This window comes from Salvelinus alpinus, chromosome 3, assembly GCF_045679555.1.
Source record: "Salvelinus alpinus chromosome 3, SLU_Salpinus.1, whole genome shotgun sequence".
Lineage (NCBI taxonomy): Eukaryota > Metazoa > Chordata > Actinopteri > Salmoniformes > Salmonidae > Salvelinus > Salvelinus alpinus.
The window spans coordinates 26133994-26278172 of NC_092088.1; the positions used below are offsets into that span (position 1 = coordinate 26133994).

The following is a 144179-nucleotide window of genomic DNA, read 5'->3' on the forward strand; positions in this document are numbered from 1 at the left end:
ACCTTAGTGTTCTGGGGCAAAGGGACTATGGTGGTCTGCTTAAAACATGTTGGTATTACAGACTCGGACAGGGAGAGGTTGAAAATGTCAGTGAAGACACTTGCCAGTTGGTCAGCGCACGTTCGCAGTACACGTCCTGGTAATCCGTCTGGCCCTACAGCCTTGTGAATGTTGACCTGTTTTAAGGTCTTACTCACATCGGCTGCGGAGAGCGTGATCACACAGTCTTTTAGAACAGCTGGTGCTCTCATGCATGTTTCAGTGTAATTTGCCTCGAAGCGAGCATAGAAGTAGTTCAGCTTGTCTGGTAGGCTCGCGTCACTGGGCAGCTCTCGACTGTGCTTCCCTTTGTAGTCTGTAGTGGTTTGCAAGCCCTGCCACATCCGACGAGCGTCAGAGCCGGTGTAGTGTGATTTGATCTTAGTCCTGTATTGACGCTTTGCCTGTTTGATGGTTCGTCGCAGGGCATAGCGGGATTTCTTATAAGCTTCCGGGTTAGAGTCCCGCTCCTTGAAAACGGCAGCGCTAGCCTTTAGCTCAGTGCGTATGTTGCCAGTAATCCATGGCTTCTGGTTGTGGTATGTACGTACGGTCACTGTGGGGACGACATCATCGATGCACTTATTGATGAAGCCAATGACTGATGTTGTGTACTCCTCAACGCTGTCGGGGGAATCCCGGAACATATTCCAGTCTGTGCTTGCAAAACAGTCCTGTAGCTTAGCATCTGCTTCATCTGACAACTTTTATATTGATCGAATCACGGGTGCTTCCTGCTTAAATTTGTGCTTGTAAGCTGGAATCAAGAGGATAGAATTATGGTCAGATTTGCCAAATGGAGGGCGAGGGAGAGCTTTGTATTAATATCTGTGTGTGGAGTAAAGGTGGTCCAGAGTTTTCCCCTCTGGTTGCACATTAACATGCTGATAGAAATTTGGTATTACGGATTTAAGTGTCCCTGCATTAAAGTCCCCTGGCTACTAGGAGCACCGCCTCTGAGTGAACGTTTTCCTGTTTGCTTCTGGCGGAATACAGCTAATTCAGTGCGGTCTTAGTGCCAGCATCAGTCTGTGGTGGTATGTAGTCAGCTACAAAAAATACAGATGAAAACTCTCTAGGTAGATAGTGTGGTCTACAGCTTATCATGAGATACCCTACCTCAGGTGAGCAAAACCTTATAGACTTCCTTAGATATCATGCACCAGCTGTTATTTACAAAAATACATAGTCCGCCGCCCCTTGTCTTACCAGACGTGGCTGTTCTATTCTGCCGATACAGCGTATAACCAGTATGTTGATAATGTCGTCATTCAGCCACGACTCCGTGAAGCATAAGATATTACAGTTTTGAATGTCCCGTTGGTAGTTTAATCTTCCGCGTAGGTCATCGATTTTATTTCCCAAAGATCGCAAGTTTGCTAGCAGAATGGACGGAAGTGGGTGTTTCTTCGATTGCCTACGAATTCTCAGAAGGCAGCCCGCCCCATGGCCCCTTCTCCGCCTTCTCTTCACGTTTTGACTATATTATTCCACACAGCTAGGAGGATGCACTTTCATGATAGGTTTAGGACCTCATATTGAAGCTTATAGAGAACCCAACTGATGTATAGAACACTTATTAAATTATCTACTTTGGTTTAGACACAAGCATCATGAAACCTCTAACACAAACATTTATTTGACTGTGTGAAAATCTGTGTTTTGGACCTAATTTGCTTAACACTTCAATGTGGGTTCTTCCTTCACAGGCTCCATGAAATGATGACCTCATCCTAAATATTTGGTCAAATTATTAATTTTGTGTATGGTTTCCTAGTAACAAGGGTTGGCTCAACTTACCCCACTATCCCCTATAGGTTAGTAATGTGGAGTGAATGCAATGTTGTGGATCCATGCACTGCTCTCTCTCAGCTCAACCAATTAACTCTGTGGCTGTTTTAAACTCATATTTGGCCTCATAGTGATATCCCTTATTAGTTTCCGTTCTTTCCTACAGCTCAAATAGGAAGGAGGCCAGATACTCACAGTGCCAGTTTGATATGATGCACCATCCACGGATGAATTACCATACTTGACCATACTCAAAAGGGATATTCCGTGTCTTAGAATTGTTTTATAACCTCCCCTGATACGTGCCTATCTAAAAATGTATCCCTGACATGTTTTTAAAGCTCATTGGTGACTCAATGGTTGAATCATTGTTTGAAACTCACTGTCCAACTGAGGGACCTTACAGAGACAGGGGAAGTTATTCTTAAATCATGGGACCCACTACTTTTGCAAACAGGTGGACTCTATTAAATCAATTGTGTTATTCTTCATCAATTAAAGGACGCCCCCAGAGTAAGTTGCCGCCACTATTTCGATGTATTTTCCTGTCCTATAGATAAAATGCACATTTAGGTTCCACCTCCGAAGAATGACGAAGGCTACAACTTACAGTTGAAGTCGGAAGTTTACATACACTTAGGTTGGAGTCATTAAAACTCGTTTTTCAACCACTCCACAAATTTCTTGTTAACAAACTATAGTTTTGGCAAGTCGGTTAGGACATCTTTTTGTGCATGACACAAGTCATTTTTCCAACAATTGTTTTACAGACAGATTATTTCACTTATAATTCACTGTATCACAATTCCAGTGGGTCAGAAGTTTACATACACTAAGTTCACTGTGCCTGTAAACAGCTTGGAAAATTCCAGAAAATGATGTCATGGCTTTAGAAGCTTCTGATAGGCTAATTGACATCATTTGACTGAGGTTTAACCTGTGGATGTATTTCAAGGCCTACCTTCAAACTCAGTGCCTCTTTGCTTGACATCATAGGAAAATCAAAAGAAATCAGCCAAGACCTCAGAAAATAAATTGTAGACCTCCACTAGTCTGGTTCATCATTGGGAGCAATTTCCAAACGCCTGAAGGTACCACATTCATCTGTACAAACAATAGTACGCAAGTATAAACACCATGGGACCACGCAGCCATCATACCGCTCAGGAAGGAGACACGTTTTGTCTCTTAAAGATGAACGTACTTTGGTGCGAAAAGTGCAAATCAATCAAACTGTTTGGCCATAATGACCATTGTTATGTTTGGAGGAAAAAGGGGGAGGCTTGCAAGCCGAAGAACACCATCCCAACCGTGAAGCACAGGGGTGGCAGCATCATGTTGTGGGGGTGCTTTGCTGCAGGAGGGACTGGTGCACTTCACAAAATAGATGGCATCATGAGTTAGCAAAATGCTGTGGATATATTGAAGCAACATCTCAAGACATCAGTCAGGAAGTTAAAGCTTGGTCGCAAATGGGTCTTCCAAATGGACAATGACCCCCAAGCATACTTCCAAAGTTGTGGCAAAATGGCTTAAGGACAACAAAGTCAAGGTATTGGAGTGGCCATCACAAAGCCCTGACCTCAATCCCATAGAAAATTTGTGGGCAGAACTGAAAAAGCGTGTGCGAGCAAGGAGGCCTACAAACCAGACTTAGTTACACCAGCACTGTCAGGAGGAATGGGCCAAAATTCACCCAACTTATTGTGGGAAGCTTGTGGAAGGCTACCCGAAACGTTTGACCCAAGTTGAACAATTTAAAGACAATGCTACCAAATACTAATTGAGTGTATGTAAACTTCTGAGCCACTGGGAATGTGATGGAAAAAATAAAAGCTGAAATAAATCACTCTCTCTACTATTATTCTGACATTTCACATTCTTAAAATAAAGTGGTGATCCTAACTGACCTAAGACAGGGAATTGTTCCTAGGGTTAAATGTCAGGAATTGTGAAAAACTGAGTTTAAATGTATTTGGCTAAGCTGTATGTAAACTTCCAACTTCAACAGTTTTTTCATGAATTGGGTGTGGGAATTTCCATGTGGAGTTGATAAACATCAACAAATAGGGCACTGCTGTCAGTGTAGCTAGCTAGCATGTTAACCTTATTGAGCTAGCTAATGTTGGTTTTTACTACACCGTATTCAAAAGATTAGCCAGCTAGCTTTATGTCTGGTTCTGAATTTGTCATAAGCATTGATTTAGGGAAAACCTTGCCACTGATGGAAACCACTGGCCTATCTTTGACTTTGCCATCTATTGTTATCTCCAAAGTTTTGGTATCTTCTATAAATTGCAGTTGTAAATCCGCCATAGAAATAGTTATTAAAAAAAAGATGAAGCTCCATTAATAATGATAACTATTGAAAGACAGCTCAAATGTTTTTTTCAAGCTGTTTGAGAGAGTGCCAAGAGTGAGTAGGTGTGTCCAAACTTTTGACTGGTACTGCATATATAATTGTAATACAGACTAGCTAAAAATAAGTGAAAATTGACCAGTTATCAATAGACAATTTCCATATAGACAATTTCCACATAGAGAAGTCAGATTTGAAAATTCCTTATAAGACACTTCAGTCATCACCTTTGTGCACAAATCATCTATTGAATTATTCAAATAATTGTCGCTGAGGAAGAAAAAAAAAAATGTATCACTCAGCCAAAGATACACTACATGACCAATAGTATATGGAGGCCTGCTTGTCGAAGATCTCATTCCAAAATCATGGGCATTAATATGGAGTTGGACCCCCATTTGCTGCTAGAATAGCTTCCACCCTTCTGTTAACGCTTTCCACTAAATGTTGGAATTGCTGCGGGGACTTGCTTCCATTGAGCCACAAGAGCATTAGTGAGGTTAGGCACTGATGTTGGGCGATTAGGCCTGGCTCGCAGTTGGCGTTCCAATTCAATCCAAAGGGGTTCGATGGGGTTGAGGTCAGGGCTCTGTGCAGGCCAGTCAAGTTCTTCCACACCGATCTCGACAAACCATTTCTGTATGGACCTCGCTTTGTGCACAGGGGCGTTGTCATGCTGAAACAGGAAAGGGCCTTCCCCAAACTGTTGCCACAAAGTTTTAACCTTTCTGGCACAGGCGTTCCGCTAGCGACCCACCTCGACAACATCCGGTGAAATTGCAGAGGGACAAATTCAAAATACAGAAATAGTCATAATAAACATTCATAAAAATACAAGTGTTATACATCGGCTTAAAGATGAACTTTTTGTTAATCCATCCGCTTTGTCAGATTTCGAAAAGGCTTTACAGCAAAAGCATACCATGCGATTATCTGAGGACAGCCCCCCGCTTACAAAAGCATACAAACATTTTCCAACCAAGTAGAGTCACGAAAGTCAGAAATAGCGATAAAATGAATCACTTACCTTTGAAGATCTTCATCTGGTTGCAGTCACAAGAGTCCCAGCTACACAATGGCTTATTTTGTTCGATAACGTCCCTCTTTATATCCCAAAAACTCAGTTTTGTTGGCGCGTTTTGTTCAGTAATCCACTGGCTCAAAGGCGGTCAAAACATGCAGATGAATACATCCTAATAGTACCGATAAAGTTCGTCGAAACATGTCAAACGATGTTTATAATTAATCCTCAGGTTGTCAATTGTCTAAATAATCGATAATATTTCAACCGGACAATAGCGTATTCAATAGAAGGGAAAAACAACGAAGGGCGCGCATTCGGTCATGCGCACAAACCAGCACTGCATGATTCTACAGTCCACTGACAGAAAGGTCTCATTCTTCTTCATTTTTCAGAAAACATGCCTGAAACAATGTCTAAAGACTGTTGACATCTAGTGGAAGCCATAGGAACTGCAATCTGGGTCCTAACCCATTAGGTACTCTATAGGCATTCAATTGAAAACTACCCACATCAAAATAATCCCACTTCCTGGGTGGATTTTCCTCAGGTTTTTGCCTGTTTTTAAGTTTTTAAGCCTAATGCTCTTCTATAGGCTTAGTTTGGACCCAAGCTTGTTGCCTGCCTTCCCTCCTTTGGGACAACTACTCCCATTGTTAGGGTCCGAAACACTAGCATCTCCTCATCTTTTTTGATGAAAATTCTAGAATTGTTTATTGTTCGATCTTGGCCCCTGATCACTTCCTGTTGCAATTTTTTGTTGTTTTGATTGCGTAACCACTTTGTCGCTATATTTTGCGATGTTTCAGACACCTCCAGCGGCTTTTATTTGCCAAAGAGTATTGCGTCAAATGTAGCCTATTTGTAAGGCTGCCCCCAGCGACTTCCCTGTTTGTGTGTGTGTGTGTGTGTGTGTGTGCCTGCTCGGTTGAGCTCAGCTGTGCTACTCTGCAGTCTGCTCCCTCTCCGCGCCTCCGCCTCGTGTGCGCACCAAGCAGCCTTAAAATAAACTAGTCTGCACCTTAAACATTTTCCTTGTTGTTAAATGACACCACAGCTCTCCAAGACATAAATAATAATAAAACCAAATAAAATACTAAATTATTTGTAGTATTTTCTAAAAATGTTATCTGCCTTACTCTGTTTTTTCTATGCTGTATATTTAAATAGGTTGCTTTTTGTTCTACTTCAAATATGATATTTAGGTTGGGTGGGGTTATATCCTGCCTGTTTGGCCCTGTCCGGGGGTATCGTCGGACGGGGACACAGTGTCTCCCGACCCCTCCTGTCTCAGCCTCCAGTATTTATGCTGCAGTAGTTTGTGTGTCGGGGGGCTAGGGTCAGTCTGTTATATGTGGAGTATTTCTCCTGTCTTATCCGGTGTGAATTTAAGTATTTATTTATTCTCTCTCTCTACTTCTACCTGAGCCCTAGGACCATGCCTCAGGACTACCTGGCCTGATGACTCCTTGCTGTCTCCAGTCCACCTGGCTGTGTTGCTGCTCCAGTTTCAACTGTTATTCCTGCGGCTATGGAACCCTGACCTGTTCACCGGATGTGCTACATGTCCCAGACCTGCTGTTTTCAACTCTCTAGAGACAGCAGGAGCGGTAGAGATACTCTGAATGATCGGCTATGAAAAGTCAACTGACATTTACTCCTGAGGTGCTGACCTGTTGCACCCTCAACAACCACTGTGATTATTATTATTTGACCCTGCTGGTCATCTATGAACATTTGAACATATTGGTCATGTTCTGTTATAATCTCCACCCGGCACAGCCAGAAGAGGACTGACCACCCCTCATAGCCTGGTTCCTCTCTAGGTTTCTTCCTAGGTTCTGGCCTTTCTAGGGAGTTATTCCTAGCCACCGTGCTTCTACATCTGCATTGCTTGCCGTTTTGGGTTTTAGGCTGGGTTTCTGTACAGCACTTTGTGACATCAGCTGATGTAAGAAGGGCTTTATAAATACATTTGATTGATTGATTGATCCAGCAATTTTGCGCCCTATAGGCAATATCAAAATGTGCAAAAATAACCTCAAAAATAGGTTAATTTACCAGAGATTCTTCTGTGGCCTATTATATTAGGCTATCTGTATTACAGGGCTACATAAAATAATAGGCAAGACGTAGTTTGAAGAGAGTCGAGTTGGAGAGACTTTCTCTTCAGCTAAGTTTTATAGCCTAGCTTTTAGAATTGGGGCGATTTTCAGACAGAGACAAATATGGGTGATCAATATACATTTTTAGGCAATGTAGTAAACTATAGACCAATCATATTTAGGAAGAACATTTCCTTGGAAAGATCACTGCCCCGTGGTTCTCCGTCCATAGGCTATAGACTACTCTATTTAATTACATGTGCACCTGATCTCACACGTAGACTATAGCTACCGAACATGAAGCAGCAACAATAATAATGACAGGGGACACTTGCACTTTCTCTTGAGCAAGGTCTTGCATATAGGATAGAGCCTACCTTTTAGGAGGACGATTTGCAGGCAGAGACAAATAAATGGGTAATTCATATTTATTGAAAATGAAAAGGCAGAAAGCTTGCTCATCATGGTAGCCTGTGCTTTTCCTTTTCAATATTATGATTTTTTTTTTTATTGCACCTCGACTCACGTTGGTTGATTTTACATTATCAATATTTCTTGACAGATACTGTAAAAAACTATTATCTAATCATATTCATGTACATTTCCTTGGAAAGATAACTGCCACATGATTCTCCTCCCATGCATAGACACTAGGCAGCCTATGCAATTTGTAATTCATAACATATCATACCAAATGGTGTTTCTCGGATTTACGTACAGAATATTACGAACTGCTCTGAGACCAGGTTGCGAGACCACACATACTGTATAATAGGTACACTTGATCTTGCATGCCCGACTAGGGATGAAAGAGAGGTAGGCTACTGAGGTAGGCTACATGAAGCAGTGAATTCTGAGTGTGTGAATAATATGACAGATTTTATTTTAATACAATAGATAGGCCTAGGCTAAAGCATACAAAGAGCATTTCCCAATAATTTGCTAAATATTTTCATCCCAAATTTTCCAGCCCTCTAGACTGAATGACAGCATAAGCATAATTGTTGTAGTTTTTTTTGCCAACTTGAAGCGCTTCCTACTGGGTATCACGGTCGTGTCGCCGGCGATAACAAACCTGGCAAAAAAAATTCTCACAGGATAGCAGCCTACATCTTTTGAAAAAAGGTGCTACCTAAAAGGGTTCTTTGGCTGTCCAAATAGGATAACCCTTTGAATAACCATTTTTGGTTTGTTTGGACCATGATAGATCCTTAGTGATGTGGACACTGAGTAACTTGAAGCTCTCGACCCGCTCCACTAAAGCCCTGTCAATATGAATGGGGGCGTGCTCGGCCCTCAGTTTCCCACAGTCCACGATCAGCTCCTTTGTCTTGCTGACGTTGAGAGAGAGGTTGTTGTCCTGGCACCACACTGCCAGGTCTCTGACCTCCTCCCTATAAGCTGTCTCGTCGTCGTTGGTAATCAGGTCTACAGTACCACCGTCATGTCGTCTGCAAACTTAATGATGGTGTTGGAGTCGTGCGCTGCCACACAGTCGTGTGTGAACAGGGAGTACAGGAAGGGACTAAGCACACACCTGAGGGGACCCCATGTTGAGGGTCAGGGTGGCGGATGTGTTGTTGCCTACCCTTACCACTTTGTCACACCTGGACTACTGCCCAGTTAAATTATCAAAATATAAAAAATCTTTAAATACAATAATTGTTATTGATGAGATTTATATTTTAGTTTTTCTGTCTTCCTGATATCCCTTTCCACCCTGTTTCATAGCTGCGGGAAGGATGTTTTAGATAGGGAGTGCTGTCAACAGGGTATGTATGCAGAGCGGCAACAGAATTAAAATAAAAACATGTCTTAACCTTTTTGTAGTTAATAAATCCAATATTGAAACGTTATAACTATAGTAACCGTATCGTGCATTGAAAAGATGAATCAATTTTTCTCGAAAAAAAAAAAAAATCTCTCCTTAATTTCTGAATCACGATTGTAATGTCAGTCGGCTAATAGACTATGCTTCGGACGGGGGGGGGGGGCTACACACACACACACACACACACACACAGACTGGCAAAGATTTTCAGCTGGCAGGCAGGCAGACACTGGAATAAGTTTCTGAGTGACAGAGTGAGGGCTTTAAATAGGCGCTTTGTTGCATTTTTTTGTGGGACAAGAAAAAAATGCTGGAATGTACAATAACGTCATTACCTGGTTCCCATGCTTTGAAAATGCTGGTTCCATTCATGGTTCTGATTCTGTTCGTCGAAAAACTTTATTTTCAATTTTCGGTTGTTCCCTGAACTGGTTCCAACCCCTGCTTTACAAACTCACTTCAAGCTACCTTTTCCACAGCCTCAGGTCAAAGAAATTATTTCTAAAATAACTCTGTGCTTCAGTCCATGTCTTCCGCAGGTTCACCAGGTGATACTGACACTGCTAATTGTTTGGACTTGCATAGAGGTGCTTGGACAAGGATGTTTTTGTGGAAGGAAGGATTGTGGTTGTAAAAAGTAAATTGTTTGGTTCGGTGAGATTTAGAAAAAAACTATAACCTTGTAAAAGGGCAATGAATAACACTCTCCACTGCATGACTATAGAAAGTCTTCCTCCTATACACAAATACACATACAGTGCCCAGTGAATAGTGCTGAGCGATTAAAGCTTTTTGAGGTTAGTTTCAGTTAGATTATTTTTTTTAAATCACAGTTTTAGATTTTGGTATCGATAATTTACTTTAACATTAAACGCATTATGAAATATTGACATTACAATGATTTTAGGAAATTCCAAAGACAAAAATAGTGAACATTCAATTGCCAAAACATTGAAAATATTCCATTGTCTCTGTTAGGTCCACATTGGTAGACATCAATAGAAAAATCTGAAATCATTATGAAATACTAAAATATATCAGTTGTGTATATTACTTTGATTACTTTATTATTTTTCATTCCTTAAAGTACTCATCTCTGCTCAAGCAGTAGCAGACAGACCATGTGCTCCCAATTCCCAATACTGTACTGTCTTTAGTCATCCTATTTACCTAGCCTGCCTAAGTATGCTGCAGAGCTGTCTGACAAAATCATTTTACTTGTTCTTCAAAATAGATAAGGAATACTTTCACGAACTGTCTGTCCCTCTCGTTGTTGTGTTGTACATTCCTCTCTCGTGTGATCTATGTGGTCAGTCCGTCTGTGTATCTAACCAACTGTACCCTGCACGGAAGTGTATCCATCCAGAGAACTGTATAGACTTCTTTGGAAAGTAAACAATAACAAAACTAATTTAGAACACGAGGCTCCACTCTTACATCCGGCTAGTTGTTCCCCCCCCCCCTCTAATTAAAGCTGACATATTGTACTTTAACCTCATAGTCACTGTTTGATTTCAAATCCAAACTTTTTGGAGTATAGAGCCAAAATAAGAAAAAAAAGGCTTCACTGTCCCCATAATTACAGAGGGCACTGTACTTATCAATAGGAGGAAAGGTGTTTTTGATTGAAGAATTAAATCAAACATTTCAGAACAAAGATTTGACTACACAATAACAAGGATGTTTAGATATTAACTTTGTGATTGAGCTTTTCATTGGGACAACTTTGTATTAACTCTGACAACTGTAGATACCTAGATGAAAAAAATACTATAGTACACTATGGCATAAATACTGTAGTATTACTGTATTTATATATTATAGTATTCATTGTAGTGTTTTTGCAGACTTTACTGTAGTATTCACTATAGTGTTTTTGAGGACATGACTGTAGTATACTGTAGTATTTACAGTACTATAGTAATTACTAATGGAGGAAAACTATAGCGTGTAATATAGTATTCTACAGTATACTCAGGGGCGAAAATCTGATATCAACCTTGGAGGGGACAATTACATTACATTTTCTCAAGAGCAATTCCTGAGGGGGACACCAAAAGTAGTGCTGTAACACATAGTATACGTTGTTATATGTTAAATGTATATTGAGGAACCATAATTCCTACAACTGGATAATTGATAGGTACAGTAGTTAACTGAAGGGTTTTCCCAACTTGTTCAAATGTTTAAATCATTATAATTCTACTACTAATAATAGTTATAGCAGTGCTCCTTACCAGTCCAGTATGTATGCAGGTATTCGTACTTACAACCAGCAATATCAAGAAAGGTCAGTAGGTGACAATGGTACTGTACACTGTATGGGTGTAGTTTTCATAAATACAATGAACATGGTGTGATCACATCTAAAAGAATCTCCATTGAGAACCATCACAAAGTTGGTCTCCGTATTGAATTGACCTTTTAATTTGACTTTTTCTGATACATTTATATAGTCATTAAATATGTGCACCTGGCCTGAGTCTACTACAATATCTTTGCAAGAACAAAAAGCTTAAAATAAGTACAGTTCTAAAAGCAAAATAACTACTTCAATGAAAAACCCAAATAAATCAAACAAAATATCCTTCAGTCAGTGTCTCAACTCTTCAAACAGCAGCTATGGACAAGTATGTCGCACAAAGTATGCTATTTTAAATAAAATAACATGAAATAAATAATTTGTAAGTGTACTGAAAACTACTAAACAAAAGAACAAATATCAATTACACCAGGGGTTCTCAAACAGGGGTCCATGGACTAATTGCAAGGGGTCCGTGAAATAAAAAAGTGTAATGAATGTAGTCAGTACCACAAGGTTTCCAGTAAGTTTACATATAATATAGAGGGGGTGGAGGTCCCTGAGGACCGCTCAAAACCTTGCCTGCCTTGCCTCAAAATATGCAGGGGTTCCAGTACACCAAAAAGGTTGAGAACCACTGCTATACACACTACTGAACAAAAGAACCGAGCATATGTTTGCGGGTTTCCTCAACAACACATCAGTTGCCACTTTCGCAATGCCCTCGCCTGTTGTCTCCGACACCCTGTATAGCCCAATAAACTCCTTGTGAGGGACATGGTCATGGTCAACATAACGCAGACAGACATTCTCCTGTTCAGCACCAGAAACATCTTGAGTACCATCAACAATTAATGAAAATTGTACAATCGGAAGAGACCTAATCTCAGCTGCAATGCCTCGAATGACTATTGGCCATGATGTTCAGAATTTCATTCTGTGCTTTGGGGCCTGTGTACATTGTGGTACGCTCTGTTAACCACTTCAGTAAAATGGGATCATCCTCTTCTGCCCTAAGTTTCAAAAGCTGGTATAAATTCCCACTGTCATCCGTGTGGCCTCTAAAGGCTTGTCCCTGTCTTACTACATGCCGCACCGAACTAACAATTTTCATCAAGCAATGCCTTGCGTCCTCCTGCTGTTTACCCCACGCGCTGGATAACTGGACACTGATTGGATTTAGCTGGTGTGCTGTTACAATTACAAAGTGGCGGTGGGTTTGGCAGTTTTGATGTGCTGTGAATTTTTCAATGGCTTTTCTCCAGTTCCTAAATCCTGCACTAAAGAAGGCAGCATCTGCTCTTTGGCCAAAAGATGGCTGGCTTGAAAACCCTTGGCTCCAGTGAAAACACAACACTCCTTTTACTGATGGATTATAATGTAGCCAGGGGAAATCGCGAAACCATCTCTCTTGAAACGTCAACACTCTGTTGGCAAGAGTTTGCGGTTCTATAAATTGTGGGTGTGGCTGATATGGTTTTGTGCCATCACTGAGGTAACTGGACAATGCTGTGCCACTGTCCCCTATACTGGTGCTGCTGGCAACAAGGGTGACACTTGGTCCTGCCGTGGCTGTGACACTGTCCTCTGAAGTCTCTCTCCCTGGCTCTTTCCCTTTCATCACCCTAACTGACTCACAGTCTGTCTCCTAGAAAAGAAATAAGGTGTTTGCCGTACTCCTAACTACCGGTACCCAAAACTACACAATTAATCACAACAGCAATACCATTGCTGTAAACAAATCTTAGTTTAGTCACCAGTTTAAGTTGAGAGTGGGGGTATCCATGGCATTTTCCAATTATGTCCCTATTTTACAAGTCAAAAAAATTGAGAACCTTTCATAATGTTGCCAAACAAAGACTCAACAAACTTACCTGAGACTCCCTGTCTCTGCCAATCTGTCCCTGCATATCTGTCCCCAGCTCTGCTGTCTGTGTGCCATCTGTTGCCTGCTCTGCCTAATGACATCATTGTGAAACATTCCCATTAGCATTTCACTTCTTTCTTATGAACATTTTATCAACTAGTCTTTGAGATATTAGGCTACTAGAGTTCTTACTATGCGTTTTGGTGTACTGACAAATACTCTGATGTCCGTCTTCTTACTTTTTTCTGCCATTTTTCTACCTGGCTGGCTGGCCTAGCTGCACACACACACATTTACACAACACATGCTGCAACCTTTTGTAATTTTAATAGTTTGTTTCATATTGGCTGGCTTCCAACAATAGCTGAATTTGTAAAGCTAGCGAGCACCAATTCCGTTGCTGTGTGTTTGCTATAATCTTTGCTACCTGGTTAAATAAAGGTGAAATAAAAATAAATAAATAAAGTTCACTAGCGACAATTTATCTTTTGCAACGAGACCATTATATATATTTAAGACAATGGTAGAAGAGAGTGTAGTTCTGTTCTGTTCAGTTTGGACTTCAGTTTATCGCTAACCTTATCACAGGGACGTCGAAGCACTACAGCTGCATGCTGATCTTGGATTAAACTGACGATAGCAAAGATTCCATCTTTGACGACGCCACATAAATGGAATAGGTACTAGCTAGCTTGATAGTTAATGTTTGCTTTAGTTTGCGCGCTAGCTCTGCAAATTCAGCTAGTGTGCGAACCCTGCCAACATAAAAATAAATAAATAACATTGCTATGGACCTGCTATGGATTGACTGGATTAACCTCACGTCAGTTACGTACATGTCCCTTTCGGACAGTAGATACGAACCCTCTATTACCTTGCCAGCTAAAGAACTGGCAGTGGATCAAACCATTGTGAGGCAAAGGGCAGGGGGGGGGGTCGCAATCTTTTGAAACTTAAAAACGCGCTATTAAGTGTCTATAACCAGCACAAGTGCTTTCATTGCGTATTATTAATATTATTGAAATTACATAGTTATGTTTACAGTGATATATTGGGGGGGACAAATCATATTTTTCCCAAGATGGGGGGGTCGTGTCCCCCCCGTCCCCCCTGGGATTTCCGCCTATGAGTATACTACAACATTCTATAGTAAGTACTTCACATGATCGAGGGACACTAGTGTGGAATATAGTATTATACAGTATATTACAGTTTACTAATGTTTACTACAGAATTCTATAGTAAGTACTATATTATTCTATAGTAAACTGTAGTATTCTTTCATGTAGGTACCATTCAAATCTCAAATGAATTCTAAATAAAAGCATTAGGTATCACTCAAAACGTTAAATGGCAAAGACGTAACCAATATTCAGCATTTGTCTTGACACTCCAATCAGATAGTGTTGTTGTTGTTCCTTATTATGGAAGTCATTGTCATAGTGTGTGTTCTCTCTTTGTGTCATAGGGTAAACAGTCTACCATCATGCAGTGGATGTTATCCCTAGTGCTGTTCTCAGGTCAGTGTCTTTATTCAATGTCTACTCACTATCATCAAGCATGAGGCGCAAAACCAGGGGTTAAAAGGGCCGTCAAAATTAATTTTGTCCTGTGTTTATTTAAATCATTATTGTACAACAGCTGAATGAAAGGAACACTACCAAGGTCTGAAGGAAATGGATCAGTGTTATTTCTTGATAGTTGCTGGTTGAAAATACAATCTACACCGGACCTTGTAAATCAGCAGGTTTTACATGGGTGGAGTTTCGGCTTGCCTGGTGAAATCACTATTGAAATAAATGTATTAGGTTGTAATCTTTCACATGACTGGGAATACAGATATGCATCTATTGGTCACAAATATATATATTTTTTTTTAAAGGTAGGGTTGTGGATTTAAAAAAAAAATGTCAGTACCTGGTGTGACCACCATTTGCCTCATGCAGGGTGACATCTCCTTCGCATAGAGTTGATCAGGCTGTTGATTGATTTAATTCTTCAATCAAAAACACCTTTCCTCCTATTGATAAGTACAGTGCCCTCTGTAATTATGGGGACAGACATCTTTTCAAACTAAGCATGTGTGTTTAGTGAGTCCGCCATAGAGGCAGTAGGAATGACCTGTGATTTTCCCTTGATAAGTGCATGAATTTGACAATTTTCCTGTCCTGCTATGCATTCAAAGTGTAACAAGTATTTTTGGCTATCAAGGAACATGTTTGGAGAAAAAAGTACATAATTTTATTTAGGAATGTAGTGAAGTAAAAGTTGTCAAAAATATAAATAGTTAAGTATAGATACCCCCCAAAAATACTTAAGTAGTACTTTAAAGTATTTTTACTTAAGTACTTTACACCACTGCAGTAAGGTACTTATTTGTTACCCAGAAATGGTTTGATACTGAGATAAAAATGGCTGCCCTGGGTCTTTAAAGAGAATTGTTCAAGACAATTTTCCACCATAGGAGTTTGGCTGTGGATTGTCCTGTTCAAAGCAGGAACCAGAATTATTTCCCAATCGTTCCGTTCCGAACAGACCTGATATTTTTTCTATTCCGAAGCCTAAAAATGTCCAGACCAGAGTAGTAACTCCCCCTGCCAGCATCACAACCAAAGTGTTAGTGAAATGTAAAAATAAAAATAAAATAAAAAAAGTTAAATCTCCTTTAAATAACGTCAACCTCAGTTGCACCTATCACTCCCATAGATGTTTAGCTAGCGGTGGATGAACTAAGCTTAAGTTTGTAGTGGCTGTTTACAGAAAACCAAACAGTTTCTCCTGGCCCATAGACTTCTTTCAGGGTGAGGAACCATCGAACAATAAGTTTGCCCTTTAAAGGCCATTGTAGAATTGAAGCTGAACACAGGCAGATAGTTTAGTAGACTCCTGAATTTTTTGGTGGACTATCCAAAATTGGGTAGTATAAGAACTAATGTTACGAGAGGCTGCTTAAAAGCTGCAGTCTGACCACCATAATTTGCAAATAAATTCATTAAAAATCCTACAATGTGATTTTCTGGATTTTTTTTCTCATTTTGTCTGTCATAGTTGAAGTGTACCTATGATGAAAATTACAGGCCTCTCTCATCTTTTTAAGTGGGAGAACTTGCACAATTGGTGGCTGACTAAATACTTTTTTGCCCCACTGTATACCTGGAACCAAAAGTGGTTCTCCTATAGGGACAGCTGTAGAACCCTTTTGGAACCCTTTTTTCTGTGTAGTGGTGACTGTAGAAATAGTAGTACTGATTGTAGTAGTACAGCATCAGTAATGTACTGTGATGGTAGTAGTAGAGACTGTACTGTCTGAAGTACAGTAATATTGACTTTCTAATGTTTTATTGAGCTCCCCCAGTATTTTGGTTCGAACAGTCGGAAGATTCGGTGTGAACAGTGGATTCACTCCACAGCGACCCCAGCGTTAAGCTGAGCGCAACTGCAGATCTGAGTCACATGGCATCATTGTAAATGACGTCACACCGCTTCCCCCTATATTGGCAATTAACAAGGCTCGAACTCGGGACCTCTGCCTCGCAACCAGTCGTGACCACCCTCCTGAAGCGCCTCTACCCGTTGCTATATTGATTGCGTAAGGGGAGAACACTTCACAGATCCCAATCTGCTTCACATGCTTATGTAGAGGGATAAATTATGAAAAGGGTATTCTGATTTTGATTCACTTTTTCTACTCTAGTGACAGACGTAACAGAACCATTAAACGGACCTATGACGGCTGCCCCGACACCTGTTATGACAACAAGAGGTAATAATGCCGCACCCCATGTGATATGATAAATAGACCTACAGTACAGTACCTTATAGGGGACAGTGGGGAATGTTGAGACATTTTTTACATTTAGGATCATTACGTCAAGGAAATATAGTATTCTTTCTAACAAATATATCAACAGATACTGTGCCCTATGTAATTATTGGGAGAGTGAAGCATTTAAAAAACATTTTTTTGTCTCTATACTTCAAAACGTTGGATTTGAAATCAAAAAATTATTATGAGGTTAAAGTGCAGACTGTCAACTTTAATTTTAGGGTATTTTCATCATATCGGGTGAACCGTTTAGAAATAACAACACTTTTTGTACATAGTTCCTTCATTTTAGGGGAATAAAGGTATTGGGACAAATTCACTTATATTGTAATAAAGTAGTAAAAAGTTAAGTATTTAGTCCCATATACATAGCGGTTCACACGATATGGAGGAAAATACCCTCAAATTAAAGCTGAAAATCTGCACTTTAACCTCAATCATTGTTTGATTTCAAATCCAAACTTTTGGAGTATAGAGCCAAAAGAAGTAAAAAATTGTTCCCTGTCCCATCTCGAGTTCATATGCATGATATTTTTCTAAAATACTATGCAATTACTGACAAAACGTAATCATCATTTGTATGGGGTATGTTCAGCCTTTGGCTCAACTTGCCCTGGCAAAAATGGCACAATTTACCCCAAAGCAAAACATTTATTATATTAGCCCACACAACTACAAGGATTAGGGTTGCATAGTTACCAGGTAATTTACCAAAGTTACCAGAATCTTCAGTAATTTTGGTAATTAACAGAAAATCTAAGGCAATCTATCATAACTTTGGTAATTTACTTTTTTTAAGTATTCATATATAGTATTAATTTATTATATATGTGTCCACATTGTCCATGAGTTTCTAGTGGATAAACCTTATGGTTCAAGAGAAAATATACCAAATATACCAAAATTCTGGTAGTTTACTGGTAAACTTGAGGTTTCCAGTATTATACCCTCCCTTTGCAACCCTGACAATGATGCACTTTCATGCTAGGTTTAGGACCTCGTATTGTAGCTTATAGAGAAACCAAATAATGTATAAACAGTCTTAAAACTATCTACTTAGGTTTAGAGACAAGCACTCAAACACATTCACTTGACATTGTGAAAATCTGTTTTTTGGACCAAACTTCCTACATTTTTTCATGTGGTTTCTTCCTTCACAGACTCCATGAAATGGCGGCTTCTTCCTAAATATTTGGTCACATGATTCATTTTGTGTATGGTTTCCTAGAAACAAGGGTTGGCTCAACTAACACTTTGACACGATTTACCCCACTCTCTCCTACTGCTTGCAGCTCAATCAGAGCCCTCTCCCCTACTTTTAGTTAGTGATGGGAAGTTTGGGTCTTTATACTGACTCTGATCTTTTCAATTTTTCAAAAGAATTAATCTATAGACTCGTTCCTTTGATTCAATAATACCCAGAGGCCAAAGCATGCAGGACCCCTACCAGCGAACAACGAACTGAAAACTCAAAAGAATCATGATTCTACAAGACTCTCGTTCTCTCTGTCATTTGTGACTGAGACTAATGAAAGTGGGCTTCAAAACAATGTACCTTTCTGATTGCTAGGTATACAAATAAGATTATTTCTTGATACCTTTAAAACAAGGTTAAGTTGCAGTCGCAACCGTACTAGATTGTGAAAGACGCGTCTTGGCAGAATGCAATTGCTTGGCTCCCATAGGGAGACTAGCAGATCATCATTAATATTAACTGCAGCGACCCCCAAACAATTCGTTCTCGAGTTTGTTGAGCAGAAGCAGGCTGTGTAATGTTTGGTTCTACACAGCAGTGTCCATCGATAACCTTCAATTATCAATTCATTGCACACATTTTTACACCATGCAATCAATTATCAGTTCTAAACATGTCTTTTTCCTTCTCTAAACTGTCTGCATGATCTATTTTCCTGCGCGCACATACTGTATGATAGACAGTTGGTGGTCAGAGCATGGTCTCCAGAGCCGCTGAGTCAGAGGAGCGCATATCAATCCTGCTGAATAATATATAAGCCTGCTGAAGAATATATCAATCCTGCTGAAGAATTAATTGGGGCCAGCAGGTCAAATTTAACTACTAAAATGAATGAGTTACCCGTAAAAACTAACCATGACTCGAGTCAGTGAAAAGAGTTGTTCAAAAAGGACAAATCGTTCTCAAACTGCACATCACTACTTTCAGCGAGCGTGAAATTAACACTCCAGAAGCTAATTGGTAGGCCAACAGCTTTTTTAAGACATTGGGATACTTACTTATTATTCATAATGATGTACTACTTTATTTTCTATTTATAGATTGTGCAACAACATATTTTTGCTATCAAGCACACCATGAAGACTTTCTTCTTCTCTATTTTGACATGTACCCATCTGTCAATCTCTCGGTCTTCTCCAGAGATGCCCACCATCCGCGCGGTGAATGGCAACAACCGCTGCCAGGGCCGTGTGGAGGTGTTCCACATCAACCAGTGGGGCACGGTGTGTGATGACTCTTGGGACCTTCAAGATGCACTGGTGGTGTGTAGGCAGCTGGGCTGTGGTCCCGCCATCTCAGCCAATCCTCTGGCCTACTTCGGACTCGGCTCGGACCCTATCCTCCTAGATGATGTAGACTGCAAGGGAAGCGAGATAGATCTCACAAACTGCTCCCACTCAGGCTGGGGAATGCACAACTGTAACCATAATGAGGACGCTGGAGTCATCTGCAGAGGTAAGGGATTTGATTCTAAGGAGTTGTGCGCTTTTACTTATCAATGGGAACGTGTATAAATATTTCGGAATTCAGATATGACGTCATTGTTTAAGCAGCGCTACCAAACCGTGCAAATACATCCGCCAAACACCGGCTTCGAGGGCATTAGCACTTTTATACAACGGGTTACCAACTTATTCAAATAATGATTGACATTTTCATTAAAAACGTTATTTTATTAATACTATTTCATCCTTCCACAAGATATAGTCCCGACACAAATCTAGCGTTGCTAGAGACGCGACCCAGTCGTTCAGTCTTTTTATTCTGTATCTACGGACGCGACCCAGTCGTTCGTTCTAAATGTTCCATTGCTATATTGGCTGGAAACGTTCTTATCCCTTGCTTGCTACAGTAGCTAGCCAACTACGGCTAATTTAGTCATTTCAAAAAGTGCAGCCAGAATATCAGCAATGTAGCTACATTTGTTTAAGCTGTTTTCTAGTAACATTTATTTGGATACATCCATAACAATGAGCTAATGAGGCGCGATTTCGCCTGGTATAGAACATGTGCTCACTCCAGGACACTGCTGTTCAGAGGAGCTACCAACAACACAGCTACAGTAAAACAATCGCTTCAAACTGAAGCTGTAAAGACAAAAAATTAGCTGCGTTACGTTTGACCTTTTTTCCATAATTTCTTTTTTTATTTAACCATAAACATGATGCAAGCTGATTCATGATCTCGACTGGCTGAGAAACGCTGCCTGCCAGCAAAGTTTATACAAATCTCCGCTGTTGAAAAAAAATAAAAAATCTGTCTAAAATAAATGTGAGGTAAATTGGCATTTTGACGTCATAGATTTAGACAGCGGTAAACTCGTGCAATAGACACCGGCTGGAATGCGGTTTTAACCAATCAGCATTCAGGATTAGACCCACACGTTGTATAATACGTCAATAAATCAGTAATCTTTTCTTTCGGTTTTTCAAATTGCCGGCGTATTTGAGATAGAATAGGGATCGTGTATGCTGTACTAATGATTTTTTTTTTTTAAAGGAGTAATTGAGTGCAATGTACAATAGGTGAACTTAGCAAACTAGGCATTTGTGGCAAGTGATTGCTTTGACAGCAGAGATTGCTTTAAAATAGCTGTATATTTTGATTGGTAGAATATACACTATATACACAAAAGTATGTGGATCCACTAATTTGAAGGGGTGTCCACATACGTTTGTATATATAGTGTTTGTGGACCACTCTTTCTTTGGTTACCACTGATATATTCAGCCTTTTCCCCAGATAAATAGCGTGATGTTCTACCATCTGTGCTGTCTATTGATAGAGCACCCCACTAAGACGATACAGATGGTGAGAGTGGAGCTGACCCCTGATTCACCTACGAACTTCAGTGATCCTGCCGTGAGTGAGGCCATTTTGCAGCAGGTGAGTCTCACCCTCTACTCAACTGTATATTGGGCTTTCTCAACCGGCAGACTCCGGTCCCAGCAGGAACAGACCCAAAGTCCAATGCAATTCTTTACAAACATATTTCAGTTTTAAAACACAGTCATGGAGATCAATTAAGAGTAGAACTAAGGGTATATTATGGAACCCTACAATATTATAAAATATATACAGTAATTGACTCTGCTTTTCAGATAAAAGCCCAACTGAGAGCTCAGGGGATGTCTGACGACGTTAAACTGAGTTGGAAAGTGCAGCCTGATGAAGAAATTTTCCACAAGAAGGAGAAGGGAAAGAGTCCGAAATAGAGGAAGAGGTCAGAACTTTAAATACACATAGGCAAATATACACAGTTTACAAACCATTAAGAAATCCTTCCTAATATTAAGGTTTTATGCACTATATTCATTGATTCAAATGTTTTTCTATTACCTATAGTAACTGCTATAATGCTTGATATTGAACGATAATGCTTCCTATTGCATTTCTTTATATAACCATAAGATTTTTTTTGCTTTAATACAGAAAAAACAAGTTATTGTAAATGTGTGATGTACAGTTCAATAATTTAAATACAATGTTTAAAGGACACAGGACTATTTTTATCTATAATTTACCCTATAATGAATAACTTTAATTAGCATGGAGCCTTACTTTGAGGCAGGTAGCCTAGAGGTTAGAGCTTTGGGCCAGTAACTGAAAGGTTGGTGAATCGAATCCCCGAGCTGACAAGGTAAAAATCTGTCATTCTGCCCCTGAACAAGGCAGTTAACCCACTGTTCCTAGGCTGTCATTGTAAATAAGAATTTGTTCTTAACTGACTTGCCTAGTTAAATAAAGGTTACATTTTTAAAAATAATTACTTGAAATATGGGTATACAGTTGAAGTCGGAAGTTTACATACACTTAGGTTGGAGTCATTAAAACTTGTTTTTCAACCACTCCACAAATTTCTTGTTAACAAACTATAGTTTTGGCAAGTCGGTTAGGACATCTACTTTGTGCGTGACAAGTAATCTTTCCTACAATTGCTAACAGACAGATTTTTTCACTTATAATTCACTGTATCACAATTCCAGTGGGTCAAAAGTTTACATACACTAAGTTGACTGTGCCTTTAAACAGCTTGTAAAATGATGTCATGGCTTTAGAAGCTTCTGATAGGCTAATTGACATAATTGGAGGTGTACCTGTGGATGTATTTCAAGGCCTACCTTCAAACTCAGTGCCTCTTTGCTTGACATCGTGGGAAAATCAAAAGAAAATCAGCCAAGACCTCAGAAAACATTATTGTAGACCTCCACAAGTCTGGTTCATCCTTGGGAGCAATTTCCAAACGCCTGAAGGTCCACGTTCATCTGTACAAACAATAGTACACAAGTATAAACACCATGGGACCCCGCAGCCGTCATACCTCTCAGGAAGAGACGTGTTCTGTCTCCAAGAGATGAACGTACTTTGGTACGAAACGTGTAAATCAATACCAGAACAACAGCAAAGGACCTTGTGAAGATGGAGGAAACAGGTACAAAAAACATCTATATCCACAGTAAAACAAGTCCTATATCGACATAACCTGAAAGGCCGCTCAGCAAGGAAGAAGCCACTGCTCCAAAACCGGCATAAAAAAGCCAGACCGGTTTGCAACTGTACATGGGGCAAAGATCGTACTTTTTGGAGAAATGTCCTCTGTTCTGATGAAACAAAAATATAACTGTTTGAACATAATGACCATCGTTATGTTTGGAGGAAAAGGGGGAGGCTTGCAAGCTGAAGAACACCATCCCAACCATGAAGCACGGGGGTGGCAGCATCATGTTGTGGGGGTGCTTTGCTGCAGGAGGGACTGGTGCACTTCACAAAATAGATGGCATCATGAGTTAGCAAAATTCTGTGGATATATTGAAGCAACATCTCAAGACATCAGTCAGGAAGTTAAAGCTTGGTTGCAAATGGGTCTTCCAAATGGACAATGACCCCAAGCATACTTCCAAAGTTGTGGCAAAATGGCTTAAGGACAACAAAGTCAAAGTATTGGAGTGGCCATCACAAAGCCCTGACCTCAATCCTATAAAAAATTTGTGGGCAGAACTGAAAAAGTGTGTGTAAGCAAGGAGGCCTACAAACCTGACTCAGTTATCAGTTACACCAGGAATGGGCCAAAATTCACCCAACTTAGTTGTGGGAAGCTTGTGGGAGGCTACCCGAAATGTTTGACCCAAGTTAAACAATTTAAAACCTCTTAGTGCACGGATCCCGTTACCGGGATCAAAATCGACAACATCCGGTGAAGCTGGAGCGCGCCAAATTCAAATGACAAAATTGTAATATTAAACATTCATGAACATACAAGTGTCCTACATCATTTAAAAGCTTAACTTCTTGTTAATCCAACCGCGTTGTCTGATGATTTCAAAAAGGCTTTATGGCGAAAGCATACCATGCGATTATCTGAGGGCAGCGCCCCACATACAAAACATTAAAAGACATTTTCCGAACCAGCAGAGGCGTCACAAAAATCAGAAATAGCAATAAAATAAATCACTTACCTTTGAAGATCTTTCTCTGTTTGCAATCCCATGGGTCCCAGCTACACAACTAATGGTTGTTTTGTTCGATAAAGTCCTTCTTTATATCCCAAAAAAGTCAGTTTCGTCAAGTCAATTCACCCGTTCAACATGCAACGGAATCTGAAAAGTTACCAATAAACTTTGTCCAAACAAGTCAAACAACATTTCTAATCAATCCTCAGGTACCCTAATATGTAAATAAACTATACAATTTAAGACGGAATGTAGTATGTTCAATACCGGAGATAAATAACGAGGTACGCGCCCTCATCCACGCGCACCACAAGACTAGTCAAAATGAGAGCCACTTTGAAAAACTACAACTACTAATTCATTTTTCAAAAAACAAGCCTGAAACCCTTTCTAAAGACTGTTGACATCTAGTGGAAGCCATAGGAACTGCAATCCGGGAGCTATTTATTTGTATATCTCATAGACAAGCGCTGAAATGGACTGTGACCTCCAAAAAAAAAAATTTGGGGTTTGGGTTTTCTCCTGCCATATCAGTTCTGTTATACTCAGATAAAAAAAAAAAAAAAAAAAACAGTTTTAGAAACTTCAGTGTGTTATCTATCCAATGCTACCAATTATATGCATATCCTATCCTCTGGGCCTGAGTAACAGGCTGTTTACTTTGGGCACGTCATTTATCCGAACCTCCGAACACTGCCCCTTACACTCAATTAGTATTTGGTAGCATTGGGCTATGTAAACTTCTGACCCACTGGGAATGTGATGAAAGAAATAAAAGCTGAAATAAATCATTCTCTACTATTATTCTGACATTTCACATTCTTAAAATAAAGTGGTGATCCTAACTGACCTAAGACAGGGAATCTTTACTTGGATTAAATGTCAGGAATTGTGAAAAACTGGGTTTAAATCTATTTGGCTAAGGTTTATGTAAACTGACTTCAACTGTAAGTGGTGGCTCCACTTGGTGAGATAGAAGTAACGATGAGAAAGACAGGGACAAACTTGCACAAATTTATCAAGTAAAACGTGGTCATTCTTTGAACTTACATTTCTATTTGAGGCATACCTCATAGCTTTTTCTCATTGCTTACAGTGTCTGTATATTTCTCATGCAAAGTGAGAATTCAGGTTTAAGCATTATTGCACCCTATACCCTTCTCACAATACCTTAGGGCCTGATTCAATCAGATCCACATATCTGATAATTTGACGGTGTGGGAGGTTGAACTGCAGTAGAGCTGTCAAATCCACAAGCGGCTCCCGGCATTATACCTAAAGTGGACAATGCCATAATCCGATGGAGTGCCACTTCCAACACCGTCAAAATTACATCTGGGACCTTCACCACCAGGTGGTGTAGGCAGCTGGGCTGTTGATCCACCCTCTCGACCAAGACTCAGGCCTACTTCGACCCTGATCCTTCTAGACAACGTGGTTTTGCAAGGCAAGTGAGGTATATCTCACAAACTGCCCTCACTCAAGCTGGGGGAAAGCCCAACTGTGGCCACGACAAGGACGCTAGAGTCAACTGCACCACACGTAAGTCTGGGGCTCTGATTCAGGTTTTATGTAGACCCATCACAAGAGGGTTCTAAGTAGGAACCTTTTTGGTGCTACTTAGAACCAATTTTGGAACTATAGGAGGGTTATTAGTTTTATCCCTGTAGTGCAGCGGTGTCAAACCAAAGATTTAAATATAAACCCAACTACCTACTTTGGCAAATAACAGTAGTGTTTTTGCTTCCAGCAAGCAAACTAATAAGTCACAAGTATGTCGGATAATAGCCCACTGATAGCATGACGGTTTACCCGTTTGTGTTGCCAATAGGTAAAGATAGTGTTACAGCTCTTTCCCCCCCACTAAGACTCCTGTGGAGAGTAAAGAGATTGTAATTTTCCTTGTGCGTGCTTTCTCGTTTCCCATTGTCTAGGAAGTCTATTGGTGGTGGGGTAGGTTTCTCAAAAGCAACTGAAATCACAAAAAGTGTCTGGAAGCTTCTATAACATGCCATTTACAAGAAATGTGGTTCGATTTTTCATACAAATCCATTAAATGTTAATATGAGATAAGCGCCAGATCTCAAATTAGGATTCAGCCCTTCATGAATAGCCATTAATATATAGGTATATACAGCAGTGATGATCACCAACGATATACTAATCATAACCCAATAGGAAGAGGAAGGAACACACGCATAACTGTGACAGAAACTGACACAAAAAAGTGTGACTGAATCTCTTTTTAATAAAATAGAAAATTCATACGTTTTTGTTTTTCCATTACATTTAAATGCTTAAGAATATCGTGACACGCTCAGCTGTTCAGTGGTTGATCTGGAGTGAGAAAAGAACTAGCAAAGACAAGGAAACCGAGTACATACATGTATATGTACATACACATACATTATGAATGCAACAACAAAAAAATACAATTTTGTACACAAATTGTGGCACTGGTAAAATGTACTGGCCGTTGAATCATTCTATTTAAATCAGGCCGATGGACAGAAAGAGATAAAGACGCACAAATGCAAATCTTCAAAAAAAATATTATCGGCTTGCTGAAACATAACTTAAAAATGTACAAAGAAAAAGCGTCATTACCCAGTAGAGGTTTACATTTGGTAGTGAAATGACTTGGTGAACTCAGAAAAGAGCACCGCTACTGTAATACACCCTCCCTAGTCATGGAAAGTAAACTGTCAAATATTTGAATATATAAAAACAACATTAGGGGCTGTCAAACAAATCCAACATTGCATGGACCGTATCATTCAAATGGATACTCAAACTAGTTTGATTTCTTAAGAGGATAAGAATTCCTACTGTTAAAAGAAAGATAACAGGGGTCGAAGTGGACTTATTGCTTTATAAATGGCTTTATAAAGGGTTAGAGTCATTGGGTGAAGAGAGCAGAATAAACCTAGGTCATTTCACCACCGTGTAAAAGTTAAAAGCCTCCTGGACAGTGCAGTAACGATCTAGCAACATACACCATAGTACAATCATGTGTTACTCTGCAAACCAGAGTTAAATATGAAGAAGATTTAGCTAGGAAACCCTGGTGTTTCCGGGTCCACAGAGTTTGTTTTGTTTGTTTCGTTCAAATGGTTGAATTTTCGACGAGCAGTTGCTTCACAGCCCAAAGACCGTAGCGAGAAGCAAAGTCCCATGAAAAACAATACTTGCCATGATGATGCCAACTAAACTGTGCTGTGCGTTAATAGCGCCAGTCCCGTAGCGCTGCAGGACTTTGCATTTCACCCTTTTTTACATATTGACATTTTGTAACCTGAGGAGAAAACCTCTACCATCAACATGGATGAGTAAAATTGTAGAAAACAAATTCCATTTTATTTGCATTGTTGTGCCTTTTGAACCAATTGGAGCAGAAAAAACAAATCCAAAGTGAACTTTGCACTGTGTACTAGGAAACAGAATACTGCAATTAAAATGATACATTGCACATCTTAGTGAGATACACATCACGAATAGTTACCTCAATCTTAGAATGCAGATTTTTGTTTTGTATTATAATTTTTTACAATGGACCATAGTCGCGTCATAATGAGATGTTATTTGTAGGGCCCTGTGTTTTGCAAAAACGTGGCATGCTTGGATTTTTTAGCCTTTTATTTAAAGCTTTAACATCAAACTGTCACTTTTTCCTTTTATGTCAGATGATCCAGCACCATCCTCAGACAATAGCTTTCATTTTTGGTGCAATTCTCATTTCTGGATAAGGCTTAAAATACAGGTTCAAATCTTGCTATGACACATGATTGCGCAAAACATTGGGCCTTATAATTTGGTCAATGTGGTTCTAATTTGTGTTCCAAAGTAACGGTCAAGGTTCGGGCACTGCATTCAAGTAAAACATTATTAATGCTTTAGAAGTTTAAGTCCCACTTTACAATAAGTGTCTCTAATGACTACCTATGGTAGTTACATAGGCAGGTACAATGTTATTACAGTGGAGGCCTATGTACTGTATTGTTCCAGAGTACTTCCAAAAGTCAGGCCTGTTTGCAGTTGTTTAAAAATCGTAATATTTGTAATTACACAAACTCAAATAAATTGTGGCTAAATCTCTCATGCAAATTATTTTTGAGATACTTGTAAATACTTTAAATTGAGATACGTCACTAACCATGTGTACCTACAGTCATTTATTACACTGTTTTTGTATGTACTACACTATTAGGGACACTTATTGTAAAGTTAGACCAGAAATCATAGTCGCAAATACAAAAGGTTTAAGGATTTAACTATATATCCATATCCCTCCTTCACTATTTTATAAATTCATGTTCAAAAAAAAAAGTTAGGTTTTCATCCAATTTGTTTTTTTCATAGATACTGATCCGTCAATCACCTAACCCATCCACCTTAAACCACACACTAAAAACGGCAGTCGTGTCACCCTATAACGCTCATTGACATCATTCCAACGTTCTTCCGACACTCACCATCAAATTATCACAACCACCTTCTCTTCTTCTTCTCCTCCTCCCCCCCCTCCCTTTCACCCTCTCCACCCTTGGTTCTGATTCTCCTCTCCAGATCTACAGGTCCTTCTTGGTCTGGCTCTGGTCTGTTCTAGAGGGTTCTCTTTGGTCTGGGCAGAGCAGCTGAAGCATGTCCAGCAGGGCTTGCCTGATCTGACCTCCATACTTGTGGGAACTCTAAGAGAGACAGAATAAATGAGCAAGAGAAAGACTAGTCCCAAGAATTGTTTGCTTGGCCAAAATATGTATCCCGTTAATCAACCTCAAAACAAATATTCTCAATTAGCTTAGGAAATGAATAAACGAGGGCATTGTTTAGGTGTGGACATGTGGTGCGAAGAACCTCCCTGTGGACCGATCAGTGGTACTCACAGTCTGTGGGCAGGAGTGCTTGCAGGAGATGTGAAAGTTCATCATGTTCTCTCCCATGATGGTGTAGGACACCCCGTAACCATCGTCTGCCACCTAGGAAAGACAAGTACATACGTCGCTCTCTTGAAGCACAGCTTTGCAGCACAACACAGCTACAGTATACCGGTCTATTACCATGGAGTAGGTTGGCATATGCCATAACATGATGTCTTGCATATGGAAGCTTCTGTACGGAACACAATCTTTCTCCATGTTGAGATGATAAGCTCGTTGACAAATGATGTACTTATGTTGTAAGCATTCTGTTATTCCACCAAGTTATGAAATTAAAGGTGTTTGGAGACGAAGATAGAGACTGAGAGGTACTGACCGGGCCAAAGCCTCCGCCACAGGAGATGTACTCTGGGTGGTTGACCATGTCAAACAGCTCCAACTGTTGGACAGGAGTCTGACTGGTGGAGAGATGCCATGGCTCGGACAGCACCTGGAACACAGGCAGGGACAGTGTTGTTACTACCACTAAGCTAGACAAGTCACCACAGAGATGATCAAACATGGCTGAGGTTATAATTAAGTAATAAGGCTTGAGGAAGCGTGGTATATGGCCAATATACCACGGCTAAGGGCTGTTCTTAGGCACAACGCAAACCCTGAGGTGCCTTATTGCTATTATAAACTGGTTGGTTTCCAACATAAATATAACAGTTAATAAGTATTTTTGGGTCATACCTGTGGTATATTGTCCGTTATACACACTGCTGAAATGCTGTTTAAGCCTATCAGGAACCACACTACCCGGTTTATAATACTGTCCATAATACAACGTTGTTGTAACGAAGGCGGTTGCACAAAAGGTGTTTCTGACTACTACCAAATTAATATATCAGCGCAGATTTTATATATATATCATGGATATAATTATTATTTATTTGTGTAAGACTGAACTACTTAAAAAAAGGACAGAGCCATGAGTCAGTCGTACGGAATCAACATTTCACTACAGAAAAGCAACGCGCCCCAAAAAAACACACCTCTTTCAGGAAGGGAGAGTCCACGCCAAGGTATTTGGAGACCACGTAGAGACAGAAGAGGTGCCTGTCGATGCCGGCGCCGGTCATGGCATGTTTGTACAGGTTCTGGTGCTTCTCTGAGGCTTGGCGGAGAAGCCTCCTGCACACCTCGACCCCCTGGTGGACATTAGAGGGGGGAGAGCGAGCGCGTTAGGGGGAGAGCGAGAGGGAGTTGGGGTGAGCAAGCGGCACAGAAAGAGAAAAGGGTAAAGAGAGCGAGAGAGATGAGGGAGAGTAATGAGTACGTTTTATGAGAAAGTATTCCGAGTAAGATCGCATGCTCCCTACCTCTCCTCCCTCCAGGGCTTTGATGAAGGCACAGCTTTCATTGGAGCAGGAGCGCACAGTCTCGGTCCGGCCCTCCCTAAACAGACGGGTCATGGAGGCCTCGTAGGTCAGACAGAACACGCCCCTGTCCTGAGAGGGGAGTGGGGGAGAAGGATGGGTTGAGAGATTGTAAGGAGGCAACAGAATTGATCATGTTTGAGCAATGATCCTGACATTTTTTTGGGGGGGGGGTTTGTTTTGTTCTCATTTACTTTGGTTTACATCTGCCAACGTTAAATTTGATCGACCGATTGTAGCTACATTGAAGCCGTACTAAGCTACATAGCGTATGGGTCAACCCCCCCCCCCAACAAAAAAAGTAAACAAGTGTGTGTGTAGGTGTATAAATGTTCATGTCCGCTTCAAGCTGTCCCCTCACCCTGTAGTAGGCCAGCTGAAGGGCCAGCTGGATGTAGGCGTCAGGACTGACGCGGCACTTCTTGATCTTGCCCTTGCCAAAGTCCCGGAAAGAGAAGACGTGGAAGTCCACGTCGTCGGCCAGGGCCTGGGCCACCGCCAGAGACTGGGAGATCTGCTCCTGACACTGGGACAGAGAGAGGACGGGGAAAGGCAACACTGGATCATAAGACCACTGGGTGTCAAAAGAAGAGTTAAGCGCATGGCCATTGAGATGCACATGTATATACACTGACGGGGAAGATCATTTGCGTTCTCATTGGAATTACACATTCGTCTGATGCACGCATGACGCGTTATGAAATGAACGATTATGAACATGGGTATTACAATGTCCAGAAAATATTCCCAGAGCCAAGGAGAGATGTTCAAATGAGGTGAATGGATAATTCAACGAAGAGAATGGATCATTCAAATAATAGAGATATAAATGGATGGATGAATAAATGAAAGGAAGGACGGATGGTTCACCTCTGGGGTGATGTCCCAGCTCAGTCTCTGAGGTCGGGGCAGAGAGGCATCCACCTCTCCCTTACAATGGCCCTCTTCATTGTACCCCAGCTGGAAACTGTCTGTGGCCAACACATACTGAAAACAGACAGACAATTAGCTGAGATAAATGTATGAATTCACTTATTTACTCAGTACAGGTTATTTATATATATATATATATATATCCCTTAAAATCAACTCTGGACCTCGAAGCCAGTTCCACTGCATTTTATAATTGTTACCCTCTAATCAGGGACTGATTTAGACCTGGGACACCAGGTGTGTGCAATTAATAATCAGGTAAAACAGAAAACCAGCAGGCTCTGGACCTCGTAGAGTAAGAGTTGAGTACCCCTGGTATATACATTGTACATACATTTGGAATATATTTATACATAAAAATAAACTTTCCCTAAGAGGTCTGCTAGTTTTTCTGTATGTTCATATATTTATAGTTATACAGTGCCATCGGAAAGTATTCAGACCCCTTAACTTTTCCCACGTTGTTACATTACAGCCTTATTCTGAAATGGATTAAATAAAGTTTTTCCTGAGCAATCTACACACAATATTCAATAATGACAAAGCAAAAACAGGTTATTTTTTGTGTGCAAATGTATATAAAAAAAAACATACCTTATTTACATAAGTATTCAGACCCTTTGCTATGAGACTCGACATTGACCTCAGGTGCATCCTGTTTCCATTGATCATCCTTGAGATGTTTCTACAAGTAAATTGGAGTCCACCTGTGGTAAATTCAATTGAATGGACATGATTTGGAAAGGCACACACCTGTCTATATAAGGTCCCACAGTTGACAGTGCATGTCAGAGCAACAACAAGCCATGGGGTCGAAGGAATTGTCTGTAGCACTCCGAGACAGGATTGTGTCGAGGCACAGATCTGGGGAAGGGTACCAAAACATTTCTGCAACATTGAAGGTCCCAAGAACATCATTCTTAAATGGAAGAAGTTTGGAACCACTAAGATTCCTCCTAGAGCTGGTCGCCCAGCCAAACTGAGCAATCGGGAAAGGGCCTTGGTCAGGGAGGTGAGAAAGAATTCGATGGTCACACTGACAGAGCTCCAGAGTTCCTCTGTGGAGATGGGAGAAACTTACAAAAGGACAACCAGCAATCCACCAATCAGGTCTAAATGGTAGAGCGGCAAGACGGAAGCCACTCCTCAGTAAAAGGCACATGACAGCCCGCTTGGAGTTTGCCAAAAGGCGCCTAAAGACTCTCAGACCATGAGAAACAAGATTCTCTGGTCTGATGAAACCAAGATTGAACTCTTTGGCCTGAATGCAAAGCGCCACGTTTGGAGGAAACCTGGCACCATCTGTACGGTGAAGCACGGTGGTGGCATCATCATGTTGTGAGGATGTTTTTCAGCGGCAGGGAGACTAATCAGGATTGAGGCAAAGATGAACTGAGCAAAGGCACAGAGAGATCCTTGATAGAAATCTGTTCCAGAGCGCTCAGGACCTCCGACTGGGTCGAAGGTTCATCTTCCAACAGGAGAATGACCCTAAACACACGACCAAGACAACGCAGGAGTGGCTTCGGGACAAGTCTCTGAATGTCCTTGAGTGGCCCAGCCAGAGCCCAGACTTGAAACCGATCGAACATCTCTGGAGAGACTTGAAAATAGCTGTGCAGCAACGCTCCCCATCCAACCTGACAGAGCTTGAGAGTGTCAGCAGAGAAGAATGGGAGAAACTCCCCAAATACAGGTATGACAAGCTTGTAGAGTCACACCCAAGAAGACTCGAGGCTGTAATTGCTGCCAAAGGAGCTTCAACAAAGTACTGAGTAAAGGGTCTGAATACTTATATCAATGTCATATTTTAGTTTATGTGTAATAAATTGGCAACATTTTCTAAAAACATGTTTTTGCTTTGTCATTATGGGGTATTTTGTGTACATTGCGGAGGGGGAAAAAACTATTGAATCAATTTTAGAATAAGGCTATAACGTAACAAAATGTGGAAAAAGACAAAGGGGTCTGAATACTTTCCAAAGGCACTGTATGTTATGTCTTACCTCCCATAAGTGTGCTACCACCGGTGCATCGGCCCATGAGTGCTCAGCGTTCAGACCGATCTTCCCGTTTTTATAGATCACAACGGAGAAAGACTTGTCAAACCACCTGGCGAAAAGACGACAGTGTGCAAAACTTTGATAACCGGCGCTACCTCCGACAAGGGTAGAACTATGGGAGTAATTGTGGAGGATAGACCTTATTTCATTTAGGTATTAAAGGAAAAGAATGAATGATACAGGCTTTGTGGCAAGTGTGCCCTCTATCCATCTCTATGGTTGGAAAGAAGCTTTACTTTTTTTTTTAAAAGGTAACTATGTCGTAATGCCGTGACAACCATTAGTATGGATGACTTACCTGTCGTAACACTTCCCGTGGAGCAGGGACTTGGCGTAACGGTCCAGACTAGCAGCTGGGTCTTCTCCCATCATGCCTTGCTCGTCATCGTCCAAGGTCACAAAGAACGCTGCTTTCTCGATGCAGTCGAGTGACCGCTTGTTCACGCCCAAGCTGAAGTATTCCTTCCTGGCCTTGGCCCAGGGAATTCTGAGAAACAAAATGTATTGCTTAGGAGGACAGGTACAGCCAGGCACACAGACCTGGGTCATGTTCAGTAGGAGGAAAACGTTTCCAGACGGAGTGAAACGGAGAGGTACTACCAGAACACAGATTTTTCATTTTCCGGTTTTGCTACGGTGTGCCCTACTGAACACAACCCAGATATTTCCATTGGGGATGTTTTGAGCCCCTGCTATCAATCAGATGACTGTATATTTTACCAAAACATCTATGACTCACCTGTCTCCAGCCGTCAGGGCCCCGAGCTTCTCCTCTCCAGGGGAGGGGGGCGACGGGTCATCCAGGATCCTCTGGAGCTGCGACTCGATCTCGCGCGGTGACAGCGGCCGGCTAGACGAGTACATCCTCAGACGGAAGTAGCGCCCCCGGTGGTACACCGCCACATAGTCACTGTCCTGCCAGTGCTGCACCGTGTCTACACACGGGAAGAGGGAGAGAGAGAGAGAGAAAAGGGAGAGACAGAAAGTGGGAGGGAAGAGAGAGAGTTAAATATGGTACAGATGCCTCGGAGCAGATGGACAGGGGCAGATGGTGCAGAAAGGGAGGGAGACTGACAGCCTACAGGAGGAAGGAGAGTGACTGACTAGAAACTACAGGACCAGCTGCAGACAAGAGAGTTTTCAACATTACCATCATGTAACAATAATACAGGACCTATATTGATATCAGTAATGCCAATGTCAAAAGAGCCACTTGCCCAGTGTTTGCTGGCTGGAAAATAAGATTGAAGACATGGGAAACAAAATTGCCAGAGTAGGGGACATGTCAATATTTTATAGTCATGACAAAGCAATGGTGCAGGTCTCAAATGCTGGTCATTGGAGGGCGCTTACATCTGCAAGTTCTCAGTTTCAGCTCAAATCAATAAAGTGAAAGATTTGGTTTGAGAGTGTGTATTTAGAGAAGGGAAATGAAGTGGTACCAAGCCGTCCAGTAGCAAATCATTCCCACCATGAATTAAAGTCCCTAAAATCAGCTTTAAAATTACAGTACCAGTCTAAACTTGACACACCTACTCGTTCAATTTTTTTTATTTTTTTTTACTATTTTCTACATTGTAGAATAATAGTGAAGACATCAAAACTCTGAAATAACGCATATGGAATCATGTAGTCACCAAAAAAGTGTTAAACAAATCAAAATATAATTTAGATTTTAAATTCTTCAAAGTAGACACCCTTTGCCTTGATGACAGCTTTGCACACTCTTGGCATTCTCTCAAATCTAAACTATATTATGATTTGTTTAACACTTTTTGGGTTACTACATGATTCCAGATGTGTTATTTCATAGTTTTGATGTCTTTACTATTGTTCTACAATGTAGAAAATAGTAAAAAATAAAGAAAAACCATTGAATGAGTAGGTATGTCCAAACTTTTGTCTGGTACTGTATATCCAAGTGATTTGGTGATAACTTTTCAAATGTTTTACTACAAAAAATTGGGTAGTAAATCCTAGTCAAGTGCTTCAACACCTAGTGAAGAACACTATAAAAACAGGCTATATATTGTCATTGTCAAAATAAACCAAGCAGGTGGGGAATTATAAAATACTGGACTGATTTATAAAACAAGGGCTCCTGTTTGTAATCGGGCAATGGCGTGGTGGTCACCGCGGGGACTTTGCAGAGGGATGTCTCAACACATGGGAGATACAAGGAAAGGGAGACTACGTGTGTGTCCCAAATGGCACCTTATTCCCCGTGGACCCTGGTCAAAAGTGGTGCACTGTACAGGGAAAGGGGTGCCATATGAGACGCATCCTACATGTATTGAGGAAGTGTTAATACCTGTGATCGTCCCGGGGATTCGACAAGAGTCAAACATCCTCTCAAACTGATAGGAACAGCAAGGGACCGAAGACATCAACAACCACTGAGCGATAGAGGAACCGGGGGAAAGAAAACAAAGAAATATGGGGGAGGATAGAGGAGAGGAAACAATGGGACGACAGACAAAAACAAGGGACCGAGTGAAAGGGAAAAGGGGAGGAACAACAGAACAGGTGGGAATAGTGAAAAGGAAAGAGGTGAACGAAAACAAATATGAAGTGGATAGATACAAGAGAAGTCCGTTAGAGGCAAGCCCTTTCCAGAGTGATGGCACAGACAACAGACTAGGAAACAGGACGGATGAGAGACAGTGAAAGATGACAGAGCAGTTTTGTGGCGGACATTTTGTGACTGTGTGAAGTACAAACACCCCTCTCCTCATGAAATGGACAGTGAGACCATACACACATTACTGCAAATGTCCAGTCAGTTATGGTACAGTATGGCTACCCTCTCCAAATAACCGTTCCTCCATGATGAAAGGGGGGCTTGAGTAAAAAAGTTTGGAAAGCACTGTCTTATTTGAATGGCTACTGATATTTACGGCACATTTGTACGGTAAAACCTATAGATCTGTGTTAATGTGTGCTTTGAACGCGAGGCATGTATTGTCCTTTGTACATGTAGGTACTGTGTTCAGAAGTGTGTATTGATGTAGATGACTCTACATGTGTGTTTACCGGTCTCCTCTCCAGGAGTGCGTGTGGTGTTGAACATCCTCTCACACTGAGCTGCACACAGAGGAATGACAGTGCCTGGAACACGACTCTGGGGAGGAACAGGAGGAGAGGGGAGAGGGAGAGAGGGGGGAGAGCAAGAGCGGGCGAGAGTTCAGACCAGAGAGCGGGCGAGAGTTCAGACCAGAGAGCGGGCGAGAGTTCAGACCAGAGAGCGGGCGAGAGTTCAGACCAGAGAGCGGGCGAGAGTTCAGACCAGAGAGCGGGCGAGAGAGAGCGAGAGTTCAGACCAGAGAGCGGGCGAGAGTTCAGACCAGAGAGCGGGCGAGAGAGAGCGAGAGTTCAGACCAGAGAGCGGGCGAGAGAGAGCGAGAGTTCAGACCAGAGAGCGGGCGAGAGAGAGCGAGAGTTCAGACCAGAGAGCGGGCGAGAGAGAGCGAGAGTTCAGACCAGAGAGCGGGCGAGAGAGAGCGAGAGTTCAGACCAGAGAGCGAGAGAGGGCGAGAGTTCAGACCAGAGAGCGAGAGAGGGCGAGAGTTCAGACCAGAGAGCGAGAGAGGGCGAGAGTTCAGAACAGAGAGCGAGAGAGGGCGAGAGTTCAGACCAGAGAGCGAGAGTTCAGACCAGAGAGCGATAGCTCAGACCAGAGGGAGAAGGACAGGAAAAGAAAAGAGAGAAAGGCCGAGAGTTCAGACCAGAGAGCGAGAGAGGGCGAGAGTTCAGAACAGAGAGCGAGAGGGCGAGAGTTCAGAACAGAGAGCGAGAGAGGGCGAGAGTTCAGACCAGAGAGCGAGAGAGGGCGAGAGTTCAGACCAGAGAGCGAGAGTTCAGACCAGAGAGCGATAGCTCAGACCAGAGGGAGAAGGACAGGAAAAGAAAAGAGAGAGAAAGGCCGAGAGTTCAGACCAGAGAGCGAGAGAGGGCGAGAGTTCAGAACAGAGAGCGAGAGGGCGAGAGTTCAGAACAGAGAGCGAGAGAGGGCGAGAGTTCAGACCAGAGAGCGAGAGAGGGCGAGAGTTCAGACCAGAGAGCGAGAGAGGGCGAGAGTTCAGACCAGAGAGCGGGCGAGAGTTCAGACCAGAGAGCGGGCGAGAGTTCAGACCAGAGAGCGGGCGAGAGTTCAGACCAGAGAGCGGGCGAGAGTTCAGACCAGAGAGCGGGCGAGAGTTCAGACCAGAGAGCGGGCGAGAGTTCAGACCAGAGAGCGGGCGAGAGTTCAGACCAGAGAGCGGGCGAGAGAGAGCGAGAGTTCAGACCAGAGAGCGGGCGAGAGAGAGCGAGAGTTCAGACCAGAGAGCGGGCGAGAGAGAGCGAGAGTTCAGACCAGAGAGCGGGCGAGAGAGAGCGAGAGTTCAGACCAGAGAGCGGGCGAGAGAGAGCGAGAGTTCAGACCAGAGAGAGCGAGAGTTCAGACCAGAGAGAGCGAGAGTTCAGACCAGAGAGCGGGCGAGAGAGAGCGAGAGTTCAGACCAGAGAGCGAGAGAGGGCGAGAGTTCAGACCAGAGAGCGAGAGAGGGCGAGAGTTCAGACCAGAGAGCGAGAGAGGGCGAGAGTTCAGAACAGAGAGCGAGAGAGGGCGAGAGTTCAGAACAGAGAGCGAGAGAGGGCGAGAGTTCAGACCAGAGAGCGAGAGAGGGCGAGAGTTCAGACCAGAGAGCGAGAGTTCAGACCAGAGAGCGATAGCTCAGACCAGAGGGAGAAGGACAGGAAAAGAAAAGAGAGAGAAAGGCCGAGAGTTCAGACCAGAGAGCGAGAGAGGGCGAGAGTTCAGAACAGAGAGCGAGAGGGCGAGAGTTCAGAACAGAGAGCGAGAGAGGGCGAGAGTTCAGACCAGAGAGCGAGAGAGGGCGAGAGTTCAGACCAGAGAGCGAGAGTTCAGACCAGAGAGCGATAGCTCAGACCAGAGGGAGAAGGACAGGAAAAGAAAAGAGAGAGAAAGGCCAAGGGAAGGTACAGAGTGTGGGGGTAGGGAGGAGAGATGGGGATGGTATGAGACCATGAGAGGGAATGGGTTTCAAACAAACTGGAAAATCAAACCAAAGGACACTTCAAACCTCTACACACAGAGGGAGCTAAAACAAACTGGAGGGATGGATTGATGCAGCTTACACACATGAACATGGTCAGTCCACACCAGCACACACTCAACATGTACACAGACAAACACACACGGATGAGTTCATACTCAACACATCTCTCCTATTTCGGTACGTATTTAAAAGTAAATCGCAATAAAAACACCTCACTATGAAAACATGTAAACACCTTGGTACAGGCCCATGCTCATATGTAAAATGAGTTAAGAGGATTTTTGATTTGGTGTGTGCTGACATGGCCATACTCGTATTCTTATCCGGAAGTTGTCAGTTGATAGTCAGAACGGAAGAAACTGAAGTGTTTTAATATGCCAAAATAGATGTTGGAAAAATACCTCCCTGCACGCTCTCACTGCAAAAAAACTGCAGATTAGGAGTTTGCGGTCACTCAGTCAGAATGGGCACTAACGTTTCATATTTTTCCCTACCCTTGCCCATCTGGTTAGATATTATGCACATTGACAGCAAGTGTCCTCGCCATGGGATTTATCATAGTAGCGGGCAGCAGCAATCTAAATGATCAGACCGAAAACATGCGAGGAAACGTGATCGGGGGAAATGATGAAGCGAGTGGACTGAGGAATACAGCTTCATTCTATCCAATCAGAGTAGCAGGATCAACATACAGCCCGCACTTATCTTTACAGACAGACAAACTAGCCAGTTGCTATTTAGACCACGCACGTGACTGACTTCAAGGCAGTACAGTATGATTTAGAAACTCTGACTGACTGACATGAGAAATATGCTTGCTGGTGCTCCAAAAAATATATATATTCTGATTACAGATATTTGAAAAAATAGATAAAAATACTCTGATCATAATCGTAACCAGAAAATTGCCCATATCCGTTACGATACCTCTTTTGTCCGACTACTCGGCACACCCCCTAGTTTTGATGTGTCAAATAAAGCTTGCTGATTGGTGCACCAAACCTATCGTGATCACACAGCAGGCATCGAGGCAGTACTTTCATGAATTATACACGGTATTCACTGAACAACGCATGATGTTCAAAGGCCAATGGTATTTTCATGCATAGGGCTCAGAGTTTTTCATTAGGCATCAAATGGATGAAAACAGACAGAAATAGGGAGGGCTATCTGGACTTCCAAAAAAATAAAACTTAAAACTTTTTCCATTGCGTGCCCTAATGAATATGGCCCAGGTTAAACTCCAGCCCCTATCACACGTTAATGGTGGAGGTTGACTGGTTGTTGAACTCACAGGCTTGAGCTCCTCTCTGTTGAGCTTCCTGCGGTACATGAGGAAGGCATGAAGGGTGTTGCCTGCTCTGGCAGCCTGGATGGGGGTGGGCGTCACATACAAGAAGTCCTGGGGAGAGAGAGTGCGTGTGAGAGAGGGAGGAGGCACCATTTTGACAACGCAAATCAGCATTGCTAAGTGGCAAACCAGAGAATACTATTAGTATGCGAAACGCTTTCCACTTTTCCACAAGTGCTTTTGGACTGTAGCGCCGCTGTCATGCTTCCAAAATGTCACCCATAGAGAAATAGATATGTTGTTTAACCTTTCCATATGTGAGTTCCAAATATCTCTAACGGTCGCCCCAGTGCGAGTGGTTTTATGCACGTGATGTCAGAATGCACTCTCTGTTCCAAAATGTGATTGTTACACAACAGGACAGTTAACACGCGCTCCCTGCTAATTATCTATAGGCTGTTTCTCAACTTGTCAATTTCAAATGATTTTTTAACAAGTTGTATTTTCTAACAACAGTTTGAATTGAGGGTTGTTTCGCCTCATTAATTCACATAGAAATAGCCCATTTCAGTGTTGCGGACAATTGATGATTGAGGCTTCACGGAACCGGACAAACTTCCCCCGTCGAGGAGAGCCCTTCCCCATTTCTTCCGCACATCAAGAATGCAGACATTTGCGCAGTCTTGCACGAACCGGCACATTTTCTGGCTAGCGCTCGCATTGCTTCCATTGCTTCCATTCTTGTTTTCCTTATAAATAAAAACTTTGTGTGTTTCTATCAAAGTAAGTGCCTTATTTTCTGTATATCGTGTTGTCGTTTCTACTGTAGCATGAAGTATGTATGTATGGAGCATAATGTATTTACAGTTTTATTCACATGTTTTCAAGTACTGGTGACAAATAATGCATTCCAATTATTGCATAGATTGTAATGGACACCTATGATGTGTGTAAAATATTTTTTTGAAGGTTGTACTGATTATAATGTGCTAATGCTAAGCTATTTGCCAGCTATGTGTGGCGCCATGTTTGTTGACATTATACAATGCATTCTGGGTGTCACGTAAACGTTTGTCAGACCAAAGATGTTATAATGAGGTGAAGGAATGGTTCACTGATCTTTCGGGTAAACTTCCGGAAGTGAATGAAGGGAAGTGAATGATCGTAAACGACACACCCCCTTCAACATGCATACTGCAAACAGACCAAACTCTTCTTGTCTCCTCTTATCTTTGGTTGGCGCGAAAAACAAACATGGCGGCGCCCACAAACTACCCATCGTCGGATTACTTTTGATTTCTATAAAGTGTTTTACTAAATTCTTTCAATCAATGTTAAGCTCAACCGTGATGTAATGAATTATAAATAGTAATTAGCTATTAGATAATTCATATTGTGGTTTCTGTCAGCTGAGAGTCCTCTAAATATGACCGCTTGTGTTACGTCAATATTTCCTCAGTTAGCGCTAGGACTAATGTAGCTTACATTTTCCGGTTTGGATGATTGTGTTATGCTGTTGCTACTTCTGTGAATGTCTGAACATTGCATCCAAAAATAAACTGATCACATTCACGACATAACTTTGTAAGGACTGTGTTTGTGCAAAAATAGTTCAGCGAAAAAAGTGTGGCTAGCTCAAATGCTGACTGTTGCATCAATCGAAACTGGACGTTCTAAATAAACGTTCTAATCAAACCGGTTTGAGCGTACGATGCAGGGACCACTGTAGAATGATCACACCCATTTGTTGGGTTAAAGGTTAAATGGACCAAACCACAGTCATCGTTCAAGTAGAATAGGGAATCGTGTTTGCTCTATTTGTTACATTTCTACCTGCAACGTTGTGAACTTCTCACCTCACTTAACACACCTCCGCTATTAGGAGACAGAACGTGGGGAGTAGTCGATGATTTGTTGATACGTACCATGCCGTAGTAGTTGCTGTTGACCATGATAGGGCTCCGTCCTCTCAGGTAGATGTACTCCTCCCACCAGTCGCTCACCTAAAAGGGAAAAACACAACCCCAGGTTCGTGTTCAGTAGACAAAATGGACAACGGGAAGGTAGGTACTATCTGAAGTTGTCCAATAAGAAATGGTTGTTTCCTTGATCCATAAAAAAAATGTTTTGTTACAAAGTGCCCTAATGAATACACCCCATAGAAATCCTCTGACACAACCACGCAACATCCTGGCCAGGGCCACAGCCCTCACACACCCTCAGCACATCCATTACAATGAATAATTCTAAATGGCCTCCGACAAAGATCTACATTGCTCTTGGGATTTTTAATGCGCATCCGACTATTAAAATAGGTCATTTCTACGTGTGCATAACGCTTTTCTTTGTCTCACCTCCTGCTCTCTTAAAGCTCATTGGAGGAGAGGATCCAAGAATCCTCCATTGGACCTCCTCCAATAAGGAAGGCCAGAGGAAGCAAGGATTTGACGGCTCGTGACGTTTTTGAACACAGCCAGTCTACATATAAGGGGTTACTTACGTAGTTGGAAGCCCAGAGAGCCTTGAGTTTGAGGTACCACTGTAGCCGGTTCCCCAGGCTGCTCTCAAACTGAGTGGCCAGCGACGTCATGCGTTCAAACTCATCAGGGGTCATCAGCGGCCGCACCGACTCCAGATACTGCAGAGAAACAGAGAGAGAAGAACAAACACACAGAGCAATATTCTATTATATACATCATTATAACATTATGCAGTTGACACAGAACATTATCCCACACACAACAAAACAGAATACACGGAGGGTATCGAGCTACGGTGTGATGGAGGTACAATGGAGTGTTAGAGGTTCAGTAATACTGAGGGAGAGGCAAAGAGGGAGACAGAGAGAGGTAGAGAGAGAGATGTAGAGTGAGAGAGAGATGTAGAGGTGGAGAGGTGTAGAGATGGAGAGAGAGGTAGAGCGAAAGCAAGCGAGCATAGGGAGAGAGATGACGACAACTTCCAACCTGCGTTTGTCTTTGTCTAGCCTCTGCAGAGTCCCCAACAACCGAAAGTTCCGGTTTTCAGGGGAAATGGAAAGACTTCCCGCTTTTGGACGTTAACAAAGCGACACTCCATCTTAACTCCTCCTCCACATTAAGTGGATTGGTTGAACAGTGCAAAAGAGAACCTCCCTTTTTCTCCTCGTCAAGACCAGTACGTAGGGGAGATAGCTTCAGGCCTTTCAATGCTACGTTGGGTTAGGCTTTGTCAAGCGTGAATATCTGGTGAGCGGATATGCTGCATCTTTTGTCGAAATGTATTTCCCTATTGGGACAATAAAGATTGAATTGAAGAGCGTCTCACCCTCTTGACCGTGTCTTTGACGGCCGGCACAGGCTGGTTTGGTAGAGAGCCCTGGTAGCTGTAGAGGAGAGGCTGTCTGCCCGAGAAGATCCGCACCAGCGCCTGTAACACACAAAACCACTTTTTACACTGATTGCAATGGAGGTAGAAAGATAATTTAGACCCCCCCACAAACAATTTGAGAGGAGAGCATGAGCTTGCAAGTAAGCATTTCATTGCACGATGTACACTACACCGTATTCTGTGCATATGACAAATACAGTGATTTGATTTTCAATTGTTGACGACTCCCCAGGAGTGGGTAAGCGGCAGGAGTCTCTACAGATGCACGGTGTACACACACACACACACAGGAGAAGGTAAGGATCAAAGGGGGGGGGGGTACTGACCACCCAGACTTTGGTGGTGTTGGACATCTTGCCGCGCTGCTCGAACATCCAGCGGTGGTAGGAGAGCAGCTGCTTGAGGCACATGCGCATGGTGAAGATGAGGGAGAACCAGAGGAGCGTGCTGAACAGCACCGCCGACACCAACGTCTGACACTGGGCACTCAGAGACTGACTGGGAGGGAGGGGTTCATTCCATTAGAGAATGAAAGAGTGGTAAAGGTGGGGGGGGAGGGGAAAAAGGGAGGGGGAGCGACGAGAAAGAGGGGGAGCCGGGAGGGAGAGAGAGAAGGATTTCAATGATTTGGTAAGAACATCTGAGAAAAAGGGGGAAATATTGTATTTCAATACCAGTCTTTAAGCAATACTCGTAGACTTTGAAGACAGCGGAGTGTCTGTGCACGGTTGGTGACTGGTGCTAGCTACCTGGCAGGTAGGTGCTCCTGGATCTTGGCGATGAGACCCATGGAGGGGTCGGAGCGCATGTACATGGTGGCCAGGATGGCGATGACCACAAACAGCCAGGAGGAGGGACTGGCCGGGTACACCCCCGTTATCACACCGTTCTGTTGGGGAATTAGGGGGAAAAGAGATTGGTCATTAAGGCACCCAACGGGAAGAAAACATCCTGAAAAAGGGAGGGACAATTTTTTTTATTAAAATACTTATCATTTTTGTTTTTTACGTGCCCTAATAAACAACCCATACGGCACCCATTCAAAACCCAATCAACTTCCCAGCCATGTCAACACGGCATATTATCCAACGGGGGTATTGGATAATGCTCTTCACAGCTACTACTATGTACCTTCGCCTGGTTTTAAAAGCAAAAGCCCACAATCTCCCCAAGCTTATCTCCAGCACGAGTGACGGGACAGAGAGAGATACAGCCAAAGTTAAGACCGAACAGGGATGAATGCGTGCCGGCATTGAGTTGTGACAAACACAGCGCGGGTGTGTGTTTACTAATGTGGTCACCCGGAGGGCATGTTTACCCAAACAGATTAGAGAAATGTGACGCTGCTGGCCGTTCATATTCCAGCTCTCTACTGTTCAGCAGCACTGTGACGTTAAATGACATACTGTTCAGCAGCACTGTGACGTTAAAAGACATACTGTTCAGCAGCACTGTGACGTTAAAAGACATACTGTTCAGCAGCACTGTGACGTTAAATGACATACTGTTCAGCAGCACTGTGACTTTAAATGACATACTGTTCAGCAGCACTGTGACGTTAAATGACATACTGTTCAGCAGCACTGTGACGTTAAAAGACATACTGTTCAGCAGCACTGTGACGTTAAATGACATACTGTTCAGCAGCACAGTGACGTTAAATGACATACTGTTCAGCAGCACTGTGACTTTAAATGACATACTGTTCAGCAGCACTGACTTTAAATGACATACTGTTCAGCAGCACTGTGACTTTAAATAACCTACTGTTCAGCAGCACTGACTTTAAATGACCTACTGTTCAGCAGCACTGACTTTAAATGACATACTGTTCAGCAGCACTGTGACTTTAAATGACATACTGTTCAGCAGCACTGTGACGTTAAAAGACATACTGTTCAGCAGCACTGTGACGTTAAAAGACATACTGTTCAGCAGCACTGTGACGTTAAAAGACATACTGTTCAGCAGCACTGTGACGTTAAATGACTTACTGTTCAGCAGCACTGTGACGTTAAAAGACATACTGTTCAGCAGCACTGACGTTAAATGACCTACTGTTCAGCAGCACTGTGACGTTAAATGACCTACTGTTCAGCAGCACTGTGACGTTAAATGACCTACTGTTCAGCAGCACTGTGACGTTAACTGACATACTGTTCAGCAGAGGTCAGGTTTAAGTGTGTCAGAGCAGTATGTCCCCCTCTGCCGTTTGTGCTGATATGATTATTATACACAGCCGAGGTATGTCACAGTAGAGAACGTATGGACGCTGTTGTGCAGAAACCATGTGATGTAATTCTAACCGACAGACAGAGAGAAAAGCAGACTGGGAGGAAGACAGGGAGGCATAGAGAGGCAGACGGGGAGGCATAGAGAGGCAGACGGGGAGGCATAGAGAGGCAGGCGGGGAGGCATAGAGAGGCAGGCGGGGAGTCATAGAGAGGCAGGCGGGGAGGCATAGAGAGGCAGGCGGGGAGGCATAGAGAGGCAGACGGGGAGGCATAGAGAGGCAGACGGGGAGGCATAGAGGGGAAGACGGGGAGGCATAGAGAGGCAGACGGGGAGGCATAGAGGGGAAGACGGGGAGGCATAGAGAGGCAGACGGAGGCATAGAGGGGAAGACGGGGAGTCAGAGAGAGGAAGACAGGGAGGCATAGAGAGGAAGACAGGGAGGCATAGAGAGGAAGACAGGGAGGCATAGAGAGGAAGACAGGGAGGCATAGAGAGGAAGACAAAGACAGACCAATCTTAAGACATACAAACAGAAGAAAAGGTAGTAGTCAAGTAGTAGTGCAGTAGAACAGACAGGCGTATAGACAGATAGATGGACAGGGAGGCAGACAGACAGGTGTACAAACAGGCAATTTAAGATAGACAGCGATATCCCGGACAAATAGTCTGAGGGGACAGCCTAGGCCCTACACTTAGCGGAAGTCAGGTTTAAGCGAGTGAGAGCAATTTGTCCCCTTACAGACAGATAAGCAGGCGATAAAGACCAACAGCGATAACCCAGAAAGCTCATCTGAGAATATGTACATTCAGGCTAGCCAGAGAGACACATACATCAAAGAAAGAGAAAGACAGACAGATCAAAGACAGACAGACGGGCCCTCAGGCATGTCCAGTACCTTGAGGCGGATTAACTTCTTTTTCCAGGAGCGCAGGCCTGAGAGGTAGATCTCCGTGAGGGCCTGGTGGGACAGCTGCAGGTCGATGCCTTCCGGAGTCACCGTGAACTGGAAGGCCACGGCCTGGTGGGCTTCAGCCATGCCTGGAAAAAGGTACGAAAGGGAGAGAGAGAAGAGGCAGATAGAGACAGGGGAAAAAATATATTAAGTGACCATCTTCCATACCAACTACAACTCTTTCGCCTTAACCTACACATGTACGCACAATTATCAATAAAACTACACTGAGTTTAAATCGAACCACTGGTCTACAGGACTCATCAGGCGAGTGTCAAGCAAAAATAAAAAAATTAAATCTCTTAAAAAACGCCCACACCAATAGAAATCCACTTTTTTGAGCTGAAATATGGCCAGAGCTTACCCATGATGTTTCACAATGATGTAAGTCAATAAGTCATCGTATGTTACACAGTGCATTCGGAAAGTATTCAGATCCCTTGACCTTTTCCACATTTTGTTACGTTACAGACTTATTCTAAAATGGATTTTATAAAAAAATCCATCAATCTCCACACAATACCCCATAATGACAAAGCAAAAACAGGTTTTCAGAAATGTGTGCAAACTTATATAAAAAAATGAAATATTACATAAGTATTCAGACCCTTTACTCAGTACTTTGTTGAAGCACCTTTGGCAGCGATTACAGCCTCGAGTCTTCTTGCGTATGACGCTACAAGCTTGGCACACCTGTAATTTGGGGAGTTTCTCCCATTCTTCTCTGCAGATCCTCAAGCTCTGTCAGGTTGGATGGGGAGCGTTGCTGCACAGCTATTTTCAGGTCTCTCCAGAGATGTTCAGGCTCTGACTGAGCCATTCAAGGACATTCAAAGACTTGTCTCAAAGCCACTCCTGCGTTGTCTTGGCTGTCTGCTTAAGGCTATTGACCTGCTGGAAGATGAAGCGTCGCCTTAGTCGGATGTCCTGAGCGCTCTGGAACAGGTTTTCATCAAGGATCTCTGTACTTTGCGCCGTTCACCTTTCCCTCGATCCTGACTACTCTCGCAGTCCCTGCCGCTGAAAAACATCCCAACAGCATGATGCTGCCACCCCCATGCTTCACCGTAGGTTTCCTCCAGAAGTGACGCTTGGCATTCAGGCCAAAGAGTTCAATTCTGGTTTCATCAGACCAGAGAATCTTGTTTCTTATGGTCAGAGTCCTTTCGGTGCCTTTTGGCAAACTCCAAGGGGCTGTCATGTGCCTTCTCCTGAGGAGTGGCTTCCGTCTGGCCACTCTACCATAAAGGCCTGATTGGTGGACTGCTGCAGAGATGGTTGTTCTTCTGGAAGGTTCTCATCTTCACAGAGGAACTCTGTTTATAAATCAGAAACACCTGAAAAGAGTTGCAATGGAGCTGAGCAATATAATATATCATCTTGGGCTACAGCAAAGATGGTGGATAAATGAAGAGAGTTCACTCAGGCTGTTTACCGTTGAAAAACATTGTCAGTTTCAGTCTACTTAACGGGGTGGGTCTCCCATAGACACCAATGTAATAGCAGCTGGGTCTGGTCTACTTAGTTCATTGACTTTCATTAAACCCCCCCCCCCCCCCAAGAAAAACTGCAAGTGGGGTGTCTCGCTACCACTTCAGTCTCTGGCTACAGCGACACTTGGCTGCCTGAGCCATGGAGCAAATTAAAATAGGGGGTGACAGCTAATGTTTTTGCACCTCCCCTTTATCAGTAAATTATTATAATCCATTGGATAATTTGTCAAATGTTTTTTTTTGGTCTGCATTAAAATAAGGCAATTTTATAAATCGTAAAATTGCATCATATGATTGCAATTTAGAGCCCCGCTCCCACCAAGAAGAACGGTTTAGACCACTAAGGTTTTAGGCAAATTCGTTTTGCATGGCACGGGGCAAAAGAAACTTGCCCATTACTTCAATAGTTAGGCTACACATATAACCGTAGCTTATATTCCTTCTACAGTATTTCTATGCTGGATTCTCAGCCGCAATTTAAATAATGCATTGATATATAACTAGCTAAAATGATAGAGTGAATATAGCTATTTGATCATGTCCGTGTCCAAATATTAATGACGTCTGGAATCCGACAGTTTCACTGGAATTATCCAAACGCAGACAAACTTCAACCCTCAACATGTCAACAGCTTGTATAGGTATGATTTAGCTGAGACTCATCTCTGACACGTATGCTGGTAGTTTTTTTCTGAAATAATAATTTTCCCCTGATTTACAGCATCTTAAAGCTGCGATATGTCTCTTTTTGGGCGACCTGACCAAATTCACATAGAAATGTGAGTTATAGATATGTCATTCTAATTGAAAGCAAGACTAAAAAGCAGTAAATCTGTTCTATATGCACCATTTCTATGCTTCCCATTGTTTCATTTTTTGCATCTATTACTTTTGGTTGTGTATACCAGCTTCAAACATCTGAACAAACAATATTGTTGGTTATTAAAAATATATTTCACAGTATTTAGATGGTACAATGATTCTCTACACTGGCTTGTTTTTCCACAAACTGAAATTAGGCGAACTATTTGAATTTTAGCAGCCAGGAAATGGCAGAGTGATGTCTGCATATTGCACCTTTAACTGAAATGGTGCTCACATAACTTTCATTGACTAGCTAAGGTTAGCATGCTAGCTAGTTACACCAACAGCGTTATTTGTTGTCATTTCTCTGCTACACGTGGCAATTACCACAACGTTCCCACCCCCAATTCCTGAATATGTTTTAGCAGCCTGCATCCGTCTTCAAGGTGAAACCTAAACGAGAATTTCCGGATGAGCTGCATTGTAACCTAAGATGTGATGACACTTGGGGTGAGTTCCAAACGCCACCCTATTCCCTTTATAGTGCACAACTTTTGAGAAGGACCCATATTCATGCACTATATAGGGCAAGGGTTACACCCAATGTTCCCTCTAAGAGGCTTGCGGGTGCGCAGCTCGCCAGGGCCTGGTGTGCAGAAGAAAAATCAGCCCGCGCAGAGAAGCACAAGATTAAAAAGTTGAGTGAAGTTCAGAGTTTTCCCCATTAGTTAACACTATCAACGTTTCTCTTCACTGTGGGAATTGTGATCGAATCAACGCAATATTAGGCACTTTCAATGCAACATACCGAAACAAAACAAACTATGCAAGACTTAATATGCAAAACTAACTATGTTGTAGACAGAATGCATCGAAGTACGATTCTATTGCATTGACAGGCACGTACTCTACAGAGACCGGTGCGCCATAAACAAATCAGAACTGCAGTAGGCCTATATGCAAATAGACTGTTGCCATATTTGGATTTGTTCTATTGACTTTGAACTGGACTGTTTTACAGCATGAGCTGTCAGTTATCATGCGCTTGTTTTGAGATCAAAGCGAGAAATGCTTGTAGCCACGTGTGCACATTTGTGCATATTCTTTGCTAGTTAGTGAGTTATCTGCCCAGTTATAGTTAATTTGTAGCTAGCAAGGTGGGAGTGATAGCTTACTACAAGAGCACAAAACCTGTACATTTCAAAGCCCTCTTTGAAAAGCGAGTCAGGTAAAGAGCTTTTTTTTGTCTTAAAGGGGCAGTGCTCTATTTTGAGACAGGCTTAAAGAAGCTAAGTAGTTAATAGGTAGAGGGAAGTGGTTTCTTGCATCAAACAACATTTTCAGTCACCTTGTCTGAAGGACAAGTGGATAAACAGGTTAATGTCAAGCCCTGTGTGTTTCATGGAATGTAGGCCTGCATCAAACACCACACATTGGCTGTTACTGCAGGCTGAATGATAGAAACCTTATTTCCATGTTAAAATGTTATGTGATTCATTTTCTCCATCTTTTTTTTAATGGTAGGCCAACATTATGATCAATAGCCACATTAGCCTACTTGGCCACTGTAAAAACAGTACATTAAAGCGGGTACAACCTCAGTGTTCACAGTAAACGCGTTTTAAGACTTGAAATTTGTGCCGAAAAATATTAAAGGGAACTTTGGTTCCACCTGATAATTAATTGCACCCAGACCTGGGACCTAAATCAGTCCCTGGTTAGAGGGGGAGAATAAAAAAAGACAGTGGAACTGGTTTTGACGTCCAGATTTGAATTTGAGTGATAGGGAATAAAGTGCCATTTGGGAACCACCCTTAGTTTAGGCCCATGGGTTGGAGGGTTTCACCCTTAAAATTATTATTTAATTCAATGTTTATGAAAACGCTCATTCGAAAATTGCATCAGAAAAAAACAATAATCCAAACCATATGTCTCTACCATATATGGCTCAAAAGTTAGACCATTTACTCTGAGAATTTAGCATGATTAAAGTGAATGTCATTACAGACATTGTCAAAGGAGGTCGCTGCTCAAGAGCACTCGAGTCACCGCGCCGTGGGCAACGTCGAATGACAACTGACAAGCAAGCTAGTGGCTGCAGGTTTGTGTGTAACATTGGCTTTTTTCTCAATGAAAACCTCAAAACACAAAACAAAATTTCACACACACATTTACAAAGCTAACAGACTGAATTTGAATATCTACCCTCCCCCAAAAATATCTGTTCAGGTTTTCATGGTGTATTTGAGTCTTTCCATTTCAATCTCCATAGAAACAGCACCTCTCAACATTGATTGACCAGGGTTATAGGAATAGAGGCACCTAAAGGCACCTAAACGACTCTCAGACCATGAGAAACAAGATTCTCTGGTCTGATGAAACCAAGATTCAACTTTTGCCCTGAATGCCAAGCGTCACATCTGGAGGAATCCTGGCACCATCGCTACGGTGAAGCATTGTGGCGGCAGCATCATGCTGTGGCGATGTTTTTCAGCGGCAGGGACTGGAAGACTAGTCAGGATCATGGGAAAGATGAACGGAGCAAAGTACAGAGAGATACTCGATGAAGAGGGCTCTGGAGCGCTCAGGACCTCAGACTGGGGTGAAGGTTCACCTTCCAAAAAGACAACGACCCTAAGCACACAGCCAAGACAACGCAGGAGTGGTCCTTGAGTGGCCCAGCCAGATCCCGGACTTGAGCCCGATCTAACATCACTGGAAAGACCAGAAAATAGCAGTGCAGCGACACTCCCCATCACACCTGACAGAGCTTGGGAGAAGAATGGGAGAACCTCCAAATACAGGTGTTCCAAGCTTGTAGCGTCATACCCAAGAACACTCAAGGATGTAATCGTTGCCAAAGGTGCTTCAAGAAAGTCTGAATCTTATGTAAATGCAATAATGACGCCGACAGAGATGGTCGCCTCGCTTCGCGTTCTTAGGAAACTATGCAGTATTTGTTTTTTAATGTATTATTTCTTAAACTGTTACCCCAGGAAATCTTAAGCCTTATTACACACAGCCGGGAAGAACTATTGGATATAAGAGCAACGTCAACTTACCAACATTACGACTTTCCCGTAGCAGATCCTCTGTTTGGACCACCACCCAGGACAATGGATCGGATCCCAGTAGGTGACCCAAAACAAAAACGCCGCAGAAGGGGCAGACGGAGCGGTCTTCTGGTCAGGCCCCGTAGATGGGCACATCGCTCACGAGTTAACTACTCGCCAATGTCCAGTCTCTTGACAACAAGGTAGACGAAATTCGAGCAAGGGTTGCCTTGCAGAGAGACATCAGAGATGGTAACATTCTATGTTTCATGGAAACATGGCTCACTCGGGATACCTTATCAGAGTCGGTACAGCCACCCACATGGCTCACTGGGATACCTTATCAGAGTCAGTCCTGCCACCCAGTTTCTTCACGCATCGGTGCCGACAGAAACAAACATCTCTCTGGTAAGAAGAAGGGTGGGGGTGTTATCATAACAACATACAGGAACTCAAGTCCTTTTGTTCACCTGACCTAGAATTCCTTACAATCAAACCCAGGACAGAGTCGCAATTCAACGGCTCGGACACGAGACGTACAGTGGGGAGAACAAGTATTTGATACACTGCCGATTTTGCAGGTTTTCCTACTTACAAAGCATGTAGAGGTCTGTAATTTTTATCATAGGTACACTTCAACTGTGAGAGACGGAATCTAAAACAAAAATCCAGAAAATCACATTGTATGATTTTTAAGTAATTCATTTGCATTTTATTGCATGACATAAGTATTTGATCACCTACCAACCAGTAAGAATTCCAGCTCTCACAGACCTGTTAGTTTTTCTTTAAGAAGCCCTCCTGTTCTCCACTCATTACCTGTATTAACTGCACCTGTTTGAACTCGTTACCTGTATAAGACACCTGTCCACACACTCAATCAAACAGACTCCAACCTCTCCACAATGGCCAAGACCAGAGAGCTGTGTAAGGACATCAGGGATAAAATTGTAGACCTGCACAAGGCTGGGATGGGCTACAGGACAATAGGCAAGCAGCTTGGTGAGAAGGCAACAACTGTTGGCGCAATTATTAGAAAATAGAAGAAAAAAGAAGAAGTTCAAGATGATGGTCAATCACCCTCGGTCTGGGGCTCCATGCAAGATCTCACCTCGTGGGGCATCAATGATCATGAGGAAGGTGAGGGATCAGCCCAGAACTACACGGCAGGACCTGGTCAATGACCTGAAGAGAGCTGGGACCACAGTCTCAAAGAAAACCATTAGTAACACACTACGCCGTCATGGATTAAAATCCTGCAGCGCACACAAGGTCCCCCTGCTCAAGCAGGCGCATGTCCAGGCCCGTCTGAAGTTTGCCAATGACCATCTGGATGATCCAGAGGAGGAATGGGAGAAGGTCATGTGGTCTGATGATTCAAAAATAGAGCTTTTTGGTCTAAACTCCACTCGCCGTGTTTGGAGGAAGAAGAAGGATGAGTACAACCCCAAGAACACCATCCCAACCGTGAAGCATGGAGGTGGAAACATCATTCTTTGGGGATGCTTTTCTGCAAAGGGGACAGGACGACTGCACCGTATTGAGGGGAGGATGGATGGGGCCATGTATTGCGAGATCTTAGCCAACAACCTCCTTCCCTCAGTAAGAGCATTGATGATGGGTCGTGGCTGGGTCTTCCAGCATGACAACGACCCGAAACACACAGCCAGGGCAACTAAGGAGTGGCTCCGTAAGAAGTATCTCAAGGTCCTGGAGTGGCCTAGCCAGTCTCCAGACCTGAACCCAATAGAAAATCTTTGGAGGGAGCTGAAAGTCCGTATTGCCCAGCGACAGCCCCGAAACCTGAAGGATCTGGAGAAGGTCTGTATGGAGGAGTGGGCCAAAATCCCTGCTGCAGTGTGTGCAAACCTGGTCAAGAACTACAGGAAACGTATGATCTCTGTAATTGCAAACAAAGGATTCTGTACCAAATATTAAGTTCTGCTTTTCTGATGTATCAAATACTTATGTCATGCAATAAAATGCTAATTAATTACTTAAAAATCATACAATGTGATTTTCGGGATTTTTGTCTCTCACAGTTGAAGTGTACCTATGATAAAAATTACAGACCTTTACATGCTTTTTAAGTAGGAAAATCTGCAAAATCGGCAGTGTATCAAATACTTGTTCTCCCCACTGTATGTGGCAAGGTCTACAGTCAATCACGGATTACAAAAAGAAAACCAGCCCCATCGCGGACACCGATGTCTTGCTCCCAGACAAACTAAAACAACTTCTTTGCTCGCTTTGAGGACAATAGTGCCACTGACACAGCCCGCTACCAAAACCTGCGGGCTCTCCTTCACCGCAGCCAACGTGAGTAAAACATTTAAACGTGTTAACCCTCACAAGACTACCAGCCCACACGGCATCCCTAGCCACGTCCTCAGAGCATGCGCAGACCAGCTGGCTGGTGTGTTTACGGACATATTCAATCAATCCCTATCCAAGTCTGCTGTTCCACGCTTCAAGAGGGCCACCATTGTTCTTGTTCCCAAGAAAGCTAAGGTAAATGAGCTAAACGACTATCGCCCCGTAGCACTCACTTCCGTCATCATGAAGTGCTTTGAGATACTAGTCAAGGACCATATCACCTCCACCCTACTTGATACCCTAGACCCACTCCAATTTGCTTACCACCCCAATAGGACCACAGACGACGCAATCGCACTGCACACTGCCCTAACCCATCTAGACAAGAGGAATACCTATGTAAGAATGCTGTTCATCGATTACAGTGCAGCATTTAACACCATAGTACCCTTCAAACTCATCATTAAGCTCGAGACCCTGCAATTGGATCCTGGACTTTGACGGGCCGCCCCCAGGTGGTGAGGGTAGGAAACAACATCTCCACCCTGTTGATCCTCAACACTGGGGCCCCACAAGGGTGTGTTCTCAGCCCTCTCCTGTACTCCCTGTTCACCCATGACTGCATGGCCATGCATGCCTCCAACTCAAATCATCAAGTTTGCAGACGACACTACAGTGGTAGGCTTGATTATCAACAACGACGTTACGGCCTACAGGGAGGAGGTGAGGGCCCTCAGTGTGTGGTGTCAGGAAAATAACCTCACACTCAATGTCAACAAAACAAAGGAGATGATCGTGGACTTCAGGAAATAGCAAAGGGAGCACCCCCCTATCCACATCGACGGGACAGTACAGGACAAGGTGGAAAGTTTTAAGTTCCTCGGCGTACACATCATGGACAAACTGAAATGGTCGACGCACACAGACATCGTAGTGAAGAAGGCGCAGCAGCGCCTCTTCAACCACAGGAGGCTGAAGAAATGTGGCTCGTCACCGAAAACGCACAAACTTTTACAGATGCATAATTGAGAGCATCCTGTCGGGCTGTATCATCGCCTGGTACAGAAACTGCTCCGCCCACAACCATGAGGCTCTCCAGAGGGTAGTGAGGTCTGCAGAACGCATCACCGGGGGCAAACTACCTGCCCTCCAGGACACCTACACCACCCGATATCACAGGAAGGCCAAAAAGATCATCAAGGAAAACAACCACCCGAGCCACTGCCTGTTCACCCCGCTATCATCCAGAAGGCGAGGTCAGTACAGGTGCATCAAAGCAGGGACCAACAGACTGAAAAACAGCTTCTATCTCAAGGCCATCAGACTGTTAAACAGCCATCACTAACGTTGAGTGGCTGCTGCCAACATACTGACTCAAATATGTAGCCACTTTAATAATACAAAATTGGATGTAATAAATGTATCACGAGATACTTTAAACAATGCCAACAATTTTATGTTTACATATTCTACATTACTCATCTCATATGTATATGCTGTACTCTATACCATCTACTGCATCTTGCCTACGCCGTTTGGCCATCGCTCATCCATATATTTATATGTACATATTCTTATTCATTCCTTCACACGTTTAGGTAGCTGTTGTGAAATTGTTAGATATTACTGCACGGTCGGAACTAGAAGCACAAGCATTTCGCTACACTCGCATTAACATCTGCTAACCATGTGAATGTGACCAATAAAATTTGATTTTTCAGTCGTTTTTTTGTATACATTGGCAAAAATGTCTAAGAACCGGTCTTTGCTTTGTCATTATATGGTATTGTGTGCAGATTGGGGGGGGGGACAATTTAATCCATTTAAGAATAAGGCTGTGACTTAACAAAACGTGGAAAAAGTCAAGGGGTCTTAAAACTTTCCGAATAGACTGTCAATAGTCAATGTGTGGCCTACTATTGGTGTAGTACTAAATGTAGGATATATGCATGTGTGCTCTGCAAACAGAGATCAATACCATTGAAGAGAGTCTCCTTCAAAGAAACACTGTATAATATTGTTATCATTCGGTCTCGTCTGTGTCAATCAGTGTACCCCCAGGGCGATTTGGGTGAGAATCGCACAACTGCTGTTTTTAAAGGGATACTTCAATGGGATACCATTTGTATGTCTCTGCGTGCAGTTTGAATTAAGTTAAAAGTAGCATTTCGTTAGCTTAGCGCAATTACTGGAAGTCTCCTGTAACTACTAGCCAGCCTCTCAAAAGCAGGGAAATTGACCTTTAACTACTCCAAAGCATGGTGGTTAGGTTGTACTCTTAAGAATTATAATATTTTGATTATAGTCTCCGAACTATGCATTTCATTAATCCGCTTGTGACGGTGGGAGGAAGAATAGGCTATGGAAAGTGTCAACACAGCTGGCCCGCTGAGACAGCTGCAGTTTTGAACAAGTTTGTTCACTAGATATCAAGTAAGCAAAGTGTGAGAAGAACACAGACAGCCATTGCTCGTCCAAAGCAATATGATTTTCAACTATTAGCTAGCCCACATACACAACATGACCAAAAGTATGTGGACATCTGCTAGTCCAACATCTCATTCCAAAACCATGGTTCACCTCTGGGGTGATGTCCCAGCTCAGTCTATGAGGTCAGGGTAGAGAGGCATCCACCTCTCCCTAACAATGGCCCTCTACATTGTACCACAGCTGGAAACTCTCTGTGGCCAACACACCAAATACAGACAGACAACTAGTTAAGAAATATGAATACATTTATTATGGACTGTCGTTTCTCTTTGCTTATTTGAGCTGTTCTTGCCATAATATAGACTTGGTCTTTTACCAAATAGGGCTATCTTCTGTATACCAGTCACAACAACTAATTGACTCAAACGCATTGAGGAGTAAAGAAATTCCACAAATTAATTAGCCACACCTGTTAATTGAAATGCATTCCAGGTCACTACCTCATGAAGCTGGTTGAGAGAATACCAAGCGTGTGCAAAGCTGTCAAGGCAAAAGGGTGGCTATTTTAAATCATCTCAAATAAACAAATATATTTTGTAACACTTTTTTGATTACTACATGATTCCATGTGTTATTTCACTATTATTCTACAATGTAGAAAATAGCCCCCCCCCCAAAAAAAAAACAAACTGGAATGAGTAGTTGTGTCCAAACCTTTGACTGGTACTGTATGTCTAGTTGCCCTGAATATAGACAACACTGACCGAGGACCTCAAAGTTAGTTTGCTCTGAATTATTTGTTTTTAACCGGGGGACTATGAGAGGATGGAACTGACAAGACATATGATGAGCCATTTCCTGAGGGATACAACACTCAGTGAGCATTCTACGCACACCAAAACAAAGTGGAATGGGGGTAAGTGTGAAGATCTAACATGATCTGAATAGCAGCTGTTCTCATGATAAATGTGATAGGGCTGTGAATTCTCACATGGACAGGCTGTCCGTGTCATCCGTTACATCTGTGTGAATGCCCTCCTCTCAACGCCAAAGAATACAACAAAACTACTAAGAAATCTGTACTTTTTTCATTATTCAAGTACTTTCCAACTAAATACACAATTTCCACATGCTTGAGAAAATAACACATTTACTTGACTTTCTAGTGTTAGCCTTGTAATAGATGACAGCATACCACAAACAGAACAGCTATTATGGCCTTCAAGTGTCTTTTCCTTTGTTTATTTCAAATGAATAACATTTCCTGTTCCACTTTCCTTTATTTCTAACTCAGGAGACCTGCATGCTATGAACAGTCCACAAGGAACGACTCCGTGTCTCTGCTGCAGTAACATCACATTCAACTCCGCAAAAGCCTCAACAGTTGCTGGTACTCAAAATGTCATCAAATGTTCCGGTTTACACTTTAGAATTTGTTTTGTCATCATTCGGAATGGTTACGCAATCATTGGCCTATCCAGACAGATCTATTCTAACAAAATGACAGCTATATGGCCACTCCAGGATAGTTGGTTGACTTGGGGAAAGTGGGGTTCTTAGGGTATGGTACTCCCTTCCCAAGTGTGCTCAGAGGCACCCTGTTTTGTCTGTGTGGGGGGGGGGGGGGCTGACAATCTCTCCACTACACTAATAAAAATCACTGCATCCAATCTGAGTGCAATGTAGGAAACCAAGAAGTGTCCCATATGTTATGTTTTTGTTCTTCTTCTTATATGTATGGCAACTGTAACGGCTTTCTTCCATAGGTGAAGGAGAGGACCAAAGTGCAGCGCGGCTAGTGTTCAACATGTTTAATAAAAGAACAAGTGAAACACTACAAACAACATACAAAATAACAAAATGTGCAAAAACCGAGACAGACCTATCTGGTGCAGACAACCACAGAGACAGGAAACAAACACCCACAAAATCCCAACACAAAACAAGCCTCCTATATATGATTCTCAATCAGGGACAGCGATTACCATCTGCCTCTGATTGAGAACCATATTAGGCTGGACATAGAAACAGACAAACTAGACACACAACATAGAATTCCCACCCAGCTCACGTCCTGACCAACACTAAACAAGCAAAACACATAATAACTCTGGTCAGGACGTTACAGCAACGTTGTATTCACTGGTTTATGCTCTCCTCTTTCCTCATTTCAGGCACTCCAAGATTCAACGTTGTCTATCCAAAACAATGGATTGCCCGGGCAATTTCACCCCACCAGTCAAAGATTCAGGAATGACCTGATGGAGCGCGTCCTACAGAGACACATTGGACAAATGTCAACAAAGCCCCCCATCCTAAAACCCAGAATGGAGGTGGTCATTGCAGCACAAAGATTCAAAGACACTCGAGGGTTATTCTGACAACCCCCCCAACTCCACCGGTATCCATGAACATGGTCCTCTTGCACTACTACCGAATACAAACACACTCCAATGTAACAATTTGTTAGCGTCTGGTCATTATCACTATAATTTTATCAAAATCCATTCATTGTAGGCTACTACTGTACATAACAGCACCGCCATACCCATTTTGTATATTTGAGTTTGAATTCATGTGAATTATGTGAATGCCTTGTCTATATTGTGTATGGTACATTATGTGCAGCAACCTGTACTGTTAACAAAATCAATAATTGTCATCTTTGCTGGTTCATCAACTGAAGACCATGTTTTGATGGGTCTTCACATCGACGGGGCCGCAGTAGTGAAGGTGAAAGGCTTCAAGTTCCTCGGCGCACAAATCACTTACAATCTGAAATGGTCCACCCGCAGACAGTGTGGTGAAGAATGTGCAACAGCGCCTTCTCAACCTCAGGAGGCGAAATACATTTTGCTTGGCCCCTAAGACCCTCACAAATTTTACAGATGCACCATTGAGAGCCTTCTGTCGGGCTATATCACCACCTGGTACAGCAAGTGCACCACCCACAACCGCAGTGCTCTCCAGAGGGTGGTGTGGTCTGCCCAACGCATTACCGGGGGCAAACTACCTGCCCTCTAGGACACCTACTGCACCCGATGTCACAGGAAGGCCAAAAAGATCAAGGACATCAACCACAGAGCCACGGCCTGTTCACCCCGCTATCATCCAGAAGGCAAGTTCAGTACAGGTGCATCAAAACTGGGAAAAACAGCTCTCAAGGCCATCAGACTGTTAAACAGCCATCACTATCCGGCTACCATCTGGTTACTCAACCCTGCTGCCCTGTATGCAGACATGGAATCATTGGTCACTTTATTAATGTTTACACACTGTTTTACTAATTTCATATGTATACACTATTCTAGTCAAAGCCACTCCAACATTGCACATCCTGATTATTTATTTCTTAATTCCATTATTTTAGATGTGTGTATTGTAAGACACTACTGCACTGTTGGAGCTAGGAACACAAGCATTTTGCTACACCCGCAATAACATCTGCTAAATATGTGCATTTGACCAATAAACCAATTACCTAAAGTACTCAAATTTTAATGATACAATGATCTGACTGCTATATTTGTGGCATACTGTAATTAATCACTTATAGTGGACAGTAACAAAAGATGTCACTGGTGCAAATGGCATTTTACTGTGATGACAGAACTATAACAAAACAACGTACTGGTTCACTTCAAAAATAATTTATTACTGTTGACAGAATTAACACACACATACTTGTTCACTTCAAAAAGCATTTAGAGTGATTTGAAATTGTTTAAAGTTTTAGTCATATGTACAGGTTACGCATAGTATACATCATCCAACGAAATGCTAACTTGCAGGTTCCTTCAACAATGCAAAATAAAAAGATATTGCCTAACCATTTTATTTTAGGTTCGTACTGTCTGGCTGTGAAGCTGAATCATTGGTGAAATTACAACAGGCCCATCACATCCTCCGCCTCCTTGAATCCCACAGAAACTCCTGTCGGCGAGTGATACTTGCGACAAAAAGGGAAGACTTCTGTTCCCTTGTCCCAGTCTCTCTTCAGTACCCACTCCAACAGCAGCCTGCATTGACAGAACAAATAAGTAGCTAGAAACAAATAAATCTAATAACAAGAAACTGTTTATAATTTGATCAGAGTGCAATTATAAATACAAAAGTTATCTATATATTTTGTTACGTGTGCTAGGACAAGAAGAAGAAGGTCACTTACTCGATATACACCTGTCCATTCAGTCCGGCATGTCTGGGTTGCTTCTTCCAGTTTTTTGGGGGGACATGGAAGAATGTCTAACTCAACGATTGAGGAGTGCAGAAAAGTCTAGTTTGTTACAGTCACAGGGCGCGCCGCTTTCTTCACCCGAGATATCAAGCCCACCCAATCAATGGCAGTATGAAGTCCCACTCTGTGTAGCAGAAACACTCAACGTCAGTTGCCATGGATTGGCACATCCCGCCGTTGCACCATCAGTCCCTCTCAGACCTAGCCACCGCTCCAGGTAGCTAGTCTACCGGTTCCGCTGATTCAGTCTCCCTCCGTATTCGCTCAGCGTCCAAATGCAGAAGTTCCTCCGTAGCACATTGTGGATTGAATAAATATGGCTCGGAATAAAAAAAATAATAAATGTTGTTTTCAACCTCAAAGTCCAACATGACTTATCAAATGTTATGACAATTTACCAATAAGCAAACTAATAGCTACTAGAGTAAGCAACAGCTGGCTGCCTCAAGGGAGTTTTGTTTACAAAAACAAAAAGTCGCACAGGCAGAATTCAAAAAGTAGTCCATAAAATGAGGAAGTCGATAGAGAATATTTTATAATCAGTAAAAATGTCCAAATTTCTAAATATTGATAAATGACCAACCATCCAGCTTTAGAGTTGTTAAGTCCATTTCTCTGCTCTTGAGGAGCTGACTAAGTAGTTACCGATGACTACCAGCAATTGCACTAAGCTAACGATATGTTACCTTTAAATTCCTCAAACTGCACGCAGAGACATAATAAATGGCATCCCTGATTTCCTCTGACTATGGGTAAGTAGGAAATTACCCTAAATCCCAAAGTTGCCTATCCCTTTAATACAGTAAGTATTGCCCATCCATCACTAAAGGCAGACTGACCAGGCACGCTGTCAGACATTAACAAAAAAAGGGGGTTGCTTTGCTCTTCAAAGAAACGGGTTCAAGATGGGCATTCAAGCAGCCTCAGCTGCTAATAGATTAATGCCCACAGATGGGTTAGGCAGGACTGTGTGGTGCAATGACGGACGGCTGGTTCGTCCAATGGAAACACCACGCTATTCTCAGATAAGCGATTGGATTGGCTGAAATCAAGGCCAAAATGATAGCGCCAATCCATTATGGGGATCATAACAACATGCTAGGTACTGTGCGGTGTGAAAGGAAGGCCAGGAAGCGGTACCACAGCAACAAGTCTGACACCAACAGGCTCCTGAACAGTTTCTATCCCCAAGCCATAAGACTGCTACATAGCTAACAAAATGGCTACTTGGACTATCTGCATTGACCCTTTCGTTTTGGCACCGACTAGGCACACGCACTTCATTGGCTCACACACGCGCTGCTGCTACTCCATTTATCGGATGCCTAGTCACCTTACCCCTTTACATATCTACCCCTACCACTCCAGTATCCCCTGCACATTGCAAATATGTGACACATGAAACTAGGCGTAAGTAGCGCATCACTACTTCACAGGTGAGGCAATTGGACGCAAACATCAGTCTTTTATCAGAATGCTTTTTGGGGCATAAATCCCCTTTGGAACATGTGAACTTTCATGTGCCTTAATAAACTTGTATGCCATCTGTGGGCATCTGGATGGGCTGGACATGCCGAGAGAGGAGTTCGGATTGGTCTGCCATGTAGCACACGTCGGTCTAGAAACATGAGCTGCTCTGTATGTATGTATGTATGTATGTATGTATGTATGTATGTATGTATGTGTAATCCTGTCTAAAGCAGTTAAAAAAAAAAAAGATATCACGAAGAACTGTGATAATGTTGCTAATGCTCTCCACTTTCTGGAGGACCGAGTTTTGAAATCAGTTGAATGCCCGGCGGAAGCACAGCATGATAGCTAAGGAGATGGAGAAAATGCCGGCGTTTGATTACGCGGAGGGAGTCGAAAAGAGAACAAAGGCCGTCTCCGGATTTCATTTCCAAACTAAGGGCAACCGTGGCATCCGTGACCGAGGGATACGTCCGTGTATACGGGTCTAGCCAACTACATTCAGATATGCGTTTCTAACTGTCAGAAAGGAGTGTTCACAGCAAGTTAAACCGTACTGTAAGTTGGCCGGCTCACTGGCTAACGTCACGTGTGATCTGTGTAGTACCGTCGGGCTCCCGAGTTGAGCAGCGGTCTAAAGCACTGCATCTATTATCTCGACTAACCGGGGCACCAATGGTCATGTCACTGTGACAACCAGCCTTTAGTCTTGAAATCTTTGGTTGTTTAGTACACCACCGTACTCACCTCGGTTTATTTTATTTAACTAGGCAAGACAGTGACGGCCTACACCGGTCAAACCCGGACAACGCTGGGCCAATTGTGCGCCCCGCCCTATGGGACTCCAATGACGGCCGGTTGTGATACAGCCTGGATTTGAACCAGGGTGTATATAGTGATACCTCCAGCGCTGAGATGCAGAGCCTTAGACCGCAGCGCCACTTGGGAGCCCCACGTGTCAATCCTTAAATAGAGTAGTGGAGCTTAGCCTTAAGAGGGTGTGAACGATACAGAATGTAGTAGACAAAGAAGAGCTCTCCAGTAGGTCAACCAAAACATTCAAGAGACATTCTCAAAAGTAGGTTTACAAGTTCATCAACTTCCAAAGCAGAGTTTCTTTCCCATTGTTCTTCAACTGTGGTGTGCGATATGCCATTTTCTAGCTCAGAGTTTCTACTTTATCCAATGTAGAAAACCATTTCAAATTTTGCTACATAAGACCGAATCGAGCCGGTTGGTCACATATGGCATTGCCACAGACCCTGTATATAGCCTACTTAATTTCTTTCTCGTGTACTTATTTCTATTATTTGGGTGTTTTTGCTCTATTTTAGTGCCATGGATATTGATTACCGCATTGATGGGAAAGAGCTTGCAAGAATGGCATTTCACTGTATTTGTGCACGTGACAAAAACTTTCTGGAGCCTCCCGAGTGGCACAGTGGTCTAAGGCAATGCATCGCAGTGCTAGAGGCATCACTACAGATCCAGGTTCGATCCGGGGCTGTGTCGCAGCCGGCTGCAACCTTGACACCCATGAGGCAGCACACATTTGGCCCAGCGTCGTCCGGGGTAGGGGAGGGTTTGGCCAGCTGGGATGTCCTTGTCCCATCGCGCTCAAGCGACTCCTCATGGCTGCCGGGTGCATGCACGCTGACTTCGGTTGCCAGCTGTACAGTGTGTATTCTGACACATTGGTGCAGCTGGCTTCCGGGTTAAGCGAGCAGTGTGTCAAGAAGCAGTGCGGCATGGTGTGTTTCGGAGGACGCATGGCTCTCGACCGTCTCCTCTCCCGAGTCCGTACGGGAGTTGCAGCGATGGGACAAGACTAAAGTACCAATTGGATATCACAAAATATAAATGAGTGGGCTGTCATTTTGTCAAAGGCCATCGTCGTAGTGGACATTGGCTAGACTCTAGACTGATGCTACAAAAGTTGATAGGGATGTTGACTGACGTGGTGGAACGAGTGTCTGCGCTGATCACTGTTTTTCCACCAAAGGGATCGATTTTGCTCTCCACAATTACCGATAATGGCCTAGGGAACATTGACAAACATTCCTATAGGTCACATTCAGTATCTATTAATTCTCCAAACTCACACCTCCCCCATGCCTTTCATTCCCTCACCTCACGCTACTCCCTATAGCGCACTAGTTGACCAGGGCCCATAGGACCAGGAACATTGATCAGATATATTAAAAACTTCCAACATTTGTCTCTACCCTAAAGCAAAATGTGTAGATGCATGAAATGAGTTATAAAATTGCCCCAGGCCAGTGACAAAAAAAAAAGTCACTGGCAAAATTGCAACCAACTTGCTGTTCTATAGGAGAGAGCTGGCATATGCAGAAGTGAGTGTCCGTGCCAGGGACTAACAGCAATGAATTTCAGCTCTGATCACTTTACTGCAGCCCTTTGTGAGTGCCAACCCCCCCCAAAAAAACACCTTCTGTTTAGCTCATCGCTGACTGCCAGCACACGGAGGGTTTCAACACTAGGAAATGTTGGCTCGCGTTCAATTCATCACTGATATCAGTTTGATCGCACTGAAAGCAGCAGGCATGAGACCTTAATCTATTGTGATAGCACTTTAACCTGCCATATCTTAGTCACGTTTACTCAATGAGAGATCTAAGGGACATTGTTTTATGGTTTTAATGATTACAGTAGCCAACTGCTTCAGAAAGAAAAAACGTTTGGCATCGGATGTGACGGGATAATGGATCCAGAATGAGAGAATGATATGAAAAACCAACATTTCTGTATGTTTCCATTTTTAATGCAAGATAAAAATCAGAAAACTATGCCATTACATCGAGAACTTCTTCAAACAAAAGGCTCCCTCTTTTTTTCCCCACTTCACCCCTCTATCCTCCAGCACAGACAGATGGAAAACTAACAAGCAGGCAGAGTGGAACAGCAGGGAGGAGAGAAGGATGGGGGAGGGCGTGGTGTAAACTAGGTAAAAGGTGAGTGTTCCCACAGGCTAGAAAACATAGTGACACAGTCAACACAGGGGACCGGAACACACCGACTGCAAGTACAGTCATGTTAGAGCACGATTGCCCTGCCCCAACCACCCCTTCCCAGTTGGCCTGAAAGCTAAAAAAATAATAATAATATGAAAGTAGGTCAATAATTTTATAAAGCCTCCCAAAAATATATTTGTATGTTGGGCTTTAGCAGACATTATTTTACAGTCAAGTGTGTGTCCAGGTCTCAATTATTTGACTGCCACCATTTAGTCAATAAGTCTCATGTTATTACTTCTAATAGTAACTGTAACCCACTGGCGAACTCTGGAGCTGTGTGCCATCTAAACACAGTGTTGCCTGCCAGCAGTAGTCGTTTCTGATTTATTGAGCGAGTCGAGGAGCGATCATCGTTAACATCGTCGTTGCAAAGCATTGAATATTTACATTCATGCACTTCGAAATGAATTCCGTAACTTGATCCCAGAAGTATTTCAGTACAGGGCACTCCCACATCATATGAAGGAATGTGCCTACCTGATTTAGAGGGCACAGTGAACAGTTGGGGCCAATTTCATCAGAAAAGGTTTCCTTGGTGTTAAATACGGTCTGTGAATAAACTTAAAACAAATACATTGATGGTTCGGATTACAGGGTGCCAACGTGATATTCTTTCCATATTTTCTTCCAGTTAAAGGGTTGTTCAGATTCCGTAATAAAACTGTGGACAATACTTCAATGGCTAGCTCAGAATGATATTTTCCAAAACAGTGTTTCTTCGACAGCCAGATAAATTACATCCATTTCAATAATTGGGCACACCTCCCTTCTAAACTACAGAAATTCTGAACAAATAATTAACTATGACTTTCAGCAGCTTTTAGACAACATGCATTATAACGGAATACAAACACTGACAGTAGAACACAATACATGGGAGATAAAGGCCAACTGCGGTTCAGTCACGATGACCTAACTTTTCTCAAGTTCATGGACAAGAGCCCCTATATTACAGTTTGAGGAGTTAGAGAGGTAACTTTGGTCAAACGAGTTCAACTCGGGATAACCGGTACCAAGAAAGTGGCTCACCTTTGAGCCAGGTACATTTCTATGGCAACAAATCTTTCAGAACTAACCTGCTCCTGGGCAGGCTACTCAGGGATAATTCCATTTATTCTGAATGAAGTATCTGAGCTGTGAGTTAAGGACCAATGGAATCAGATTCCCCCCCTTTCGCAAAGATAACCTCATCCCCCTTCATTTGAGGAAGACGACTGCCCCAAAAACAAACTAATTCCTTTGAAAAACGGCCTATATGGCGTCGATAAGAGTCAAACATTTATTCTAGTGTCAAATTGCCTAAAGTAGGACAAGTTACATTTACGCCATTTAGCAGACGCTCTAATCCAGAGCAACTAGGGAACATTTTAAGACATGTATTTTTCCATATATAGGACCCACATGATGTGTTTTAATAAAATCAACTACATGCGTTGAGCTTGTTTCACTGCTTTGAGCCCTGCCCTTTGGTGGGGGCAACTCCACCACATAAACCTTAAGATAACCAGGTGGTCGTCTGCTCGTTCGTTGCCTGGTTCTCCTGGCGCTGGTTGAGGATGAAGCCTTCGTCGGTGATTTAGGCTTAGCTCCTGGAGCTTTTATTCTTTCCAGGACTTTTCCCTTCATCTTTATCCTCATCTTTCCTCCCTTCCAGTGGAGACAACTCTTCCTTCTCCAACTCCCTTTCACCGTATTTGGTTCAGTCATCATATGGTTCGAAGGACCATTGAATGACTCTTGGAATCTGTGTGTGTAGCCAGACAGGTAGGATGACTGACGATCGTGAAGGAGGTCACAGGTCAGGTGACAGAGGAGATTGAGGCATAAAGTGTTTTTTTAAATGGGTAGTTGTGTGCCGCATAACAAAGGAAAAAGAATAACATATGAAATTCACCAAAGCCCAATCATACATTAATGTAATTAAGTAATTCCGCTCAATATGAAGGATGATTGAGTCATTTAGGATCATAACTGATTAAAATCATGATAATGCAAATAAATCGATCAGTTATCAATAATCTCAGTTTGATCTCATGATTATTAATTTAACAAATAATTACGTTTCATACTTCCAGGTTTATCTTCATATAATTTCATTACATTTTAACCATACATTAATGGCATAATTGTACCATGATGATCTGTAGGGCCGTGATAATTGTCCATTGATATATAACAGGTTTAAAGCGTGCGCTCCAAGCCACGCTCCATGTTAATAAACTATAAAACAATAACTGATTGACCGCTCTCAAGCGCAACAGATAGTTCAGATGAAACATAATAGATTTGGTGGACTGAAGTTGATTTGTGGTTGCACACAATGTCTGGATTAGGCGGAGTTGGGAGAGAGAAAGCAGCGAGGTCGGCTGGTGGCGATTACCTCCTTTTAATGAGTTGAGATCTGTCGGACATTTCCACCCAACATAATTAAGTGCTCACGCCCAGCTGCGCAAGCGGCCATGAATTAAAAGGGCGAGTCCACCAACTCCATGGCCCATTTCCACTGCGAGACTAAAAAAATAAATATTGGTCGACCAATTGGGGTCAGCCCTAAGAGCGACATACAATTAGTGCATTCATCTTAAGATGGCTACAGTGCCTTCAGAAAGTTCACACCCCGTGACTTTTCGCCAACTTTGTTGTGTTACAGCATGAATTTAAAACAAATGAAATCTATATTTTTGTCGTCACTGAGCGACACAATACCTCAATGTCAGAGTGAAATTGTTTTTACAAATTCATTCCCAAAATTTAAAGCTGAAATGTCTCGAGTCAATAAGTATTCATCCCCTTTATTATGGCAAGCCTAAATAAGTTCAGGAGTAAACATTTGCTTAACAAGTCACATAATAAGTTGCATGGACGGACTGTGTGCAATAATATTGTTGACCATGATTTTTGAATGACTACCTCATCTCTGTACCCCACACACAATTATCTGTAAGGTCCCTGTCGAGCAGTGAATTTCAAAGAGGTAGGGTTTCAGACTTGTGCAAAAGATGGGCAGGGACTCCGCTATCCTGACTTTAGGGGGACACTTGTTCCACTATTCGGGTGTCAGGACAGAGAAGATCTTTGACTGAGCGGGAGCTGTCCTCCTGTAGGGGTAGGAGGGACAAGAGACCAGAGGTGGCAGAACGGAGTGATCGGGTTGGGATGTAGGGTTTGAGCATAGCCTGAAGGTAAGTAGGGGCAGTTCCCGTTGCTCCTCCGTAGGCAAGCGCCAGGGTCTTGGAGATGATGCGAGCTTCAACTGGAAGCCAGTGGAGTGTGCAGCGGAGCGACGTGGGAGAATGTAGGAATTTTACAAGACGCAACTCAATATTAGGAAGGTGATCCAAATGTTTAGTGTACTCAATGTATATTCCCAAATATTTTTATATCTCCGTTACCCTGTGTGCACTGAACTGACATGCATGATTGTTGATGACACGCCGATGTTCAGATGAAGGGAATTAAAATAGTCTATAATGCTCACCACAGCAGTGCTCAACTCAGAGGTGTGTAGCCTACTGTAGCTGCTGGCAAAGCCATTTAAAGCCTATACTTTCACACAGGATGTAACTTTCATGTAATGTTATCAAAACAAAAATCACTATGACTCATCAGTTAGGCTACAACTGATAACGCTTTTTGCTAATAGAACATGCATAGGCTATATGCATGGTCCAAAGTTAGAGGTATTTTAACATCCTTTAAACCAATGGTTGTGCCCATTTCTGGAGGTAATTTTAATACATTTGGGAGTAGAATGTGCCTCCATGTCCATAAAAAATATTCACCAGAACTGAGCTTCTTAGTCCTATATAAAAAGAGGACCCCAGACCTAAGCAATGGGACTGGAATTGGTCAAACGTGCAGTTTAATGTGATGTACAAAATGAGCCCATTTCCCTAAAAGCATGATGGTAATGACTTTCTTACATACAGACGTGGAGGTTAACTTGGCCCCAGACAAGTTAGTCATGGAATTTTTTGGGCTTTAACCTCTGCCCATTACCACTAGACAAAATGCTGATTATCACTGTATCTGTATTGGGTGGGAATGACAATGAAAGATGAAATGTGCATATTGTTATATTAGCAGAACACTGCTATGATATTATGTAAAAGGTTGTTTATTCTACATGGATCTATTACTATATTTGAAAGTTATCAAAACACTTAGTTCAGAATATCTACATAGATTCAGCTATTGCATTCTTCTCACATTACTCTGTAGACTACTGACCAATTCAAAGCCTCCACTGACATCTCATCACTCACTTGCTTGTAGTTATTGAACTCAACCTGTGGGAGATTTGTTTAAGATTGAGTGGGGGGTGCCTCCCAAGTGACGCAGAGGTCTAAGGCACTTCATCGCAGTGTTGCGTAGTCACTACAGCCTGCGGTTTGATCCCAGGCTGTGTATTTACCGGCCTTGACCGGGAGTCCCATAAGGCGGCGCACAATTGTCCTAGCATCGTCTGGGTTAGGGGAGGGTTTGGCCAGGGGGGGCTTCAACCGGCCCATCCTGCTCTAACGACTCCTTGTGGTGGCCGGGCGCCTGCAGTCTGATTTCGGTCGTCAGTTGAGCAGTTTTTCCTCCGACATAATACAAATGAATAAAAGATTGAGTGGGGGGAACCAGCTGTGGGCAAGGTTCTAACAGATGGGTGTCTTGGTGGTGGCAAGGACACCCCCACATCCAACCACACCCAAGCCAACTCATACCTTGCCTCTGTCATGGCCGCCAGCATTTCTTGAGGTGCATTCCAAAAAACGAGGCCAAATCAGCAGGTGCAGTTAATTAACCTTCAAATATTTGATTAATCGAATGTTAGTGGGAAAAATAGTCATGTTAAAATACCTATCACGTAAACTAACACATTTAGTAATGATAGCATGCATTTGAAACTTCACGCACAGTAAAACTTTCGTATGACTTAACAAAATAATTGTGGGAAAACACCTGAGCAGCATTTCTTTCTGTTCCTAATGAGGAAGAAAAGAACAATCAGGGGCGGTTCTGTTCTGCACTGTTCAACCAATTCTGTAAATGTGGATGAGTGCAGTCAAAAACGTGATTTTCCTGTGTGTGTGTATACATTTCCACACTAGGAGGTTGGAATAATACTTTGAAATTGTGACACTGAGGATTATGCCCTTTTATTGTCAGAGCTGTTTGAAGAGGTTTGGTGGGATGGAGTTGAGGCCTGCCTGGCGACATAAGTAAATTAGTTAATAGACCAATAATTGTTATTTATTAGGAGCCCCATTAGCCAACAACTAGTCTTTAAGGGGTCTGACACAAAGAAAAATACATTCCAGAGAAGTCTTTACAATTGACATACATTTAAAAACATTAACGTGTGCTCGCGCATCTATCAGTTACACAAACATGTTAGTACATACACACAAGTAGGTAAGAAAGAGTTCCAAACCTAATTGCCAATAAAAGCCTAGTTTCAGTTTTCCCAGCCTGGTCTCAGACTTACATTTACTATGTTACAGCTAATCAGAGACCCACAAATTAGTATGATATGTTACGTTTGGTTGCATAAGACAGAAGGTCAAGAAGGCACAAACGAAAGTAGGGTGTACGGGTGTTAGAATTTTATCATGGAAAACTTTAGCAGCTACTTACTAGCCACTTTGCAACGACATAGCATGTTAGCCAACCCTTCCCATTTAACCTACATGACCAAAAGTATGTGGACACCTGCTTGTCAAACATCTCATTCCAAAATCAAGGGCATTAATATGGAGCTGGTCCCCCCTTTGCTGCTATAACAGCCTCCACTACTCTAGGAAGGCTTTCCCCTAAATGTTGGAACATTGCTGCGGGGACTTCCATTCAGCCACAAGAGCATTAGTGAGGTCAGGCACTGATGTTGGGCTATTACGCCTGGCTCGCAGTCAGTGTTCCAATTCACCCCAAAGGTATTCGATGGAGTTTATTTAAGTCAGGGCTCTGTGCAGGCCAGTCAAGTTCTTCCACACCGATCTCGCCAAAACATTTCTGTATGGACCTCGCTTTGTGCACGGGGGTGTTGTCATGCTGAAACAGGAAAATTCCTTTCCCAAAACATTTGCCACAAAGTTGGAAGCACAGAATCATCTAGAATGTCATTGTATGCTGTAGCGTTAATATTTCCCTTCGCTGGAACTAAGGGGCCTAGCCCAAACCATGAAAACAGCCCCAGAACAATATTTCTCCTGCACCAAGCTTTACAGTTGGCACTATGCATCTGGGCAGGTAGGGTTTTCGTGGCATCCGCCAAACCCAGAATCGTCCGTCGGACTGCCAGATGGTGAAGCGTGATTCATCACAGCAGAGAACGCGTTTCCACTGCTCCAGAGTCCAATGGCGACGAACTTGACCACTCCAGCCGACGCTTGGCATTGCGCATGGTGATCTAGGCGTGTGTGCGGCTGCTCGGACATGAAAACCCATTTCATGACGCTCCCGACGCAACAGTTATTGTGCTGAGACTGCTTCCAGAACTCAGTAGTGAGAGTTTCAACCGAGGACCGGCGATTGCTGCACACTACGCGTTTCAGCACCTGGAAGTCACGTTCTGTGAACGCGTGTGGCCTACCACGTCGCGGCAGAGCCGTTGTTGCTCCTAGACGTTTCCACTTCATAATAACAGCATACATTTGACAAACTGACTGGTTGGAAAGGCGGCATCCTATGACGGTGCCCCTGAGCTCTTCAGTAAGGCTATTCTACTGCCAAATGTTTGTTTATGGAGATTGCATGGCCGTGTGCTCGCCGATTCCACTAAATTGAAGGGGTGTCCACATACACTATATAAACACAAAAGTATCTCCTAACCCTTAGCCTAGCTAATGTTAGCCACAACAAAAAGCATTCTTAACATATCATACGTTTAGCTAATTCTTAACATATGAGATTCATAACACACTGTACAAATTGCAATTCATAACATATCATACGAACTGGATGGACATCCACAAATGAATACATAACATATGGTAATTGAGTATCCTGGATTTACATTTACAATGTTGTCTACCCCTGAGTCCAGGTTGGATTTCCCCTCCCCACTGAGACCACTCCCAGGAAGTCCTAGCAAAATTCTTGCTTGAGAAATTGCTTTCCTATGAAGCCATTTGTTTATTCTTACTATTTTAATTGAAAACATCTCACACAGTACGGTACTTAATTGTTCCCCAGAAATGTATAGATATCGAGAGAAAGAAAAAAACGGCTGCATTGAAGTCCAAAAGTGGCGGCAGGAAGACGAGCAATATCCTCTGTCGTAGTATGTATGAAGCCTGCTGAGCCGGAATGTGAAGCTAACTGAAGCTGGCTAGCTTTAGAAAACCCTGATCGTAGTATACCCCATCCGCAACATTAGTTATTTGGCTAAATGCCAGATCTAACGTTACTGTAACTAAAGCATTCAAGGAACTCAACTTACATTGCAGAGAGTGACCTACAGTTATGCTAATAATTATTAGGATGGAGAAAGTAGCAATCCAACCAGGTTTACCGTAATCAAGCCGAATCACTAGTTTGCTAGCTAACAGGGCTAGCAAGCTAGCTCGTTTATGGATGCTACTTTTACATACTAGCACGCGCTTGTTCGTCATGAGCGAAAAACGGAAACACTGACACGCATAATTTACATGTATTTTTCCAGAATGACTTGGCTTGAGTAGCTAAATAGCGAACGCCGAATAACACGTATTGTTAGCTAACAGAAATTAGCCATCAACCTACAATTTAATAAAACTGCAGTCAGTAAAGGCATAGCCTGCTAAAACACACTGAACTCATTGTATATCATAACTAAACCAGCAAACTTAGCTAGCTGACTTTGTTAATTGTCATGGACTCCAAAAATAGCCGCGTTTAGCCAGAGAGTATAATCTCTGGTTAACTGGCTAACGTTAGCAATTGCTTTCTAATTAATGTTAGTTATGGCTGACAGAGCCAAAGTAGAGCTAGCCCCCTGCCCATTATACGCGTGGATCTCCTAACTGTGTAACATATGTAATGTATGACAAAAAATATTTAAAGATGTAAAGGCATTTCGTTAGCATACCTGGAATCTATGAGGAAGACGAAGATTCGAGAACTCTGCAGGCACCTGTAATGACGTCGATACCTTCTTTGATGAGATTTAACGGCGGTTGGCATCCAACATTTTTTGCAAACGTCGAAACCTCCAATGTCCTCCTCTTCTCTGCTCGCATCCAAGTAGTTAACTACCTTCCTTCTCTACTAGTATTCTTCCAGCAACACAAATGATGGCGTCACTTCGTATGGTAATGAAGAAACCTTCAAAATAAAAGCCCGCATTTCAAAACATTGCAATGTGGATAAGTAATTCATATTATATTGAATTTTAATCACAGGAGATTGGTGGCATCTTAATTAGGGAGGACGGGCTCGTGGTAATGGCTGGAATGAAATTAGTGGAATGGTATCAAATATATCAAACACATGCTTTCCATGTGTTTGAAGGCCTTCCATTCGCTCCATTCCAGCCATTATTATGAGACGTCTTCCCCTCAGCAGCCTCCACTGATTTTAATCAATGGCCACTTTTGTTGTGCCAACAAGAAAATACAATTAGTAATTCATGAAAACAAATACAAAATATTTGTTAAGTCCAATAATGGAAAAAATACATTGTTGACACAGGTATGTTGAGAAGATTGGGCTGTAGAGAGAACATTTTTCTACCTGTCTCAGCTAAAGTTGGGTGGAATATACTCAGTACGGTCCCTACTCACCAAATACAGTCAGTTTTGGAGGGGGACTGTGTAGTAGATACCCATCAGCGATTCGTTCTCCACCCCCTCTATAGCCCCAAATGCAATACACTGTAATTGACTGTACACGGGATATACACAGAGTATACAAAACATTAAGGTGTTCCTAATGTTTGGTGTACTCACTGTATATGTTGGCTTGTAAAAATATAACTTTTCTACCCGTCTCAGTGAAGTAGAAAATACTCAGTAGGGTCTGTACTAACCAAATATGTTTCGTTTTGGAGGTGGACTGTGTCACACCTCCTGCTGCTGGCTTTTCACTCTGCCCCCTCCATAGCCCCCAATGCAATACACTGGTATAGACTGTTCATGGGATATATATTGGCTTGTGGAGACAACTTTTGTTATCTGTCTCAGCTAAAGTGTGGTGGAAAATACTCAGTAGGGTTTCTACTAGCCAAATATGGTTCGTTTTGGAGGGGCACTGTGCTGTTCATAATGAGCAGCACTTTGTTCTCCACCCCCTCTATAGCTCCCAATGCAATACACTGTAATATACTGTACATGGGATACATATTGGCTTGTAGAGAGAACTTTTATACTTGTCTCAGCTAAAGGGGTGGGAAATACTCAGTAAGGTCTCTACTAACCAAATTAGTTTTGGAGGGGAACTGTGTCCTACATATCCAGCAACACAGAATTAAATGATCTGGTACTATCCATGGTCCTGAAATCAATACACACTCAACAACAACAAAATTAATTAATTTTTTATCAAAACGAAATCTCATTTATTTACAAGTTAAATTTAATTCATATTAACCAGGCTATTGGGACACAGTATAATCACACTCTCTAAACAGCAATGAAAAAAATTATTTACAATTTGTCGGCCGATATGTGCCTCTTATCTATCAAGGTTTGCAGTATACAGTAAAGGCCTATTGCCTATATATTTGTTTAAATAACAGAGACAAGATTATTTACAAGCTATATGGTCATGATTATCGATTAAAGTCAGCAAAGTCACTTTTTGTAGAGTTTACACTGTATTACAAGAGACAACAAGGCTAACAGTACACAGTTTAATTGAGCTTTCAGGAGAGCAATGGAGAACATTATTTACAAGTTATAGGCCTCTGTGTTGCTTTTCTATCAAGGTTAGCAGTGTACTGTAAAGTCCTATCAACCATGTTTTCAAAACCAATAACAGAGACAAGATTGACAGATAATCAACACGTCTATGTATTATGCATTATCTATCACGCTCAGCAAAGGCATTTTCTGGAGAGTATTAAATGTATTACGTAGGAATTTCCTGTCTGATAGCTGATATAAAACATACTCTCGCATGCCATTGTATTCACATTGCCCTATAATAAGACTGCTTTAGAGAATAAGCACACGTAAACACCACAACTACTACCGCCTGACTGTTTTCTAAAATGTGGGCACCGATGAGAAAATTCAGAGTTTATTGTCACATCCATCACAAGTCCATGCATTGCCAGATACTGTAATGCCAGGTATTGGAAGTGGGAGTAGTGTATCCTTTAATTCTCTTTCATACTGACTTAAGGAATCCATCATTTTAAGATTGAATGTAATGCAATTACTGCTACTAACTATATATTGCATATCTATGGTTATAACTGTCCAGTGTGACTTTAAGTTCACAGGCACTATGTTATGATAGCAAGCCGTGCAACACAGCAGCAAGCCGTGCAACACAGTACCCCTCAAAAACTACACATATTTGGTTAGTAGAGACCCTACTGAGTCTTTCCCACCCCACTTTAGCTGAGACAGGTAGAAAAGTTCTCTACAAACCAATATGTATCCCATATACGGTGTATTGCATTGCAGTGAATTGAGTGGGTGGAGTAAGGAGTCCCCAGTACTCTGTATAAAACCCGCTGCCTAGCACAAGAGACCCATTTAAGTTGTGCAGACTCTATTGAGTAATTCCAACAACATACTGTATATTTGTATTTTATAAAAAAAATCTTTAAATATAGCCTACACATTAGCTTTCAACATACCAGTATTTGGGTAAACTTTCAAAAGAAATGCTGGTATAAAATACATCAAATTATTCATTTATTTTTTCAAAGGTGGTTGTAAATACATTTACATTTACATTTAAGTCATTTAGCAGACGCTCTTATCCAGAGCGACTTAAATAATAGTGCAAAAATAAAAGCGATATTCCCAAAGTTAAGCCTGTCTTTGTAGGGGGACACAATATCTTACATTACTCATATCACATGTATATACTGTATTTTATACCGTCTATTGCTCCTTGCCTATGCCGCTCAGCCATCGCTCATCCATATACTTACATGTACATATTCTCATTCACCCCTTTAGATTTGTGTGTATTAGGTAGTTGTTGGGGAATTGTTAGATTACTTGTTAGATGTTCCTGCACTGTTGGAACTAGAAGCACAAGCATTTTGCTACACTCGCATTAACATCTGATAACCATGTGTATGTGACAAATCGAATTTGATTTGATTTTGACTCTTATAGAAAAAAAATATTTTAAAAATCAGCAATCGTGCTGCCAGCATAATATCCTGTAGCTAGGAGAACGGTCATTCTTTCACTTATAGGCTGCTGTGTAGACTGCGATGATATATATGCAGCCCACTAAAAGGCGTACTCAGGACCACCTACAATAATTGGGGAAATGCCCATTTTGCCCATGGTTCAATGATTAAAGGGTAGGTCGCATAAATGTAAATGCACATGTAACATATGCATTTGCATTAGTGCACACATCAAAAGTCCCAATGAAAAGACACACCTCACTTTAAATTTTTCTAGAAATTACATAAAATTGATCAGAATTCCATAGAATGCAGGGGGAAAAATGCAAGGTGTGACATAATATAGAGGACTTGGCAAGCAAGCCTATTTCCTAATGTAAACTTAAATGTATAACTTCAAATTAAACCAAATCGTTTGCACTCATGACTACTGGTTTCAATTACATTTTCTACCAATTTACAAGCAAATACTTTATGAATATTTTGTTACAAATCAGCTTGCAAGGTTGCTAGCCAACTAGCCTGCTAACATTAGCCCTAACAGCCTGCTAACATTACGTTAGCACAGCATGAATCAAGCCAGTTGCTATCAACACCTAGCTTACACTACACTAAAGTAAACCAAAGTTTTGGAAATACATAAAGCTATCTAAGCAGTTATCAAATCATGTTACTGGTATATGCAGTTATCTTAGGCTGTAAGTGAGCCAGCCAGCTAAAGTTAGTTATTTAAGCCTGCTAGCTAACTAGCCACCACGGTTGACATAGCTAAGTAGTAAGCCAGAGAACAACACCAACTAGTCTAGCACAGGTAGGAACCCAGAGAACACAAAAAAAAAAAAATCCAGCAGATATAACATAGAGAGCAGAGACTTACCGATTGACGGCTGAGTTAGCTACCAAAGAAGAGCCAACGGGAGAGGCGCTTCTGAGAGGCCATTTCACCGGCTGAGAGAGAGTCAACTAATCCAATGGCGATATAGTGAAGCAAATCCAAAGTAAATGGATTCCAGAGGTAGCATTGGGCACAGGAGACAGAAGATTCAACAAAAAAATGGTGATCGGAGGAAGGCTCCAGGCAGATGGAAATTATCACAACAGCTCAGTCAGTCAGATACTGTACTAAACCAAGGATGAAAAACTCTGAGAGCCTACTTCATGGAGAACAGGTCGAAAAGTTGACCAAACAAATTGGAAGATGAAAAACAATGAAGAACAGACAAGGTACTAAACAATTAAAGCACTGCAGGAATGATTTTCCACTTTCCTTTTGAGCCAGAGGCAAGCCTGCCAGTGCAGGAGAATTCAGAGCAGTGGAGCAGGATCATGCGGCCCACACTTGTGGGCAATCTGATTGGTTGTTTACATTACAACTCCTCATGATTGGTGGATTGTAGCTCACCACTGCCAACACTCAGGCTGCATGGCTAGTGGCTAACGTTAGCCAGCTCAAGCTAGCTAGCTACCACAGAGTAAATTATCCATGTGAAGTTGTTAAATAGTGCATTGTAGGTCGTTTAGAAGGTATCTGGAAATAAGTTAATGAATATATAAAATAAATAAAAAACGAACTGTTTGTAGTTATAGGTAACCAGATGGTGACTACAACTAAGTTACTAAGTCTTTGACCGCACTGTGTTGTTACTTTGGTGAGTAAAAACTCATGACTCCTACACTTTAATGTGGAGTTTGTAAATGATTTATGCCTTTCAATGTATTACAAATGGATTTTGGAACATCTAGCTGGAAACCAAAAGGACACAACAGACATACTATTTTAGAGTTTATTATTATAATCATAACAATAAGGTGGATGTCTCTTTATTTTGACCATCAATTCAACCATAATTGTTTCATTTTTTTTTTTATCACAGGCAATAGTTATAATAGTGCACTTTTATATTTAAATTATGATACAGACATTTCTTTTTTTAACACCTTATTCTACTGACCCTTAGGAATGGACAATAGTTTACAATCTTAGCTAGAGTAAGGATGATGAATATAATGATCTTGGTGATGATGATGATGGAGATGATGAAAATGACAGTGAACAATCATAAAGGTGAATAGCGACAGTGATGCCCCGACTTGTACAGCGTGCTCTCTCTCGAAGTCAAGTGGTCCGCACAACGATGGCGGGAACTGGTGATGACAGACGCATCAGGTCAAGGGGAAAGGCATAAAGAAAGACATGGGAGCAGTATGAGCGTTTGATGTTGTCGGAGGAAAGGTGTACGATGGTGGTTTGCTCGTGTCTGTCAATGAATGTGGACAGTTTAGCTTGCTAGAGCAATGTGCTCATTGCTGGCTCAGTCACTTTATACAGAATGCTTAAAGAGAGTCCCTCTCATCTCTTTGCCTGTAACCTGGTCACAGGTGGTGCAACAGATCTGAAATATAAACCCCTGACTCAGTCATTGACTCAACTCTTACAATCCAATAATCAGAACTGGGTCGTATTCATTAGTGCACACCGTAGCGAAACACTTTGCAAACAAAAAATCTGTATCTCATTGGACAACTTCAGGTAGTCCCTCCCTGTTTCGGTCCGTTCGCTTCCGTTTCGTTCCTAGTGAATACGACCCTGAACAGAACATAAAATATATAAACGAATTCATACAATAGAAACTAAAACACCAACATTTAGACAGAATGCTGGGAAGGAATGTAAATGTTGTAAGTTCATGATCCAAAAACAAAATTAGTGTCATGGGAAAGAGAAAGAAATCAAAGAAAAAATCATGTTGACAAGAAAAACATTATATCCCTAGCTCCTGATATATTTATGTTGGTGCAAGATACATTTCCCACATAAATAAATAATATATCAATAAATACAACAGTAAATAAATAAGTAAATAAATACGGAAATAGAATAAACAAGGAAATGGAACATCTCAAAACATTCTGCATCTGTTGCATATTGTGCAGTAAGGAAGACTGGCTGGTAATGTGTCTAGTTTCTATCACATAATACTGTTGTAATCCATGATCGTCAAAACAGCTGCGTCTGCTTGTAGAGAGGTGATATAAGGTGACGCGGGTGCAGAGGATGGATCACTTGGCTCATTGGTGATGGCAGAAGGACTACCATTTTGTTAGCCTTTTTTAAGTCTTGGATAACAAGGAGTAATACGTCAGCATTTTGAGTACAGCTTCATGAGAATGTCCATCGATCAATGAGTGTTGAAATCTAATGTTTGGAGTCAATATGTGAATAGTGTGGTGATATGAGACAAGCTCAGATGGAGTTTGTCCAAACCATAGGTCTGGAATTCTCTCCTCATTGAGTCAGGGACAGACAGTGGAAGTCCAACCCATGTAACTATTTGCCCATGTTTTTTTTCTTCAATATATTTTCATATTTCTCTTCAAATCAAAAATACTTTTCTTCAGAGCAAAGGTTTCCGACGACGCCTACATCTCGGTTACATTGTATTTGTCTCTGAGTAAAAAGAAAAGAAAAGAAAATAATCCAAATATATCAGCGGTGACTTCGTTCTGACTTCCTCTCATCGGCGTGGGGTCTCCACATTCAGATACTGGAGCGGATATGTCGAGGATGTCAAATCTTCCTGTTGTCGTTCCTCTCCTATATCTCGGCTGATAGCGCCAACCTCAAAATCAATAACTACATCATCTTAACTAAACCTAAATAAAAAAATATTTTTCACATTCACTTAGTTAGCCTAATTTGCATTTCGTTACCGCAAAAGAAGACGATGTTGAAAATGCCTTTTTTTTTTTTTTAAGGACCTCATTTCTCCCTTTTAAAACAGGATCTGAAGGTGTTGTCGCCAAAGTCATTCATGGAACTGGCAGCCGGTTCTAACTTCTGGAATGGGTGGTCTGTGATAATAAGCAAGAGGGTTCTCTACGTGTCTCCATCATCTTTCATTGTCTTTTGAGTAAATGTACGTACAATGTTGGGCACATCAAGGTGTTCACCGGGTATCCTTTTCAGTTACGCTGCTGAGGGGTAGAGGTACGGGAAAGGGGGGCGTTGTGTGTTTTTGAGAACCATCACAGGATTGTTTAAACTGTTCTTAACTTTTTGCTTGAGTTATTGCAAAAGGAATGGTATGCTAGCAGATCTTATCATCAAAATCAAACACCCTTTATCGTAATGACTGGCTAATTGGCATGCAAATTAGCGCTTCTTCAAAGTTCCTAGTTTGACCTGTGCTGTGTCTGGCTCATCTATTATATCCCCTTTGGGAAAATGTTTTTGTTTTATTACTGGTTTGAATGGGATCCCTGCTTGATTCAGTGAATCAACATGAATGTATATTTTAACACAGGTGAAAAGCAGAAAAAAAGATCAGCTTGTGTTCAGGCTTAAAGCATCTTGTTGAGACATCTTCTGGGGGTGGAATGGGAGATACTGTACATCTCATGGTTTGTGAAGGGTTTGGGTTTTGTCTGATGACAACTTGTCTTATTTTTTCACCAATGGATTTTGGACACCTGCTACCCGACTGGTCTCTCTCTCTCTCTCTCTCTCTCTCTCTCTCTCTCTCTCTCTGATTTAGGGTTGGGACTGTGTTCCATTGGAGGACAGTAGTCGGGTCCTCTCCTTCCCAGAGCCTCGGCGTTGCAGGACCCCCCCACTGCCTCCGATGCCGCCTCCGATGCCTCCTCCGTCCCCTCGCTCGCCCCACTCGCACCGGTCGCCCCCGCCCTCGGAGCGCCGGGAGTTCTGGCGGGTGGGGGTACCGTGGGGCCGACTGTTCTTCTCGTCTGGGAAGGGGTCTGTAGAGAGAGAGAGAGAATACAGTGACTCCAGTCATGCAGGTGAAACCAGTGTGTGTAAGAATGTGGGGTAAACACTATAATCTTCACAAATAATTAATCAACTATTAATAGTGTGCATACTATTAATACATTAATATTTCAATATTTGTAAACATATACAAACATTTACAACAATTTCAATAATTTACAACGCAAATTATGGATTATTCATTTAAGTTATCATGACGTGAACCTGGATGTGGGAAAATGGTGTGTGAGGTTGGTGTGTGTGAGTGACAGAGAATGTGTGTGACTCACCAGAGACCCCCATGGGCTGATCGTGGGAGCTGAGAAGCTGGGCCTGAATGGTCTCCACCACTCGTTTGAACCTGCGACTAGGACCTGCGAACACGCACGCACGCACGCACACGCACACACACAGGCATTGAGAAGATGCAAGCTTTTACCAGCACTAAAGACACACACACCTGCACCGCACACACACACACACACACACACTTTGCACAGTAGCATATACCAAAAGCACAGCCAAAGCTCTCCCTCCAACCATAACAAACCTGCCCTACTTTAAATCATTTGCATGAACTGTAACAATTCAATCCACCATATAAACCAGACGCTGTAAATCACCAACTGACAGCATTAGAACGAACACCTTTCCTTTCCATTCCAAGCTCCACTTGCCTGATATGAGGCTGAACGTCACGCTGTAGATGCCCGCCTCTCTCTTGCCCTCCCGCTCGGCTTTCTCCCTCTCCCGCTCTCTCTCTCCCTCGGAGAAGGCAATGTCCACCTGGAACTTCACAGGCTTCTGGAAGACGGAGGGGCCGCCGGAGGTCTTATACTCGGCCCTGAAGCTGGTCTGGGAGATGACGCTGTGGCTGAGGGAGGGGATCTGGGCCGGGGGTTGGGTAGGGTAAGTAAAGGGAGGGATACATGTGCGGGGTAATGAAAAGAAAGGAAAGGAGAGGTGGGTAGAGAAAGTAAAAGAGGGAGAGGCAGATAAAGAGGGTCAATGTGAGATTGGGGTATTAGAGAGGAAGATTGAGAGAGTTGAACTCCATTTTAGCCACATCGACACGTTTTTCTGTCAATAAAACAGATTGTATTGAAAATATAAAGGCTCACAAGATGAATTCCGAACACTTCAAAATCATGACCATATTACTAGGACTGAAATGTGATTAAAAAAACAACAACAACAAGCTAGAATGTAGGCCTTTCTCAAGACAAGTCTCGGACACTGTTAACTCAGGATGTTCAGCGCAGAGTCAGATACTCACAGAGAGAAAGGCGTGGACGATGTCTGCCTTGACAGAGCTCAGCGGCTTGTCTCTGATCACCACGAAGATCTGCTCCTCCTTCTCCAGGCTGATGAAGTTCCCAAACCACGACTTCTTAGCCAGCCTGAGGGAGCATGACGCACATACACAAACAGACAGACAGACACACAAAGAGAAGGTTGTGGCGAGGTTAAATGAGTTGGTCCCCGATGCGTAGGGCATCTGGGAGGCATGTTCATGAGTGTGCGTGTGTGTGTATGACTTACTCAGGGCTGGACTCTGGGGTCAGGCTGGACATGTCCTCTAATGTGGGTACTGAGAAAACAGGACATTTGTTCCATGTAGCTCTGTATGCTAATTTGCTCAAACTCAATTTCAATTGTTTAAAATCTATTGCTATGTAGTTACCTTGCATCTTGCGGCGGTGGAAGCGGGGCGAGCCCAGCAAGTTGTTCTTGAACGAGTTAAGACGGGTCCTCCAGTGGGCAGAGCTGCTAGCCGCCATGCCGCCACTCCCTCCGGGGCTGGAGGGCGGAGTCAGGGACAGGGAGCCCACCCCTCCGCCTCCCTCCGCCCGTGAGGAGGAGGACGAGGAGGAGTTGGAGGGAGGGGTGGAGGAGGAGGGGTGGTGGGGGTGGTGGACGGGGGTGCCCATGGGGGTGGGCAGCGGAGAGCCCTGGGGGGTGACCTGCGACACAGAGTGGGTAGAGTTGGGGTAGAAGCTCTTAGTGACCGACTTGAGCACGGAGGGCGAGGGGAAGAAGAAGAAGCGGGGGATGGGTGAGAGGAGGGGGGAGGGAGAGCGGGAGGGTGAGTTGTGGATGGGGAGAGACTTGATGGGCTGGAGGTGGGGCCGATTGGTGGCGGGACCGCCCTTGGTGGTGGTGGGCAGGGTCTGGGTTTTGGGGTTCTGGGCCGCTTTGGGTTTGTCGTGGGTTCGGGCCGACCGAGGCGTGGTAGCACTTCCCGGTTTGGGTGGGTCCTTAGTGTGAGGGGTGGTGGAAGTGACGTCTGATTGGCTAAACGTGAAGACAGGGCTCTGATAGGACTGGGGGGGTAGGGGGGGATGGAAAAGAAGAAGAGAAAGAGAGGGATGGGAAAATGGAAAAAGAGGGATGGAAATGAGTGTTATGGGTTATGACAAAGGAGTGCTTCTTGAATGACGGTGAAGAAACTGCACTGATGGTGTGAGCTATTTGTATAACTGAATGTAAAATCATTAGTTCTGACCCTGCTTTCAACCATTTATGTTCCAACCTCAATCTTTTTATTTAAATCACTTTCAGCTAACACTATAGATAACCCAGCACGCAAAAATGTCAGAAATAGTATGGAAGACAAAAACTACAAAATGGCGCAAGCAATACATTATGACTCTGTTTCTGCTTTTGGTGATCCGGAAAGTATTAATTCAACTAGTACGTTGACGTTTTCACGGTTACAGTGGAACACAACTCAAATAAATGTCATTAAAATAACCAACAATGACTACCAACGATGATCAACAAGGGGAGGTGCAAAATGTATCTTACATTTCTGCAACCCAAACATGTTTTAGCTTTACTTTATGTGCTGTGTTGCTTTACAAAATAAGCCATATATTCCAGAAAGTGTGGTGTAGAGAAAGAAGAAAAATGAAGAGAAATGCCAAAGAAACTCCAAATGAGTGAGAATTATTCTGAGAGTGTGGTATGACATGTAAAATGGCTCAGAATGACCAAGGAGCTTGAGTGAGTTCGAGGAAGCGTTAAAGCAACATTAACGCAATGTTAAAGCAATGTTAAAATCGGCAATAAGTCTTTGAACGTTGCAAAAAAAGACAACCATTATCTGACATATACTGTATAGGAAAAGACAGTTCAGAGTCAACGTTGTGTACTTTATCATTTCAGAGTGGATTTTAAAAGCGTTGGCCAACAAGCCTCTTACCCTGGGACTGCTGAGAGGGCTGGAGGAGAGGCCGGTGGACGCCCCACTGACTGATCGAGACCTGTAGAGGGGTCACAAGAGGTCATAAGGTTAAAGGTCATCATCATAAAGGTGAAGAGAACGAAAAATATTCCACCCTCAAGTAAAATGTGACAAATAAAATTACATTACAGCCTTATTCTAAAATTGATAAAATATTGATAAAACAAAATACCCCATAATGACAAAGCAAAAAAAGGTTATTTACATAAGTATTCAGACCCTTTGCTATGAGACTCGAAATTGAGCTCAGGTGCATCCTGTTTCCATTGATTATCCTTGACATGTTTCTACAACTTGATTGGAGTCCACCTGTGGTAAATTCAATTGATTGGACATGATTTGGAAAGGCACACACCTGTCTAGATAAGGTCCCACAGTTGACAGTGCATGTCAGAGCAAAAACCAAGCTATGAGGTCAACGGAATTGTCCGTAGAGCTCCGAGACAGGATTGTGTCAAGGCACAGATCTGAGGAAGGGTACCAAAACATTTCTGCTGCATTGAAGGTCCCCAAGAACACAGTGGCCATCATTCTTAAATGGAAACATTTTGGAACCACCAAGACTCTTCCTAGAGCTGGCCGCCCAGCCAAACTGAGCAATCGGGAGAGAAGGGCCATGGTCAGGGAGGTGACCAAGAAGCCAATGGTCACTCTGACAGAGCTCCAGAGTTACTTTCCAGAAGGACAAACATCTCTGCAGCGCTCCACCAATCAGGCCTTTATGGTAGAGTGGCCAGACGGAAGCCACTCCTCAGTAAAAGGCACATGACAGCCCGCTTGGAGTTTGCCAAAAGGCACTTAACAGGAGTCAGACCATGTGAAACAAGATTCTCTGGTCTGATGAAACCAAGATTGAACTCTTTGGCCTGAATGCCAAGCGTCACGTCTGAAGGAAACCTGGCACCTTCCCTACGGTGAAGCATGGTGGTGGCAGCATCATACTGTGGGGATGTTTTTCAGCGGCAGGGAATTGGAGACTAGTCAGGATCGAGGGAAAGATGAACAAAGCAAAGTACAAAGAGATCCTTTATGAAAACCTGCTCCAGAGTGCTCAGGACCTCAGACTGGGGCGAAGGTTCACCTTCCAACAGGACAACGATCGTAAGCACACAGCCAAGACAACGCAGGAGTGGCATCCGGACACGTCTCTGAATGTCCTTAAGTGGCCCAGCCAGACCCGGACTTGAACCCGATCGAACATCTCTGAAAATAGCTGAGCAGCGACGCTCCCCATCCAGCCTGACAGAGCATGAGAGGATCTGCAGAGAAGAATAGGAGAAGCTCCCCAAATACAGGTGTGCCAAGCTTGTAGCGTCAAACCCAAGAAGACTTGAGGCTGTAATAGCTGCCAAAGGTGCTTCAACAAAGTACTGAGTAAAGGGTCTGAATACTTATGTAAATGTATATTTCAGTTTAGTATTTTTAATACATTTGCAAACATTTTAAAAACCAGTTTTTTGCTCTGTCATTATGGGGTATTGTGTGTAGATTGATGAGGAAAACATACAATTGAATCAATTTTAGAATAAGGCTGTAACGTAACAAAATGTGGAAAAAGTCAAGGGGTCTGAATACTTTCTGAGTGCACTGTATGTGGCTAACAAAATATTTTTGTCTAGTAAGAATGTAATATGTGTGTGTGTGTGTGTGTGTGTGTGTGTGTGTGTGTGTGTGTGTGTGTGTGTGTGTGTGTGTGTGTGTGTGTGTGTGTGTGTGCGCCTGTCTGTATTTGTGAGTGTGTGCCTGCATTTGCCTTTTTTTGTGTGTTTGCGGACCGTGTGTGTGACACCCCTCTAGTACCTCTGGCTGTGTGCGGCCGTGTCCAGGGCCCTGCGGGTCGGGGTAGGAGACCCCTGCTCGGTCACACTCAACACCTCTAGGCTCTTCCTCTCCGGGCGGCAGCGGCCATGACGCGTCAGCATGGGAGAGTCCACGCGCTTACGAGGGGGGTCCGCTGAGAGACACCAGGGTGGAGTTAGTCCATTACGCAGTAACAGCCACCCCAACCCCCCCACCCCCCATAATCAGAACATACAATGTACATAGTAAGGCTATCACAACTACTCAAAATATCCCGACACACACACACACAGGCAGCCCCTACACACACCTAACCTCCCCCCCCCCCACACACACACACACACACACACACACACACACACACACACACACACACACACACACACACACACACACACACACACACACACACACACACACACACAAAAGACACCTTTCCCCAAACACACTTCTACCCCACACTCATATGCATCAGTATCCAGATTCGCGCGGCAAAATGAGGAATTAAGTTTAAAAGGTGGGTCCGTGGAGAAGCAGGAGCGAGGTGCACACCGAGACACAGAGACAGAGGGGCAGGAGGAAGACTGCGGACCAGACAGGGACGGAGTCAAGTCAGTGCGGTCAGTGGCTCGCTCCTGACAGCTAGGGACTCACCTACGTCATTTCTGGGCGGCAGATCTTCATCCTCGTAACTGGGGTAACGCTCTTTCCTGTCCAACAGGAGATAATAGATCATCTTCTCCTGGTTGTCTCTGGGGGAGGGAGAGAGAGAGGGACGGAGGGAGGGAGAGAGAGAGAGAGAGAGGGAGGGAGGGAGGGAGGGAGGGAGGAGGGAGGGAGGGAGGGAGGGAGGGAGGGAGGGAGGGAGGGAGGGAGGGCTTTAAAGAGAGTTGAATCTTGAGATACGCACTTGGACTTTCTCGTAAATCGCAAAACGAAAGTCAAGGGGAGATTTGTGTAGAAAGATTTCAATTCAGGAATACAATTTGGAGGAAGGTAGCAAGACGAGAGACAGGTTGAACACAAGAAGAAAGAAGACACAAAAGGTGGACATGGGCCCAGCTAGACAAAACAACAAAAGAAAGAGACAGGTGACAAAGAGAGAAATGTGAGAGAAGACACACACACACACACACACACACACACACACACACACACACACACACACACACACACACACACACACACACACACACACACACACACACACACACACACACACACACAGACACACGTACTCTTCGCACTGCAGGTCGCGGGTGAGTTTCCCGCGGTCTCTGAAGCAGCCCAGAGAGTGCATGCTGTCCAGCACATCCGGGTCCAACTCGGTCAGCGACAGGATGCGCCCCATACACACCCGCCTGGGAGCGGGCTGCTCAGGACAAGGCTCGTTACGACCCGACCTGAGACACACACACACACGCGCAGACAAACAGATACACGTACCACACACACACAAAGACACACACCCCCATGTTAGTGACCCAAAACACTGGGCACCATACACAATGTTTGGCATCAACTTCAAATTCCCAATTCCTCCCTATTTATAATTCAAAGGCAGACCAAACTAATCCATACTTACTGATACCAGGTGTGCTTCTGGATGGCCTCTAGCTGGAAGGGCGAGAGGGCAGATGGAACGATTAGTACAGTCTGTTCAAAGACACAGATGGCTGCTAGCTCAAGGTGTAAACAATTCCTGCTGGGCCTGACTTTTGAAATTGGAAAGAGATTCTCTCATCACTTTTGCCTACATTTTAGGCATCTCAATCCCCATCTTGTGCGTTCCCAAATGGCAGCATAGTCAAATATGGTGCCATTTTGGAAGCGACCCTCAAAGACGTCATTGAAAAACCTCATTGAATATTGTATGCTAAATCCTCAATTGGGATCACCCTCGTCCCCTTTTCCTTCTCACCCCTCCGTCTCCCTCCTTATCCCCCTTCATCCCTCTTTCCTCTCCCTCCTTCATCCCCTCCCCCCCCCCCCCCCCCCCCCCACACACACTTTTGTACCGTGAGCCTATTGTCGGGGGTTAACCTCTCCCTCCATTACCTCCTTCTCCCCCTTCGCCTCTGCCTGCCTATCCTACCTCTCTCGTACCGTGAGTCTCTTGTCGGGGTCGACCTCAATCATGCCTTTGAGCAGGGCCTGGCAGTCCGGGGGGATGAAGTGGGGCATGTGGAACACCCCGCTCTTCACCTTCTCGAGGAGCTGACGCAGGTTGTCATGGTCAAATGGTAGGGCACCCTACAGAGGAGAGGACAGGGGAACGGGGACGTTACTGTTAAATAGGCCCTTTTACAAGGAATGGGAGGCGTGAATACACATACAAACACATGTTGGGCTGGTTATCCAGACACAGATTAAACCTAGTCTTGGACAAAGAAGCACCTTCAATGGAGAATCTCCATTAAACATACTTTTTAGTCTAGGGCTAGGCTTCATTTGTGCCAAGCAAACCGACCAGTTATTTTGGGTCACAAGGTTATAACCCAATTCCACACATACTCAATTCCAAATTGACCCCTAGCCCCTCCTCTCGATCTGAAAGGATTGGGTAGGTGTAAGACGTAAGCAAAGAGGGCAAACGGGACACTTTCTCACCACCAGCAGAGCAAAGAGGATGACTCCGCAGCTCCACACATCTGCCCGGCGACCATCATACTTCTCTCCCTGATAGAGAGAGAGAGACAGAGAGCGAAAGAGAGAAAGAGAGAGTGAGTGAATGAGAGAGAAAAAGAGAGAGAGCGAAAGAGAGAGAGAGAGCGAGCGAGAGAGAGAGAGAGAGAGATGTGTACTATGCAACATGTATCCCTCCCTACATACACATGTTGGTATCAGCAAACTCTTACCTTATCAAGTACTTACATTTCTTATGTCTTATCAATCATTACATTTCTATATCTCACTTGGTTGGATGATCTTAGGCACTTAAAAGAACGAAAAGGGAAGACGAGCAGGAACCTACCCGGATCACTTCTGGACAGGCATAGTGTGGGGATCTGAAATGGATAGAAGTGAGGCCTTGAGAAGATACGAGCTTTACCAGCACATAAGACACACACACACACGTACTGCATGCACGCACACACACACACACACACACACACACACACACACACACACACACACACACACACACAACATACTCACCCACAGCTGGTCTCCAGCAGGCTGTCCCCCACCTGTAGGGAGGCCATGCCGAAGTCTGCGATGCGGATGTTGTTCTTCTCATCCAGGAGCAGGTTCTCCGGCTTCAGGTCTCTGTGACTGTGGGATGGCGTGAATAGAGCAGCGTAGAGCAGAGCAGAGTAGAGTTGAGTGGGATAGGACGGAATATAATTCATTTATTAGTGAGACCTTGAATTACCTACTGAAGTAAGCATTAAAACACTGAGCGAGTAAAATAGAATAGATTCGAATAAAATGACATTATTAGTTAAATATTAACGGATGGCGTGAATAGACTGGAATTACTCATAAGGACGCATAAAAACAATGAGACCACACCAGACCATTTGATTGAGCCTGGAGAGCAAGTTGGGCAGGGTTTTCAGTTTTGGGACTAATCAAGTTTTTCCATTGCACCAGGCAAGCTCAATCAGGCACTGCTAAGTTATACATGTATTTTATTTTTTAAATGCTATTATTATTTTTTTAAGTGGGCAGTCCCAATCATTTCATATTTGTTGTGCCTTTATTGAACGATAGGACAGTAGAGGAAAGACATGAAAGTTAGTAAAGGCTCTAACCGCTGGATGACACAAGCCACTCACACATAAACACACACACACAATAAGTTTTGTACATGAATAGAGTCGTTTACCAGATAGAGTGACTGTGACAGAAGTCCAGGGCCGATATGATTTGTCGGAAGAACTTCCTGGCCTCTTTAGGTGTCAGTCTGCCCTTCTTCACCAGATAGTCAAATAACTCCCCACCTGACACATGCTCCAACACCAGGTACCTACAGGGAGGGAGGGAGGGAGGGAGGGAGGGAGGGAGGGAGGGAGGGAGGGAGGGAGGGAAGGAGGGTGGTGGGTTAAAATTGGCAAGAAAATAACAGAATTCTTTAACCAGGGGCGGGGCCTTCATCAGGGTTGTAATCTGAGCCCTGCACTCTTCAATATTTACATCAACGAATTGGCCACTATTCTAGAAAAATACTCAGCCCCTGGTGTTAGTCTCCACAATTCAGAGGTTAAATGCTTACTCTTCGCAGATGACCTATGCCTGCTGTCACCCACAGCACATGGCCTACAGCAGAGCCTGGACCTGCTAGAGCAGTACTGTCAGACCGGGCCCTGGCAGTAAACCCCAAAAAGACTAAAATAATGATTTTCCAGAGAAGATCCAGATCTCATGGAATTAGACCAAAGTTCTCAATTGGTACAAAATATATAGAGTACTGCACACACTACAATTACTTAGGTTTAAAAATAAGCTCAACTGGACACCTTAATGAGGCAGTGAATGAACTGAGAGAGAAAGCACGCAGGGCATTCTACGCCATTAAAAAGCAAATTCAGATTGAAATACCTATTAAAATTTGGCTAAAACTAATTGAATTTGTCATTGAACCAATTGCACTTTATGGCAGCGAGGTGTGGGGTCCACTTGCAAAACAAGATTTCATCAAATGGGACAAACACCCCATTGAAACCCTGCATGCAGAGTTCTGTAAGATTATCCTACATGTCCAGAGGAAAACTACAAACAATGCATGCAGGGCAGAATTAGGCAAATATCCACTAATAATAAAAACTCAAAAAAGAGCAATTCAGTTTTGGAAACATCTAAAATACAGTGACCCCCTCTCATATCACTACCAAGTCCTGCAATGCCAAGAGCTGAGCAAAGAAAATAGTCCCCTCATCCAGCTGGTCCTGGGGCTGAGTTCACAAACCTGTTCTACTGAAGCCTCAGGACCAGAACATCCAATCAATCAGGATAAACCAAATTACAACACAGTCAAAATAAAACTACATTGCTTATTGGGAAACACAAGCACAAACACAAAGCAAAATGCAGTGCTATCTGGCCCTAAATCAACAGTACACTGTGGCTAAATATTTGACCATGGTTACTGATCAAAACCTTAGAAAAACCTTGACAAAGTACAGGCTCAGTGAGCACAGCCTTGCCATTGAGAAGGGTAGACACAGGAAAACCTGGCTCCCTGTAGAGGAAAGGCTGTGCAACCACTGCACAACAGCAGAACCTGAGATGGAGCTGCATTTCCTGACAAAATTTCAAAAATATAAAACAATTAGAGAGTGTCATTTCCCCAAATTTGAAACCCTTATTCAAGGTTTCGAAGATCTCTCTGATGAGAGTAGGCTACCAGTCCTGTTGGGGGAGGATGCAAAGAGCTGTGGGTTGGCAGCGCACTACATTGCTGCCTGCCATAAGTTGAGGGACAGTGTCTGACAAACCAATCAACCTGCACATGTACTCTACTGTATGTTTATTGTTATTGTTGAATGTATGGTTATTTTGACACTTGGCTATTGTTGTTACTGTTGTCCCGTTGACAATTTTTATTCTCATTTTTATATTGTAAATATCCAAAATAAGCTTTGGCAATATGTACATTGTTACGTCATGCCAATAAAGCAAATTGCGAGAGAGAGAGAGAGAGAGAGAGAGAGAGAGAGAGAGAGAGAGAGAGAGAGAGAGAGAGAGAGAGAGAGAGAGAGAGAGAGAGAGAGAGAAGTTGAGCAAGAATTCAAAGAGGGTTGAATCCTAACTTGAGGACAGGCTTGTGTAATTTGGATATTTGCGTAGAACATGCATTGAAGTCAATGGGAGATTTGATGGCAGAAATCTGCAGACTTCAAGAGAGAGAGACGCAGCAGACTAATACAGTCCTTTGATTAATATTTACACATTACACCCACGGGTCTAGAGCCACAGGGCACAGGCAGAGCCGAGGGGCGCACCTGAATGTACAATGAATGAACTCACAGGTATTTGTTATTCTCGTAAACGTCATGCAGCTTCAACACATGTGGATGCTCAATCAGCTTCAGGATGGCAATCTCCCTCTCCACCTTGACAGAGACAGGGGGGGTAGAAAGAGAGATGGGGGAGAGGGGGAGGGCGAGAGAGAGAGAGAGAGAGAGAGAGAGAGAGAGAGAGAGAGAGAGAGAGAGAGAAAGTGAGATAGGGGGGATATAGGGAGGGAGGGAGAGAAGAGATGGGGATAGAAAGAGAGGGGGGAAGAGAGAGCGATATAAAATTGTCATTTGAGAGGAATTTACATTCCAGTGTTCACTCTTAATGCATACTTGATGAAATATGTCTTGTCGAAGAGCCTTTGCATGCATGTAATTTCTTTACAATTCCTAACAGTAATTACTATGTATATTGCATTAAAGTTACATATATATATATATATTTAAGGTTTATTTGGAATTGTACACATTTGCAGCTAAAAGCTGAATTGCAGCATACATACGCCTACGTAAGTAAGTAAATACAATCAAATACATTATTAGTGATTCATTTTAAGGTTAAAAAAACAACCTGTCCCTTATTTTAAGGTCAACCCTGTTCCATGAACTGATGTTTTAATATGGTGAAACTAATCCTTTCGAAATTTATTTTTCAAAAGAGACATTGAACATCTAATGGTCAAATAATTGTGTAAAAGCAGGTGAACTACTTTTATGGTGGGAAACTGAGCTGGTCGAGCGTAACACGTCAACCCTGTTACCCATAGATAGACAGGCTAGAAATGTTTTAGCAATTGATCTTTTTTGTGAAGTTTGCATTCAATTGCCACTTAATTGGCACTTACTATTGTCCATTTTTTATTTCACCTCTTGAGATGGGGAAAAAAGGTGTTTTATATGAAGTTGAACATGTGCTCTTTATGACAATGTTAAAATGAAGTGATATAAAACAAATTATTGGAAGACCCAACTACTGCAAACAGCCAGTTAATCATAATGTTGTCCGTTTTTAGAAAAGTAGTCATCATACTGGGATATCCTTATTTGCGTCATCATTCTCTTACCTTCATCAGAACTGACTCGGACAGTTTCTCCCTGTTGACTATTTTGATGGCTATCTTCTGTCCCGTAATGCAGTGAACTCCAAGCTTCACCAGGCCTGAGAGAGCGAGTCACATGCTCACCATACACTGACCAATATAAGGGTATTACGCATTCTTAACACATTCACAAAACACATATATGACTCCCATCTATCTGTCCATCTATTCACCCATCCCTCCATCCCATAATAAACACTGTTATTTTTCACACAGATGAAAGAGGAAAAAAACTGTGAAATTCAGAACTCACCTGTCTGGCCCTTCCCCAGTGTTTTTTCCAGTCGATATGGCCCAACATATTGAGCTGACTGACTTAGTGACAGTTCCTTACTCATACTGCTCTAACTATTGGCTACGACTTATAACGGCTAATGGTGATAACTAGCTCTATAGTTAGGTGGATTTCATGAATTATCGCCCCCGGATAAAAAAAAAAAAGGAAGCCTGGATAACAATGGTAATGGTTAGGAAAAATATTACAACGCTTCTTTGAGATAAGACTGGAGTTGTAGGTCTATATTCAGAGCTAAAGACTGGACGAGTCCTGAATTAAGAATTGTGGTTTTACTTCTTTTTTGATAGGTGGTTCTGGACTCATGTATTTTGCTTTCATTCGATATAGACAAGTATTATACTGAAACTGAAACGATCACAGGTAGGCAACAGCTGAGTCAATGGATTGCTATGACACACATATCATGTTATGCACTAGCCTAAACTCAAAATAGCGACAACTATCATGATAACAAGTATGACAAGATTGATAACATGGTAGGCCTATATGTCACAGTTTTCAGATTTGAAATAGCTTTGCTTTTGATACATTGGTCAATCAACAGAGATCAGTACCAATATCTATCTCTTTGACAGCACCAACCATCAATAGATATTTATCAACATTAGTTTTGACTGCACCATTCCTTTTCTATCTGCAACCTGGTCACAAACAGGTTACTATCATTGGGATGCTACATCAATTCATTCAAACAACGTATTGCAACATAAAACGTCCTTATAGTTCAATGCAGACAGATGTAAATGGTATTCACTGTGTCAGGCCTATATCACAGGTGGAGCAGCATGTTATCTTCGAGTTATTAGCCACACAAGTGCGTCCATACACTGTGGTTAGCCTAGCCTACGTTTATCCACGTCTTTAAGCGTCTGTCAAAATCGGATCATTTTGAAGTTTCTTTGTAACGCGAAATGATATGTTTCGTCCAACAGCCACATTGCTGCGATTTTTTTTGAGGAAAGATGCGTCCCTTGCAAAACAACCATCTTTACCGTATCACCCTCCCCCTCCCTCTCGCTCTAGCCCTGCCAGTAGGCTAAGCGTATCACAGCATCTTCTCTCTCTCCTTTGGCGTGTCCTCCCTCGCCGGTTCCAATTTCATTAATTCAACGATTTGCTAGTGAAAAATAAATATCTGCATATGTATTCACACTATACTAGATAGACACATTTTCATATCATTGCACACATTGCGTGAGCGGGCCTCCCCGTTTACAGTCCTTTGCTTTTCTTGCCGTAAATCGATATTTTCTCTCGTCTTCCTTCGCCTCATTCGCATCAGCATCCGGGTCCCACTCCCTCTCCATCCTCTCTCTACCCCTCCCTTTGATCTTCCTCAAATACGCTTGTCTCTCTGCATTCACCTCAGATACATCGTATATGCGGCACTGCTTTTGCAAGCAGAAGCACATTTGTTTTGAATTATGGAATAAGTTCTTACCAGGATGAATCTAACTTTTATAAAGATTATATATATTTTTTGCAATACATTTTACCCACCTTTTGTATTGGGCAAAGTTGGTAATAGCAGCCTAAAAATTACCCTACCTGACCATGCGAAAGTCAGTGATGTAAACTGATAGGCTGTCTGTTTTCTTGTTGATTTCAGAATTAGAATGTCAGCTAAGTTTAGTAAGGTACAAGCTACATTTAATGTAGCCTAGGCCTGTTTTTTTTTTAACTGAAATTCTGTCAAATTGCTATAGCCTACACATTGGCCTATGATTCGAATTTAAGCGCAAATAGCCTACTACAACAATAGCTGTATGGACAATTACAATGTTTTATTGCATGTCGGACACAAATTCTGAATATTATTCATTTTAAAAGGTAAGCATTAAATTCCATTGCTAAACAAATATAATAGGTCTACAGGATTTATTTGTGACGCCACATTGATAATGAAGTAGCCTGGCCAGCCGCTAGAGAGCGCTATGGATCCTCACTATCATCTGGAATTAAAGTGCCCAGTCAGTAATTCACTAGTGTCCCCCGATGACCGGTTTGTACATAAAACAACCTCCATTCAGGCTATACAGGCGTCGGTTGCCTCCTTTACTCGATTTAATGGCTCGTCGGTGGGAAAAAGGGGGGAAAACATGCGTGCTGTCTTAATAAAACAACATTTTCTGCCACCATGCTAGGCTAATGCTACTTTCTGTTGTGTACTGCATTCAACCAGGGGTAAACAATATACTCAATGTGCAACATCCGAAAATGGTGGTGTAAAATGTTGTTTTATTAAAGACAGTATGCATATTTTTTTTCAACAGGTTGAATTGAATCGAGTTAAGGAGGAAACCAACGCCTTTGCAGCCTGAATGGTTGCCTCATTGAACAGCAGCTAAAATTGCCTGGCCTTTCACAATATTTAAAAATACATTAGCAGGGAAAACAGTTTGGAATGCAAATTACTACTGCTGAAAAGAGAAGGCTTTAATCTATCTGTATTTAGGTGACAAAAATATTTTATAAACTCCCACCCAGCACCCCAAACTAAACATTTTTTTTGATGTAACTAGGTAAGTCAGTTAAGAACAACTTCTTATTAGCAGTCAGGAATAGTGGGTTAACTGCCTTGTTCAGGGGCAGAACAACATATTTTTACCTTGTCTGCACAAGGATTTGACCTAGCAACCTTTGGTTTACCAACCCAACACTAACCACTAGTCTACCTGCCGCCCCAAATCTCTACTAGGCCTTCCTGCAGCTATGCCTATACTGTTTTTCAATAGGCCTATATATGGATACCATGGGTTCAGGATAGGCCTCTCACAAGATTGAATTTTATGTAGAAAACAAGTACCCCTACTCCGGAGTAGAGAATAATGGTATATCCAGAGACCAGAAAGCTGAACAGATAAATACATTTTTGATATGCAGGAGGGGGGCGGTGCACCGCTAGTCATTTATAAATGCCTCATGAGCTTAGTCCAACTACTGTACCCCATCAAAACACCAAATATAGTCCTATGCTTGTTTTATTCCTTTGTTTGTACACCATCAAACAGGCAAAGCATCAAAACAGGGCTAAGATTGAATCCTACCACATTGGCTATGACGCTCGTCAGATGTGGCAGGGATTGCAAACTATTACGGACTACAAAGGGAAACCCAGCCACAAGCGGCCTAGTGACGCGAGCCTACTAGACGGGCCAAATGCCTTTTATGCTTGCTTCGCGGCAAACTACACTGAAGCATGCATGAGAGCACCAGCTGTTCCGGACGACTGTGTATTCACGCTCTCCGTAGCCAATGTGAGCAAAACCTTTAAACAGGTCAACATTCACAAGGCCGCGGGCCAGACAGAATACCAGGACGTGTACTCGGAGCATGTGCAGACCAACTGGCAAGTGTCTTCACTGACATTTTCAACCTCTCCCTGACCGAGTCTGTAATACCTACATGTTTCAAGCAGACCACCATTGTCCCTGTGCCCAAGAAAGCTAAGGTAACCTGCCTAAATGACTACTGCCCCGTAGCACTCACGTTGGTAGCCATGAAATGCTTTGAAAGGCTGGTCATGGCTCACATCAACACCATCATCCGGTAAACCCTAAACCCATTCCAATTCACATATCGCCCCAACAGATCCACAGATGATGCAATCTCAATCGCACTCCACACTGCCCTTTCCCACCTGGACAAAAGGAACACCTATGTGAGAATGCTGTTCATTGACTACAGATCAGCGTTCAACAACATAGTGCCCACAAAGCTCATCACTAAGCTAGGGACCCTGGGACTAAACCCCTGCCTCTGCAACTGGATCCTGGACTTCCTGACGGGCCGTCCCCAGGTGGTAAGGGTAGGCAACAACACATCTGCCACTCTGATCCTCAACATTGGGGTCCCTCAGGGGTGCTTAGTTTTCTGACAACACAACAGTGGTAGGCCTGATCACAGACAGCGATGAGACAGCCTATAGGGAGGAGGTCAGAGACCTGGCAGTGTGGTGCCAGGACAACAACCTCTCCCTCAACTTGAGCAAGGCAAAGGAGATGATTGTGGACTGTAGGAAAAGGAGGGCCGAACACACCCCCATTCACATCGACGGGGCTGTAGTGGAGTGGGTCGAGAGTTTCAAGTTCCTTGGTGTCCACATCACCAACAAACTATCATGGTCCAAACACACAAAGAAAGTTGTGAAACGACTACGCCATTTCTCCCTCAGGAGACTGAAAAGATTTGGCATGGGTCCCCAGATCCTCAAAAAGTTCTACAGCTGCACCATCAAGCATCCTGACCGGTTACATCACCGCCTGGAATGGCAACTGCTTGGCATTTGACCGTAAGGCACTACAGAGGGTGGTGCGTACAGCCCAGTACATCACTGGGGCCAAGCTTCTTGCCATCCAGAACCTATATACTAGGCGGTGTCAGAGGAAGGCCCAAACAATTGTTAAAGTCTCCAGTCACCCAAGTCATAGACTGTTCTCTCTGCTACCGCACAGCAAGCAGTACCGGAGTGGCAAGTATAGGCCCAAAAGGCTCTTCTTAGGGCTAGGCCCCTTTTTCTCAATTTCCGCCTGACTGAGTAAACTGCCTGTTGCTCATGCCCTGAAGCTAGGATATGCATATAATTGGTACCATTGGAAAGAATACACTTTGACGTTTGTAGAAATGTTAAAATAATGTAGGAGACTATAACACAATAGATATGGTAAGAGAAAATCAAAAGAAAAACCAACCAGACATTTTTCTATGTTTTCTAAGTCTATGTTCAAGGTATCAGGCTTGTAACTAACAAAACGAATAAGAAATATCCGTTTTAGTACAGGGACACAGTCTTGGAAATTCGTGTTTGGGCGTGCCATGAAGACAAGACGCACCTGCTAAAATCGGTTTCCTATTGAACATACTTCTTTCCGTAAGAAATATTATAGTTAGATTACATTTTAGGGTATCTGAGGAGTAATTAGAAACATATTTTGACTTGTTGAAACAAAGTTTGGGGTAGATTTTCGGATTCTTTTCTCTGCATGTTGACTGAGCTAATTGATGATTAGGAAACCCTTTTGCAATTATGTTAGCACAGATGAGAGCTATTGTACTGATTAAAGAAGCAATAAAACTGGCCTTCTTTAGACTAGTTGAGTATCTGGAGCATCAACATTTGTGGGTTCAATTACAGGCTCAAAATAGCCAGAAACAAATAACTTTCTTCTGAAACTCGTCAGTCTATTCTTGTTCTGAGAAATGAAGGCTATTCCATGCGAGAAATTGCCAAGAAACTGAAGACCTCATACAACGCTTTGTACTACTCCCTTCACAGAACAGAGCAAACTGGCTCTAACCAGAATAGAAAGAGGAGTGGGAAGCCTCGGTGCACAACTGAGCAAGAAGACAAGTACATTAGAGTGTCTAGTTTGAGAAACAGACGCCTCACAAGTCCTCAACTGGCAGCTTCATTAAATAGTACCCGCAAAACACCAGTCTCAACGTCAACAGTGAAGAGCCGACTATGGGATGCTGGCCTTCTAGGCAGAGTTGCAAAGAAAAAGCCATATCTCAGACTGGCCAATAAAAATAAAATATTAAAATGGGCAAAAGAACACAGACACTGGACAGAGGAAGATTGGTCTGTCCATGACACTTTTTTCCAATCTAAGTTTGAGGTGTTCGGATCACAAAGGAGAACATTCGTGAGATGCAGAAAAAATGAAAATATGCTGGAGGAGTGCTTCATGCCGTCTGTCAAGCATGGTGGAGGCAATGTGATGGTCTGGGGGTGCTTAGGTGGTTGTTAAAAGGGATATTGAAGAAGGAAGGCTATCACTCCATTTTGCAACGCCATACCATACCCTGTGGACGGCGCTTCATTGGAGCCAATTTCCTCCTACAACAGGACAATGACCCAAAGCACAGCTCCAAACTATGCAAGAACTATTTAGGGATGAAGCATTCAGCTGTTATTCTGTCTATAATGGAGTGGCCAGCACAGTCACCGGATCTCAACTCTATTGAGCTGTTGTGGGAGCAGCTTGACCGTATGGTACTATAAGAATATTTTGAAGATAAATACACAACGCAGAGACAGAGTACGAGAGTTCAAGAGGACGAGAAGTCAATATAATTAACGATCAATGGAAATAGTGTTTTTTCTGTAATAGGGAATTATTTATCAATGGGTCAGAGACATGGGAGGAATTTGTCTATACAGTGAGCATGAAATAGGATACTTGTTATTTGGCCATTGGCCCAGTTGTACCGCAATGACTTCTAATTGGTCAACCACAGGCTAGGGCTGGGTTATAAAACTAGATCCTGTCCCTTTGTTCTTGGGAGATAATCACAGGGGAGAACCACAGGAGAGAATCACTGGAGAGCATCACTGAGGACAGGGGAGAATGACCATCTACTTCCAAGCATGATTTGTCCTATTTGAATAAACCTATTTTCCTCCCCCTGATTTGCTTTGGGGTCTGTGTTATTAAAGAATAACGTCAACTGCTAACAGTATGTAAGAAGTGCCCATCAAGCCAATCCAACTTGTGGGAGGTGCTTCAGGAAGCATGGGGTGAAATCTCTTCAGATTACCTCCACAAATTGACAACTAGAATGCTAAAGGTCTGCAAGGCTATAATTGCTGCAAATGGAGGATTTTTGACAAAAGCAAAGTTTGAAGGACACAATTATTATTTAAATAAAAAAATCATTATTTATAACTTTGTCAATGTCTTGACTATATTTCCTATTCATTTTGCAACTCATTTCTTGTATGTTTTCATGGAAAACAAGGACATTTCTAAGTGACCCCAAACTTTTGAACAGTAGTGTAGGCTAATATAATTCTGGAAGCCTCTGGCAGGCCAAACTAAATGTTTTGGGTGGCCCTCGAACCCTGTTATAAATGTTTCAATCCAGGAACAGAGAAACCTCAGCCCCCCAACCACCAGGAACTTGTGGACCAAGGCCAGGGGGGAGTCGCCAAGGGTGATGCAGGATTAGAGAGAGCCTGGACATCAGCCTGAAGGTCCATGGGAGAACCATGGAGGAAAGGTAGATGGAGTTGGTCAACATGGTCCAGGTGATGATTGAGCACTGCAGGGAGATTAAGGAGAATTTGGTGGAGCTGTGAGCAACCATGGAGCAGTAGAGAGTGTAGAAGTGCTCCCAACAGCTCACTGTAAGTTCATGGTTGGGGATGTGGAGTATGTGGACTGTGGTGAGCATGTCTCTACCATTGCTGTAATGTAATGTCCTTTATCAGTATGTTTCCATTGAATTCCTAATCCTTCAGTGTTCAAAGGTTTTGTATTATAGTGAACAACACCGTGTCTCTCCAATCATGCAGAACTTCAACAAAGTCCCTGCTGAAGCCATTGTGTAATTGGTGCGTGCTGGTGGCAGGGAAGTCAGGCGCAGGAGAACGAACTTGGTATAAACGGAGTCATTTAATAAGTGCTCACAAAACTCTGAAAACCAAAATAATTAAAGTGGGTACAAAACCCGCCGCACACCAGAACATAACTTACACATAACATACAATCAAACAATCCCAGACAAGGACATGAGGGGAAACAGAGGGTTAAATACACAACATGTAATTGATGGGATTGGAACCAGGTGTGAAGGAAGACATGACAAAACCAATGGAAAATGAAAAATGGATCGGCGATGGCTAGAAGGTCGGTGACGTCGACCGCCGAACACCGCCCGAACAAGGAGAAGGACCGACTTCGGCGGAAGTCGTGACACATTGAGCCTCACAGAAAGACAGAAGTTAGGCTCACCTCTTCTGGTCCTCCTTTGTCATCAAGGACTCTGTTTTGTTATTTATATTAAAACAGTATAGTAGTAGGCTGTGGCCGGCTACAAATGTATTTATTGTCCTGCATGTCCGTTGCGAACATCCAAGGTGGGACTGTAGCCTATATTTCTCCCTTTCCAGAATGAGCCAACTAATCTACCAGCTCACGTTTGTTGCCTATGTTTTAAACCTAGTGCTTATTTGATTCATTATGAGCCTTGCCTTATTTGACAGCATTATTTGGATGGATTTCATTGTTAGTGGGGAAAACAGGGCAGCGGGCCATGAGATATGCAGTTGTTGATACGTGAGTGGACACCTCCAACACCTGTTTTGCAGAGCCATATAGTTAGAGATTGTTTACCAAAAGCATTATGATGCAGCCATTTTGATGCATTTTCATGACATCACATAATGGTGTGGAAGCAGATACAATTATGGGTAATGAAGTCATTTAAAAAAGTTAGATCACTAAGATATTTTCAGCCCATGTGAGCCCAACGGCCAACATTTGGGGGTCTGGCTCATGGACTAATTTTACAGTATCTAAATTGGCCTACAGATGCGTGCATCATTTGCATTGTGACAGCACATTTCCCAGGGATACCGGACACTCCAAAACACACAAAAAATAGAAAATTAACAAAAATACCAAACACAGCAAAATATACAGGTACAGTAACTGCCAAAATAAAGGAAACACTTGAATAAATGAGGGATACAAAGTATATTGAAATCAGGTGCTTCCACAAAGGTGTTGGTGCTGAGTTAATTAAGCAATTAACATCCCATGCTTAGGGTCATGTATAAAAATGTCCAACGGCCCATTATTTTGGCTACCATGGCTGGAAGAAGAGGTCTCAGTGACTTTGAAAGAGGGGTCTCAAAGGAGCATAGGGGAGCATTGTACACTTATGGGAGATTCTAAAGCTGTGCCTGAGACAGTGTTTTACACCAAATGGTGGAACTTCTCGTGGAAGAATGGTGTCACATCCCTCCAATAGAGTTCCAGACACTTGTAGAATCTGTGCCAAGGTGAATTTAAGAGGGTTGAGGTCAATTTCAATTCCAGTCAATTCAGGAAGTGCACTGAAATTCTGATTTGAATTCCCATTCTCTTCAGTGCTTTTTAAAGAGTAAAATTTGGTTTACTTCATTTACTGGAATTTAAATAGAATAGACCCCAACCCTGGCATTGAAGGTGTTCTGATGGCCCAATTAAGACGTTATGTTTGTGTTTCCTCCTTCTACACAGTTGTAGAAGGAGATCCCACCACAGTTGTGGCTTACGGTATTATGATATATTTTGTGTGAAGTATCAGGTAAACCACAATCATGGAGTCTACTACGTATACTCCCTCCCCAGCGCTCAAGGTCACTAGGCTGCTCATTAGTATGTCAACCTGTCACCATCGTTACGTGCACCAGCGCCTCATCAGACTCACCTGGACTCCATCACCTGCCTGATTACTTTCCCTATATATGTCACTCTCTTTGGTTCTTTCTCTAGGCATTGTTTCTATTTTAGTGTTCATGTCTGTATGCAATCTGTGTTTCGGTCTTATGTTTATTTATTAAATACACTCCTTGAACTTGCTTCCCGACTCCCAGCTTACACGTTACAGAATAACGCCTCACCAAAAGGAAGCATCAGGGAGTGTTGAATTTTTGGGGGGTTAGTGTAGGCAATTTCGAGTCCGGGTGTCGCACGCTACTAGGGGTGCCTCAGCCTGCTCGTCAGACTGCCGCGCCTCAGCAGAAGAGACCGGCCTGGTCCCCAGGACCGTCCCTCTGGTCGGCGTCCTGCAGCTGGAGCCGCGCGACAGGAAGGGGGTTCTGTCACGTATACTCCCTGTCTGGCGCTCAAGGTCAGCAGGCTGCTCATTATTATGCACACCTGTCACCATCGTTACGTGCACTAGCACCTCATCAGACTCACCTGGACGCCATCACCTGCCTGATTACCTTCCCTATATATGTCACTCCCTTCGGTTCTTTCCCTAGGCGTTGTTTCTATTCCAGTGTTCATGTCTGTATGAGACCTGTGTTTCTTGTTTTTGTTCTGTGTTAATTTATTTATTAAATACACTCCCTGAACTTGCTTCCCGACTCCTAGCATACACGTTACAGGAGTCAACAATTATTCCTCACCATTAAGTGAATAGTGACGTTCTCCCTTGTTGTTTTCTTAGTCTAATAGCTTAGAAGTGTCTCGGCTGACCAAAGGGCTCTATGCCATTGACTAGAAGAAAGAGTGACGGATGAGACAAAGGTCACAGTGACTGGGTGAAGGAAGAGATGACAATTAAGGATGAAGAAATTGAAATGAAGGGGGCGAAAAATAAAGTGGAATGGGAACAAGAGGTGAGATATCGAGAAGAGTCATTAATTGTTGTGGCAGAAATATTTTGTTTCTTAGAGCATGACTTTATGCAGTAACAGTTAGAGTACACTAGTCCATGTTCTGTTGGGGACTTGAGGCAGTGAGATAGATAAATGTACAATTTATCATTTGGACTTTTGGCACTATGTTGACACCGGTGGCAGTGAGAGTAATTGCATGCTTGCACCGAATGCGCTAAACGCTTGTTGCATGCTTCTCCGTCAATGGTTTGCCCATATATTATGACGAAATGTGGTTAATAACCCATGGAGCTCGTTATGCCTTGGAAGCAGTGAGGGAGAAGCTCTTTATGAACGGATTACTTTATTACTAACCCGGAGCATGGTGTAACAGGCAGGCAGCTACACTCAACGTGTGTACCGGGGTCCATTCCAATACTCGAACAATGTTACCAAACGGTACTCAAGTGCTACATCACCTGGTGGCGTGTATGTGTAATGACGTTAATACCACATTACCACAGTTTACCCCTATTACCCCTCTTAAGATTTCATTATAAACTGGGTGGTTTGAGGCCTGACAGCCGTGGTATATCTGAGGGTATACCACGGGTATGACAAAACGTTTATTTTTACTGCTCTAATTACATTGGTAACACGTTTATAATGTCAATAAGGCCCCTCGGGGGTTGTGGTATATGGCCAATATACCACGGCTAAGGGCTGTACCCAGGCACTCCGCATTGTGTCGTGCTTAAGAACAGCCATTAGCTGTGGTGTATTGGCCATATCCCACACCTCCTCGGGCCTTATTGCTTAAATATAAGATCTTCACGAATAAACCCTTTTTTAGGATATACATGTACAACACAAGACATTCCCTCTACTCTTCTATTGTGTTAATGAACTAATTATGAAATAAAGTTCCTTTGACAGAAACATCCTTTTAAACTTGTTATGTACTCTACTGATCTAAACAAGTCAGTGTAAACAATAAACATGACATTTCACATGTTCACAATAATACATTTTTCACATGCTTGGGTACTAAGTATTTAACTCTTGAGTCTCTTTTACTGTGAGTCTTTTGTCTTTTGAAAACAATTTATATCACAGTTCTTTCTTTTTTCTTGTTCAGAGTTCAAAGTCTTTTAAGCGGCTTGGAAGCTTTGCATGCCTCTGTGAACGACGAACACTACGGGTAGTGTTCATTCTCAATGGTGGAAAAGCCACCAGCTGGTTCTGAGCCGGGTTCAGAGTATCTGACTCAGGGTTTTTCCTCTATTATAGTCTCTGTCTGTGGAACGTACACCACAGAAGCACTTGGATAGCTAGAGAACAGCCTGTCCTTTGCCATCACAACTGGTAACTCACTTGTTGTTCCATCCCATCTGGCAAGAATCTGATCAACATATCTCCCAACATTACCTTGTAGGAAACAGGACCAGTCACTGAGTCTATGATTCCAGGAAGCCATTTTGGCCTATGACTGAAATTTCGGCTAAGGACAGGGTCCCCCTTTCCAAAACTTCGGCCCTTAGCATGTTTGTCATGGTTCTCTTTCTGTTTGTTTTGTTTGCGTTCAACTTTCCTTTTCAGGTCTGGATAGACTAGGTCCAGTGTGGAGCATAGTCTACGACCTAATAACAACTCAGCAGGAGACAGTCCTGTTGTGGATTGAGGTGTTATTCTGTAGCTGAACAGAACACGTGACACTTATGCTGATATGCTCCCTTCTGCACTTTTCATAATTTCTTTGAATGTCTGTACTGCACATTCCGCCAGTCTATTTGAAGATGGATGATATGGAGCAGATGTCACATGCACAATACCGTTGTTTCTGAATAATTCTTGTGTTTCTGTACTCACGAAACAGGTCGCATTGTCGCTCCACGCCATCTCAGGTATCCCTTGGTTGTTATTAAACCTTGGTCGTAGCCCATCTATAGTAGTGGATGAAGCAGAACTAACAGGATACACATCCACCCATTTGGAACGTGCATCAATGATTATCAGGAACATTTTCCCCATGAATGGCCCTGCGTAATCTATGTGCAATATTCTCCAAGTTTTCTCTGTAAACTCCCACGGGTGGAGTGGAGCTGCTACTGGTGCCTTTCTGTGTTCCTGACACGTGTTACATGTCTTGACTAGATTCTCTATCTCCTGATCTAGTTTTGGCCACCATAAGTAACTCCTAGCCAACGATTTCATACATGAGACCCTAGGGTGCCTCTGATGTAGCTGCTGTAGGATAGCCTGACAATCACTGGTGCTCCCCACAAAACGCAACTATCCTGTACGCTCAACTCTGTTTTCCTGACATGGGTTTTCCTGACACTGGTGTGAATTCAGTCCCTTCTGTTTGTTGTGGCCATCCTCTTACCACATGTTCTCTAACTCTAGACAGTATCGTGTCTTTACCTGCCCAGGATATCACTTACTCTGCAGTGACGAGTGCCGTGTCTGTGTCCACGAACATCAGCACTCTGTCCTCTTGAGCTGTTATAATGGGCATGTATGGCAGTGGAAGACGGCTCAAGGCATCTGCATTCCCATGGTACTTTCCTGCCTTGAAAACGACGCCATACTCGTAAGCCCTCCACGTCACTGTCCACCTCTGGATTCTCGCTGACAACATCTGTGGAACTGCCTTCATTTCATTGAAAAGAGACAGTCAAGGTTTATGATCCGTACGTACGGTAAACTTCCTGACATATATGTATTTGTGGAACTTCTGAACCCCAAACATTACTGCTAACCCCTCTTTGTCTAATTGGGAATAGTTCTTTTCTGCTGGGTTAAGAGTTCTCGACATCAACCCTATTGGTCTCTCAGTTCCGTCCTGCATACGATATGACAGATCTTCCCCTACCCCGTAGGGTGACGCATCACACTAGTATCGTAGTGAACCAACACAACCGATGACTGCATCAGTTTCTTTGATTCTACAAACGAAGTCCCCCCTGCTCTATCCCCCACTGCCACTTTGTCTCTTTACGCAGCAGTGTAAGAAGAGGTGCTAACACTTGACACGCTTGGCAAGAACCTGTTATAATAGTTTAGCAGTCCCAGGTAAGGTTTTAACTCAGTCACATTTTTAGAAGCAGGTGCGTTCTGGATTGCTTGTACCTTGTCATTGAGCGGATGGACACCCATGGCGTCCACTCTGTGTCCTAGGAACACTGCCACGTTCTCCATGAAGGTACACTTCCTCCGCTTGAGACGTAAGCCCGCACTCTCCAATCTCTGTAGTACCTCAGTCATTGTGCTCAGATGCTCCTGGTCACTCCTCCCCGTCACCAGGATGTCATCAAAGGAAATAGCAACATATGGAATCCCTTGAAGTACGCCCTCAATGGTCCTCTGAAAAATAGCATGACTGCCGGAGACACCAAAAGGTCAACGTTTATACATAAACAACCCCTTGTGTGTTTACTGTACAATACATCTTAGATTCCTCATCCAGAGTCATCTGTTGATATGCATGGCTCATATCTAACTTTGAACTTCTGTCCACCGGCCAGATTTGCAAATAGATCCTCTGTTTCTGGAACTGGATACTGCTCTGACTAGGATAGTCTGTTAACAGTCAGTTTGTAATCCCCACAGATTCTCACAAAATGTGTCAGGTTTCAAAACAGGCACTATGGGAGCTGCCCATTCTGAGAATTTGACTGGTTCGATTATTTCCTCCTTCAAGAGACGGTCAATCTCTGCCTCTACCTTTGACTTCATGGCATAAGGCACACGTGTTGGTTTGTAAGACCTTGGTTTGTCCTTCGTGTCTACTTAGATTTTAGCTGGGGAGCCGTTCAATCTTCCGGGTTCCTCTTTGAACACATTCTCATGCTTTGTCAACACCCCTTCCAGTCCACTGTTGACCCTCATCAATCTGATTTACTGTTCCCCAGTCTAATTTCATTTATTTTATCCAGCCCTGACGTAGAAGCTTTGGTCCGGTGCCTGATATGACTACTACAGGTAGCTGAGTCACTGTGCTGCACAGTTACATTAGCTGCCCCTATTGGGTCTAGTCTCTCACCTGTGTACATTTTGAGATGCACAGAACAAGTCATTAACTCTGGAACTTTTGCACTGTCCCACAACTCTGTTGATTATGGTTACACTGCATCCTGTATCCACTTCAAACTCTGATTCATTGACTTTAAATTTCAATGTGATAGGAGCCACTTTTGGTATGTTATCTGACATGCTGTACATTGTAAACATATCCTCTTCTTCCTCTTTGTTTTGTTCAGCTTCCCCACTGATGTGATGTCCCATACATTTTCTTGCTCCTTTTTCTTGCTTTTGCTTCCCTTCCCCTTTTTGTTTGGATCTTTCTGTAGGGGATTTAGCCCTACATGCTTGTTTTACATGTCCTTGTTTGCCACACTTATGGCACTTCTCATCCTGAAAACAGCACTCACTTGCCCATGTGATCACCTTTACATCTGTAACATACTTTCACGTACTCACCTTGTGCTGGTTTCTCTCGCTGACGTATGCCTAGCTTGTGCACACTTCCCTGGGATTTCTTTGACATCCTTGTTGGCAGTGTCCATTGCTTGAGCAAGGAACAAGGCTGTATCAAAAGTAAGTCGAGTCTCAGATAATAACTTCAGTTGGATCCGGTCATTATTTATAAAGCCATACCCTTACAGACAAATAAACACGCCGTAGCCGAGGCACTTTCAAGACGGCACCTTCCATATGTCTGAAAAGGTTATTAGTTAGATGTAAAATTGTGCGATTAAGACCGTCAAGTAGTTACAGACGTCTTGATTTAACTTAGATTAATTTAGACTATTTTGAGGAAGTGTATACTGGGTATGTTGTTGCTAAGGTGTCTCAAGACAGACAGTAATATTGATGCTTTTTTCCCAGTTTTTCAGCAAAGGTCTTTTAAAGGAGTATACCAGGCACAGACATTCGCTTAGCATCTGCTAGGAGCAAACCGAACCTAGTATGCGTGCGCGTTTAATCTCATGCGCCATACTCTAGAAGCGTGCTAGACTAACAGGGATGTCCGATGAGGCAATTGGAAGATGACGGAAACTGAGGTTTTGTTTGAAACTGCTGGTGAGTCGGGTGAAGCTAATAGTACAGAAAGTGAGAATGAGTGGGTTACAGTGGCGAAGAAAAGGGGAAACAGAAGTAAAGCTGTGGTGGAACATAGGACACTACTATACTCGTTTTGGTTCAATGCTACTTGGGAAATCCGTTTAACGTCTCGAGGAAAATCTGGAATGTGTTGGAGGAAAGTGTGGAGTCGGTGAGAGTCACAAGAAGTGGTCTTATTTAGATTTGTTTTGTGTCTGCGGAGCAGAAGAAGCGTGTTTTAAGGCTAAAAAAGATACCGGAGTGGAATGTTTCCTGTATGGAATTTTGTGGCAAGGTGCCTATCAATGGGGTTATTTCTGGGGTGGCTCAAGAAATAAAGTCAGAGGATATTACTGAAGACATCAATGGAGTGGTTGGTGCACGTCGACTGACCTGTATGTTGGATGGAGAAAATTAATTAACTTCCTCCATGCTACTGTTCTTTGATGGAGAGTCTCTCACCTTCTCATATAAAGTTAGGATTCATGAGATACCCTGTAAGAGCTTTTGTGTACAAGCCCATTCAGTTTCATAAATGTAAAAGATTTGGTCATGTGTCAAGTGTGTGCAGAAGGGATCATATGCCAGATGAAGTGAAATGCTGCAACTGTGGAGGTGAACATGCACCTGAATTCCTGGAGTGCCCTGTTAGAGTGAAGGAGAATGAGGTAGTAAGGAGTGTCCAGCGTGTCTCCTATCTGGGGGTTGTGAGAAGATGGGAAGGAACGAGTGGCGGGGAAGAAACAATGGTAGTACAGCCACCATGACCAGTGAAGGTTTCTCAACAACCGAGGGATAGTGAATTGCTACATGTTAAAAAGGTGGACTTTGTATTTATTGCAATGGTCATAAACTGTACAGCACAAGCGGAGAAGAAGTCTAAGAAAATTGGAATCATTTGTGAACGCTGCTGAATGTTTTTTGGGGTCTTTGTGATTTCACAGCCGAGGCTGTGGAAGAAATCCTGTCAGTGAACGTTCCGCCATCACAGGCCCTTGAGCTTGTGTAGGGATGTATATTGGAGTGGACTGTGATTGAAGAAGTGGGATGCGTTTTTCTTAGTTGACATGTTTAATTCTGTATGATGTCGTTTTCCCCCTTTCCCGTAATGTTTTTTGTTGTTGTTTCCTATTCAATACCCCACCCAACTGGTGGCGATAATGCACCATTAACACTGGATGCCAACCGCCGTTAAACCCCATCGAAGAAGAAGAAGGGCTGTCTGACGGTGTGCCTGCTCAGCATGAACTCCCCGTTGACGTCACGGGGGAAATGTTTGGACTCTAGTGGAGCAGAATTGATAGCACTGACAAAAAAAACATGTATTTCTACAGTAGAATTTAATCTCGACATGCTGTATCTGTGTTCTCACTTTCCCAACATATTTAACATGTATATGCAAACAGTAGCGCTAGCAACAAGCACCTCATTCACTGGGTTTCCATTATCTTCCATAACGACAAAGACAGATTCCACAGCCACAAAGTAAAAATTGCCTACAAAAATGTACTTTTTGGTCTTAATTTAAGGTTAGGCATAGGCTAACAGTGTGGTTAAGGTTAGGCTTAGTAGCCGACTGATGCTTGATTGTAGTGAAATTCTGAAGTCTATTCTACACTGAACAAAAATAAACGCAACATGCTGAGTTACAGTTTATATAGTAAATTGAAATAAATTCATTAGGCCATAACCTATGGATTTCATGAGTGGGAATACAGATACAGATCTGTTGGTCACAGAAACCTTAAAAAAAAGGTAGGGGCAAGGATCAGAAAACCAGTCAGTATCTAGTGTGACCACCATTTGCTTCATGCAACGCAACACATCTCCTTCACATAAATTTGATCAGGCTGTTAATTGTGGCCAGTGGAATGTTGGCCCACTCCTCTTCAATGGCTGTGCGAAGTTGCTGGATATTGGCGGGAACTGGAACATACTGTCGTACACGTAGATCCAGAGCATTCCAAACATGCTCAATGGGTGACATGTCTGGTGAGTATGCAGGTCATAGAAGAACTGGGACATTTTCAGCTTCCTGGAATTGTGTACAGATCTTGCAACATGGGGACGTGCATTATCATTCTGATACATAAGGTGATGGCAACGGATGAATGGCACGACAATGGGCCTCAGGATCTTGTCACGGTATCTCTGTGCATTGAAATTGCCAATGATAAAATGCAGTTGTGTTCAATGTCCGTAGCTTATGACTGCCCATACCATAACCCCACTGCCACCACGGGGCACTATGTTTACAACGTTGACATCAGCAAACGGCTCGTCCACACGATGCCATGCAGGCATCTGCAATCTGCCCGGTACAGTTGAAACTGGGATTCATTCCTGAAGAGCACACTTCTCCAGTGCGCCAGCGGTCATCGAAGGTGAGCATTTGCCCACAGAGTCGGTTACAATGCCAAACTGCAGTCAGGTCAAGACCCTGGTGAGGACGACGAGCACGCAGATGAGCTTCCCTGAGGCGTTTCTGACTGTTTGTGCAGAAATTATTTGGTTGTGCAAACCCACAGTTTCATCAGCTGTCCGGGTGGCTGGTCTCAGATGATTCTGCAGGTGAAGAAGCTGGATGTGGAGGTGATGGGCTGGCGTGGTTACACGTGGTCTGCGGTTGTGAGGACGGTTGGACATAAACGACGTTGGAGGTGGCTTATGGCTTATGAAATTAACATTAAATTCTCTGGCAACAGCTCTGGTGGACATTCCTGCAGTCAGCATGCCAATTGCATGCTCCCTCAAAACTTTAGAAATCTATAAACATGTCTCTAAAAAAAAAGTGGTCAGACGAAGCAGATGCTAAACTACAGGACTGTTATGCTAGCGCATATTGGAATATGTTCTGGGATTCTTGCGATGACATTGAGGAGTACACCACATCAGTCACTGGCTTAATCAATATGTGCATCGAGGATGTCATCCCCACAGTGACTGTACGTGCATGCCCCAACCAGAAGCCATGGATTACAGGCAACATTCGCACCGAGCTAAAGGGCAGAGCTGCCGCTTTCAAGGAGTGGGACTCTAACCCGGAAGCTTATAAGAAATCCCGCTATGCCCTCCGACGAACCATCAAACAAGGAAAGTGTCATTACAGGACTAAGATCGAATCGTACTACACCGGTTCTGACGCTCGTCGGATGTGGCAGGGCTTCAACACCATAGTGGCCTCAAAGCGCATCACTAAGCTAAGGACCCTGGGACTAAACACCTCTCTCTGCAACTGGATCCTAGACATCCTGACGGGCCGCCCCCAGGTGGTAAGGGTAGGTAACAACACATCCGCCACGCTGATCCTCAACACCGGGGCCCCTCAGGGGTGCGTACTCAGTTTGTACTCCCTGTTCACCCATGACTGCAGAGCCAGGCACAATTCCAACACCATCATTACGTTTTTTGATGACACAACAGTTGTAGGCCTGATCACTGACAACGATGAGACATCCTATAGGGAGGAGGTCAGAGACCTGACCGTGTGGTGCAAGGACAACAACCTCTCTCTCAACGTGATCAAGACAAAGGAGATGATTGTGGACTACAGGAAAAGGAGGACAGAGCACGCCCCCATTCTCATCGACGGGGCTGTAATGGAGCAGGTTGAGAGCTTCAAGTTCCTTGGCGTCCACATCACCAACGAACTACCATGGTCCATGCACATCAAGACAGTCGTCAAGAGGGCACGACAAAACCTATTCCCCTCAGGAGGAAAACATTTGGCATTGGTCCTCAGGTTCTGAAAAGGTTTTACAGCTGCACCATCGAGAGCATCCTGACAGGTTGCATCACTGCCTGGTATGGCAACTGCTCGGCCTCCGACCACAAGGCACTACAGAGGGTAGCGAGTACGGCCCAGTACATCACCGGGGCCAAGCTTCCTGCCATCCAGGACCTCTATACCAGGCGGTGTCAGAGGAAGGCCCTAAAAATTGTCAAAGACTCCAGCCACCCTAGTCATAGACTGTTCTCTCTGCTACCGCACGGCAAGCAGGTACCGGAGAAACAAGTCTAGGTCCAAGAGGCTTCTAAACAGCTTCTACCCCCACGCCATAAGACTCCTGTACAGCTAATCAAATGGCTACCCAGACTATTTGCACCCCCCCCCACACACACACACACACACACTGCTGCTACTCTCTGTTATTATCTATGCATAGCCACTTTACTAACCCAACCTGCATGTACATAATTACCTCAATTACCTCGACACTGGTGCCCTGCACATTGACACATTGACTCTGAACCTGTATTCCCTGTATATAGCGCCGCTATTATTATTTACTGCTGCTCCTTAATTATTTGTTTTTCTTATCTCTTACTTTATTTTTGTTTTGTATTTTCTTAAGAATGCATTGTTGGTTAAGGGCTTGCATTTCACTGTAAGGTCTACCTGTTGTATAAGGGCGCATGTGACAAATAAAGTTTGTCACATGGATTTTTTATTTGAACGGTCGTCGAACTCGGAATTCCATGTCGGAAAAGATTTAACCTCGTTTTTTTCGAGTTCCCGTTTTGAATGCACCACTAGGGCTACGACTTCTCTGACCTGAAGATGACTGACGTCACGATCTGACATCGTTCTTTCCCGAGTTCCTAGTTGTCTTGAAAGCGCTATACCGCTTGCCATCAACTACGCATGTCCATTCTGGAGTGTTTGTTTACTTGCGTTGTATGTGCGTGCGACTGCTTTCCCAGGCTTTTGCATAGCATTGTTTTAAGGTTTAAACCTTATTCTGCCGATATGGCAGCCACAGCACCGAACCCGGAGGATTCGAACAGAAGCAGTGGCAGTGGAACCAGCCCACCCACTGTACTCGCGGGGGATGGCGATTCAGAGGAGGCCGAAGATTTTACATCTTCAACCCACTGCTCAGAGCTGTCTCGTCGGCAGAATGAGCAGAGGAAGACCGGGTTGTTCTGCGATGTGACGTTGGCCTTCAGTAGCGGGGCGGCAAGCGAAAGGGTACAAAGTTGCGAGTTCACGGCCCACCGTTCGGTTCTGGCTGCATCTACGGACTATTTCACCCCTCTACTGGGGGGGCAATTTTCTGAGTCGCTGTCCGGGCGGGTGGATATGAAAGAATGGAGCTCTGAAACGGGGCCCGACCCAGAGACAGTGGAAAGCGTCATACAGTTCATGTACACTGGTGAAATACGAGTGAGCACCGCCAACGTTCACGAAGTATTGGAACTAGCTGACAGGTAATTCATAATACAGATTGCACTAGTTATCTATCTATCGGGTAGCACTAATTTACTGTTTATATAGCTAAAAGTAGTCGCAAAAATAAGCAACCGCCATTTGTTATTGGTGGTTTACTGTAAACACACAGTTTTCCTATTACAGTGAAAGCCTAAAGCTGTCCTTTCATCGTTGTTCAATTTGTGCCCTAACAAGCAAACATAGCTAGATATTTTATTGTCACATTGAGCCAATTGTCAAAGCCGGAAAAGACACTTGCCCCAACCCCCTTTCAAATGTATTGGGTGCAATGAAGGCTACGTTGCAGGTGCAGGATTGGCTCACCAAGCAGATCAAGTGGTGTGATAAGTTGGTTTGGCGAAAATTCTGGTTTCTAAGCTTTGGCAATTCCAATGTTCTATTATGATTTTATTTAAATAAAAAATGTATAACCACTACCAGATCTATATATACATTGATATGGCTCTAACCACTACTGGTAGTCTGAGTGCTATGTTGATAAAGGTTGAATAAAAGTAATGCTTCATTAGTACGTTGACTGTTTCAGGTTCCTGCTGGTGCAGCTGAAAGACTTTTGTGGTGAGTTCCTGAAGAAGAAGCTGAGCCTGGCTAACTGCGTAGCGGTGCACAGCCTGGCCCACATGTACACGCTGGACCAGCTTGCCCTGCGTGCCGCTGACATGATCAGACGCAACTTCCACAAGGTCATCCAGGACGAAGAATTCTACACGCTCCCCTTCCACCTGGTGCGGGACTGGCTGTCCGACGCCGAGATCACCGTGGACTCGGAGGAGGTGCTCTTCGACGCTGTCGTCAAATGGGTACAGCGCAACGCCGAGGAGCGAGAGAAGAACTTTGAGGAGCTGTTTCGTCTCCTCCGGCTTCCCCAGATCATGCCCACCTACCTGACCCAGGTGGTCAAGAAGGAGCCCCTGGTGGCCAACAACGCTGCCTGCCTGCAGCTGGTGTCTGAGGCCGTGGAGGGCCACGCCATTCGCTTTGAGAACCTCAAGTCAGTCGACCTAGAGTTCTGGGCGTCACACATGGCGGCCTTCCAGCCGCGCTTCGGACAGAACATGGACGTGATCATGGTGGTGGGCGGGGTGTCTGAGGGCGGCGACTACCTGAGTGAGTGCGTGGGCTACTTTGTGTACGAGGACCGCTGGGTTAACTTGCCCCACATCCACAACCACCTGGATGGCCACGCCATCGCCACCACGGACTCCCACGTTTACGTCGCAGGCTCCATGGAACCGGGCTTCGCCAAGACCGTGGAGCGTTACAACCCCAACCGCAACACCTGGGAACAGGTGAGTAACCTGACCACGCGCAAGCACTCCTTCGGCCTCACCTGCATCAAGAACATCCTGTACAGCATCGGCGGCCACGGCAACTTCAGCCCAGGCTTCAAGGACGTGAGCGTGTACGAGCCCGAGCAGGACAAGTGGCACAACCTTGAGTCGGCGCCCAAGATCCTGCGCGACGTGAAGGCGGTGAGCGTGGAGGATCGCTACGTGTATGTGACGGCGCGCACGCCCGTGGACACGGACAACGAGGACGGGCTGAAGACTGTGACCACGCGCTACGACACCGAGAGCCACCAGTGGCAGGAGGTGGACTCCCTGCCGCTCATAGACAACTACTGTGTGTTCCAGATGGCGGTGGCGCCCACCAACTTCTACCACACAGCCTCCTGCTGCCCCAAGAGCTATGCCGTGCAGGACGAGACCGCAAAGCAGAAGATCAGTGCTCGCATCGCGGACGACATCCTGGAGAGCCTGCCGCCTGAGGTCACCAGCATCGAGGGCACCGCCATCTGTTACCTGGGCGACGACGTGTTCGTGATCGGCGGCTGGAAGAACAGCGACGACGTGGACAAGCAGTACCGCAAAGAGGCCTACCGCTACTGCGGCGAGCGGAAACGCTGGATGCTGCTGCCGCCCATGCCCCAGCCGCGCTGCCGCGCCACCGCCTGCCACGTACGCATCCCCTACCGCTTCCTGTACGGCTGCCAGCGCTACCCTATGCCACAGAACCTGGCGCGGCAGCGGGACCGCATGCAGCAGATGCAGCAGCTCCACCGCCGCACACTCACCCTGCGCAGGCAGCTGCAGTCGCAGATCGAGTGCTGAACTCCATTCCGTCCTCCCACAAGCGGCAGCATTTCAGTGTCCGATTCCCATTCTCCTTTCAGTACTGTCCCTCCTGTCTAATATGCAGTTTGTTGATATTGCCACGCTTTTTTTGGGTTGCTTTTAATTTTTTGGCTCAGGTTTGTAGAAAGGTGAGAGAAAGTGTCTGTGGCAGTTGTATGTGACAATTAGCATAGAATATACGTATGACCAGACAATGGAATGATACGCCATGTAAAAAGGACATTATTTATGTATGCTTTTGGCCTTATTAAATATGCCTTCTCTTAATATATGCTTTAGCGTTTCCCAAACTTGGTCCTGAGGAACCCAAGGTGTGCACATTTTGTTTTTTGCCCTAGCACTTCACAGCTGATTCAAATAATCGACGCTTGATGACGAATTGATTATTTGAATCGGTTGTGTAGTGCAGTGGAGGCTGCTGAGGGGAGGACGGCTCATATTAATGCCCGGAACGGAGCGATGGAATGGCATCAAACACCTGGAAAACTTGTTTGAGTTATTTGATACCATTCCACTAATTCCGCTCCAGCCTTTACCACAAGCCCGTCCTCCCCAATTAAAGTGCCACCAACCTCCTGTGGTGTAGTGCTAGGACTAAAAACAAAATGTGCACCTGAGGACCGAGTTTGTGCAAACGCTGCTTTAAGGTCTAGACGCAGCAATGCTCTAGTGTCAGCCTGTTAGTGCTATCATGCCAACTCAGTTGCTGTCAATGCATGACGAGTTGATCTGGGACCAGGCTAGCAATACTCCAATCTAGCTTGTAAATGGGAGTTCCTGTCCAACTAAATTAGACACATGCCAGATCTTAAAACTCCTGATTAGGTATTTAACATATCTGCTAACCACATCACATGCTATAGCAATCTGATGCCCGGCTGCACAGTCGATGACGTGGCACGGAAACTATTGAAACTACACTTTCGCTTGTCGTCGGCCAGGAACTCGACCTTAGACTGACATTCCATTTGACACTGTGATGGTTCCCGTGACCACCTTTATGTGCTGGCTTTAGTGAGATGCTACGGCCCACATAAAGGGGAAGGTTTTTAAAGATTTGCTTTAATGTACATTTATTGAGTGCATTGTATAGACAGGCTTCCTTTCGCTTGCTTCATTACAATCTTCGGCCTGTTTCCTTCATGGCTTTGTTTTGCACTAGATATATGTGTTATGATAGTTCAATATGTTCTGTACCATTTGAATGTTGGAAAGAGACTCGTAACATCAGATTTTTTGTGTTTAAATATGCACTGTAAATAATATGAGAGGAACAAAAAGCACTTCATTTTGGAAAGTCTCAATCTATTTTTGACCTTTTGGATCTGGTTTTGTTTTTTTTGTTTTCTTTGTCAAAAGAGAGCTATAAAATTATAGGTGGAGCAGAATAATAATTGAAGGGAACAAGTGTCCTCTGTGGGCCAAATTATATCTACAGTAACTTAACGTTAATGTTTTCTCAGGAGTCATTGAGAGCACTCCTTCCTCCATTCCATTCAATTGTGACATTCCTAAAGCACGGATAATTGCACTTGAGTAAGCCTATCTACTTTGCCCGCTTATAAAAGGGGTCAACTGAACTGCCTTACCAAGCAAAAAGGCAGTAACTGCTCATAGCGTGGAACTGAGAAAAAATTGCTTTTATTTACCTTAGTTTCACAGTAACCTTATGCAGTTACTGCTAACATGACTCCCACTTTCTCCAGAACACAATACAAAAGAGGCAGGATACTTGTCCACATGATTAAGCATGTATTTAATGTAGCAAAAATGACTAACTCGTTTTCGACCAAATGAGCAGTTACTGCCTTTTTGCCTGGTAGGGCAGTGAAGACCATACACTACAATTTCACTTTATAATTCCCCCAATGCCAAAGCGTAACCTGCAAGTAATTCTATTTAGAAATAATGAACCCCACTACCTCACAGGAAGGCAGATTATAGCTACTGGGGTAACATACCTACCCCACTTGCACAGGAAAGTTTAACGACACACTCAGGTGGTCTTCAATGAAATGTCTGTCAGTCGTCATTTGGCTCGTTCATTAACCTGAAACCAAGGTCAAACACTTTACTAGCATTCCATTGTGCTTACAATATCGACGTGTGTGAAATGTTCTTCAAGCTGTGATGTTATCTGGTGGTTTAATAACTTTTTTTTCTGGAAACTTGTCTGGAAATGGGGAAAGCTGTAATTATGTATTTACTCACTCAGTGCATTGTGAACGTTTTCAGGTAATTGTGTGTATTTCCTGCTGTGTGTTTTATATTGTCAAAGACTTAACCTTTTAAGGTCATTGTGGCCGGAGGCACATTGTGTTACGTAGTGACTTACATTCCTCAACGCCATTTTATTCACGGTACCTCACAATCGTTTTTCATGTAAAACAATCCAGAGTTCTGTTGATTCAGATCCTCATAATCATTATGTTCTACCATGTAAATTCATAAATGTACACCGTGGATAGTTAGATTCAGAGTAGTGTACTATGTCGGTGTTAATTTTGTAAATATCTCTAGTTGGGATGTTTTTTTTTTTAATACTGAAAGTCCTTTATCCTGGTGAAAGCAGTGAATCTCCCACCAGTTGTTGTTCCTCTTCCATCAATGCAGAGGGAATCTGAGCTTGTGTGTTATTGTAGGTGTCTAGAACCCATATTCCTTCTGGTCTCATTCTTGTACAGTAGTTTGAAGTTGTAAAGGACATATTTTGCTTTTGTGTGTATTCGCTTTAAAATGCAGAACGAGCTCTGAGAATACCATCATTTGCAATTAAAAAAAATCTATTTCATATAATTAGGCGGCCTATATCTGTTGTCTGTGAAGATGCGGAATATGTTTTATTTTGGTACGTCAGATGTATAATGCAAACAATCAGCTAAAACGTTTTACTCAACAGTTATCTTAATATATTTATTTCCTTAGCAAAATATCCTCTCTTTTTTTCTAGTCTTAGAGTGGGGAATGGGAAGGATGTGCTTGTCTATAGGTTTGAGGCCAGCCTGGTCTTGGAGGAAGGTGTGTTCCATTCGTCAGCGAGCAACATTGGGGAGTCGCGGGGGGCAGCATACTGTGCCACGTTGGGCAGGCCGGGCACGACGCAACAACCGAGGGCACTGCGGAAAGTGGGCATGTCGTGGGCGTCATACCACTCGTCTGTCTTCCCGTCGTAGCACTCCACGTTGTAGGTGGTGTTGAAACCATTGAAGCCGCCCAGCACGAAGAGCAGGTCATCCACCACGGCGATGCCAAAGTTGCTACGTGGGTTGAACATGGCGGGCAAGGTGCGCCAGGTGTTGTCCAGTGGGTTGTAGACCGCTGCGGTCTTCAGACGGTTGGCGCCGTCAAAGCCTCCAACCTAGGGTAGAACAATCTTGTGAGTCTGAGGCTAATTGGATTTCAAATGTTGTGAGAAAGAAACAGAAGCCAGAGACAATTCATCTGTATGTTTAATTAGCCACATATACATTCATTATAAACTTTACATTAAATGTCAAGAAAAGCTTCATGAAAGAACAGCTGCTTATGTTCAAGTTGTACCGTCAAAATGTAACTTGCTTGACAGCCTGAGACTATTGAGGTAATTGACGTCTCCATCTATTCCAGACGGGTAGTTTTACACAGCAATCAATCTCACTGAGGAGCCGAGCACCATTTACTCCAAAGGCCATCTCAGTGCTCCAGGTAGTTACTGCAATTTGTTTTATCCTCAATTCTGAATATCTCCCATTGAATTGTACCATGAGTAAAGCGCCTGCACACCCCTGGACTTGTCCTGGGACAAGTGTTTTGAATGTACAGACCAAATCACATTACAAAAGTGTTAGTCCTCCAGACATGACTACTTAGTTTGTTCCGACTAGAAGTGCTGCTCTGACTCATGTTGTATGTATAACTTACTGCATAGAGGTGCTCCTTGTATGCAATGACGCCGACCCCACTGCGGCGGCGACTCATAGGGGCAATCAGGGTCCATTGGTTAGTCTTGGGACAGTAGCTCTCTGCATTGAACAAGCACTCGGTCCCATTGAAGCCTCCACAGACGTACACCTGAACGCCAGAGAACCCCACAGGATTGACACATCACAAATGTTATTTTATTACTTGTAAGGTGCAATCTAGTAGTCTAGTTTGCCATTTACTGTTTTCGGTTTATTACCAATCACTCTTTCGTACTGCCACATGAGTATTGGCAGGCATCACTTATCTATTCCCCTTCAACTTCTGCCTACCTTGCCATGCAGTGTGGTGGCACTGGCATCGCTCCTCTTCTCGTGCATCGGTGCTACCAGGGTCCACTGGTTTGTCTCAGGCTCGTACCGCTCCACACTTGTAAGACGCCCGTAGCCATCGAAACCGCCTATGGCATAAATGCAGCCGTCCAACACTGTCACACTGACGTAGCAGCGCCGCGAGTGCATGGGTGCAACTTGGTGCCAGGTGCACGTGATGGGGTTGAACTTGCGGACGCTGTTGAAGTATTCCACGCTGTCAAAGCCGCCTAAGCAGTAGACGAAGCCGTTGAGGTACGCAGCACCGTGGTAAGCCCGTGGGCTCTCTTCCTGCGCTATGGTCGCCCAACGGTCGGCCCTCGTGTCGTATGCTTCGATGACATTGGTCGGGTTGCCTCCACTCCAGCCGCCGATAGCTAGTAAGATGGCGTAGGGCAGGCGAGGTCGCCTCAGCGGATTACTGGAAATGGAGGGGCCGTGCATGTTGAGTTCGTATATGGCCTTTAAGGCGTTGAGGATGATGGGTTTGCATTCATCGCTGTCCTTCACCAGGGAGTTGTTCCTCACATGGTTTATGAAGTAGTCAGCATTCATCAAAGCCATTCGCACCTAGATGGACAGAATTAAATGTAAGGGATTTCATACAGTTGAAAAACACTCAAAGCAAACCAGATAGAGGTATGGAAGACTAAGCAAACACGCTTCTTGTCTAACATAATGTGGCACATATTATGAAACCAGTTTTTACTTGGTTGTTATTAGCTCCATAGGTGCCCAGTATGAGAACAAAAAAGTAGGCCTTTGATCAGTGACCATTTTATAAGTGGACCATCACCTTTGGCAGTAGCACAGAGATCCAGTGCCTGCGGCTGGCAGGAGTGTGGGCAATCCAGCGCAGGATGCCCTCAAACACGGTGTTCTCCTGCCTCACGTTCAGGTCGTCCTTCTTGATGAGGTCGAGGAGTTGGGCCAGAGACAGCTCCAGGAACTCCTGGGAGCAGCAGACGATTTCCTCAAAGTGGTGCAGGATGAAGAAGAGTGCTCGGCGTTGCAGCTCCGGGCAGGAGTAGAAGTCGGCAAACTTGCAGATGCCGATGCAGTTTTCCAGACACAGCTGGGTCTCCAGGAAGTGGCAGCAGGCCTGCACGATGCCCAGGATGGAGAACTGGTCTGCCGCCTCTAGGAGCAGCTCCACGTTGTCCGCCGTGACCGGGACGGTCCGGGTGTAGGCGTACTCGATGAGCATCCTCATAATCTCAGGAGATACACCTGGGATGGTGTACACACGTTTCTCGCAGGGGTTCCAGCCACTGGTGAACAGAGCACTGCAGAGGGAAAAAGGGAAAACATTGACAACTCACTGAGGGACAGTTTCACACATCACAGACCCAGAATAAGGAAACCAATTCTTTAAAAATGTAACTGTCCAGAGTTGGATACATGTATCTGGCCTATGAAACTCTTTTGATTAAGCATTAACCATAGTCCAGAAATAATTGAAGATGTGTCTATGAAGACAAATTATGATTAATCTGAATGAAATGTATTTACAGAAGAAGGCTCAATCGTGTTGGGAAACTGGGCTAGTGTTGGTACTCTCCCTGGGCATGGTTTGAGGCTAAAGTCTCCATTCTTCATCTATGTCAATTCATATTCAGAATGTTGAAGTGATTTTTGTTTGCATGTTTATGGTACAATCACCACAGAAGCCTCTCACCGGAAATACGAGCTGCATCCACACAGGATAGTCTTGTGGGCACTGAACTCAACTCCCTCGACTTTGATGACCACATCGCAGAGTTTCTCTTCCAGGCGTAGCTCATTGAAAATGTTGCAGGCCATGGCACCAGTAGTCTTCTCCTTTTGAAATTTGGTTAAGGTTCTAAACTCTTCCATGTCTTCAGCAGACTTTTTAGTTTGTGAAATGTTTGATGTGATAGAGAGAGGGCTTTGCTTTCCATTCTTGTTGAGTTCTAGAACATCCGTACATTGATACATCACAATGGCATTTCTTCCACTTCTCTGTTGATACAAAGCAATCAATTTACCATGGTAACATGATCCAATAATGAAATAATCTAAAACAAAAAAGTTAAGAGCCCCAAAATATAAAATGTACAATAAAATGTTTTAAATTGTAATTATTGTGAACTTAACTGACATTCTATATTTAAAAATAAAATATGTCAAAACAGATTACATTTTTGGGTATATTCTGAATTTTTCAGGTTTTTGCTTTAGTTTTCAGGTGACATCCATTTGATCAACAACCGCCGATATCTGGCTACTTTTTGAAATCAACGTATGGGAACCACTGTTTACGTTAGTCTGTTTCAGAGGGAGGACTGCAGGTGCAACAAGATTTTGACATGTAAATAAATCTAGCTGGCAAGCTAGCTAGCTAACAGTATTCTGTTTCTGATTAGTAGCATTTACTCAAACCAATTAGTTGTAGCTACATTTACTCAAACCAACCTTTCATTGATGTATTGCAAATACGTATGTTTATTGCTCACTGCATACCAGTTTGTCTAGTTAGCTAGCTAGCGAGCGTCTGAAAATGGTAAGTGTCTCTTGGACTGTTAAATATCTAACGTAGCTAGATAGATAGCATTGCCATTGGTTATTCCTATGCACTACTGGCAAGATTGCACAACAAAAAACAAGGGACACTAGATTTCTAATGGCTTACCGAGAGAAACATCTCGTTGGTTTGCGTTATTTTGGATAGCAGTGCAAGGTAACCACACACTTTGCTAGGTTAGCTACGGTTGTTTACCATATTGTTTTGAATTGGAATGATGAGCACAACGTAATAATGCCATATTTACCAAGGAAGGATGTTAAAAAGTGAGGGAAATATAATTTATTGCAAACATATGGAAATTATTTCAAATGTTCTCAAACTACAGAGAACACACATAGCTAGTTATTACATCTAGCTAGCAATGTACATGCCTGTAGTCATCTTATTACTGACAAAAGTAATTGACATTATCTCAATTCATATTGGCAAATGTTTGTTTTGTATTGGGGCACAGAGTACAGTCATTATACTCAGGGTATCTTGAGTAGAATGACTGTTAAACGGTAACTCCACCACATTTCAACCTCATTTTCATTATCTCCAGAACAATGTCATATGTGAAAACGGTACATTTCTAAGTTTTGTAGAAAGATATATATATAAAGTTAAAATTTAAATAAAAATTAAGTAAGCATTTCACTGTTAGTCTACAACAAAAGTTAAAACTTTTAAAACAGTGATTTTCAAACTATGAGATTCGCGGAGACGTGCTTGGATAGAAACCCGTTGCAGGTTTAAAAATATATATTTTTTAAACTTTTAATCCTACCCTTTGATATCACAGAGAATCATTTTTTTTACCTTATCTTTTTAAACACAAATCATAGAAACACATTGTTTTCACATATGTAGACACTGGTTTGGTGCTGGGGCTGATGAATGAGGTTGAAAAGTGCCGGAAATGCCCTTTTAATATAAATTGGATAAGCTAAGCATGTTTTTTTCTCCGCTCTGCCATGAGACATCAGTGACTGGGTGATGATGTCTCCTGTTCCATGAATACCATTAATTAGCTAATACCTCTCTCCCTGGTTCTTGGCTCAGATATACCACATCCCCTGGATATATTTGCCAATAAGGACTGCCCTAGCAATCTGGCACCAGCTGACAAAGTCTGAGGTCAGACAGTTCTCCGTTCTATTGTTTACTGCTCTGCTTTTTACCCATGCCTAGTACAGTTAATTCATCCAAATCCATCTCTGCTATTTAGTAACTGCATGCATTTTGTCTGACAGTCTCTCCTTTGGATTTACAATATGCATCTAAACTGTTCGAATTCCACACTATTTGTAGCCTATTAGAATGCACTGTATTTGGTGATTTGGGAAACGCATGTCGTTGGAGCATGTGTCGATGCTGATAGGATCGAAAGAAAGGCAGTGCTGCTCTTGTATCCGCATCCTCAATTCAAATCATGCCTTAATATTTGAATTATTTCACAATACTGATGACGTATCAGCCGCTAGAGAGATATTACCCCGTCTGCAAATATTGAGGTGGCGTATTCTAATGCTTACTCTATAAAAATTCACTAAATCACCGATTTGGCGCATCATTGTGCACATGTTAGGCTACACATCATTAAATATATTGAGATTACAGACAGTAGCCTACAAGTAGCTAAATATAACTACATTTATTGAACATGAAATATGATTGAAATAGGCCTATAGCCTACCATATTTATATTTTATTGCAGTCGTCTCGGTTTTCATTGTAATACGTCACTTAGTAGTTTGTATCAATTGCAAAGACATTGGCAACTTTGTATTTGTAGTCAACTTTGTCCTGAAGATGTCGGCGGTCACGGAGATTCTATGTTTAGCGGAGATGTATAAAGTGACACGGGAGGGCAAAAAAAGCGTTGAAAGACTCACTTAGTTATTCTACGAGTGGTCGGAGGCAGGCTTTAGATTACAAGTGCAACGTTAATAATGATGGTTTTGGGAAACAGCTTGGAGACTTAACAATGCTCCTATGAAGGTTCAAATTATGAATTTTTCCTTACGATGCTTTTGGGGAACCGGGCCCAGACCGGGTCAATAATAAGTTAATAACTGCAAACTGTGTGGATTTGGAATAATTGTATCCTACCCTCCTATTTTTCTCTTTAAGTCAACCTAGGCTGTGTAGTGGCTTTGTAATGGTAAAAATAGGTCTTCGTGTGTAGTCTAGTATTACTAACTTGGAAGAAATCGGCTACATTTTAAATGCAGGCTCTGTAGTTGACTAGTAAATTAAAGCAATTAGCTCAGCGTGCAGAGTGACGCATGATACATATGGTGTTAACGTGGTGGCGGGAGTAGTATCTCAAAATTAACCACAGTGTATTCAAGTAGGCCTATGTGGGTTAGCGTTGTCCCCTATTTTCTACATTTGTCCTTTTGCGCCCCCTACAGGTTGATAGCAACAATAGCAGGTGTGGGATTTGTATTATTATTTTGGATTCAGACTCTACTAAAGATATGTGTGTGAGATTTCGGGAGGTTGAAATACGGGCTTTGAATGCAGAAATAGCCTCGTACAATTTGTTTGCGATTTTATAGAGCCACATTCATCTTATTGTCCATACTGAACACATTTCACTAATCCATTCATTCCAATTAAATAGTGTTGATTTGCCCTGTTGACTTACTTCTGGCCAGTGATTGATTTACTTCCGGCCGCTTTGTTTTAAGCTTCATCATAGGAGTGTTTTGGTACTGTAGTAAATGCATTACTTTATCCATGAATTAGCGGTGTAGAGCCTTGTAGTATAATCTACTGACTCTAGTCCCCCCATCCCTCCGCCCGTCCTTCCTCAACCCCCACGTGGAATGGTCACCACTGGTACAGGTATCCAACGCCTGTCTTCTCCTTATTCCCCAGATCCCAGAGCTGGCCAAGGCCTCTGTGCTGATGAGGGACCGCAGCAGAGTGGAGGAGACCATACAGGCCATGCAACGAGCCGGGCCAGATGCCCTCCAGGTAACCACTGGCCAGAAGTACTGTATACAGGGTCAAAGGTCACTTAGACCTAGCCAAAAAAAGCACACTGCAATAGCTCCCCACAAGAGTTTTTGTGTGTATGAGTAGAAATTTAGCAAACACTTCTGAGTACCATCCGTGACGATAGGGGAGGGGTCGCACTCACACAATAACAGAGGGGGCAGAATACTGTGGCCCTGACGGCACAGCATAATCATAATGGTCTGACTGCACCGAGGTGCCGGGGAAGAATGGTCTCCACGGTGGACCAGCGTGTGTGTGTTGTGTGTTGTGGGGAAAGGGGGGTAACCGAGCACCATCAGCCAGGACTAGACATTGGCTTATCAAGTTTTTCCATCCCTGCTCAATTTTGGTGCGCCTCGCAAACAGCTACAACGGTATGCGCATTTACATAGCAAGTCTAGTCTTTGAGCTGGGCTCGGGGATGGAACAACTGTTCAAATAAAAAAAAGTGTTGTCACATGCTTTGTATATGACAGGTGTAGACTAACAGTGGAATGGTTACTTACGGGCCCTTCCCAACAATGCAGAGAGAAAACAAGAAATAGTAAAAATAATAACAAGGAATAAGTACACAATGAGTAACGATAACTTGGCTATATACACGGGGTACCAGTACCAAGTCGATGTGCACGGGTACGAGGTAATTGAGGTAGATATGTAGGTAGGGATAAAGTGACAAGGCAACGGGAGAGATAATAAATCAAATCAAAGTTCATTTGTCACATGCGCCGAATACAACAGGTAGACCTTACAGTGAAATGCTTACTTACAAGCCCTAACCAACAGTGCAGTTTATAAGTAAAAAATAGCTATTACGTGAACAATAGATAAGTAAAGAAATAAAAACAACAGTAAAAAGACAGTGAAAAATTACAGTAGCAAGGCTATAACAGTAGCGAGGTTATATACAGGCACCGGTTAGTCGGGCTAATTGAGGTAGTATGTACATGTAGATATGGTTAAAGTGACTGCATATATGATAAACAGAGAGTAGCAGTAGCGTAAAAGAGGGGTTGGCGGGTGGTGGGTGGCGGGACACAATGCAGATAGTCCGGGTAGCCAATGTGCGGGCGCACCGGTTAGTCGGGCTAATTGAGGTAGTATGTACATGAATGTATAGTTAAAGTGACTGCATATATGATTAACAGAGAGTAGCAGCAGTGTGATAAACAGTAACAGCAGCATATGTGAACAGTCAAAAGAGTTGCAAAAAGGGTCAATGCAGATATTCCGGTTAACTATTTAGCAGTCTTATAGCTTAGGGGTTTAGAAGCTGTTCAGGGTCTTGTTGATTCCAGATTTGGTGCATCGGTACCGCTTGCCGTGCCGTAGCAGAGAGAGCAGTCTATGACTTGTGTGGCTGGAGTCTTTAACAGTTTTTAGGGCCTTCCTCTGACACTGCCTGGTATCAAGGTCCTGGATAGCAGGGAGCTCGGCCCCAGTGATGTACTGGGTCATACGCATTACCCTCTGTAGCGCCTTGCGGTCGGATGCCAAGCAGTTTCCATACCAAGCGGTGATGGAGTCACGGAGATGGGCTAAATACTGTACACTGCAATAAGGTCAGAGCAAAAACCAAACCATGAGGTCGAAGGAATTGTCCGTAGAGCTCCGAGACAGGATTGTGTTGAGGCACAGATCTGAAGGGTACCAAAAATGTCTGCAGCATTGAAGTTCCCCAAGAACACAGTGGCCTCCGTCATTCTTAAATGGAAAAAGTTTGGAACCACCAAGACTCTTCCTCGAGCTCGCTGCCCAGCCAAACTGAGCAATCGGGAGAGAAGGGCCTTGGTCAGGGAGGTAACCAAGAGCCCGATTGCCACTGACAGAGCTCCAGAGTTCCTCTGTGGAGATGGGAGAACCTTCCAGAAGGACAACCATCTCTGCAGCACTCCACCAATAGGCCTTTATGCTAGAGTGACCAGACGGAAGCCACTCCTCAGTAAAAGACACATGACAACCCGCTTGGAGTTTGCCAAAAGGCACCTAAAGACTCTGACGATGAGAAACAAGATGCTCTGGTCTGATGAAACCAAGATTGAACTCTTTGGCCTGAATGCCAAGTGTCACGTTTGGAGGAACCCTGGCACCATCCCTACGGTGACGCATGGTGGTTGCAGCATCATGCTGTGGGGATGTTTTTCAGCGGCAGGGACTGGAAGACTAGTTCGGATCGAGGAAAAGATGAACGGAGCAAAGTACAGAGAGATCCTTGATGAAAAACTGCTTCAGAGTGCTCAGGACCTCAGATTTGGGCAAAGGTTCACTATCTAACAGGACAACAACCATAAGCACATCAGCCAAGACAACGCAGGAGTGGCTTCGGGACAAGTCTCTGAATGTCCTTGAGTGGCCCAGCCAGAGCTCGGACTTGAACCTGATCGAACATTTCTGGAGAGACCTGAAAATAGCTCTGCAGCAACACTCCCCATCCAACCTGACAGAGCTTGAGAGGATTTGCAGAGAAGAATGGGAGAAACTCCCCAAATACAGGTCCGCCAAGCTTGTAGCATCATACCCAAGAAGACTCAATGCTGTAATTGCTGCCAAAGGTGCTTCAACAAAGTACTGAGTAAAGGGTCTGAATACTTATGTAAATGTGATATTTCACATTTATAAATTAGCAACAAAAAAATGGTTTGTCATTATGGGGTATTGTGTGTATATTGAGGGGGGGGGGGAATGATTGAATCAATCAAGGCTTTAACATAACAAAATGTGTAAAAGGTCCAAGAGGCTTCTAAACAGCTTCTACCCCCAAGCCATAAGACTCCTGAACATCTAGTCAAATGGCTACCCGGACTATTTGCACCCCCCCCTCCCATCTCCACACCACTGCCACTCTCTGTTGTCATCTATGCACAGTCACTTTAATTAACTCTACCTACATGTACATACTACCTCAACTAACCGGTGCCCCCGCACATTGACTCTGTACCGGCACCCCCCGTATATATTCTTATTTTCTTGTTACTTTTATGTCTTATTCTTATCTGTATTTTTTGAAACTGCACTGTTGGTTAGTAAGTAAGCATTTCACTGTAAGGTCTATCTATACCTGTTGTATTCGGCGCATGTGACTAATAAAATTTGATTCGAAAAAGTAAAGGGGTCTGAATACTTTCCGAAGGCACTGTATAAATGGCAAATTGTCGGATACACAAAAAGAGAGACTGATCTCCCTGCGACTGAAGCAGGAGCCAGGGGGGCAATACAAAGACGCCGTCTATAAAAATAAAATAAAAAAATAGGGAGGCTCCTCACCATTAAATGTTGCGACACAAAAATATTGGCTAAATGTATTGCTCATAGAATTCTTAAAAGGAAGATATATGGGAGACAACATTAGATACCTCCTAGAAATAATGAAAACTATTAGAATGCAGGGAAACCAGGCGTAATATATTTATAGTAGGTTTTGAGAAAGCATTTGATTCTCTACATCTAGAATCTGTTTAAGTGCCCGGATTTGATACATTTTGGAGAATCTCTCTTAAGATTGGTAAAAGTCATGTACAACAATCCTTTATGTAAAATAATAAATAACAATTCATTCTCTGATAACTTTGAATTGTCAAGAGGCGTAAAATAAGGTTGCACTCTCACCATAACTACTTATTATGGCTATTGAACGGCTAGCTTTAAAAATCAGATCTAATGATAACATTAAGGGGTAAAAATGTATGGATTAGAGACAGAAGTATCAATGTACGCCGATGATTCAAGTTCTCTTGAGTCCTCAATCTCCAACCTTGAAAGGGCCTCATTGAGGACCCGGATAATTTCTCCAGTTTCTCTAGTCTAAAACCCAACTATGATAAGTGTACTATTAATGGATTGGGTCTCTAAAAGATAGACTTTAAATGGCCATGTTGTCTCCCGATTTTTAAATGGTGAAGTCGATGTGCTTGGTGTACATATCCCGGAAAAGTTGAGCGATCTTGCAATCATTAACTTTGATAGAAAACTTATCTAAATGGATCATCTTGAAACTATGGAGAGGGAAACGCCTATCCATTCACGGGAACATTACCCTGTTTAATTCACTAGTGATATCGCACTTTACATATTTATTCATGTCTCTACCGACTCCTGAATAATCGTTTTTCAAATCATGTGTATGAGTGGAAAGGACTCCCTTCTTAGCAATGCCTGGTATCTACAGGTGATCTCGGACTTTGACATGACCCTCAGCAGATTTGCCCACAACGGGAAGAGGTGCCCCACCACTCACAGTGAGTACACAGTTCCCCATCACCAAGACTTGGGTCGTGTTCATTAGGCACCAAGGGAAGAAAACCGAGGGTCCTAGATTTGTCCAATAAGAAACTCATTTTCATTTTTCCTTACAAAACGTTTTCTGTTGCGTGCCGTAATGAACACTACCCTGGATCATTATACCAAGCGATTACAAAAGTAGTTATTTTGAAGTGCAATTAGATATAGTCCCTTACCATTTTCTTTCCCACCATTTAAGATATCCTGGATAACGACTTGCTCATCAATGACGCCTGTAAGAAAATGGTGAGTACAATCACAAAACCAGGAGAGGACTCAGAGGAAGTTAATGTTCCTCTGAGACAGTAGGAAAAAGTCAATTCTCTATTGAGATATTTTGTTTTCTCTCTCACACGCTTTTCCCTTCCATGTAGATTAGGGAGTTGTTGAATACCTACTACCCCATTGAGATCGACGCAACTCGCACCGTTGAGGAGAAGCTTCCTCACATGGTGGAGTGGTGAGTGGCTGGCAGACTGGCAGTATCCACCTCACCCTACACCTAAACATATTCAGCCTCTCTTTCTGGTTTCATGCCAAAAGGTGTCTACCGTACAGTTTAATCTAATTTCCATTTTTTTATGTGTATGTTAGGTCGCTAAGTGGTCATTTAAGTGGAACACTAACTCAGTGTCCTGGGTTTTTCATTGCAGGTGGACCAGTGTCCATGAGCTGCTGATCCAACAGAAGATCAGGAGGGACCTGCTGGCTCAGGCAGTGAAGCAGTCCAGTGCCATGCTCAGGTCAGATCACTGTAGGACTCTGAACACTCCAGGGTGAAGTATTTATGGGTCCCCATGAGCTGCTGCCAAGGCAGTTATACAATTTTATAAACATTACAACAGATTTCACAACACATTGAATGTGTGCCCTCAGGTCACTACTCTACTACCACATATTTACAACACCACAGATGTCTCAGGTTTTGAGGAAGTGTGCAATTAGCATGCTGACTGAAGGAATGTCCACCAGAGCTGTTGGCAGACAATTTAACCTTAATTTCTCTACCATAAGCCACCTCCAACGTCGTTTTAGAGAATTTGACAGTACGTCCAACCGGCCTCAACTGCAGACCACATCTAACCACGCCAGCCCGGGATCTCCACATTCTTCCCCAGTGGGATCGTCGGGGGAGGGGGGGGGTTGCTGAGTAGTATTTCTGTCTGTAATAAAGCCCTTTAGTGGGGAAAAACTCATTCTGATTGGCTGGGTCTGGCTCCCCAGTGGGTGGGCCTATGCCCAGTCATGTGAAATCTATAGATTAGGACCTTTTTTATTTCAATTGGCTGATTTCCTTACATGAACTGTAACTCAGCAAAATCTTTTAAATTGTTGCGTTTATATTTTTGGTCAGTATACTTTTCCTGAATCCCTCTTTGTGGCACCAGACCACAAGACTGGGCAGTAATCCAGGTGTGACAAAACTAGGGTCTGTAGGACCTGCCTTGTTGATAGCGTTGTTAAGAAGGCAGAGTAGCGCTTTATTATGGACATACCTCACTCCATCTTAGCTACTGTTGCATCAATGTGTTTTGACCATGACCGTTTACAATCCAGGGTTACACCAAGCAGTTTAGTCTCCTCAACTTGCTCAATTTCCACATTATTCATTACAATATGTAGTTGAGGTTTAGGTTAGGCTTTAGTGAATGATTTGTCCCAAATACAATACTTTTATATATTTTTTATATTTAGGACTGACTTATGTCTTGCCACCCATTCTGAAACTGACTGTAGCTCTTAAGTGTTGCAGTGATTTCACTTTCTGTGGTAGCTGACGTGTATAGTGTTTACTCATCAGCATACATAGACACACAGGCTTTACTCAGAGCCAGTGACAGGTCATTAGTAAAGATTGAAAAAAGGGGCCTAGACAGCTGCCCTGGGGAATACCTGACTCATGTTGGAGACGCTTTCATTAAAGAACACCCTCTGTGTTCTGTTAGACGGGTAACTGTTGATCCACCACACATGTTTTACTAGCAGCAGATTATAATCGATAATGTCAAAAGCTGCACTGAAGTCAAACAAAACAGCTTCCACAATCCTTTTATCAATTTCTCTCAGCCAATCATCAGTCATTTGTGTAAGTGCCGTACATGTTGAATGCCCTCCCTATAAGCTTGCTGAAAATCTGTTGTTCATTTGTTTACTGTGAAATGGCATTGTGTCTGGTCAAACACATTTTCTTCCAAAAGATTGACTAAGGGTTGGTAACAGGCTTAAGTCTCCCCTAGGTACAGGGATCAGCTTCCTCTCCCCCAATCCTAACCTTAAACAAGTTGGGGAAATGCTGACCCAATATTAGCGTCAAGGGGCAACTTCACCCTACTCCCAACACACCCACACTATGCTCAGTATTAAAAGCGATAGTTCACAATTTTGAAGTTTTAAAGAGCGACTGCCATTAAAAAGCAAAAAATCGAAGCAACCGTCACCCTATTAAAGAAGCCAGGTAAGGACCCACTAGACTGGTTCCCACAGACCAGTAAATTTACTAAAATGTGACTCTAAAATCCTTACTAAGATTTTAACAAAAATAGTTGAGAGGTAGTAACACAATTAATAAATCCAGATCAAACCGGGTTCATTAAAGGACGTCACTCAACGTCGAATATAAGACGACTTCTGAATATTATCAATTACTCTAAAACCCAACTCAAACAAACAGTTATACTATCTCGAGATGCAGAAAAGGCATTTCACCACGTTGACTGGGTCTTTTGCAACGTTAAAGAAGTTTGGGGGAGCATAAAAAAAAAAAAAATGGATAGAGTTGATATATTCAAGTCCAAAATCATCTGTTAGAACTACAATGAGCAAATCGTCAAGGAGATTGCCTCTCGCCACTCTCGAACTGGCAGAAGCGCCATAAACATTCATGGTTTGCAGGTGGGGCCAAATGAACACAAGATATCTCTATATGCAGACAATGTCATCCTGTACATAAGAGGCTGAGACAACGATTCCAAATATACATTTTTATTTAACCTTTATTTAACTAGGCAAGTCGGTTAAGAACAAATTCTTATTTTCAATGACGGCCTATGAACAGTGGGTTAACTGCCTGTTCAAGGGCAGAACGACATATTGTACCTTGTCTGCTCGGGGATTTGAACTTGCAACCTTTCGGTTACTAGTCCACCACTAGGCTACCCTGCCGCCCCAAATGAATAAGTGAATAATAGTGCTATATCAGGCTTTAAAATTAACGTTGGTAAACTATTGCTATGGTGACATTTGGTGATGCACCCTCAAGTATCAAAGACAAGCATGCGTTACTTGTGAAAATATTACGTCAGACTATGGGAAACTATATGCTTTGAACTACCCCCGCGTGATTAGTAAAATCACTGAAGATCAAGACTGTTGGATGCCCCTCCCTATATCTCTAGCAGGTCGGGTTGTTTCAGTGAAAATGTGAATCAGTTGTTTCAGTGAATAATGCTTTATCTGTTTTCAATGCTTCCTGTTAAAACCTTTACTCGCCTAAATGCAGCAATAGGCAAATTTTTTATGGTAAAATAAGAAGGCTCGTATTAGTTATAAAACGCTACAGCAGTTCAAAGAATTGGGTGGGCTTGGCCTCCCTAACCTTAAATCATATTACTTAATCACACAGCATCATGGATTCAACAACCAAAAGGATTTGTCATGGCTTGAAATGAGAGTCAATATTGTGATATGTCTTCTCTCTATAGCAGACCCTATTTCTATTGACAGTATTAAACAAAACCCAATTATTACTCTTACATTGAGGGAGGTTCAACGCCAATATAAACTGAGTAATGACATTTCTAGATACTCGCCTTTATTCCACAACCCAGCCTTTCTTCCTGTTACTATGTCCCAAGGATTTAGGGAATGGGAAGAGTGCTTGGTAGAGTCTCTCAACTATTCAAAGACTCAATTTTGAAATAATTTCAAGAAATCCAGGAGGAATTCATTATATCCCACCTAAATTTTTATAGGTACCTTCAAGTAAGGCAATTCATTGTTACAAAAAATGACTGAGCTGATTACTCCTATTGACAAGATGATTGAATTACTTCATTTAAAAAAAAATATATATATTTCACCTTTATTTAACCAGGTAGGCTAGTTGAGGACAAGTTCTCATTTACATCTGCGACCTGGCCAAGATAAAGCAAAGCAGTGCGACACAAACAACACTGAGTTACACATGGGATAAACAAACGTACAGTCAATAACACAATAGAAAAATCTATATACAGTGTGTGCAAACGTAGTAAGATTAGGGAGGTAAGGCAATAAATCGGCCATAGTGGCAAAATAATTACAATATAGCAATTAAACACTGGAGTGATAGATGTGCAGATGATGAATGTGCAAGTAGAGATACTGGGGTGCAAAGGAGCAAAATAAATAAATAACAGTATGAGGATGAGGTAGTTGGATGGACTATTTACAGATGGGCTATGTACAGGTGCAGTGATCTGTGCGCTGCTCTGACAGCTGGTGCTTAAAGTTAGTGAGGGAGATATGACCCTCCAGCTTCAGTGATTTTTGCAGTTCGTTCCAGTCATTGGCAGCAGAGAGCTGGAAGGAAAGGCAGCTAAAGGAGGAAATGGCTTTGGGGGTGACCAGTGAAATATACCTGCTGGAGCGCGTGCTACGGGTGGGTGCTGCTATGGTGACCAGTGAGCTGAGATAAGGCGGGGCTTTACCTAGCAAAGACTTATAGATGACCTGGAGCCAGTGGGTTTGGCAACGAATATGAAGCGAGGGCCAGCCAACGAGAGCATACAGGTCGCAGTGGTGGGTAATATATGGGGCTTTGGTGACAAAACTGATGGCACTGTTATGGACTGCATCCAATTTGCTGAGTAGAGTGTTGGAGGCTATTTTGTAAATGACATCGTCGAAGTCAAGGATCGGTGTGATAGTCAGTTTTACGAGGGTATGTTTGGCAGCATGAGTGAAGGATGCTTTGATGCAAAATAGGAAGCGGATTCTAGATTACATTTTTTATTGGAGATGCTTAATGTGAGTCTGGAAGGAGAGTTTACAGTCTAACCAGACACCTAGAATATGTGGATAACTACAAATACCTAAGTCAGAACCGTCCAGAGTAGTGATGCTGTACGGGCGGGCAGGTGCGGGCAGCGATCGGTTGAAGAGCATGCATTTAGTTATACTTGCATTTAAGAGCAGTTAGAGGCCACGGAAGGAAAGTTGTATGGCATTGAAGCTCGTCTGGAGGTTAGTTAACATTGTGTCCAAAGAAGGGCCAGAAGTATACAGAATGGTGTCGTCTGCGTAGAGGTGGATCAGAGAATCACCAGCAGCAAGAGCGACATCATTGATGTATACAGAGAAGAGAGTCGGCCCGAGAATTGAACCCTGTGGCACCCCCATAGAGACTGCCAGAGGTCCGGACAACAGGCCCTCCGATTTGACACACTGAACTCTGTCTGAGAAGTAGTTGGTGAACCAGGCGAGGCAGTCATTTGAGAAACCAAGGCTGTTGAGTCTGCCGATAAGAATGTGGTGATTGACAGAGTCGAAAGACTTGGCCAGGTCGATGAATACAGCTGCACAGTATTGTCTCTTATCGATGGCGGTTATGATATCGTTTAGGACCTTGACGTGGCTGAGGTGCACCCATGACCAGCTCGGAAACCAGATTGCATAGCGGAGAAGGTACGGTGGGATTCGAAATGGTCGGTGATCTGTTTGTTAACTTGGCTTTCGAAGACCTTAGAAAGGTAGGGTAGGATATAGATATAGGTCTGTAGCAGTTTGGGTCTAGAGTGTCTCCCCCTTTGAAGAGAGGGATGACCGCGGCAGCTTTCCAATCTTTGGGTATCTCAGACGATACGAAAGAGAGGTTGAACAGGCTAGTAAATGGGGGTTGCAACAATTTTGGCAGATAATTTTAGAGAGGGTCCAGATTGTCTAGCCCGGCTGATTTGTAGGGGTCCAGATTTTGCAGCTCTTTCAGAACATCAGCTATCTGGATTTGGGTGAAGGAGAAATGGGGCGGCTTAGGCCAGTTGCTGTGGGGTTGCAGGGCTGTTGACCGGGGTAGAGGTAGCCAGGTGGAAAGCATGGCCAGCCGTAGAGAAATGCTTATTGAAATTCATTGGTGGTCCCTTTATCAAGGGGAAAACATTGGAATCGTTTCAAATGATTATCACAATATCCTTAACATGCTAATATTATCTTTAGATAATCTTAGGAACTCATGGCAGGTGGAATTACAGGTGCAGATATCAGAGGAGAGTTGGGGGAATATGGAAAACGCTATATAAAGCCACGACATGTAACCGACCAAGGAAGTTTCAATTCCAAGTACTAGATCGTTTTTTTGATCCCTGATAAACTTAATAAAATGAATAAAGGATTATCCACTATGTGTTGGAGACAGTGTGGACAAATAGGTACTTGATCACATATATTTTGTCAATGTCTGAAAATCTAGTATTTTCGGTCTGAAATTCACCATGTTATACAGGACATCACAGCTATTATTATTCAACCAGACCCATATCATCTCCTCCTAGGTATTGTTCCTGTGGATACATTCCAATCCTCTCCAGTTCAAGTATTAGATGATCTTTTAGCAGCAGCAAGGAAATGTGTGAAAAAATGAACTTACACCCTCAAAAGATATGTGGTTAGGTCTATGCGGGGAACTTCCTGACATGGAGAGAATTCCATCAATCTTGAAACATAGACAGCGTAGGTATGAAGGTGTCTGGTCAGAGTTCCTGACATATCGTACTGGTCTTATTCTGTAATTTTTTTTGTTTTTGTTTGTTTCTGGTGTTTTTCTGTGGCTTAATCCAAATTGTATTCTTATTCAGACACTTGAAACATTTGCTCTATATAGCCAAAATGTACCCTTAATAACATGTGAATGTAATTACGCTCCCTTGCAAGGATACATTGTGTATGTATGGTACATGTTCTTTATGTGGTCTTGAATAAAAAATGCAACAAATCCCTTTGAAAACAGCCTATATAAGTCAAACTGTGACAGTTTGACAAACTTAGACAGTGAGACAGACCCGCCCAGCAGTTTTGACTTAGTCTACATAAGACAACACATCGCACATTTTTTTAACTTGAGAAATACTGCATCAAACACCTTTTATTTAGTTGTAAAATAGTGCAACTTAAACATCCGCGGTAAAAATGTATAAACTAATTACAGATTTCTTAGATTCATTCTGGGGATTTTGAGGATGTGAAATAGGCTGCCTTGTCTCGTGGGGGACGAATATCAGTAACCAAACACACCTACAAGACTGAAATCTAGTTTTTCTGATGAGCAACAGAAAAACACACATGCAAATCGGCGTGTTCAGTGGCTCGTTAACCTTATATTCCATTTACCTAGTGGAGGTGTTGGTTATTTAGCTGGATCCAACATCTTCGTGTTAGCATTTTTAGTGCTACTAGAAATGCTAGTGGAAACGGATTGTCTTTATCGGTTACATCAGTGGTGGGGGGGTAAAGAAGGCAGGAAGATAATAGAAAATGGGATACTGATGAATAGGAGAATTAGCAATGATGATATTTCCCCCTCCCTGTCTCTGTAGGGAGGGCTACAAGGTGTTCTTCGACCGGCTGCAGGAGCAGCAGGTTCCTCTGTTGATCTTCTCGGCTGGCTTGGGGGACATCCTGGAGGAAGTGATCAGACAGAACCACGTCTTCCACCCCAACGTCCACGTCATCTCCAACTACATGGACTTTGACCAGAGCGTACGTTTCTTTCTTGACTGTTTGGTTAATTTGGACATTTTCAAACCAGTCTAGCATCGAGTCTAATTATGTGTAGTATGATATGTGCCTAATGCAGCGTTTCCCAAACTTCCCAAGGGTGGGAAAGTTTTGGATTTTTCCCTCACACTACAGAGCTGATTGTAATAACGAACTCATCAAGCTTTGATTATTTGAATCAGCTGTGTAGTGCAAGGGAAAACACCAAAATGTGCACCCCTTGGAGTCCCCCAGGACTGAGTTTGGGAAACGCTAGCCTAATGCCTATGGAACTGCTAAAGTGATAGTTCACCCACATTACAAAATGACATATTGGTGTCCCGAAAGCAGTCTATGTACCGGGAGATACAGCAATCCACACTTTGGTTTTGTTTACCTAATCACTTTCACCAACTTACAGCATTTTTGGCCTTTAACCAATTTAAGTACACGTTATGCCCAAATTCACAAAATGTCTCACGTTTTTCCCCCCCAAACTCAGCAATCCGTTGACCACAAGTGCGACCCATGTCTTCCTGCAGGGTGTACTGCGGGCATTCAAAGGCCAGTTGATCCACACGTTCAACAAGCGAGAGGGCGCTCTGCTCCACGCGGCCCACTTCAGGGAGCTCAAAGAGCGGCCCAACGTGCTACTGCTAGGGGACTCTCTGGGAGACCTCACCATGGCCGATGGGGTGGCCCACACTCAGCACGCCCTCACCATAGGCTTCCTCAATGACCAGGTGGGTGTTGAGGTGTGCTGTATTTGTCTTTGTGTTGCCTTTTGCAAACCTGGAAGTGGTGAGGATTTAAAGGAAGTCCGTTTTGTATGTTGACTTCCGATAAATGTTGTACATTTCCCACACACCCACTTAAAAGCCAAAAGTACACTTACTTCTACTAAACTTCATGAAATATTCCTTCAATCTGTTAGTGCTGCTCACCTGTATTCCTAACCGTGTATGTAAGGTGTTGAAGCACTGTGTTAGCTGGATACTAGGGCGGCAGGTAGCCTAGCGGTGAAGAGCGTGGGGCCAGTAAACGAAAGGTCGCCGGTTCAAATTCTCGAGCCGTCTAGGTGAAAAAAAATCTGTCTGTGCCCTTGAGCAAGGCACGTAACACTAATTGCTCCTGTAAGTCGCTCTGGATAAGACTAATGTAAAAATGTACTGACTGTTCTGTTTGGTCAGGTGGAGGAGAGGAAAGAGTCATACGTCAACTCATACGACATCGTCCTGGTCAAGGATGAAACCATGGACGTCCCCAACGCCATCCTCAACTACATCACCACTGCGCCGGCCAAGTGAACCGCCGTGAGGACGCAACGAATCACGGGCCAAAAGTTAACCTCGGGTCAGGTTACTTCCCGTTTGCACAGGCGTCAGGAATCAACCGCCTTGATGGCCGACATCACAAAGAGAGGAAATTGACCCTTTGTTGACCTTTACAGAGCTGCACGCACCGCAAGCAGCTCCTTCCATTTGGAGAAGTGGTTGATTTTGTAACTTTAAGTTAAAGGCCAGTATTCTGATCTCGCTTTGTCAGCTATGCGCCTTTTAAAGGTAATTTCCGATTGAGCCGACATGTGCGGCATTTACCGTGAATGCCGTCTCCGCGCGGTTATGGGAGAAGGTTATGACGCTATTCACTTTATTTCCCAAGGCGCAGGGCTGTGTAACGAGCATACACTGTATAAGCTGCTGTATCGCCCAGTAAGTATTCTAACACGTGAGAGAGTTGATCAGTGATAGTGTGTGTGTGTGTATATGAGTCTTAATCTAAATGTATTAATTTGTGTATATCTATACCCATCCTCTAATTTGTGAGGCGCAATTATTTTGTGATTGTCAAGTGTGGATGCTGCACTATGCACATTTGACCAAATGTAGTATATAAATGTATTTATTTGGTTGAACAAGTACTGTAACAGATGAAATGGTTACCTCACGAGTCACTGTGGGAGTTCAGTGGCAAATGCTTATGCTGCTAGGAAAGCTTTCCTTGACAATTAAAGGGATAGTTCACCTAAATGTAATATGTTCATGCAAATTATGACATTTGGGAGAAATGTCCCTCTAACCACTATTTTGCTTTTTTTTTTTTTTTACAGAGGTATTGGTTTCCTTGTAGGCAGGTACTTTTAAACTGGATGTCTACATAAGCTGAGATTTCCCGGCATCCTAAAACAATATTGAAGAATAGTGCTTTAACTATTGTTCACATTTCGATTGTATGTTTTGCCTGTATTTAACCAGGTATGTCGTTGAGAACACTTGTCTTTTGCATTACCAACGTACTATCTCAAGACCTAACGAAGAGTGAAGACAGTTGTGAACAAAACAAGATGTGTTATTTTGTGGTTTTTAATCTACATTTTAAAGACTTTCCAATACTGCCACCTAGCGGGCATGTTCAGTTTATAACATTTGATTAGTCTGACAATCACACCCTGCAAAAAAAAGAGATGTTTATTTTTCTAAAAATGGTTTTATTGGTGTAAACATCAGATCAGGAACATACGGTGCTGGTTTGGTTGGTTGATTTGTCAACACGTAATTTTTTTAAACTTTTTTTTTTTTTTACATCACTTTATCAAACATGACCAAATCATGCAACACAAATATTACTCTTGTAAGACTCTTTACCCACCATCTAAAATGTATAACACCTGTTAAGGGATCACTGTATAAAAAAGGGTCTCTCTTGGAATATTTTACGGTGTGTGTGTGTGTGTGGTCCATCCCTGAGAGAGAGAGGCTGTGGTCCGATTCTCGAATATTCGAGTAGATCTACCCTTGTCACCGAACTGTGCACTTGTTCACTCCAATCCAATGCTTTATATTATAAATCCACGAGGTGGAGTGAACGAGTGCACACTTCGGGGCGGAGAATTGGAACTAGTGTGTGTGCGCGCGTTAGACTGACTGATCTACAAATCACTTTGTATCCTAAATAATTACTCATGATTATTTGTAGATCAGTCAGTTTGCTCAGTCGGTGACCAATTGCTGCACAAAATGTATGTCCTTGAACACTACCAACGTGTGCACTCTCCTCATCACAACTCCTCGTGCATCCTCTCTTTGTCCTCCTCCACCTTCAATTTGAGCTCCTCGGCGAAGATGACCCCATCCTTGTTGCGGTCCTGGTTCCTGAACATGTCAGCAATGATCTCTTCAGGTTCCACCCCCGGCTTCATACGACCTTTGCCCTCCGCCACCTGCAGCATGATGAACTCTCCAAACTGGATGAAGAGAGAGAGAGAAACGAGAGCGTTGTGAAGAAGAGTAGCAGCCATGTTTAGTGTGAGTCATGACAAATGACAGCTTGACCGTTGTCTTACATGAACATGTCTGCAGAAGCACTTTGGTCTGGCTAAATAGCACATGAAATCCCAATCAAATATGGTAATCTTCAAAGGGGTGGGTTTTTTGTGTACAGTCAACTCCTAATTAATGCAACCACTTGGGACTAGTGTGACACCGTGCAGGTGGGCACTAAACCAGCGGTCCAGAGTATGCAGTTATCAAGAGCTATAAAACGAATGTCATTGAATTGGGACTGACAAAATATATTGCACTTAAATGGAGTAGACTGTACTTTATAACTCCCATCAATATTATTTGATGGTCTGATCCATCTATTTTCTACTAGTCTATTCCAGCTGTGCGGTAGATAGCATACCTCCTCTATGGGCACCTCTCCGTTCTGATTTATGTCCATGGCCTGGAAGAGCTCCAGCGGGGCGTCCTCCACCCACACAAACAGGTAGCCCTCCGGCACGCCCTTCTGCAGGTCCATCAGCTCCAGCTCAAAGTGAAGCACTGCACTGCCTGGCACACCAGTGGCTGGAGGAGAGGAGGAGAGTGAGTGTGAAAGAGCAACACCGGTATGTGTACCTGGGTAATACTTTATTGTAGCCCTCCTTTACGCATGCCTTTATAACAGCTACATAAAACACAACATCTGTCGGTTCTAATGTCAATGCAGCTGTTATAGAGGCTTTATGGATACATAAATAAGTGGGGCTACAGTAAATTATGACCTGCACCTGAAATGCCTTTATGCAGGAGTGTCTCACTAGTGCAGACATGTGTGAACATGGTGTCACTTTGAAATGGAACGGTATCAAACACATGGAACCCAGGTGTAGACTAACAGTGAAATGCTTACTTACGTGCCCTTCCCGAACCATGCAGAGACAAAAATAATAGAAAAAACAATTTTACATACACTTAGGTTGGAGTCAATAAAACTCGTTTTTCAACCACTCCACAAATTTCTTGTTAACAAACTATAGTTTTGGCAAGCCGGTTAGGACATCTACTTTGCGCATGACAAGTAATTTTTCCAACAATTGTTTACAGACAGATTATTTCCCTTATAATTCACTGTATCACAATTCCAGTGGGTCAGATGTTTACATACACTAAGTTGACTGTGCTTTTAAACAGCTTGAAAAATTCCAGAAAATGATGTCATGGCTTTAGAAGCTTCTGATAGGCTAATTGACGTCATTTGGAGGTGTACCTGTGGATGTATTTCAAGGCCTACCTTCAAACTCAGTGCCCCTTTGCTTGACATCATGGGAAAATCAAAAGAAATCAGCCAAGACCTCAGAAAAAAAAATTGTGGAGCTCCACAAGTCTGGTTCATCCTTGGGAGTAATTTCCAAACGCCTGAAGGTACCACGTTCATCTATACAAACAATAGTACACAAGTATAAACACCATGGGACCATGCAGCCGTCATACCTCTCAGGAAGGAGACTCGTTCTGTCTCCTAGAGATGAACGTACTTTGGTGCGAAAAGTGCAAATCAATCCCAGAACAACAGCAAAGGACCTTGTGAAGATGCTGGAGGAAACAGGTACAAAAGTATCTATATCCACAGTAAAACAAGTCCTATATCGAAATAACCTGAAAGGCCGCTCGGCAAGGAAGAAGCCACTGCTCCAAAGCAGCCATAAAAAAGCCAGACGACGGTTTGCAACTGCACATGGGGACAAAGATCATACTTACTGGAGGAAAAAGGGGGGGGGCTTGCAAGCCGAAGAACACCATCCCAACCGTGAAGCACGGGGGTGGCAGCATCATGTTGTGGGGGTGCTTTGCTGCAGGAGGGACTGGTGCACTTCACAAAATAGATGGCATCATGAGGGAGGAAAATTTTATGTGGATATATTGAAGCAACATCTCAAGACATCAGTCAGGAAGTTAAAGCTTGGTCGCAAATGTGTCTTCCAAATGGACAATGACCCCAAGCATACTTCCAAGTTGTGGCAAAATGGCCTAAGGACAACAAAGTCAAGGTATTGGAGTGGTCATCACAAAGGCCTGACCTCAATCCTATAGAAAATTTGTGGGCAGAATTGAAAAAGCGTGTGCGAGCAAAGAGGCCTACAAACCTGACTCAGTTACACCAGCTCTGTCAGGGGGAATGGGCCAACATTCACCCAACTTATTGTGGGAAGCTTGTGGAAGGCTACCCGAAACATTTGACCCAATTTAAAGGCAATTCTACCAAATACTAATTGAGTGTATGCAAACTTTTGACCCACTGGGAATGGGATGAAATAAATAAATCATTTTCTCAACTATTATTCTGACATTTCACATTCTTAAAATAAATTGGTGATCCTAACTGACCTCAGATGGAATTTTTACTATGATTAAATGTCAGGAATTGTGAAAAACTGAGAAAAAATGTATTTGGCTAAGGTGTATGTAAACTTCCGACTTCAACTGTATGTGATTGTGCTATTATACTCCCGCTGGTGCATTCTTAGTTGAGTGAGCGTATTGTTTGTATTTTATTGTTGCCCTGTCCCCTGATGGCCCACGGTGAACGTCTTTCTCACCCCCTTTCTCTCCGTGGCCCAGGTGAGGGGGGATGATGACAGTCCTCCTCTCACCCACACACATGCCCCTCAGACCCTCGTCCAGACCGTCAATCACTTTGTCCGCCCCCAGCACCGTGTCCTGCAGGTTGTCATAGTCACTCCTGGGCACAAGGGACATAAACACAGGTAAGGGAATGTAAAAACAACATATGGAGCATGTCTGTCAACTGCAATGTCTTCAATCTTTATTTCCTTTCCAACGACGGCCGTTTTAGAGATACGATATCATCAAAATGAAGTACACAACAAATGAATTAGACCGTCAATACAAAAGGATCCACATGAGGGTTTCAATCGGTTTTCTTCCGTTTGGTGCCTAATGAACACGACCCCGGGCAATGTACTCACGAGGAGAAGAGTCGGGTGCCGTCCAGCAGAGAGCAGTTGTAGTGGTAGTGGATTAGATCGTCCACATCGCTGGTCAGGTTACACACCTCAGGCTTGTGAGTCACATGAACCTCCACAGAGTCCTTGGGGTTGTGGAAGTCGATGACATGGATGTCGAAGACCAGCACGGCCGAGCCTGGTATATCCTTACCTGGTACGGC

The 144179-nt window shown here is 43.2% G+C and overlaps 7 protein-coding genes across 11 annotated transcripts in view; 3 read left to right on the top strand and 4 right to left on the bottom strand.

Moving 5' to 3' along the window:
- The first annotated feature begins 19386 nt into the window (after positions 1-19386).
- Positions 19387-22162, top strand: LOC139570434 (scavenger receptor cysteine-rich domain-containing group B protein-like). The gene is made up of 3 exons (XM_071392311.1): positions 19387-19851; positions 21182-21282; positions 21498-22162. The coding sequence occupies exons 1-3, from the start codon at positions 19473-19475 to the stop codon at positions 21609-21611; spliced, it is 594 nt and encodes a 197-aa protein (XP_071248412.1). The 5' UTR covers positions 19387-19472; the 3' UTR covers positions 21612-22162.
- Positions 22163-26074: 3912 nt separating this feature from the next.
- On the bottom strand, positions 26075-73142 carry LOC139570436 (carnitine O-palmitoyltransferase 1, liver isoform-like). Of its 2 annotated transcripts, none has more exons than XM_071392315.1 (19): positions 72943-73142; positions 45992-46134; positions 43610-43749; positions 43187-43358; positions 42798-42899; positions 41992-42129; positions 41417-41494; positions 39495-39602; positions 35452-35536; positions 33880-34075; positions 33439-33627; positions 33084-33189; positions 31015-31131; positions 30506-30670; positions 30088-30216; positions 29761-29916; positions 29100-29213; positions 28730-28822; positions 26075-28534 (listed from the first exon to the last, which is right to left on the bottom strand). In XM_071392315.1, exons 2-19 carry the CDS (start codon positions 46130-46132, stop codon positions 28415-28417), a joined length of 2349 nt encoding a protein of 782 aa, XP_071248416.1. In that variant the 5' UTR covers positions 46133-46134; positions 72943-73142; the 3' UTR covers positions 26075-28414. The 2 variants fall into 2 exon arrangements, with proteins under 2 accessions (XP_071248416.1, XP_071248415.1); XM_071392314.1 differs by lacking the exon at positions 35452-35536 and adding an exon at positions 36174-36261 and having other exon boundaries at positions 72943-73141.
- A 4798-nt stretch (positions 73143-77940) lies between these two features.
- On the bottom strand, positions 77941-94651 carry LOC139570435 (serine/threonine-protein kinase BRSK2-like). Of its 2 annotated transcripts, none has more exons than XM_071392312.1 (19): positions 93299-94651; positions 93010-93104; positions 91956-92041; positions 89815-89955; positions 89142-89258; positions 88957-88990; positions 88593-88661; positions 88089-88235; positions 87568-87599; positions 87221-87385; positions 86637-86734; positions 85983-86136; positions 84141-84201; positions 82620-83259; positions 82478-82526; positions 82212-82335; positions 81613-81823; positions 81226-81309; positions 77941-80925 (listed from the first exon to the last, which is right to left on the bottom strand). In XM_071392312.1, exons 1-19 carry the CDS (start codon positions 93381-93383, stop codon positions 80702-80704), a joined length of 2616 nt encoding a protein of 871 aa, XP_071248413.1. In that variant the 5' UTR covers positions 93384-94651; the 3' UTR covers positions 77941-80701. The 2 variants fall into 2 exon arrangements, with proteins under 2 accessions (XP_071248413.1, XP_071248414.1); XM_071392313.1 differs by having other exon boundaries at positions 82620-82899; positions 93299-94650.
- Positions 94652-113143: 18492 nt separating this feature from the next.
- klhl11 (kelch-like family member 11) lies at positions 113144-118709 on the top strand. The gene is made up of 2 exons (XM_071392324.1): positions 113144-113756; positions 114305-118709. The coding sequence occupies exons 1-2, from the start codon at positions 113191-113193 to the stop codon at positions 115887-115889; spliced, it is 2151 nt and encodes a 716-aa protein (XP_071248425.1). The 5' UTR covers positions 113144-113190; the 3' UTR covers positions 115890-118709.
- Positions 118392-122926, bottom strand: LOC139570441 (kelch-like protein 10). Its single transcript, XM_071392325.1, has 6 exons — positions 122838-122926; positions 121863-122167; positions 120981-121470; positions 120146-120754; positions 119814-119963; positions 118392-119271 (listed from the first exon to the last, which is right to left on the bottom strand). Exons 1-6 carry the CDS (start codon positions 122847-122849, stop codon positions 118897-118899), a joined length of 1941 nt encoding a protein of 646 aa, XP_071248426.1. The 5' UTR covers positions 122850-122926; the 3' UTR covers positions 118392-118896.
- On the top strand, positions 122465-140445 carry LOC139570444 (7-methylguanosine phosphate-specific 5'-nucleotidase-like). Of its 3 annotated transcripts, XR_011674068.1 has the most exons (11): positions 122467-122708; positions 123777-123851; positions 125601-125699; positions 129889-129958; positions 130201-130247; positions 130376-130461; positions 130655-130744; positions 137570-137732; positions 138272-138472; positions 138920-139441; positions 139840-140445. XR_011674068.1 is itself a non-coding variant. In XM_071392330.1 (10 exons), exons 1-9 carry the CDS (start codon positions 122706-122708, stop codon positions 138466-138468), a joined length of 870 nt encoding a protein of 289 aa, XP_071248431.1. In that variant the 5' UTR covers positions 122465-122705; the 3' UTR covers positions 138469-138472; positions 138920-140445. The 3 variants fall into 3 exon arrangements, 2 of the variants coding, with proteins under 2 accessions (XP_071248431.1, XP_071248430.1); XM_071392330.1 differs by having other exon boundaries at positions 122465-122708; positions 138232-138472; positions 138920-140445; XM_071392329.1 differs by having other exon boundaries at positions 138920-140445.
- Positions 140197-144179, bottom strand: part of fkbp10b (FKBP prolyl isomerase 10b) — a 14798-nt gene continuing 10815 nt past the window's right edge. The window contains exons 7-10 of the mRNA XM_071392326.1: positions 143980-144169; positions 143590-143732; positions 141414-141577; positions 140197-140973 (exon numbers count right to left, since the gene is read on the bottom strand). Of these exons, the coding sequence (XP_071248427.1) occupies positions 140788-140973; positions 141414-141577; positions 143590-143732; positions 143980-144169 (683 nt within the window). The 3' untranslated portion in view covers positions 140197-140787. The remainder of the gene's footprint in view (positions 140974-141413; positions 141578-143589; positions 143733-143979; positions 144170-144179) is intronic.

Bases quoted from the DNA above. Each gene is read 5' to 3' on its own strand.
- LOC139570434 (XM_071392311.1), top strand. From the start codon at position 19,473: ATGAAGACTTTCTTCTTCTCTATTTTGACATGTACCCATCTGTCAATC. The intron at 19,852-21,181 runs GTAAGGGATTTG...GTCTATTGATAG, and splicing joins CGCTGGAGTCATCTGCAGAG to AGCACCCCACTAAGACGATA. The intron at 21,283-21,497 runs GTGAGTCTCACC...TCTGCTTTTCAG, and splicing joins GTGAGGCCATTTTGCAGCAG to ATAAAAGCCCAACTGAGAGC.
- LOC139570436 (XM_071392314.1), bottom strand. From the start codon at position 46,132: ATGGCTGAAGCCCACCAGGCCGTGGCCTTCCAGTTCACGGTGACTCCG. The intron at 29,214-29,760 runs GTGTGTTTTTTT...CCTGTGTTCCAG, and splicing joins ACTCTCCCTTCCTGAAAGAG to GTGCTGTCCGAGCCATGGCA. The intron at 28,535-28,729 runs GTGAGTACCACT...TGTCTCTCTTAG, and splicing joins AGCACTCCTGCCCACAGACT to AGTTCCCACAAGTATGGAGG.
- LOC139570435 (XM_071392312.1), bottom strand. From the start codon at position 93,383: ATGAGTAAGGAACTGTCACTAAGTCAGTCAGCTCAATATGTTGGGCCA. The intron at 88,662-88,956 runs GTAGGTTCCTGC...TCTCTCTATCAG, and splicing joins CCTGTCCAGAAGTGATCCGG to GGAGAGAAGTATGATGGTCG. The intron at 82,336-82,477 runs GTAAGTCATACA...ATGCTCCCTCAG, and splicing joins ACCCCAGAGTCCAGCCCTGA to GCTGGCTAAGAAGTCGTGGT.
- klhl11 (XM_071392324.1), top strand. From the start codon at position 113,191: ATGTCCATTCTGGAGTGTTTGTTTACTTGCGTTGTATGTGCGTGCGAC. The intron at 113,757-114,304 runs GTAATTCATAAT...TGACTGTTTCAG, and splicing joins GTATTGGAACTAGCTGACAG to GTTCCTGCTGGTGCAGCTGA.
- LOC139570444 (XM_071392329.1), top strand. The intron at 123,852-125,600 runs GTCAGACAGTTC...CTTATTCCCCAG, and splicing joins ACCAGCTGACAAAGTCTGAG to ATCCCAGAGCTGGCCAAGGC. The intron at 130,462-130,654 runs GTGAGTGGCTGG...TTTTCATTGCAG, and splicing joins CTTCCTCACATGGTGGAGTG to GTGGACCAGTGTCCATGAGC.
- LOC139570441 (XM_071392325.1), bottom strand. The intron at 120,755-120,980 runs GTGATGGTCCAC...CTGTCCATCTAG, and splicing joins TCTCTGTGCTACTGCCAAAG to GTGCGAATGGCTTTGATGAA. The intron at 119,272-119,813 runs GTAAGTTATACA...GTTCTACCCTAG, and splicing joins ACAAGGAGCACCTCTATGCA to GTTGGAGGCTTTGACGGCGC.